General features: G+C 39.3%; 1 protein-coding gene across 2 annotated transcripts; it reads left to right on the forward strand.

The window, feature by feature from the left end:
• The first annotated feature begins 10,513 nt into the window (after nt 1-10,513).
• On the forward strand, nt 10,514-109,221 carry LOC131255652 (protein PHYLLO, chloroplastic). Of its 2 annotated transcripts, XM_058256430.1 has the most exons (28): nt 10,515-10,754; nt 11,427-11,636; nt 14,383-14,600; nt 16,575-16,692; nt 20,678-20,791; nt 22,310-22,408; nt 41,286-41,342; nt 41,562-41,630; nt 41,735-41,851; nt 41,922-42,116; nt 42,516-42,614; nt 56,176-56,742; nt 66,028-66,252; nt 66,832-67,134; nt 67,285-67,352; nt 83,230-83,388; nt 93,337-93,462; nt 93,551-93,682; nt 93,806-93,923; nt 94,504-94,659; nt 94,775-95,044; nt 95,283-95,450; nt 96,339-96,482; nt 96,591-97,055; nt 104,484-104,780; nt 104,875-105,032; nt 106,887-106,994; nt 108,485-109,221. In XM_058256430.1, exons 1-28 carry the CDS (start codon nt 10,593-10,595, stop codon nt 108,732-108,734), a joined length of 5,172 nt encoding a protein of 1,723 aa, XP_058112413.1. In that variant the 5' UTR covers nt 10,515-10,592; the 3' UTR covers nt 108,735-109,221. The 2 variants fall into 2 exon arrangements, with proteins under 2 accessions (XP_058112414.1, XP_058112413.1); XM_058256431.1 differs by lacking the exon at nt 106,887-106,994 and having other exon boundaries at nt 10,514-10,754.
• The last annotated feature ends 17,522 nt before the right edge of the window (nt 109,222-126,743 follow it).

The following is a 126,743-nucleotide window of genomic DNA, read 5'->3' on the forward strand; positions in this document are numbered from 1 at the left end:
GACTCCATTTGGGTGATTGTGGACCAATTGACGAAATCGGCTCATTTTCTCCCTATTAGAGTTTCAAACTCAGCAGATGATTTAGCCAAGCTGTACATTAAGAAGATAGCATATCTGTATGGAGTTCCTATGGAGATCGTGTCGGACTGAGACACTCGATTCACATCTATCTTTTGGACTCGTATCCAGGAAGCAATGGGTGTGAAACTGAAGTTTAGTACCGCGTTCCACCCACAGACTGACGGGAAGACGAAACGAGTAAATCAGGTGTTGGAAGACATGTTGCGGGCATGTGTGCTCGATTTCAAAGATAGTTGGGATGATTGTCTTTCCTATGCTGAGTTCGCTTATAACAACAGTTTTCAAGCGAGTATTGGCATGGCTCCCTACGAGGCCTTGTATAGGCGCCCATGTCGAGCACCGCATTGCTAGACAGAGGTTGGCGAGAAGAGTTTGATTGGCCCAGAGTTAGTGCAGGCGACCTCAGAGAAGATCGACATTATCAGGTGTCGACTTCAGGCAGCGCAGAGCTGACAGAAGAGAGCTGACAGAAGAGCTACGCCGATACAAGACAGCGACCCCTAGAGTTTGAAGTTGGGGACCATGTATTCCTGAAAGTTTTCCCAATGACGGGAGTCCTCCAGTTTGGAAAGAAGGAAAAACTTACGCAACGATTCATTAGCCCATTTCAGATACTAGACCGAGTGGGTGTGGTATCATACCGCCTTGCTTTGCCCACAGCACTCGCATGCGTGCACAACGTATTTTACATATCGATGTTGAAGAAATACGTTCTTAACCCTTCCCACATTATCAAATGGGAGCAGGTACAGTTGAGTGAGGATGCTATTTATGTACTGCGACCGAAGTGTATCCTAGATAGGAATGAACAGGTGTTGCGCAGTAAGGTTATCCCACTTGTGAAGGTACTGTGGACACATCACACTGAGGAAGAGGCTACTTGGGAAACAGAAGCCGAGGTCCTCAAGAACTACCTTCAGATTCTCGAGGAGTACGAAAAGGTACTAATTTCAAGGATTAAATTTTTCTTTAAGGGGGGTAGATTTTAACGTCTCGAAAAAATCCGTACAAAGACCCGAGTACCACCTCAGGCAGAAATCGTTAAGGATCAAATTATGTAGAAATTAGATGAAAATTAATTAAGTACTAAACTAAATTAATTAGTAGATTAGCTTGAACCGCTTTCTATACAAACTGTAAGACCTAAAACTAGTAGAATTGCTAACTCTATATTACCTAAAAACCTAGGAGAAATCTCAAAACCCAGTTGCTCTCGGAAGCACACTGAAACTCCATATCGGACCTTAACTGTGCGTCAAAAGTCTGATTACCACGAAACTATACAATTATGACCGCCTTACTGAGCTTGACAACCATCTCGGGAATCAAGTCCAAATAGTATCCAGAAATGCACAACTTGAGCTTGGAGCTAGGTGTGTGATAAACGCGAATATCTTTAGAAAATAGACTCAAACTTAAGTGAATTGGGTCATTCACTTGCAGGTTAAATTTAAGGTTTCAGACTGTCAAATTCTAACCCAACTACACCCTTGGATCGGGAAAATTTTCCAACACATGTTAGTGTACTTGTGGCCCTCATCGAGTGACGATGACCGTTGAACTGATACTAGTCCTACACGGTCGATCCACAAATTTGATCGGACCGAAATCTTAACCTGACATAGATCCATTATTAGGAAACTTTCTTCAGACCGTATGCAGGAAATGGACCTCCAAATGAGCTTCATTGGCCTGAAATAGATGCCCTTTGGCTATACCTTAAGTATACCGTGGCCCTGGGGCCATTTACACCACTTCTGGGCCTATAAAAGGGCCTTAACCCACCCCTCTCTCATTCCATACGAATTTCCTCCAAACCCTAGGAGAGAAGAGAGAAAAGAAGAGAAAAGTGTGAGGAGAAGAATGAAGGTTAGGGAGATTGAGGTGGTGGTTCTCTCGTACAACTACACGCCCCAGATCGCCTCTTTGCTACTCTACTCAACTCGTTTCGACTGTGAATTGGGTAAGGAATCATAACCCTAACCTCGTTTTAGGAATCCAAATAGAAGAATCTATGAAATAGCTAACCTATCTCAATGTATAGGTACTCGTTATTCCGTATTCGGGAACATAGGATTCAAACTGAGTTCGATACGAGTATACCGACGAAAAGTGCGGATTATAAATGTTTAGGTTATGGTTTTCAAGGCTTTTAATGTCAGTTAATGATTTATGATTGACTTGATTACTGTCACATGTATTTATATGCGATGTTTCCTGTATATTACACACATATATGAACTATGTTGAATATAATGCATTCTATGTGTTTGATGAAATGCTTGAATGAATATGGAATTATGATTTGTGCTTGCCATGATTTCTAATTGAGAATACATGATTGTTGTATGTATGACAAATCCTTTGTGAGAGGATTTACGATAATATATGTTATAACTAATTTATTATATGTATGTTGAAATGTGTAGTCCAAGTGTTTGATAAAATGTCAGAATGAGAAAATGTTTGTTGAAATATATTTAATGAGGGTGTTGAGATAGGATTCTTAATTACCTTATCTATAGCTACAGTTTCCTTCATGTAACTTATCTTGTTATTACGTGCTTTATGGATGAAATGCCTATGTATGACAATATGTGCAATATGTGTTTGTAAAAATGCTCAAATGAGATTTACATCTGAATTGGTTGTCACATGCTATTTTGACTATTACATATGAATGTCTATTGTGTTTAAGTATGGTTAGGACTAATACATAGTCCAGGCAATCGGTAACGGTTTACGATCAGTGGCCGATCTAGTTCGTCACACCGGATACGTTCGATGAATCTGAGTTGTACAATGATTATCGGCAGTGGTTAAGCCACGAGGAGTGCATATGCACTCCATGTCGATTAATTCAATGTGCGCTCGTACCAGTCAAACTTGTCAAGTAATCCGATTGGCCTAATGTATGTGTATAATGTATGGATGCTACTGCTTGAATCTAAGGTACCACTTACCAGTGAAAAGTCCGTTCAACTTTGGTACCATGATCCGCTAAGACTCATGAGCCGAGCATGGTGGTATGGGACACCGTGGTGGAGCTGACGGCCTACGCTGGGGTGACGAGCCTCCCTGTAGTGATTAGTGAGCAACCCAAACTCGTGAGCCAAATACGGTGGTATGAGATATTATATTCGAGCTGTCGGCCTACGCTAAGGTGACGAGCCTTTCCCGTAGTGACCTCGAGTATAAACTAGGCCTACGCCGAGGTGACGAGCCTCCCATAGTGACCTGAACTTGCCTGTCCACTGTTTTTAAATCAGGGGTGACATTGCCCTATAACTTGCCTATCGTATATGATTAATTAGGATTGACGACCCTATATGGATCATCGTTTGGGTACATGATATAAAGGGAGGTACCTTATGTAACATCCGGAATTTTCACTGTTTTGAATTTCCAAAAATCCATCAATTTTTATTTTTTTAATTTTATTTAATTAACCTAAATATTACTTAATAACCATTAGCACTCAATGTCAGTGTATACAGGGGTGGTACCAGTAAAGAGCCGCACAAGTCCGATTAATCATGTAACGTTCCGTCCAACCAGAACAGTGTACTGAGGCGTCTACGTAGGATTTTACGCAGGACCGTTCGTTTAAACTACTCATGGTTTGGTGTTACAACTAAATTAAGTTAGGATTAGCCCATTAGAGTAGACCAGTCGGGTTGTGATTGGGCCAAGTGCAGGCCGTCAAGCCAAATGGCCATTTACACTTGGCAGCAGCCCGTGCAGGCTATACCGCGACATGGGAAGGTCAGAAAATTATAAAAATTTAGGAGAGTATAGATCTCACTGGGCTTGGGGACCATCGCGGACCACGAACCCATTGGGCACCCAGAAGTGGAATCTGACACTTGCCAGATGCACCCCACCAATGCCAAAAATTGAAATCTGGCACGTGTAAATAAAACTAAAATTTAAGACATTTCAGCCGTCAGATTTCTTCATAATTTATGATGAGGGTCTAATGTATTTTTCTACACCCGCCCATAAAAATCTGGGACCTGATCGTGAAACGGTGACTGTTGATCGCAAATCGGACCATTGCGGTAAAACCCCGCATCCGTTTGCCTCCAAATTTTGCATGGCCCTTCATCGGGCCATGGAGCACCTATCCTATTAGTTTCATGGTCAGAGGGCCACCAGAACTGCCCCGATTCTCCAAACAATCTCTAGACCGCTCGTTGGTGGACCACTAGTTCCAAAACTATAGAATAATGTCCGTCTCATTAGGTTTGACGTCCATTGCGGGAATCGAACCTGGGTACGGTCCAGAACCGGTCAACTTGAGCTGAAGGACGAGTGCATGAGAAGTGCAAATACTCTAAAGGAAGGAGTTGGAACTTAAGTGAATTGAGTCGTCCACTCTTATGCAAAGTTGAGGATTTCGGACCGTCGGTTTGCGACCAAACTTTACCTATGAAGTAAGGATATTTTCCTGCTCATATCTGTATAGCCCCGGCCCCGATCGACTATCGGTGACCGTTAAACAGACTTCTTATCATATCTGTCGATCGGCGCATCCAAATGGCGGGCCGATCATATCCATACGTAGATCATCATTAGGGCTAGCTATCCTACGGTGTATATTGACTTGTACACCCCATAGTAGGCCCTAGAGGCTAGAAAGACCCTCTCATAGGTCTAGTATAGTAAAAACCCTACACTTGGGTCCATTGTCACCAAATCTGGCATTATAAAAGGCCTTATTTGGGGCACTCACTCCCTCATACGAATTTGCCCTAAGGAACAAAGGGAGAGAGGAGAGAAAAAGGAGAAGGAAGAGAGGAAGAAGAGAGTGAAGGTGGACCGTAGGCAAGGTGGGATCCAAGGGAGTTCAATCTTACACCACCCTACCTCTTCTTCAAGGAAGAGCCCTCCACCACAACCACACATTCGCTCCGTTGATCATCTAGGTAAAAACCCTCATCCCTTTTTTTGAAAACCTTGAGTTGAGGAAGGATTTGCTTGAAACTTTAACATGCAAATGGTTGCTTTAGGGATTCCGGTTGTCCGACCCCAAAAGCCCTCATTCCTAGGTCATTTTCCAAGCCTCCAACGATCCATAGGTGCGGACTATTATCCTTAGGTGGCCTAGTACTAAATTATAGTTGGAGTTTAATGATTTTGCTTGCTTGGTGTGTTATATGGAAGAATCTAGGAAAACCTAGAAATGACATATTGTTGGAATTGTATGAATTGCATGTTTATTTCTCTTTGATGTTAATCTTGCCTCTCTCATAATCTAGTGTATGGATGATTACATGCTCATGTATGGTTGATTTCTTCTTCTCATATGTGTTGCTTCATCTTGTGTATGATTTATTGCTCTTGTACATATGATTTCTCAACATGGAGGAAGTGTTAACTTCCTCACTAACCCACACCACACACCTACACTTTATTCATGATATTAATAAATGCTTGTTAGAGAAATTTGAATTGTATGTTGAGCAACATGAGAACATGGTGTTGAATATGCTTGATGTTGCATTGGTAGTTGGCATGCTATAAGTCACTATTCCTACCCTTGGGTTAGTCAGGAACATGAGGAGAGCGAATGTGGTTTCGTTGGTAGGACCACCTTGAGGCTAAACCCATGGGTTTGGGCGAGTACGTGTGGGCGGCAGTAGTTAGGCTACATGGGTCGCTTGTACCCGATGTCGTTCCGCCACATACTTGCCTGGGCTCGTGCGGTTTAGTCCACTGGCTGACTCACCTGGTTGTTAACCTTGTTTGCTTACATATGTATGGAAAATGGAACACCCTACCACCGTTGTAGCCTATCGATACCGGATGGAATATTGATCCACAGTCTCGTGAGCCAGGCATGGTGGAATGGGACACTGTGTCCGAGTTGTCGGCCTACGCTGGGGTGATGCGCCTCCCCGTAGTGACTGTGAGCGACTCCACATTCAGCACCCCCCATGTGCTTGAAGTCGGGGATGGGGAAAACCCGACGGGGTCAAGGATCGCGGCGTCTCGGCCTCACACATTGGGGGGTCTTGGCCTCGCAACTAGTTCAGGGCATTTGATAAGTGGGGTGTATCAGGTTTCCAAATCTGTTGGATGAATGGACTTAACTAAGAATCCGGTTAACATCATTATTGCATGGCATTAGCTAGGTTGGCGACTCGGCAGTCGAGGTCGCACTGAGGGAGTGTTGGCATTGGCGATCGTTAGATGTTGTCGCACGAGGGAGCATTGTGGTGAGGGTATACATCATATCATTCTGCATGCATGCACATTAACAAAACTAGATAGATGTTTATGATTGATTGCTTTTCATTAAATTCTTATTATAATTGATGCTTGTTGCAACTTAAGACTAATAGCACCCACTGAGTTGATCACTCACTCCCACTCTGGGACGGTGTTTTAAAACACCAACCAGACCCGTTCATAGATGCAGGTGATACGGATTTCGTGGAGCTTGGCGATGTGAGCCTCGAGGAGGAGGACGAGTTCTCTTACTTTCAGCTGATGGATGTTTCCCCGTCGACCTAATAGACAGGATTTGGATCACTGAGTTGTGGACTCAGCCCTATTCTTTTGAGCATGATATTCCTTTTGTGATTTTGTTGGGTAACGCCTGATGCGACCCTTTTTATATCCTTTTGGACATGTATATAATGATCTCTTTTCATTTCAGCAAACTAGTTGTGATCGTGCTTCATGTTTCAAGTAATTCCATGCTGCGCCTTTAAACCTGGATTAATCGCATATTAATGAAAACCGATTATAAGTGACCCCGGGAACTCGGGAGTCGAGCGTATGCACGACCCCTAATTTTCAGGGTGTTACACCTTAGCTTCCCGAACCTGTTGTATGAATAAACCTAATTAAGTATTGGTTAACACGATCATGCACCACATTGCATGTGCTTTGGCGAGGAATTGCATACGTCCGGAGTGGTGCATGCCACGATCGTGAGATGATGTCGTTAAGGGAGTGCAGGTGAGGGCATGCATCATTACAGCATATCATTCCTGCATTAATAAAAATACTTAGGATATGAGTGTTGTACTGCTTTATCATTACTGCTTGATTGAATTGATAACATGTTAACCTTTACCTCATAGTACCACTGAGTTGACCACTCACTCCCACTCTGGGACGGTGTTTTAAAACACCAACCAGACTCTGTTGTAGCTACAGGTGATGACAATGCTTGCGAGGTGGAGCCTGACTTTTATGATGACGAGGAAGAGTTCTCCTACGTGCAACTCTCTGACAGGTCTATATAGACTTGAAGTTGCATCGGCGGGGCTACAGGGATATGGATTAGATGCCATTACATTGTATCATTTTGTAAATTTTGAAACTATACATGTAATTATTTAACCTGGTGACATGTTCATACTCTAGGGACTTACAACTACTTATATGCTTTATATATTTATCATAGTCTTCCGCTTGCATAGTCTAATTGTCTTTGGAGTATGATATGCTGATTTAGTGTAATCCCACTCATGTTTAATGCACCAATATAGACAACATTTAATCATCATTATCTATGTTGCAGAAGTAATGCATTGGAACTCGGGAGTTGAGCTTCTGCTCGACCCTCGATATTCGGGGCGTTACAGTTTAGTTCGGTTCGGTTCTAGTTTGGGCGTATGTAGAACCAAACCAAACCGTGATCCAAACAGTGGATCCGATCCGTGGAGCTGAACTTGGAACCGAACTGTGGAACCGAACCTGGAACTGTGAGTTTACAATATATTTTAGTTATATATTTGACTCATGATTTATGGTTTACAATGCACCTTTTGATTATTTTCATAAATGTATTTTTTCACACCGTATAAAATATCTAAACCATTCATCAAATGGATCACAACGCAAATGGACATGGGCTAAATTAAAAAATAGAATATGCAATTAGGCTGGATTATAAAAAGCCCAGAACCGTGGAACCGAACTGGAACCGAACCGGTTTTCACGGTCCAGTTCCGGTTCGGTTCTAGGGTGCTAATAGTCCAGTTCCGGTTCTGAAAATCCTAGAACTGTATGGAACGGTTCGGTTCCAGTTTCACTCCAGAATCGGACCGAACCGAACCGTGTGCACCCCTAAACGTATGAGTCTGAGAACATATGAACAAATATGAAACTGCCTACAAATACTAAAATTTTCTTAAAGCTGAAATACAATCAGCGTCTACAATGATTTCATCAACCATAATATGGAAACTTTAAAAGCAAAACAAGGATGATCGATTCATTTGTCAAACATTGTTAACATGGACAGTGGAATATTACCTGCCCTATCCAAGAACACCTGGACTCAGGGCAAAACGTAACAATTTAATTAAGTAAACAATGTGAGAAGAAGGAAGACGAGGATATCTTATATAGACTTTCTAGAAATGGTTCTGACGATCAAGCCATATTAGTACTCCCATTCTCATTGACATGCACAAGTCATGTCGTATGTGTCGGGATGTAAATCCATCTCCCGGATACATTACAGATACGCAGTAATGTCCAAAAGATTTAGCTGCCAGCAAAATCCTATTGGGATGTCCTATGCCTGCTTGCCATCTTCGTAGAGTGTAGAGAAAAGGTGGTGGCGACTCCCCTATGACATGCATCCCCAAAACCCCTATGACATGCACCCCCAAAACATGGGTGTTTTGGGGAGTATACCATAGTGAAGGAGAAATACATGGAAAGGATAACATTTGTCCCCCACAAATGTGAATACTCTCTCTCTGAATCGAGCATTAACGTTGTATATTACACCTTCTGTAAAAGAAACGCAACGCAATACCTGTCTTCTCCAAATCACTCACGTGATTTGTGGATGAAAGGTGGACAGAAAAATGCAAGCTCCAGGGATTTCCAATGATTTGCTATTTCAAGACGTGGACCACATACGCTGGTGGAGGCTGAACGTTTTGTACCGCAGGACGATTTTCGACATCCGAGGCTGTGAGAAGGAGGAGAAAACCATAAAAGAGAGAGCAAAGCTTAGAAATGGTCCGCTGAACCACATTCACAGAAATGATTTTTTTTTTCTTCTCTCTGCTGTGGCGGTGCGGTGCAATGAAAGCACTGCACTGCTAGCTGCATTGTACTCTGACGATCGAGATGCATGGAGTCTGCAAAACGGTTCGGCAACGTACTTGGTCGGGTCGTGAACTAGGTGTTGGTAATCCAATTTAAACGCAGTGAAATGTACTTTTTATTAAAATATATAATGGTGTACTATGTAGGCCACCATCCAAACACGCCATAAATGACTTCAACGGGTGAATATAATATAGGCATCGTAAGTGTGATTATAATATAGACATCAGAAGTGTAAAAATAATATAGACATCATAATGGAGCCCACAATGTTAGTAGAAGTCAACACAGCACCGACATGATGTGCCAACCAAACTAACGGCAACCACTTCGGAATCGGATCGGCTGGTATACCACGCACTACCGAACAGACTGGACGCGGATTAGCTACTGAAGTATCGACAGAAGCCGTCTCAGGAACCTCACCGTTATGTATTTGTTGAATACATACCGTCCGTTTATTTGGAGAGCATTTTAAGGCATCAAAAAGGTTGTGAAAGATCTAAAGCTCAGGTGGATCCTACCACATAAAACAGTGAGGATTGAACACTTACCTTTAAAAACTTATTTGGAGCACAGAAGTTTTCGATCAAGCTAATATTTATGATTTACCTTATTCCATATCTATGTTAACTTATAACGAGGTTGGATCTCAAATAAACATCATAATGGGACTACGAAGGCTTCAACAGTGGGCCTTATTGTCCCCATTGTTTTCTACCGTAGGTCCACTTAAACTTTAGATCTGCCTTATTCTTTGGCACGTGACCTTAAATGATCTCTCCAAATGGATCAATGGTGTGGATACAATAAATACACTATTTTAGGGCCCAGAGAGTTTGGTGACATCGTTTCATAATATCGTGACATCATTTTTCTAGATGATTTTTAATCATGATTCCAAAAACAAACGAGTCATATCTAAAGTTAAAGCGGACAACACTACAAATATTAAAGTATTTGTAAGGCCCACCATGATATTTATTTTCCATCCTATCTATTCATGAGTGCAAAAAGACTTGGATGAAGAGGAAAAACAAATATCATATCCGTCTAAAACTTCTGTGACCCCATAAGACGTTCAATCTCTCATTGCATTTTTTCATTTTTCGGTGTGGTTCACTTGATCTTTGGATGTGTCTTATTTTTCCGTTTAAGGCTTAAGACGAGCTCGCTAAATAGACGGACGGCTCAGATATAACACATACCCACATAACTTGGTGACGTCAACACACCAGACAGGTCGGTGGTGTGTGGTACACCAGCCAATCCGCTTACATCACCTTCTGTCGTGGATAATGCAGTGAATTAAAATAATTGAGTTGGATGCTGCATGCACTGTGACAGCAACGAAACCGGGAAAGAGTCGCTTTTTAAAGCTGTTCCAGTCGTCTATGACGGAGAGAGAGAGATAGAGCTAGCCGAAAATGAAGGTGGGATCGAATCTCTTGCACAATCCTCCTCCGGCAATCTCAGCCGTCCGTCAACTTCCCACTTTCATTAGACCCTCCTCCTTCTGTACTGCGCGTTCATTCCCCACGTCCGGCCATCTCCACCGTCTCCGCTCCCGTTCGAATCCTAATTTCAAGGTTTCCTTTTAATGCTCTGTTCTACTACTCTGGACGAGAGTTCATACCATATGCCTGCATTTCAAATTTGTACAAGTGGGGCTAATGGTTCAGTAGTCCAGACCGTTGATATGCTGGACTTAAAAGCGGATGGTCTTGGCACCTAAAATCGCCCAGGGTGGAAGATACTAGCCATTGAATCTTTGGATCCTGTTTTTGCTTGAATTCGGACCGTTGCTGTATTTTCTTTTAACCATACTCTTCCGGTCAGCAAATAGAGGTTTTTGAATTTACGCGGGAATTTTGGTGAATATCAACGGCCTGGATTGCTGAAACATGGGACCCATTTGGACAAAATGAAAACGAGAGCTTATTGTAGGAAATCCCTGGGTCAAGCATTCTGTGCAAATGGGTCCATCTTCCAACGATCCAGATCGTTCATCTGGTGAGGTGGATGGTGAGTGGCTGTTGACTGTTGGCCTTGTTTCCTTGCTAACCATCCATTTGCTGGCGCAATTTTCTCAAATGTGGGTGAATTGTGCAGCATCACACACCATGGTGGGGCCCGCCAGATGAACGGCCCCGATCACCGGAAGGTGGCCGGTGCATTTGAAGGTGCTGACAACTGCAGCTCAGCATTTTTCTGTACTTCCTCTTTTCTCTTTTTAAATTTAATTTTGTTCATTCATCTAGATCTTAGGGGCAAATGGAAGAGCTGGGATGGAATGCAGTACTGATACATTGCCAGGAATGGAGGATTCTGATTTACCTGTTGAGCTCTGCCAGACATACACTCTGCCTCCGGCTCTCACGCTTGAAGATGCCGCCAATCAGATCAAACAGGAAATCGAGAAGTTGAAGTTGAAGCCTCCTCATTCCTCAAGTGGTGTGTTGAGATTTCAGGTAAATAGATTTTTAGTCCCTATAGCCCCTGAATTCACCCTTGGGTGTGGTGCATGGCATAAGGCGGACCCCACGTTGAAGATGGTCTGGCACAATCAGGCCATTCCATTCATTAGGCAAAAATCAGGCTGTATGTTGAATAGGGACCATCGATAAGTCACGTGGCTTGCATGATGAGTGGACAGACCTGATTTTTGCACTAGATTGTCTTCGTGGGGTCCACCTTTTGCACAGCTCTGATGCCCTACACAAGTGGGACTTCAGCACACTGATACAGATCAATCAATGCTTTTGAAGTAGTGTTATTGATTGCAACATAAATCCAATGGGATGGATGTGCTCAGTTTCAATTCTGAAGTGAATTTGTGCAAAAATCAACCTCAAAATCCCAATTCCAGCAGCCTTACATGATTCCCAGCAGAATAGGAAAACATTCTAGCAAGCACATTCAAGATTCCAGTTCAGTCATGTAGCCTGAAAATCCTGCTGGTTCAGTCATCAAGGTGGTCTCACTTGAAGAAGCCGACGGTGAGGAGGAAAAAAAATTCAATTGTGCACATTTGATTACACGTATAGCCAACTGACTTGATGATTGAGCCGGCCTGATTGTCAAGCTGCAACACATAAATGGTGGGGCCTACCACCTATGAACAGCCTGGGTCTTGTGCACATGGTGAGAGTAGGATTGAGAAGCCTATTTTGGCGATTAGCCTTCTTTGAGGTTTGCTAGCAAGGTTTGTCATTATGAGCTGAGGATTTCACATCTTCCATTTTTACCATACATATTGCACATGTGCAGGGCAAGGTTTTGAATAACGGTATCAGTGGGCATAGACGATGGGCTTGAAAACAGCACTATATGGAGTGTATCAGATCATGTTGGCCGAGATTTTTTTTAGAACAAAAAAATCTTGAAAAAAAGAATAAGCAAATAGGATGAAAAAAGTAAAGCATTAGATCTATCTTCTTCTTCTTCTTCTTCTGTTTTTTTGTATTTGTATTTGTATTTGTATTTGTTTTAAATGTCTAATGGTGTACCCGACCAGATTTTCGTTAGAATGCTCTCATATTGACCTGCTGAAAGCAAACCAAATAGGTCCTTGGTGAACACAAGTCAAGCATGATATCGTGGATTAGGGCCCATTACTTGTTAATACAACAAATTAAAAAAAAAAAAGAAGAAGAAGAAAAATGGAGAAAAAAAAAGAAAAAAAAAAACAAAACAAAACAAGTGATAGCCCCTTCTTCCAATATTTTTTAAATGGTCCATTCTGCTTCAATTCATTGAATCTCACTCAATTCTTATCTTTGATCCTCAAAATAATCCCAGATGTAGTCTAAAATTAGTTTCTAAGCTCTTTGTGGTTGAAATGAAGAAAGAAATAGAGAAATGAGAGAAAATTTGAAAATAAAAATGTCAAAATGGGGCCCTTATGTAAGTGCCTTGTTTCAGTGCCGATACGGGGTGTATTGGCCTGTTTGACTGATGCAGGTCTATAAGGCCCATTTCTTTTCCTAACAGAATGGTTCACTCTAACACATGATGGGGGTGACTGATACCATTATGTAATGGCCATTATGGGCCCATTTGGATCGTAAGTTACTTAAGATAAGCTACTTATGCTTCAAGTAGCTTATATTGGTTTCTACTTACTAAGTTGACAAGTATGTTTGGTAAAAACAACATACTTATCAGCTTCTCCTCTTTTGTTTCTCCCAATGCCTTTCTTCAGCAATTTATGAAAAGTAGAAAAGCTAAAAAAATTAACTGAAGTGATTAAGTACTTTTAAGTAAAAAAGTTACTTATAACTAATCATAAACCAAACTTACTTCTCTAAAATAAGTTACTTATCTACTGCTGTAAGTAGAAAGAGTAGCTTATTTGGTGATATCCAAACGGGCCCTATGTAATGAGATGGATATTCAAAACTATAGTCCATGGTAATTGGGGCCTCTAATCTAGTGAGCTGCCGTGTAAATGAGTCATACCCCAAAAAGTCACGATCATTGCACAACCTAGTCGTTGCTGTGATAAAAGAATTTGAGCAAAAAACAAACAATCATCCAATCTTAATGGGAAAATGTTGCATGAGTCAGACAGCCAGGATTGTCCACTCACCATCAAGGTGTTCCAAAATGGTAACGGTGGCTGTAATGGCCACCACCGTTACCATTATGATACTGGCTGTAATGGTCGCTACGGCCCCTGTATCAGCCGTTACAGTCCTTTTTTATTTTTTGAAAAACTGTTATAGGACCATTACGGGACCATTACAGGGCCCTTACGGCCTGTTTTTTCTGTAACGGGCATTACGCCCATTTCAACCCTGTAACGCGTAATGGCTATGACCATTACCGTTAGGTAACAGCCATTACGGCAGTTGCGTAACCGAATTTGAATACCTTGCTCACCATGGTCAATCCATGTGGTGGCTCGTCAGAGAGATAGTCTCTATCATCATGTGCAACATCTACGGTGAACTTGGTAGGTAAGGAGCAAATTGCTTTTGGCAGTGAGCCATTGGAGCAATTTAAATTAATCATCATCATCTTAGCATTTTCTTTTATTTTTTTTAGTTCCTCAGGAAATTTGAAATGGGCACAAGCTACATTTGTGTTGTAGGATCTTGCTAACCATCGAGGATCCTTGCTGTTGCCATCTTTATGATTATTGAAGAATGGGGCAGTTTTTTAGGTTCTTCATGTCTGTTTTGTAATCTGGTTTTTGAGTTTTTATTACTGCAGGTCCCAGTCCCTGCAAGTGTAAAAGCTCTGGATTGGTTACGCTGTCAACCTCAGTCTTTGGAAGCATTTCCTCAGTTTTATCTCTCGGGAAATCAGTGTGAGAAAACACCTTACGAATCAGTTTCATTGGAGGAAAAGCATGGAGTTTCTGGAATTGGCTCTGTGCTTCACTTTACGGGTTCTTCTTATACCTTGAAAGGGCGTGATTCAATAAAAAGGTCATTGTCTCTCTATCCTTTTTTCCTTTCTTCAAGACGTGTGAAGTTAAATAACCTGTGAAACATTATGCTATCCACTTCATGTTTATACGACTATTGGATCACCATGACCTTTAAACAAATGTTATGCTATACACTTCGTGTTTATATCCATGACTCTATCAATATGTTGGCTCTGAACTTGGGTTATTTCAAGTAGGCATATTTGAAATAAAATCAGGCTGGTGCATGTTGATGATGTTTTCTAGGTAGTTCTGAAACAGAAGCCTTAAGTGATGGGCATATATTAGAGCAATGCTTCTGAAGCACATTCTCAACTTCTTTTGTGTTTGTCTAGATATACGTAACAATCTAGTTGGACGGACTTTGCGCCACTGTAGATTGATAACAATGATATATTGATTGAAATTACATTCATCTCTGTTTTTCTGTTTCAATGTAAGAAATATAATATACCTACCTGTATATGGAGGTTTGCCAGCACTACATGCACCCTGTGCTCACCATCTTTACACAGGACATGTGCCAATCTGGCAAGTGTCTGGGACATCTAACCACTGCACAAGGTGGTCTCCACTATGAAGATGAACGTGCACAAATTTGGGGCTGTTCCACTTATCAGGTGGGCCACCCTATTGGAAAAGAATGGGTGGTTTGAAAAGAAACTTTTCAACAGTTCACTTCAATCTACTATTGTGTCTGGCCTGATGAGTGGAGGTATTCAAAATCGGTTACGTAACAGCCATAACGGCCATTACGTAACGGTAACGGTCATAACCATTACACGTTACGGGGTCGAAAAGGCTGTAATGGCTGTTATAGGAAAAACAGGCTGTAAAGGCCCTGTAACGGTCCGTAACGGCCTTGTAGCGGACCATAACGGTCTTGTAACGGTTTTTTCGAAAAATAAAAAAGGGCTGTAACGGCCGTTACGGCCCGTATCATAAGGGTAACGGTGGTGGCCGTTACGGCCACCGTTACTGTTTTCGAACACCTTGGGAGCATCCTATTTTTTGTTGTTTATCTTTCCGACATCTAAAACTTTACAAAACAGGAGCTAGCAAATCAACGATTTACCATGTATATGGCGACTAGTGATTTTGACTATTAGATATTAAGGGCCTGTTTGGATGGTGGGAAAAGAAAAGAAAAGAAAACTGTCATAATTATCCGATAATGATTTTCCAAGATTTCCCATGAACGTGGATTCCCATGGATTCCATTTTGGGTTTCTTGTTTGGATAACAAGTGAAAATCCAAATAAAGATCTCAAACAAGTCACCTCATATTTTGTGCATGAGAATTTGACTATGATGTTTGGATAATGATTGCATTTTGAAATCCAATATTTCCTTTGCCATCGAAACATGGTGAAACATCCAATCATGGGAAAAGTCATCTATTTTCTTTTTCTTTTTTTCCCAGCATCCAAACAGGCCCTAAAATTACATCCATAAATAGTCAGTCCTGAACTTTGTTGCCAGGAGCTTCAACCCAACGTTGGCCTGCTTGCAATTCATATTTTTGGAATATCGTTCCTTATACCGATTCTTAGGCATTGACAATTTCTGAGATTTTGAGAACCACCAATTTTCGGTCCCAGGCTTGCATCTTCTCCTGCTCCAACCCTCACATGATCTATATGCAACTAAGGCCCTGAATATGTATGTGGGGTTCACTAGGTCATCTTCTCCTATGTCAATATAGTATGATCTATACTACACTGAAACCTGCTTCTTTTTTTTCTTTTTTTTTTCCAGTGGAGAAATATATCTGCGTGTGTGCGTGTTGTTGGAAGTGTTAGTATGCTTTTTTTTTTTTCTTATAGCAAGGCATCTAAGCTTTCTTATGCCTGCTGGAATTTACTAATCAAAGGGAAACATAGTAGTTTCACAATTCATTTTCATAATTTCATCTGGTATCCTTGGTAATTAGCTGAAAGTATGCATGTTGTTATTTATTCTTCTTTTGCAGATATCTTTCAGCTTCTTCACCTCTGATAAGGGCTTATGGGTTCATAGGTATCAATTACAGCTCGGAATCATCTTCCATGAAGCATGAGACTGATTCATTCTATTTTTTTATTCCACAGGTGAATCTCATCCCCACACATTTTTGGTGATAAATCTGAGTTGCACTTGCGTTTCTTTATCATTTCTTTTGCACACACATAATTCGCACTGTACACTAATAGTCGGTGCATGCATATCTCCTACTAGCCCAAGAGTGGTGGCTGGGAACCCAGCACATCAAAATTGAGCATTAAAAGTCCGAATAAAAAGCTGGAGATAAGTGCATGCACGCACACTTACAAAGGGTGTGCACCATGATCACCCAAGAGAAAAATCAGGCTGACTGATAATTGGGTGGCCTGAAGCATAGAAAACAATGGACAATTGCCCAAAAAATTCAGATTGTTGGACAACTTAGTCATAGCATTAACTGTGATGGTGTCCATAATCTAATTGTTTTTTATTTCAACTTCAAGATTGTTGGGTTTGATAGTTGAAAACAACGTAGACTATATAAAACAAAATAAAAAAGGGAGAAGAAGGACTTAACGTGATTTTGAGTCTAGTCGAGGTGTGATTTGGAATCATTCGGCTTGAAGTTGAATTTGCCCTCCTTGGACCATGTCCCAAGTGCAACAGGAATCTTGTACAGTCAACCTCCAGGATACAATGGCTATAACCTGGTCAGAGTAGTGCACTCACTGTACACGAGCTCAAACCACTTGCTGTCTTCCTCGAACCAATAAGTGAACTCAGAAGGCGAACTCAGTAAATCAAAACCAAAGAACTAGAGATTTGAGAAAGAGAGACTTATTAATATTTTGATTGTATGAAAACCAGTTAAAGAAAATACTTTGAATGGACTCGAATGTGGTGTTCAAACACCCTTTCAAAAGGGTTAGGTCTGTTTGGCATGAAGTCAATCCACGCATTAGGTGTGCGTGTGCCAAGGGCTGTACTAGGCTAGGTTGAGTGGAGTCCCAGATCCGACCCATTTAATAATTGTCTTTATTTTGGCCTCAAAACCCCTTAAAATCTGGGTCCGGTCTAGGCATATGTGGATCAACTCCCAACCAATTTATCTCATGGTGCAGGTCTTTGCATGAAAACCTTAGATTGGGCAATCCTATCCATCAAATATCTGACCTTTGTCTAGTTGAATGTGGACCATTGTATATTTTTTATTACCTATTTATTTGATGGTTATATAATGCAGGGAAATATGGGTTTGAGCCGGTGCCTTACTGGGTGACAGTGTGTTTCAACATTGAGGTCTTGGGTTCGAGCGCAAAATTACCTACCAAAAAGAAAAAAAAAAAAGAAGGAGAAAGGTGGACACATATTGAAGGGCAATGTTTTAAGTACTGATAGTCTGATATTGCGTCTTCGAGAATGGGAAATATAACGGGATATATCAGGAAATATTGTGCACATTGTGAGTATCGCAGTCTAAGGGAAACTTTAGGAGACTTTAGTAAATTGTTGGAAAATTTCGGTGAAACTTCAGTATGTGTATGGAAACAGATGATTATGTTTTGTTTTTATAATAAAAATAAATTTCAAAAATAAAGTTTATTTTTAGTAAGTAAATAAATATATTGATTATGAAAACTTTCCATAAAAAGAGTGTATAGCCAAATGGTAAGAGAAGGGTTTTTTGCTTCTGCAATTGCAACTAGGGTTAAAATCTCCATAAGGATGGTGCGAAGCACCGTCCACGCTTGGGTGCTTTTTGGCACTTTATTAGGCGCATTTAGTACTTCACACGTGCGCATCGTCGCAAGGAGTCAATAAGAGCCTTGGTCTTTTTGGCACGTGGTTCAAACCCATCTGAGCCATGGTGTAACTTGAATAGAACTAGGGTCTAGCCTAAGGTATTTTAACCTTAGTGTTGATCAGTGTTCAAAGTATCGGTATCGCTACAAGTTTCGCTAGACAGGGATATAGAAACAATATTGAGATCGCCGATAATATCGCTGATAACCAGAAATGTAGGGAAACAAAGGAATAATGGTGGAATTTTCAGTGAAACTTCAGGAGATGTTAAAATGTACATATTTTCATATTTAGAAATTAAAAAAATTTACAAAAAGAATGCATACATAATAAGTTTCCATTTAATGGGGCCTTAAAAGCATGTGTTGTTGTAAGAAATCAGTCCAACCATCCCCTCCGACCTATTTAACCATCCAACCTTCCATCCAAACATCCATCGATATTGCAAAATATCAACAACACATGATATTTCACCAAGAAATCATCAACAATTGGAAATGAAACGAAAGATTGTGGTCTCAATATCTTGAATGTTGTGATATCAATAATATTGGGATATTATCAATATTATCAATGACAAATTGAACACTACATACAACCATGTGTCCATGAAAAAAAAATTGAATAAAAATTTTCCTAATAAACAAAATTTTTATGATATCAATATGTTGGTGATATTATTGAAATATCGTCAATATGCTTATGATAGAAGCATTACCTAGAATTTACATAGTCGAAAATATTGGCGATGTTGATGCATTGGCAATACAAGCGACACCTAGAATTTACATAGTTGAAAATATTGATGATTATATTAGCGATATTGATACGTTGGCGATACTTAGTGATACATTGCTAATACCTTGCATATCTGATACTACCAACATTATCGGTATCGCTACCAGTGTTATCAGTATCGTTGAGCTGGAGATAAAGATAATATTGGGGATATTTCGATAATATCGGAGATAATTTGAACACTGGTGTTGATTGAGAGTGACTATGACATGGTTGTACATGTGGCATCCATGCTATGTGTCTCTCACGTGACAACAATTATGATGATTAGGACTTGTGGTGCATGTAGCAACAGTTTTATACTGTTGGATAACTATTTTTGTCTAAAAGGGAACATAAATAACTGCCATAGGACAAAGGGTCATGTCCTTTCATGGAAGATTATTTTTTGTTGTGAATGGGTATGGATGTCTTGAAGAGGCACATGAGTGTCTCTCCAGAGAGGACTCCATGACCCCTTAATTGCTATATATCTTGGATACCATAGTCTAGAAGAGATATTCTCTCCATTTCCTAGATAAAGCCATCATTGTTCAGTACTCTTGGATCTGATCTCTTGCTGTGTTTTTCTTCTGAACGTGTTAAAGGTATATCGGTGTTAAAATTAGAGATTTGTTTAACACTTAAATGTGCAATTTTGCATGTTGAAATTCAGAATGAGAGTTCATTGCATCCTTAAGACAGTTTGCAGATTTCCTTCGTTTGCACTTGCTGGAATTACCAGAAAAAGGGCAGCAAAGCTGTCTTGAGAAATTGACTATTCAAGTTGAGCCTTGAACCTGCTAGATCTGATTGTCTCCTTATCCTTTTCTTCTATGCTCCATTGTGTACTATATTACCTCTTTTCCAACAGATTACATACTCAGAACTTGAGGTGTTACTAAAGAACCATGGATTAGTAGTTTTCCATTGTTCAGGGGATAAAACTATGATTTGTCGGCCATTAATGATGCAATTATACTATAATGAGTTCCTATCATTTAAATTTCATACAGTACAAGTAATAAACATAAACGATACAACAAAAAGCTAAAAAAGAACAAAAAAAGAAAAGAAAAGAAAAAAAACCGTGGTCCAAAATCTACATGGAGTTATAGGTTTTAGGCATGATTAGACACTATTCCCTGTAGTGTGTCCCACCTGACTTTTGGATTTGGCTGTTTTTTGGGGTGTGCCATTTTCACAGTGGGCCACATCTGATGCATGTTTCAGATGCCACACGCACATCATGGTGGGCCCACACCAACTTGAGTGTACCATACATTGGACACTATGGGATCGTTACCCTATATATATGTGTGTATGTATATGTATATCAGTGTGTTGATGCCATTTTTATTTCCTTCTTCATGGTGTTTGTGATCTGCACTTGGAATTTGAGAAACTGACAGTCCTGCTATTATTGTACCTATACTAATTTATCATCACCTTCATATTTCTGTCTGCAAAACACACACTCATGTTTTTTAAGTTGTGATATCATTTCAACAGATTGAGCTGGAGGAGTTTGAGACCAATTCTCTCCTGGCTGCAACATTGGTGTGGGATGACTCCTTTCGTACATTTAAGAAAGCAGTTCATTCTTTTGAGTTGTCTTTCCATCAGGTATGCTGAGTCCCGTCATTGTGTGAGTGTTGTACTGATTGCTGTTGCTGATCCTTTACCTCTATTTTTAATGGATATTATAGATACGGGATAGTTGGTCAATGAGTTTGAATGTACAAATGCACAATACTGCTAAGATTGAGTTCAACTTGTTTGCATCTAGCACAAAATTTTTGTTCTGGTCTGTTTTCATTGTTGCTAACACGTCCATGACAAATTGTATATCTTATGCTCATACTTCATTTCACCTTTGTTCATTATGTCAGTTGAATATGCTGTCTTAAATATTGTAGTTCGAAGCTAATGTTCCTAAATCACTTTTTTTTTTTTTTTTTACACACACCCACACTCCACACACACACACACCCACCCACACCACATGGTCACTTGATTCTTGGCCTCAGTGTTGAAACAGAGTCTGTTTAATTTTCTCTTCAGTTCAGTCCACATATTTGAAGTTGAATGAGACGTATTTAATGTCTGCAATTTTGAGGACATGGGTTGAGAGTATTGTAGAGAGATATATGTAGTCATACGGAGTGCTATATTGTGTTACGATTATGATATTTTTGGTGATATCTTAGGAAGCGTTTACATTTAATTGGAGCTTATCCTTGATTAGTTGTATATATATGTTTAGTTCTTAATGGAATACAAGATAGCACGTTTCCACCATGCCGTCTCTAAAGTTAACAAGGTATTAGAGCCACGTTTCCGATCTACTGAGTCGTTGCTTTGACCATCATCTATTTCAATCCAACCATCCATCTAGACTGCCTATCATGCATCTCTGCCATCTACATCTTGGGAATAGAGATTGCATTGGCTCTTCCCCAATCTGCACATCTTTCCAAAATCTGATCTTCTCCCCATCTCCTAGGGCAAATCCGACCCCTTTGTAAACCAGGATTTTATAGAAACAACCCGTTTTCAAATATTGGAGGCCCTATACAGAGAGGAGTCCATTTGTCTACATTGCAATTGTATTTACTAGAGTCCCTCCGTAATGTGCCTTCTTCTATACCAAACTTCCAAAGCCACTTGCCCAAAAAAGCCCTATTCATCAACTCTAGATCTCTGATTCCAGCTCCTCCTTTGTCATAGGCTTTATACACCTCGCCCCAACTTAGCAAATGAAATCTATTAGCAGCATCTGTCCCTTGCCATGAGAAGTCACGCAATAATTTTTCTATTCTCATTAGAACTGACTTTGGGCATCAAATTAAGATGTAAAGTAAATAGGAAAATTTGAGAGAGCAGCTTTCACGAGAGTAATGTGCGCCCAAGAGAAAGATATCTGCTCTTCCACTTGGCTAGTTTCCTTTCCACCCTTTCCACTACTATGTACCACAAGTGTTTTGCTGGTTTACCAATACAGAAATGTTTGCTATTCTTACAATGATACAAGTAGTTTGTTTCAACTCTATATCAGTGTGAGTTGTTACAAGGATTTTGTTAGGTTATACATTTATATATTGTATCTTGTTTGCTATAATGTTTATTGTAATTTCTTTATAGGCAATCTATCATGTTTGGCCAACCAGAGAGTATTGCCATGACAAGTGGATAAGCTATGTTCAGGAGAAGTCTGATTTGGAAGTCCAAACTGCTCAGATGGTATTTGCTCCATTTCATTGTTCAATTCTACAATGTATAAATCGGTTATTTGGATTTAATATGTGAAAATTGATTGGTTGAATCTTTTCTTTATTTTGGTGCCTATGGGTGATTAATGAATTTTCTCTTTCACTCGCTAAAAGGAAGAAGGGACCTATATACGCTCTTGATGAAGAGAAAGTTCTCCATGTCTTCTACATGCTTGATTGTAGTTGCATAAACTTCAAAAACTTGTGACATATCCTGTTTAATGTAGGAATGGCTCAGTGGTAGACTGCGTTTCAACACTGAAGTCATGGGTTCGAGTGTCCATGTGGTGCGTGCATGCATGTGAGTGTGTTAAAAAAATGTAGGAGGGCTTTTGGAGGCCCTTGCTGCTACAATACATTGTGGGAGGGTTTTCAAGTCAATGCATCAATGCTTAAATAAAGTTAATCACTGTATACTGTTGTTGCATATACTATGCTAAGCAACAGTTACTGCCAGCTCACTATATATATATATATATATTTGTTAATGATAAACTTTAATTTAGTAAAGGACAAAGTTAATAATTTAAGCACATATTTTAAAGGGCTAGTTGTTGATTTTTTTTTTATAATGAAAACAAGTTACAAGAGGGGGAGAGAATCTTTAATCAAAAGAGAATGAAGCTCAGATCATTCGCCTCAACATTTACTCAAGGAACTGGGAAAATGGTGCCAAAGTGCCCGCTCATCTTCCTTATTTCCTCCACCCAATTCCCTGGTCTCCATGTCTAGAGAATCTATCCCCAATTCCCTGGTCTCCATTTCCTCAATAATTGTCTGCATGAATTGCATTTGGAGTAGCCCCTTCATTCCCATGCATAGGGACCCGACCTGTGTAGTTGGAACCCTTGACCCCAATGATGCCTCCAAAGACCCACCTAATGTTCCCTTGATTGTCCCATATAATTCTCCTAATTCTAGCCTCCCATGGCCACCTCTAGAACGACAATGAAAATTTAGCTTCCAGATAGCGGGGACGCCACAAAAGATGGGGATTGGGCCGATTTCTTACCTCTGATTCCTCCCAACAAACCTCTCATGAGCGTAAATTTAAGAATTTGGAGAATTATCCCTTTGTTTTTCTGTATTGCTTCAACCCAAAGGTGGGTTTAAATAACCACTCTACAAGACTATACAATGAAGCTTATTTAGAGCTTCTCTATACATAGTATATTTCACCTAATGATAACCCATATACACAATATTCTCACACCATATTCCATCATGGTGGTTGCTACCTCAATGATGTGCCTATTCTTTCGTTCTGTTACTCCATTCTGCTCAGGCGTGTGAGGACACGTTCGCTGATGTATATTACCATTTGAACTTATAAAAGTCTTAAACTCGAACGACATATATTCTCCCCCAGAGTCAGATCATAGAACTTTAATTTTCCTTGCAAATTGGGTCTCCACATATGATGAAAATTGTCTGTAACATGAGAATGCTTCAGACTTGTGCTTCATGAAATAAATCTAAGTGTGCCTTGAAAAGTCATCCACAAAGATGATATAATACAATGAACCACCAGGAGCCATGATGGGAGATGGACCCCAAACATCAGTATGAACGAGATCAAACAGATTTTGAGTACAAGAGTTACTTAATGAAAAGGGCAATGTAGTAGATTTACACACTTTGCAACTAACACGGTTCATATCAATGGAAATGGGACTAATATTTATTTCATCATTCAAAAGACCAGATCTAAATAAGAAAAGCATGTTTTTGGAATTTGGATGCCCTAAACGACTATGCCAAAGTTTTCAGCATTTATTAGTAAAAGAAATATCATGAGAAGATGGAAGAAAAAAACAATGCGATGAGACAACTTCAGGATCGGACTCCAAAGTAAATAACCTTCCTCTCTTATGGCCCTTCCCAATCAGCTTCCCTATTTCCAGATCCTGTATGAAACAACCAAACCGAGAAAACAAAAACCAAACAATTATTTTTCGCTAGTTGAGCAACCGAAACCAAGTTGACAGATAATTTAGGGACATAAAACACTTTGCGAAGGAAGAAATTGCGAGATGATGAAGGTGAGACTTTCAAGGACCCGATATGAGAGATAGGTAAATGCTTCCCATCCGCAGTGTAGATGGAACCCACTCCTCTATAGGGGAGACAATCAGTTAGACAAGAAATGTCACCAGTCATATGATTAGATGCCCATGAGTCAATATACCAAAGATTTGTAGGATCAATATTATCTATCGAACCTGAAGAACCCATTGCTTGAAGGATTTGCTAAATTTGTTCAAGGGAAAGTAGATTAGGCTGCACCGATGGGGCTATAGATGAGGAGTCAGGCTTCTCAGCAAAGGAAGACAGAAATGCACGTCCACATTACTGGTAGTGAGGAGGTAGAGGAGGGCGAGTCGGGCAATTGGCTATATCATGTCATTCTTGTTTGCAGTATCGACAAAATAGAGTACTTGATCCAAAGGATTTTAGATTTTCTTTCTTGTTGGGACAACGAGTAGCCACATGACCAAATCCATTACAGTCAAAACATTTAACTTTCGACATGTCTCGTGACTTTCCTGAAAAATTGCGAGTAATGAAGGTAGCATTAGGAACAACCTCTCTCATGGAAGCAAGGGTTTTCAAACGTGTCTCTTCTGCCATCAAATCAGATAGAGCTGCCTCAAGAGATGGAAGTTGAGGCCGGTTCATCAGAGCGGCTCGGCTTGGTTCAAACTCTGGACGGAGTTTATATAGAAATTGCATCAATTTACTTGTGTCACGAAGTATCTTTGCTGTCTTTATCGCCGTGGCGGGAATAACTGGATCCATAAGTTGAATCTCATGCCAAAGGGAGGTAAGTTTAGAATAGAAATCTTGTATACTCAGAGCTCCTTGTTCTAATTTTGACAGCTCATACTCTACTTGATAACGACGAGCATGATTTGATTGTTAATAACACATTTTCAAGTAAGCCCATATTTCGGATGCAGTCTCGAATGACGTGAGGTTAATTGCAATGTTGCTCTCGACACTGTTAAGGATCCATGTGACCACCTTTGAATTATTTGTGGTCCAAGATAAGAGTTCCTTTTCATCTTTTGGTTTGCCCGTAGAACCATCTACATAGCCATAGAGGCTTTCCTGCTAAAAAATGCTTGAATTGAAATTGCCACAGGGAAATTTTTTCCCCATCCAACCTAACATGGATAGTTTCGATCTTATTGGAGGGATTCATGGATGTCATAAAAAAACCATGAAGAAGAAATGTACCACTGATTTCTGGGCGAGTACGACCGGATCTGACAAGCATGAGGTAGATTTCTAGTGATGCAGAGATGGGTACAGGACCGGATCTGGCAAGCAGGGGTAGTGTCACTGTCGTCGATGGAGAATAATCGACTTTATGGGTTCAACAGATCTCAGATCAATGGATCCAGATGTGAAGATAGAGGTGGCGAGCTAGAGATGGGTTTCAACGGAGAGATTCGTCGAATCAGGCCGGAAGCGGCATGCCGGAAACAGAAGAGATAGGTTCCGTAGTCTAGAGGTGTCACTGGTGCAGGTTGTAGAGAAGATCAGGTTTTGAGTTTTGAAAATGAGGTTTTGGGTAGAGGCGAGCGCCGGATCTGGAGAACGCCCAACAACAATGGCTGTTGTTGGAAAGATGGGACCTACAGAATGTGACGATGATGATACTTGTATTAACAAGAATCTAGATCGATTCTAGATGATGTGGCCGGTCATGTGGTAGATCGTGCGGCAGGTATGGACCGCTGGAATCAATGGAGGAGCGGAGTTGTGACGATGATGTGCCTGGAATGGCAATGATCTACGGCGGCTGAATGATGTAGGTGCGGCAGGTTCAGAAACCTAGCTTTAATACCATGTTAACTTAAGAATTTGGAGAATTAACCCTTTGTTTTTTTGTATTGCTTCAACCCAAAGGTGGGTTTAAAAAACCACTCTACAAGACTATACAAGGAAGCTTATTTAGAGCTTCTCGATACATAGTATATTACACCTAATGATAACCCATATGCACAATATTCTCACAATGAGATCATTGCAAGAGACGCTTGCTAACTCTTTAAACAGAAACCTCAATATAATCCTTCTTTGTCTGCTACTCAAGCCATAGTTTTTAATTTTCTTTTGAATGCTCTACTATTCCTCTCCTTCTAGATCGCCCACCAAACTGCAGTGAGGGACAACTACCATAGAATTCTAGGTTGAGTTGTTCTAAAACTAATTTGCCACACTTTCAAAAGCTTGTCAATTGAGCATGGTATCTTCCTACAAACTTTGAAAAGCAAACACCCCGATCAAAAAGGCAGGGAATAAGATGTCCTACTAACTCCTCGGGTCTTAAACACATGAAGCAACCACTAACCATGATCCTTTGCCTCTTTTGAAGATGGGCTAGAGTGAGGGTTTTATCAATTTTTAGCAAAAAGTGGCGACTTTGGGAGGGCCTTCAATCTTCCAGATCATTAGGGCTGTAACGGGTACTCGGATCTAAGCTAAACTGAGGGATCCAACCCTATTTAAACAGGTCTAAGTCCAATTTTCGGAGTTTGGGTCCGCCACCAAAGACTCGATTAAAAATTAGGTCAGGCAAATACCAAATCGTGTACCTATCTACCTGATTAATTATAAAATTAATCATTATCATCATCACCATTTGAACCTTATCTCAACTAATTGGGGTTGGCCAAACGAATCTTGTTCTGCTAGTCTATTAAGGACCATATACTTAGTTAAACCACGGGTCATCAACTCTTTTGTTACTATGCCCACCCACATCCTTTAAAGCCTTCTCCTTGCCCTTTTATAGTCTTCACTCTTCACTTGAACCGAATCACCCCTAACTGGTGCAATTCTTGGTCCCCAACTCACATGGCTGCACCATCTAAGTCAGCTTTCCCTCACCTTTTACCCATTGTGGCCACTCTTAAGCTCCCTCGAATGTGTTCATTTCTAAATCTATGCTTGACTTGCCACTCATCCTTTTCAACATCCTTATTTTAGTTACACTCATTCTAGGAACATGTTGTTCCTTGATTGCCCAACATCCTGTCCCATAAAGCATGGTTGCCCTTATCTTAGTCCAACCAAAATAAGCCAATCTCTCTCGCACACTTCCAAACCTCTGTCGAAATTCATATGGTGTTAAGGCCTTTCCTGTTTTCATCTTTCTCAAAGATTCTTTCACTTCAAAATCCCTAATCTTACAAAGGTTTCTATGATCTCCATCACTGCTATTCCACAAAACCATATCATCCATGTACTCTTTAATATCTTCTAATATCTTTTTGTTATATGAAGATTTAAGTCCCCTTGTATAAATATCCTCTTTCCATTTGCAGTACCTTTTATTAGTCATCCATGTCCTACCAAGATTCTCCTAATTTCCATCTTCGATCCTTATTGTGGTGCATATGCACTAATGACATTGTTCATCTTCTTGCGGTGCTTATGCACTAATGACATTTATCCTTTAAATCTTTGTCCATAAAAATTTCTGGCTTTTCCTCCTTTTATTTGGTCTCTTGTATAAAGGCTATGTTAACTCTCATTCACTTCATTGTTTCTACTAGCTCTATGCTCCTATCTATCAAAGTAATTACATCCAATGTGGGAAGATGAATTCTATTCTCATAGACTACCTTATTTACCTGCGCTTGTCCAAAATGATGTAAGAATCCATGCCCACTTTTCATTTCAACCTATGATGTTGGGGCGTGTCGCTTCTAGGAGATGACCTAGCTAGCCCTTCCCCATTTCAGATTGTGCTCTGGTGCTGTACAATGCTCTCTTGCAAGGAATGCCCTAGCATGAGCTTGAAACGTCATGTCGTGATTCATGAAAAGTGTGATGAAAGCTTTTATGTCAGTTGCCTACTTGACATGATCCTCTATTCAGGTTTGGGACTGACAATGAGAGCACAAACACACAAGTGGAGTTTAACATTAATATTATAAGCGTGGTTTCAAAAATTGGTTATGATACAATTGTATTGACCAACCCCATTCCATGAAACAAGGTTGTAGTAGTCTGCTTCAAAAGGAAAAAAAGGGGTCGTATTGGTGATACACTTCGTATTAGCATTGATACGAGGTCAATATGGGCATGAAGGGACCATGTAAAAAATTTTCCTCGTTTTTTCCAATTTTTCTTTAATCTTTTTACCTTTTTCATCATTTTAACCATGGAGAATCTTGAAACTCATTTTATACTAGATCCAGTGTTCGAAGTATCGGTATCGCTACAAGTTTCGCTAGACAGGGATACAGAAACAATATTGATATGGCGCGATAATATCGCTGATAACCAAAAATGTAGGGAAACATAGGAATAATGGTGGAATTTTTAGAGAAACTTCAGGAGATGTTAAAATGTACATATTTTCATATTTAGAAATAAAAAAATTACAAAAAGAATGCATACATAACAAGTTTCCATTTAATGGGGCCTTAAAAGCATGTGTTGTTGTAAGAAATCAGTCCAACCATCCCCTCCGACCTATTTAACCATCCAACCTTCCATCCAAACATCCATCGATATTGCAAAATATCAACAACACATGATATTTCACCAAGAAATCATCAACAATTGGAAATGAAACAAAAGATTGTGGTCTCAATATCTTGAATGTTGTGATATCGATAATATCAGGATATTATCAATATTATCAATGACAAATTGAACACTACATAAAACCATGTGTCCATGAAAAAAAAAATTTGAATAACATTTTTCCTAATAAACAAAATTTTTATGATATCAATACGTTGGCGATATTATTGAAATATCGTCAATACGCTTATCATACAAGCATTACCTAGAATTCACATAGTCGAAAATATTGGCGATGTTGATGCATTGGCAATACAAGTGACACCTAGAATTTACATAGTTGAAAATATTGATGATTACATTAGCAATATTGATATGTTGGCATTACTTAGTGATACGTTGCTAATACCTTGAATTTCTGATACTACCAGCGTTATCGGTATCGCTACTAGTGTTATCAGCATCGTTGAGCTGGAGATAAAGATAATATCGGAGATATTTCGATAATATCGGAGATAATTTGAACAACGACTAGATCTAAGCTTATTTTGGGGATGAAACACAGTTGTGTGATATTCGATGAATTGAAGCAGAGTGAACTTGATGAGGACATCCGCGCGCTTGTTCGAGTGTATGCAAGGAGGAGAGCATCGGTGTCCTTTTGGTTGGATGACCCGTACATGGGGCCCGCTAGTGGGCTTCGATCTTCGTGTCATCCTCCCGAGGAGTATCAGACCATTGATTTTCATTGATATTTCATTTTGAAAAGTTTGTGAGAGGTATTATGTGTTTTTGTAGGTTTTATGATTAGGGTTAGGAAGGGAAAAATCTAAAATTTGGAAAATTAGTGTTCATGAGAATTGGTGATTTTGAAACTAGGATTTTTAAAAATTGGGAAAAATAGGAAATTGGGGATCTAGGGTTTAGGGTAGGGTTATGGATGGGGAATCAAGGGGTTTTAATGGGGAAAGCAAGGGGAAATAAAAGGATTGAGTAGTTGTCCATATGGTCAGCCTAGGGGCTCGCACGTGTGGGTCATTGGCTAGGATTTTGGGGTCCTCAATGGTTGATTTTGGTTGGGTTGAAGTTAGATGATGAAAAGTTGAAGAAAAAGATGACTTAGATGGTCTTAGGTAGGAATTGAATAAGAGAGATGAAGTTTTTTTGGTAAAATACCTCTTTTGGTAGAAAGGAAGAGAGAATGAAGATGATAGAAGGAAGCCTCACACCTCTGTTAAATGGGGAATGGAATCACACCACACCCAAGCTCCAAATCACATGAAGTATTCTTCAAACCACATGAAGAAGAGAAAACATGAAGTGTTTTTTTTTTTTTTAATAATAATAATAATGGCATTAGGGCTTCACACACCCATCTTTCTCTTTTATAGTCTCATAAAAGACCTTTTATAAAAAGACGCTCTCAGATTAAATTCTTAACATAAAGACGCTTAATAAATTAAAAGTTATTCCTAACTCCCTAATCCCAATACAAATATAAGATATACCAAAAATAACGAAGCATGTAAACAATCTAAACAACTAAACTATTTCGTGGCCCATGGGGGTCCATGATCAAGATGTTCGATGATGATCCAACGGTCCGATGTGTCCATCAAGCTCCTATATGCAGCCCACGTGCATCTTCCCAGTGTGGGGTCTTCAAAGATGTATGAATATGTATGTGAGGTCTTCAATGTGGCTAGGAATGTGAATTAGGCCAAGTGGACCCCTTGTAATTTTCGTCTAGCCATAAGGAGATTGGCTCAGCCCTCCAGCTCGGTATGGTGCTTGGATGTCCTCATCACTAACTGACCAAATCCCTTAACAATGGCGTCACTTTCTATCATTCGCATTGTGTTTTTTAGGACCTAAAGAGGAGGAGGAAGATTGGTGGAGGACATGAGCATGATAAGTTGTACTATCTTGATTGTGACATTGTGAGTGCAACAACACAAAAAGATATCTTAGCTTTTCAATGGGACTACTATCTCGGTCATCCATCATTGAAGACTCTTAAGGGTGTCATTCTTTCCTTATTGTTGATGTTATGTCTAGAGTGTGATGTGTGTTAGTGGATTAAGCATCACCATGTTGTTTTTCCACAACATGTTGAGAAGTGTTGTTTAGTTCCTTTCTCTTTAGTTCATTTAGATGTTTGGGGTTCAATTAAAAATATTTAGCAGGTTCGGGTTTAATTATTTTGCTATATTTGTTGATGATTGTTCAATAATGACATGGTTTTATTTAATGAAAGATAGATTTGAATTATTTTATACTTTTAGGACTTTTTATATGGAACCAATCAGAAATGTCACAAAATCCCCAGCTCTTTGAGGATGTCCTCAGCGTCGAGGAACATGTACTAGGGTGTATGTGTGACTCGTTCAAATCATGAGCTAGAACAAATGAGATGATTTTTCCAGTATCAATGACCAATACCAATGAATGGGATAGAATGGAAGAACTCCATGTAAAATCAACTTAATTTGAAAATGTCTATGTTTTGATCTAATAATGCCAAGAAGTACATGTCCCAAGCTTTTGGTCAGTTTTTTTTTTTTTTCAGAAACAAAAAAATACATTAGACATTATGCGCGCACACCCCACAACAAAATGATGTTGCAAAATGGAAAATTTGTCATCTTCTTAAAGTAACTTGTGCGTTTTTAATTCACAGGATTTTTCCTAAGAGTTTTGGAGTGATGCAATACTCACAGCATGCTTTCAAATAAATCAAACGCTCTCATTTGTTTTAAAGGGTCAATCACCTGATCAAGTTTTATTCCCAAATACTCTATTGTTTACTCTACCTCCTAAATATTTTGGATGTGTTTGATTTGTCCATCAGTAAGAGTTTGGCTATGATAAGTTTGATCATTGAGCAGTTAAGTTAAATACATTTTTCTCGGATATTCTCGCGTAGAGGGATTATTGTTGTTATAGTTCGTTATTTCAAAGACATTATGTATGCACAGATGTTACATTTTTTTAGTCTACCCTGTCCTTTTCAAAGATAACAAATCTCTTAACACGGAAATTGTTCCCATACCTATTAAGGTCAATGAAGACATCTAACCTCCATCATCTACCATCTCTTCCATTCCCAATGTGCCTAAACTAAAGGTTCACTCATGATGAAAATAGATAGATGGCATAGCCGATCATGATGTGCCATCTACATATCTTCTTCATAGACTTGTGGTCTAGTGAGTTCTTTAGATATATATGATATTCTTATTGCCCTAAGAGAAAGTAAGTGTACATGTATGTATCATCCCATCTCTAAATATGTTTCCTTTCATTGCTTATGTCCAAATTTCAGCAACTTTGCCCTATCCTTGTCTTCTCACTTTTTCCTAAGTCATATAAGGAAGCTTTATTAAATAAGGAGTAGAAGCAGGCTATAAAGGAATAGATGGATGCATTTCATCAAAATGACACTTGGGAACTTATCACTCTTCTGACTGGTAAATGTGTTGTGACTTGTAAATGGGTCTATACAATCAAGTTTTATCTTGATGGTATGGTTGAACAGTTGAAGGCTCACCTAGTCGCTAAAGGATATACCCAAACACTTGTGTGTTGATTATAGTGAAACCTTCTCTCTTATGGCCAAGTTGAATTCCATTCAGGTTATACTATTTGTAGTTGTTAATCATGGTTAGCCTCTCTTCCAACTTGATGTAAAAAATGTCTTCTTTTATGGTGATCTTATAGAAAAAGTATATATGGAGCAACCTCTCGAATTTGTTGCTCAGAGAGAGTCTAACAAAGTGTGTAAACTGCAAAAGGCAATTTATGGGTTAAAAAAGTCTCCACGTGTATGGTTTGACAAATTCAGCAAGGTTGTATTAAATTATGGCTTTGTTTGAAGTTATGCTGATCATTATGTTTTTCTACAAAAGGATATTCAGGTCTCATTGTGCTTGCATTATATGTGGATGATATTATTGTTATTGGAAACAACAACAAGGGGATTAAAGAACTAAAGAAGTATATTCAACATCATTTTCTCAGAAAAGATCGAGGATTATTTCCTTGGTATACAATTAACCAGATCCAAAGGAGTTCTATCTCAATTGAAATATGTTCCGGACCAAGCTAGTTGACACTCCAAAGGATTCTAACCATAAGCTTGTAAGTGATCATGAAGATGCAGTAGAGGATCTGTGGAGGTACAGGAGATTGTATGGAAAACTTATTGACTTAACTATTACTTGACCAGACAATATTCTATGCAGTGAGCGTAAAAAACCAATTCATGAGTTTTCCAGGAGTACCTCATATGGAAGCAGTTAGTTGAATTTTGTGTTACTTGAAAGGAACACCAGGTCAAGGAGTTTTGTATAAACAAAATGGTCATCTTTGGGTCATAGGATATTCAGATGCAGATTAGGTGGGTTCCTTAGTAGTTAGACAATCCAACACTGGATATTGTACATTTGTGGAAGGAAATCTAGTCACATGGAAGAGCAAGAAGCAGAGTTGGGGTGAATCCTAACTCAGCCCATTCTCTCCTCTTCTCGGCTCTTCTCTATTCCATCTCTCTTTCCACTATTTTGTGCTTCTTATTGTTTGGTTTCTCTTTCCTTCAATCAACAGTTACCATTAAACTTCTTCCTCCAAGAAAAGTTTCAAAAGGACATGCCTAGAGATCATAACTTCTTTTTTTCGTTAATTTTCTTGGAATTTTCAATGTAGAATCAGAGTAGCCATTTTCAAGAAAATTTTAAAATCCAAATAGAGAAATAGTTGGTGAGAATGACCTCCAAGGAACAAGAAACATAAGATTGAAGCCCGATAAGACTTGAAGGAAATTGAGAAGAACAAATCATGGAAGATAAAAGTACACAAAAACTTGGATTCAAGAATCTAAAAAACATGCATTATTGGTCTACCATTGAAGTTAGTTTCCTAGTTAGAAAACTGATGGGGAAATATAGGGAGAGGAGGGAGGATCTCCACATGGTCTTTATTAATTTAGAGAAAGCATTTGATATCGTCCCTAGAGAGTTAATTTAGTGTATTGGGAAAAAAAAAAGAGTTTCAAGAGGATATATTGATGTGATTAAGGATATGTATGAGGGAGTGGTAACAAATGTTGCCAATAGAATTCAAGCTGGATGGGTAGTTTTATGTGATCATTGTGTACCACTCAAATTTGAACGGAAATTTTATAGCATAGCTATGAGACTCTAGCCATGCTATATGGTATAGAATGTTGGGCGGTTGAGGAACAAAATATTCATAGGATGTGTAACTGAGATGTTGAGGTGGATGAGTGGCAATACGAGGAAGGATAAAATTAGAAATGAATGCATTCCAGGGCACTTAGGAGAAGCACCAATCAGTGTTCGAAGTATCGATATCACTAAAGTTACGCTGGCTGGGGATATGGAAACAATATCAATATTGCCGATACTTGGAAATGTGGGGAAACATTAGGAAAGCATGTGGAAAATGGTGGAATTTTTCGGTGAAACCTCAGGAGATGCTAAAGTTTTCATATTTGCATATTTAGGAATAAAAAAATTGCATAAAGAATGCATACATAATAAGTTTTCATTTAATGGGGGTGTAAAAGCACTTGTTGTCCTAAGTAATCAATTCAATAGTAACCAAAATGAGTTCATATAATACAAATGCTGGTAGCATACAATAACTAAGACATAGAAAAGTAAATAAACTAAAAAGACATATCTATCTGGCCATCCATCCATCCAACCATCCCATCCATCCATCCATCCATTATCCATCTAGCCATCAATACTTATACACACATTCAAACATCTATTTTATCATACAACCATGTCCCCATAAAGAAATATTTGAAATGATTTTATTTTTTTTTAATAAATAGATTTTTGGCGATATTGATACATTTTCAATATTATCAAAATATTGCTGATACATTGGTGATACAAGCAACACATGGAATTTACACAGTTGAAAATATTAGTAATACATTGGCGATACAAGCGACACCTGGAATTTACATAATTGAAAATATTGGCGATGTCGATACATCGGCAATTCTTAGTGATATATTGCGAATACCTGGAATTTTTGATACTACCAGTGCTATTGTTATCACTACCGCTGTTATCGGTATCGCCGAGCTGGAGATATGGATAATATTAGGGATATTATCGTAATATCAGGGATACTCTAAACAATGGCACCAATAGGTAATAAGATGAGGGAAAGTAGATGCGGATGGTTTGGTCATGTGCAATGGAGACCAAGAACCACACTGGTCAAAAAGAGTGAGTTGGTACAAGTTGAAGGCTCTAAAAGGGCAAGGGGAAGGCCCAAAAGAACCTGGGTGGAGGTAGTAAGAAAAAACTTGATGACCTTTGGCCTAATTGAAGATCTAGCCTTTGATAGAGTGGAATGGTTGAACGGGATTCATGTGGCTGACCCCAATTAATTGGGATAAGGTTTAGATGATGATGATGAATTTTCTGCTTGGTAATGTATCCAATGGTTCCTTGAGAATTGATGGAGCCAGGCCTGCAGTCGGTAGATCAACAAGCAGAGGGAGAACTGTTAGCAATTGTCTCTGATTTGAAGTCTATTACAAATTTGGAAATGAACATAGCCACATTGGTTGTTGGTGATGGTGACAAGAGAACGGGCTCTGATCTCCCAGGCCTGTTAATGAAGAACTAGTAGATTCGAATCTGCTGCAGAGTACTCAGAAATAGAAGGGAAAGAACAAATTATTTTTTTTTAATTTTTTAATTTTTTCTGAAATCCTGCTGAAAAGCTCAACATCTGCCTTTGAAGATGATGATCAATTTGTCTTTACATCTCCAGCTGAGGACCTCAAAACCTTATAATCTCTGCCTGAAAACTTGAAATCTACAGAACAATCAAATCTCTGTGAAAAGAAAGGAAGAAAGAGAAAAAGAAAAAGAACAACGCAAAATCACAAGAAAAATGGAGCAGCAGGTTGTAACTTGTAACAAATCATAGAGAAATGGATACACGATTCAGATTGCAGATATTTAGATTGTACCAGAAAAATATTACAGGGAAGTAAAAAAGAAAAGAAAAACACAAAAACATAGGGATGAAAAAGGCAATTGAGTTTCAAAATCACACAAAATCCTGCAGCTGTTGTTGAGACTGCCACAAGGTACTGTGAAACCAATTGGATGAAATGAACCTTAGCAGGTCAGAGATGAAAATCTGGAATATGATGATCTACTTAAATGGGGATCTACAATGATCTCTCTCGTAGTCAGATTTTGAATTGATAGATATCAGAGACACTGATACCATGTAATTTTACTATAAAAACTATACCATTCCATCGGTAATCTCCACTATATATGTAGTGTTGTAGATAATATCTACAGATGATATGGACCTAATCTTTCTCTAATTTGATTTGAAACTAAGTTACAGATAAGGGATAAGATTACATGAACAGAATACACAAAATAACTACAAGAAATAGGTCAAAATATCTGATCTGTCACACGTGTAACTATCACTCTTCACAGTTCTCACCTCCAAATCCTTTCATCATTTTCTGAGAATGGGATAAACAGTCCCTTCAGATGGGCATGAAGGTGGGTGGAAGACTTGATTTTTTAAAAAAAAAAAAATCTAAATTGAATATTCCAAATCACTTGCTTTCCTCCTGTGAAAAGAAACGTTCACCGTACTTGTCTTCTCAACTGCCAGGCTATAAATGTCACGACCCTAAATCTAGTGTTGGTAATCCATGATTACTATACACCAAATTTTGGTTGACAGCCTCTATAGAACTCCGATTTTGGGACTTCCAAGTATCACATACTAAGTCCCATAAGTGGGGCTCCATAAGGAGGATTTCTAAAAGTAAAGACGACAAACACATATCATTTCTCAAAATTTCATCATATTCAACATATATTACTGTGTACAACTGAGAACATCAAGGCAAAACCAAAACATAAATCATGTCATATTTACTATGCCTGATGTACATATTCAGGGTATTACAAAAAAAAGATATATACACTGATATGTACAAAACAAAAGGGACAACTGGAGTCTATAGCCTCTATTCCTGCAGCTCCCTTCTCTCACCTGAAAAAAATAGAAAGGAAAGCTTGAGCTACTAAGCCCAGTGAGTGCGTGTGTGCAGTGAAAATGCATGTTTCATGTCATGCTCATATAATGCACAGGAATGCACAGACTTTCTAGATCGCTAACAATAAAATAAAGATACAATGCATTAGGCCACTTTTTATGTTCTAAATCATTTTTATATACAGAGGTAGGACTTCTACCCACTTGTAAAATACATACTCTTTCAATGTTTCCACAACTTTTCATATTTCCCAATTGGATCACCAAAGTCTGAAACAGAGGTGGGACTCGCACATGATTGCTACCCACTTGTATAGACTTTTCCACCGTGGTCAACTACAGAGGTGGGACTACATAGTTCACGGGCCGAACTAGTCTAACCCACTTGTGTTGAACCTCACTATCTGCCTAATAGCAAGAAGTCATAAGTTGCTTGGCAAAACGATAGCGGACAATTTACGAGCTCGTTACACACAACCTATCTTTGCTTGTCTATAAGCAGGTCAGGTCAAACCTCTCAACCAATCGACACTCGTCGGTGGGAGTCGCTGCCTACTTTGGTATTTCGGCATTCTAGCGCTCTGTTCTTCCACCCAGTCTAGGCATTGGTTGCTCCCAATAATACCAATCGGGGTTTAGGGACTTTCACCTATGGACCTTCTAATCATGTCCGGTCGAATTACACATTTCCGGTGTGGTGTCCAACTCAAGTCATAACAAAGTATGTTTTATCGCATTTACAATCACTATATGCATAAGTCCACACACAAGCACAATATGTCATGGTTTTCAAGGCAAGCATAGGACGACCTTCCTCATGTGGTCTCCTCATACATTTAAGTTCCTCATACGGGTCTCATGTAAGACATCCGACTATGAATCATGCATATGATATGCACATGACATAGCCAATCTAAATCCAATCCGGGATTTATTCTGCTAGAAGACTTCATGCCACAAGCATGCTTTTTCTCAAGAATTAACTACATCAAAAGGATGAAGGATATTTCTTTCAAACGTTTTATCAGACAAGTAGCGGGCGGACTATGTAAGGGACAAAGAGAGAAACCATTAGAAATACGTGACTTTAAACAAAACTAAATCATCTCTATCATCTAATCTTCCATTGATTATTGCTAGATTTTCTGTTTTAGGGTTAGGTATTGCTGAATTTTCTGATTTCGGGTTAGGTATTGCTGACTTTTCTAATTTCGGGTTAGGTATTGCTGAATTTTCTGATTTCGGGTTAAGTATTGCTGGATTTTCCTTGAAAGCCCTATAAAAGTCGAGCTTTTCTAATTTAGGGTTAGGTATTGCTGGATTTTCCTTGAAAGCCCTATAAAAGTCGAGCTTTTCTAATTTAGGGTTAGGTCATTGCTGGAATTTCTGATGGAGTTGGTTAATTTATTGCTGGATTTTCTTTCAAAGCCCTATATAAGACTAGCTTTTCTGATTTAAATTAGTTAGGTTATTGTTGGATTTTCTTAAGGTTATGGCTGTTGGCTATCCAGTGTATGAAACAGATTTCGGGGCCTCGGGTCTTACAATAAAGATTCCTGAATATAGAATGAAGGGGGCAATCAACACATCAGACATTCTCCGAAAATACATTTTGTCCCATTTTTGACCCGATACCTAATTTCATCCTTGAAAACACTCCACTTTTATTATTTCTAATTCTATTTTTTGGTGACAATGACCTCGTTTCATACTGACAACACACATTTTCCAAGCAACACCATGTACAGTCTCCGTCCTTGTATTACCTAAACCTCCTATTGTCTTAGGTTTACACACCTTTCCATGCAACCAAGTGGTACTTTTTCCTTCTTCCATTTCCACAAAAAAAAAAAAAAGTCTCTTTTAATCCTTTTGAATCTGTCAATGAAACTGGTGTGAAAATTGGAATGTAACATGTAGTATATTGGCAAATTAGAATCAAATTTATAGTAGTGATTCTTCCACCTAGTGGTGTATTTTTGGTTTTCCATATAAAGAGCCTTTCCTGCTCCCTTGTGGATCCCATGGGCTTTTAGATGGTTTGCCAATAAAAAGTAGGATCCCGAGATAAGTGGACTGGAAGTAGTCTTGATGCAAGACATGGAAAATAAAATATGATATGCAAGATTTCAGGCTTAGATCCTACCAATTCAGAAACAATCACACAAATTCCAAGTCCCACATGAAAATCCAAACATTCAATTAAAAAGGGGAATCTATGCGGGTCCAAGCCGACACAGGTTAGGACTGGACCAATAAAAATTATAAACCAAATGATGTCAAAGGAAAATAAAATCAACTACTCATGCATAAAAATCAGTCCCTAATCCAAGGGATTCCCTAATTTCAATTCAAGGAACCTTAAGGTGATAAAAAAGGGGCAAATCAATTAGGAATCATGTAATCTAGGATTAGGATTCATGAAAAACGGCTATGAGAGGATAAAAGAGGATAAAAACCTGAGCCAAAAGATGATCCCGCGTGTGGACAGCAACAATGGCCCAAACGAACGTGCGTGTGATCCCGGCCGTACGTGTGTGGGGCCCACTATTCAGAAAAAGGTCACCTTGCTCTGGTCGGCCAGGGATGGACTCAAAAACCCCCAAATCTCAGCTCGATCCGATGTACGGTTTGTGCGTGGTGCTCCGCCGAAGTTTCAGCTCGCCTGCGGGCCGAAATCTGGAAACCTGCTGTAATAAAAAAATTTGATGCAACAAAAGGACAAATTCGAAGTACGGATGGTGGGGGAAGATGGAAAAAAAGATGATGGAAGATGGGGGTGAATTGGGATCGATGTGGCTTCGCACCACGGTAGTTAGCCCTTCGAAAAGGGAGGGCTTCGCACCCACTTTTGAATTCTTCCACAACTCACGAAGAGAGTAGAAAAATAAAGCAGGAATTTTTTATTAACTTCAATGAATGAAAAGAACTACAAGGGGTGCCTATTTATAGGGAGAACCCTATACCTAAAAACTCGCACCATGTGCGATACCTATTACTTGACGATGAAGTAAACAAAAATAAAAACCAAACAAGGAAATCTAAAGCGTTCACGATGTTCTAAATAATAACAATAAGCAAAACCTAAAATATAAAATCAATCCGACGAGTGGGCCACGATCATGAGATCCCATGGTGGGCTTTTCTTGACTATCGGGCCACTTTTCTGAACCAAAACTTGACTTCTAGCTAGGAGGCCCTCCCTGGACGTCGTCATCGAGTCAGATCGATGGTGGGGTCCTCCTTCTACGTACGTACGTGCGTAGGGGGCGGCGTGAGTGCGCGTGTGCGCGTGATGTCCCCATCAAGTCTGCCCTGCACCCCATAGTTGAGGCAAGACTCTCCACTACTTCTTCCATCCCAGTCATTTAAGGAAACTTAGAAGTTGTCTCTTCGAATCTTTGAGGGTCAGTTTACTTAAAATGGATTTAAATGTTGATTTCTGTCAATGCATTCGTGTGGTTCATTTTTATTTTTTTATTTTTATTTTGGTTTTGCTTCTATATTTTCTGATTTTTTATTCTTTGAGACAAAAAAAATATTTTTCAAATTTCTCTTTAGACTACAGTTACCAACTTTTTTCTGTTGACTGGATTCAATTGCTTCTTATCTTAACCCTAGTGCACGAGTTTACATCTATTTCTAAGTTTTTGCACATAGTTTTCATTGAATCATTGTTTCATATGGAATCACTGCCTATTAATTAGGAATATCTCACTGTTTATCCAGATAAAGGGTTAGAAACTCGTTGTCATCATCATCTTAGCCTTTCTCCCATCAATTTACACACACTCTCTCTCTCTCTCTCTCTCTCTCTCTCTCTCTCTCTCTCTCTCTCTCTCTCTCACATGGCTAATTGTGGTTGGATTTTAAATGTTAGATTGGAAAAATGCTCTATGATTGGCTGCCCTCCAGAAATCAACCCTTCCTCTTGTACATGTGCTCTTTTACCGCAGGGACCATTGCATTGCTTATGTTAATTGCTTCGACTGTCTGTTTTTGGATGCTACTATGATTTTATGATTTGAGTAACAAACACAACTTCTTTTTGTTTCTACCTGATTTCTATAATCAAATGACTTGGGAAATATGAAATGAGCACCATGGGCATAAAACTGTTGAAGGCAAGTAGTTAGAGAAAGTGAAGGATCGTGGACTGCATAATTTACCAGTTGCTTCCCCCAATAGTCGTCTGTTGATTTTCATTCTTGTAGGTATGCCTGAATGCACATTCCTCTGGAAAAGATATTGGTGCTAGCCACTTGCAACTGGTATTCCCTATATCTTATTAATCGATTGTTTTTTCTTCAAAATTTGCTTCTTTTTTTTTTCTTTTTTCTTTTTTTGTCTTGAGGGATTTCTGGCGAATTCGACAATGCATGTGGACTTGTTCTATTGTTTAAAGTATCAGTGATCAAAGTCACTTTAACATTTCCCGATATATATTGTACATATCACAACTACCTTGAGTGTTCTTTGTTTTATTGCAGGAAGGATCTCCAATTTCTTTTCCATTTTATTTCAGACTCTCAGCAACAACTGCCTTTACCAATAATAAGGTATCATTCCTGTTACCTTGGTAATGTGATGAACATACAGCCATTGTAGTTTGTTGATTATTAGTAATAGTATGTAAACTAATTTGGAGACGTCTATCTTTTAGCCTCAGTTAGATGGTTCAGGTTCTCCTGGATTGAGTTACCTCTTGCACAAGTGTGCAAACATCAATGCCGTGTGGGCAGCGCTTATAATTGAAGAATGCACTAGGCTTGGTTTGACAGTAAGTGTTAGTGATAATCTGAAGTTTGTTGACTTCTACAGTATTTTTTCTAACTAATTCTTCTTTTCAGTACTTCTGTATAGCACCTGGTTCAAGATCATCTCCACTTGCAGTTGCTGCCTCCACTCATCCTCTCACAACTTGTATTTCATGTTATGATGAGCGCTCGCTTGCGTTTCATGCTGTGGGCTATGCAAGAGGTTCTCAAAGGCCTGCTGTAGTCATAACATCTTCAGGAACTGCTGTCTCGAATCTCCTTCCAGCTGTGAGAAATAAATTTTGGTTATGCTTCTAATTTCATTTAATTATTCTCCAATGCTATTGTGTCATGATTTAGATATCCCATAATCAATTTGGTCATCTGGAGTCTGGACATGTGGTTGTTTTCTCAACCTTTAACATGGTATTTTTGAAATAACAACTTCTATTCATCTTATTAATAACTTTCTATCCTAGTTTATTCGTGCTTTAACTTATGTTATTTGAGTATAAGAACTTTTGAAAATTATAATATCTGTTTTGTGAAATATTTTTGTTTCTTAATAATTACAATATATATTGTATTCCACAGCACTCTCTATTTTGCATTGAATCCTTCGTTAACAATATTAATAATCTATTATTTGCAAGCTTTAAACAATAAAAAGCAATCTATTATTTGCAGGTTGTGGAAGCTAGTCAGGATTTCGTTCCTCTGTTGTTACTCACAGCTGATCGGCCTCCAGAGATGCTGGATACTGGAGCAAACCAAACAATCAATCAGGTTCTGAATTAACTCTAAATCCATGTCGTTATTGCTCATGTGCTGGATGAGCTTATCCAAAATGTTTTCTCCAAAATGATAAGTAATCTGGACCATATAACATGCTGGACGCACATCTTTAGCAATGAGGTCAAACCCTATATGCTAACTATGGGAGACATGGTTAGATACTGAAATGGAAAATCAAATGAAACATAAAACGGTTTGAAAAGCCCATCTGGCAGAACTATTTGTTAGGTCTCTTCTAAATTTGATGATATCTGGGTGATAGCTGAAGTTCTATTGTCCTTTTTTCTTGAAAGGCAAACTTGTAGTATCTATGATCATCAAATGCATAGAAAGGCTAAGTGCGTGGAAGAATTTGGACCATCAGCATTGAATTTGGTATGTAGACAGTTTAAAACATAAAGAAATATGCATGGGTCAATCGAACTTTTGCTAGGTCCAGCAAACTGTACATGTGGGCCCACTCACAAGCGATCCAAATGAAGAGGAGAATAGTTTGGTATCCAACGGTCAATTGAAAATGAATTTGGTATCTAGACAGTTTGAAACATGAAGAACATATATTTCTTGATCTAACTTTTGTTTGGCCCAACAAGCTAGACGTGTTGGCCCACCTTCAAGTGATCCAAATTTAGAGGAAACTAGTTTTTTTTTCCCCTTACTATGCATTCTTCTTTTTAAATATATTATGGACCTTCAGATATGGGGTGCACAGTCTTATATAAAAGAACAGCCTTAAGAAGGACCCTGATGAAGACATGTAAACAGTGAAAATAGAGAGAAGCCAATAGGTTTTCTGTATTTTAGACAACCCTAAGGGGTCAAATATATAGAGATTACAGTCAGCTATACAAGGAAAATAATAAAATCAGAATCCTCTACCTTTGGAAATGAACTATACTAGCTATACAAGGCATGTGGCCTGTCTGACATCCCCCCTCAAACTAATGCGGTTCATCAACAAGTAATAGTGTGCCAACTAGAAATGAGTGACGCACAGAAGTGAGGGACTTGGTGAGAATGTCTGCAATTTGATCATGGGATGCGACATGTGGAAGAGAAATGAGCCCAGACTGAAACTTCTCACAGATGAAGTGACAGTCCACTTCAATATGCTTCGTCCGTTCATGAAAAACTGGGTTAGAGGCAATCTGAATGGCACTTAGATTATCTACATGGAGTGGAGTAAGATTATGTAGATGAATGCTGAAGTCGGAAAGAAGTCCACATAACCAGACAAGCTCACTACAATCAGCTGACATCGCCCAATACTCGACTTCTGTGCTTGATTTGGAAACAGTAGCCTGCTTCTTACACTTCCAAGAGATGAGAGAAGTGCTGAGAAAAACACAGTAGCCAGTGGTAGATCTTTGTGTGAGAGCGCAACCGGCCCAATCGGCATCCAAATAAGCACGAAGGTCCAGAGTCGCCGTGGAGGAGAAGAAGAGTGATCGATCTAGAGTTCCACATAGGTACCGTAGGATGCGCAACACCGCAGTCATATATGTTAGAAAGCAAAAACAATGAAGGCTTTAAGGAAAATGATTCTCCTTTGCTTTTCTATGTATTTGAGACAACCTTGAAGGGTTGAATATATAGAGTTTTACAACGACTATACAAGGTAAAATGATAAATACAAAATCTTCTATTTATACATCGTCTATCTATAGAATCGGCTATACAAGGCATGTGGCCTGTCTAACATCCCCCCTCAAACTAATGCGGGTCATCGACAAGTAATAGTTTGCTAACTAGAAATGAGTGTTATGCAGAAGTGAGGGACTTCGTGAGAATGTTGGCAAATTGATCATGGGAAGCGGCATGTGGTAGCAAAATGAACCGAGATCGAAACTTCTCGCGGATGAAGTGACAGTCAACTTCAATATGCTTTGTCCATTCATGGAAAACCGGATTAGAGGCAATTTAAATGGCACTCAGATTATCTACATGGAGTGGAGTAGGATCTTGTAGATGAACACCCAAGTCAGAAAGAAGTCCACGTAACTAGATAATCTCACTACAAGCTGCTGACATTGCTCTATACTCGGCTTCTGTGCTTGATTTGGAAACAGTGGCCTGCTTCTTACACTTCCAAGAGATGAGAGAAGTACCAAGAAAAACATAGTAGCCAGTGGTAGATCTGCGGGTGAGAGTACAACCGGCCTAGTCAACATTTGAATAGGCACGAAGATCCAGAGGGGCCGTGGAGGAGAAGAACAGAGATCGATCCAGAGTTCCACGTAGGTACCATAAGATGCGCAATACTGCAGTCATATGAAGAGTTCGAGGAGCAGAAACAAATTGGCTGACAACTTGGACCGCGTAGGCAATATCAGGATGAGTCATTATTAAGTAAACCAGACTCCCAACCAAACGACGGTATAATGTGGGATCTGCAAGGAGTTCACTATCGTCACGGCCATATTGAACGTTAAGTTCCAAGGAAGTCTGAACTGTTTTCTGATCCGTTAAGGAGGCCAAGGCGAGAAGATTCTTGGTATATTTATGCTGGCTGACCAGGATTCCATGTATAGAATGCGAAAATTCAAGTCCAAGAAAGTATGTTAGATGACCTAGGTCCTTCATTTTGAAGGATGACTTCAGAACTTCCTTTAATGCTAAGATGTCAGTATCATCGCTACCAGTCAGAAGTAGGTCATCAACATAAACAAGAACAATGACGATTCCATGCTCAGAGGTGCGCAAGAATAAGGATGGATCATGACCACTTTGAGTAAAATCAGCTCCTATAACAACATCATGAAAACGTTGAAACCATGCCCGAGGGGCCTGTTTGAGACCATATAGAGCTTTCTTCAGGTGACAGACTTTATTGGCAGGGATTAAAGATCCAGGAGAAGGTTTCAAATATACTGTTTCTTGGAGGTCTCCATGAAAAAAAACATTTTTCACGTCCATCTGAGTGAGTGGCCAAGAGCGAACTGATGATACTGCCAGAAGAGTGCGAACAGTTTTCATCTTGGCCACATGAGCGAATGTCTCATCATAATCAATTTCGTGTTCCTGTTTATATCCCTGAGCGACAAGCCGAGCTTTGTATCGGTCCAATGATCCGTCAGACTTGAGCTTCACAGAATAAATCCATTTACTACCAATTAATTAGTGGTCAGGAGGTCGAGTAACAATGTCCCACATATGGTTATCATCCAATGTTGCAAGTTCTTCTGCCATAGCCTTCTTCTAACAATTATGACTGGCTGCCTGATGGTATGAAGTAGGAATAGATACAGTATCCAGGGTAGTATTCATGGCAGACATAGAGTATATCAAGCGATTAGGCTGTCGATGTTCACGAGTGGAACGACGTACCAAGATAGGATCTGGATCAGTTACAGGTACAGTAGGGAGAGTAGTAGGTGATGGATCTGTATGTGGTCGTCGGGAATAAACCTGCAATGGACAAGGAGGTAGACTTGACACAACCGGAATGTCAGGAAAAATAGTAAGACCAGGAGAGTCTGGTGTGGGCGAAGGAGGACCAGATGAATGGAAGGCAATATGCTCAAGAAAAACAACATGTCGTGATACCCGTACACGACGAGAGACTGAGTCATAGCAACGAAAACCCTTATGAGTTTCTCCAAATCCTAAGTACATACATTTTACTGATTTTGGGAAAAGTTTGTTATGTTCACGTGATGCCAAATGAACATAACATACACAACCAAAAACACGAAATGTGGAATATGTAGGAAGAGAACCGGTGAGAACAAAGTAGGGAGATTTACTATTCAGAATTGTGGTTGGCAACCGATTAATCAAGTAGACTGAATGCATCATAGCTTCTGGCCAGAAGGAACGAGGAACACTCATAGCTGTCATTAAGGTATTGGCAGTTTCAACAATATGGTGATTTTTGCGTTCAGCCACCCCATTCTATTGTGGAGTATTAAAACAGGCGGTCTGATGATTAATCCCATGACCCTGAAGATATTTACGAAAATTTGTGGAGAGATACTCTCCCCCTGAGTCAGAGCGGAGAGTTTGAATTTTTACTCAAAATTGAGTGTCCACCATAGAATGAAATATTTTGAATTTTTCAAACACCTATGACTTAGAGTGTAAAAAGTAAATCCAGGTGTAATGGGTGAAATCACCAATGAATATAACATAATATCGTAGTCCAGAGAGACATAATTGGGGAAGGACCCCAGACATCCGTATGCACCAGTTTATAAGATAAATATTGTAGTACTTAGAGGAAAGGAAATACACTTACGTTTTGAAAGGCAATAGGAAGAACAAGAATAATCCAAATCACGTTTATTAAGATAAATATTCCCTAACATGCTAGAAGAAAAGAGCTGAATCAAACGATCAGAATGTGGATGACCCAGGCGAAAGTGTCAGAGTTTTCACATTTTATTTGCCGAACAAATATCCGAGGAAGATGGAGAGAAGAAACAACGAGTTGGAGTAACAGATGGCTGAAAGTCCAGCACGTACAAACATCCATGCCGCCTACCCTTCTTAAGTACCTTCCTCATTGTTAGATCCTGCACAAAACAACAATTGACAAGAAAGATGACCAAGCAGTTATTGGATGTAAGTTGACCAACATAAATTAAATTTGAGGAGAGTTTAGGGACATGAAACACATCACGAAGGGTAAACTGGCGATGGTCAGAAGGAGAGAAAGTTAAGGAACCAACGGACCGAATGGGTAGTTTAGTGCCATCTGCAGTAGAAATAGCCTAATTGCCAGTGTAGGAATGAGTATTGCAAAGATGTGATATATCACCAGTCATATGATTTGAAGCATCGGAATCGAAGAACCACGGAGAAGATGAGGTGATACCTGACAAACCGGCCGCAGAAAGGGCCTGCACGATCTGCTGGATCATCGCAGGAGTCAAAGGTGAGGAACGACCTTCGACAGAACCAGTGGATGCAGTATCACTAATAGAAGGCTCGGAAGAAGTAGCTGTAGAAGTAGTAGAAAGAGCACCACCATGGCCACAACCTCGACCACCACGTCCACGGCCGAATGAGGATGCGTAGGCACGTGAACGACAGTCCTGAATACCATGACCAGTCCTTCGACAATATGCGCACCAATCTTTGCACTGAGCGACGACATGTCCTACTTTGTTACAACCGCGACAAGTTAAAGTAGTGGAACCACGGTTTGGTGCAGAGGTGGATACAGTAAGTGCCAGGTTAGATGGTCCCTGAGATGTCCCCTGAGAGAGGACCTGCAGTCGTTGCCTCGGCTAATAAATCATTAATAACCAAATTCATTAAAGGAGTTGGGCTACGGTTCAGAAGAGCAGCCCTGCACTTTCGTTCATTATGTGGAATATTTTAAAGTCATTTGGGAATTCTGGATCCATCATAGCCATCTCTGTCCAAATTGTAACCATTGTAGAGTAGAAAGCTTGAATACTTTTGTCACCCTGAGTAAGGTGAACCAAATCTTGTTCCAGGCGGTATAACCGAGCCACATTACTCTGTTGATATATTGTCTGGAGATGATCCCACATAGCCTTAGCAGTGCGATGTGGCGTGAGGCCAACAGCTATTGATCGATCAACCAAATCAAGAATCCAGGTAATAATCCGTCCATTTTTCATTTCCCAATCAGCCATTTTGTCGGCATCGGTGGAAGCGGGGATAGTAACAGATCCATCAATTAGTCCCCATGGACCTTGACCCTTGAGAAAACTTTGAAAGTGGATGGCCCATAGATTGTAGTTGGTGCCATCGAAACTACATCGTGGGGCCTCTGTACGGGAGTCTTTATCCATAGAGAGGACGAGATAAGAACAATGCTAAAGAAGAAAGTACCTTGCAGCCACAGATCAGAACAACAACCAGCAGGTAGGGATCGGATGTAGCAGGAGATGATGCAGATGCAACGGGAGAAGAAGAGGGAGTAGGGATCGAATGTAGGAGGAGATGATGCAACAGGCGCAGGTGCGTGCACGGGGGACGATAGGAGGTGTAGCAGGGGCGTGCGCAGGGGACGATCAAACGTGTAGCAGGGGCGTGCACAGGGGACGAGCAGACGAGCGTGGTGCGCAGGAGACGATCGGATACAGCTTGGTGCGGACAGGCCTGGGACGATCGGACAAGCGTGGTGCGGACAGAGCTTGGGACGATCGGACAGAGCTTGGTGAGGGCCGGATCTGACAGGGGAGTAGCCGGATCTGATAGGGGAGTGCCGAATCTGACAGACGGTGGTGTCGGTGATGAAGAAGATGCCGGATTAGGATCGGTGTTGCTCTGATACCATGTCAGAAAGCAAAAACAATAAAGGATTTAAGGAAAATGATTCTCCTTTGCTTTTCTGTGTATTTGAGATAACCCTGAAGGGTTGAATATATAGAGTTTTACAACGACTATACAAGGTAAAATGATAAATACAAAATCTTCTATTTATACATCATCTATCTATAAAATCGGCTATACAAGGCTTGTGGCCCGTCTAACAATATGAAGAGTCCGAGGAGCAGAAACAAACTGACTGACGACTTGGACAGCGTAGGTAATATCAGGGCGAGTCATTGTTAAATAAACCAGACTCCCAACCAAACGGCGGTATAATGTGGGCTGTGCAAGGAGATCACCATCGTCACGACCATAATGAACGTTAAGTTCTAAGGGAGTCTGAACCATCTTTTGATCCGTCAATGATGCGAAGGCGAGAAGATCCTTAGTATATTTACGCTGGCTGACCAGGATCCCACATTGAGAATGTGAAAATTCAAGCCCAAGAAAGTATGTTAGATGGCCAAGGTCTTTCATCTTGAAGGATGATTGCAGAACTTCCTTTAAAGCCGAGATACCAGTAGCATCGCTACCAGTCAGGAGTAGGTCGTTAACAAACACGGGAACAATAAAAATTCCGTGAGCAGTGGTGCGCAAAAAATAAGTATGGGTCATGACTACTTTAAGTAAAGTCAACACCTGTAACAACATCGTGAAAGTGTTGGAACCATGCCCGAGGTGCTTGTTTGAGGTCGTACAGGGCTTTCTTTAGGCTACATACCTTATTGTCAGGGATTAAAAAGCCAGGAGGAGGTTTCAAATATACTGTTTCTTGGAGGTCTCCATGAAGAAAAACACTTTTCACATCCATCTGAGCGAGTGGTTAAGAGCGAACAGATGATATTGCCAGAAAAGTACGAACAGTTTTCATCTTAGCCACGGGATCGAATGTCTCATCATAATTAATTCCGTGTTCCTGTTTATATCCTTGAGCAACAAGCCGAGCCTTGTATCGATCCAATGATCCGTTAGACTTGAGCTTGATAGAATAAATCCATTTGCTACTAATTATTTGTTGGTCAGTGGGTCGAGTGACAATGTCCCACGTATGATTATCATCCAATGCTACAAGTTCTTCTGCCATTTCCTTCTTCCATCAATCATGAGTGGCTGCCTGAGGGTGTGAAGTAGGAATAGAGACAGTATCCAGAGTAGCATTCATGGCAGACATAGAGCATATCAAGCGATCAGGTTGTCAAGGAACATAAACGAAACGACGTATCAAGGGGGATTCTGGATCGGCAACAGGTACAGTAAGGGGAGCAATAGGAGGTGGATCTGTACGTGTTTGTTGTGAGTAAACCTGCAACGGACGAGGGAGTGTACTTGAGGTAAAAGGAATGTCAGGAAAAGTGGTAAGACCAAGAGAGTTAGGTGCGGGTAGAGGAGGAACAAATGAATGAAAGGCAATATGCTCAAGAAAAACAACATGTCGTGATACCCGAAGACGATGAAAAATCTGATCATAACATCGAAAACCCTTCTGAGTTTCGCCAAATCCCAAGTACATACATTTGACTGATTTTGGGGAGAGTTTGTTATATCCATGTGATGCCAGGTGAACATAACAGACACAACCAAAAACACGAAATGTGGAATATGTAGGAAGGAAGCCGGTGAGAACAAAGAAGGGAGATTTACTTTTCAAAACTTTGGTTGGCATTCGGTTAATCAAGTAGATGGAATGCAACATAGCTTCCGCCCAGAAAGAACGAGGAACACTTATAGCTGTCATCAGGGTATTGGCAGTTTCAACAATATGGCGACTTTTTCGTTCAGCCACCCCATTCTATTGTGGAGTATCAGAATAGGTGGTTTGATGAATAATCCCATGATCCTGAAGATATGTCCGAAACGATGTTGAGAGATATTCTCCCCCTGAGTCAGAATGGAGAGTTTGAATTTTTAACCGAAATTGAGTGTCCACCATAGAATGAAATATCTTGAATTTTTCAAAAACCAGTGAATTAGAGTGCAGAAAGTAAATCCAAGTGTAACATGTGAAATCATCAATGAATATAACATAATATCTTAATCCAGAGAGTGACAGAATTGGTGATAGACCCCAGACATTCGTATGCACTAGTTCAAACATAGATGATGAATTGGTAGTACTTAGAGGAAAGGGAATACACTTACTTTGAAAGACGACAGGAAGAACAAGAAAAATCTAAACTACTTTTATTAAGAGAAATATTCCCTAACATGCAAGAAGAAAATAACTGAATCAACCGATCTGAATGTGGATGACCCAGGCGACAGTGCCAGAGTTTCCACATTTTATTTGCTGAACAAATATCTGAAGAAGATGGAGAAAAGAAACAACGAGCCGGAGTCACAGATGGGTCAAAATCCAGCATGTACAGACGACCATGCCGCCTACCCCTCCCAAGTACCTTCCCCGTTGCTAGATCCTGCATAAAACAACAGTTTGGAAGAAATATGACCAAGCAGTTATTGGATGTAAGTTGACCAATAGAATTAAATTCGAGGAGAGTTTAGGGACATGAAACACATCATGAAGGGTGAACTGGTGTGGTTGAGGGAGAGAAAATCAATGAACTAACGGACTGAAGGGGTAGTCTAGTGCCATCTACAGTAGAAATAGCTTGAGTTCCGGTGTAGGGACGAACGTCGCAAAGATGTGATACGTCACCAGTCATATGATTGGAAGCACCCAAATCGAAGAACCATATAGAAGATGAGGATATACCTTACATACCGCCAGTAGAAAGGGCCTCCACGATCTGCTGAAGCATCGTAGGAGTCAAAGGAGAGGAAGGTCCTTTAGCAGAAGTAGGAGATGCAGTATTACTAACAGAAGGCTCGGAAGTAGTGGCAGAAGTAGTAGAAAGAGCACGATCACGGCCATGACCTCGACCACCACGTCCACGACCGAAAGAGGAAGCATAGGCACGTGAATGACAATTCTGAATACCATGACCAGTCCGTCGACAATAAGCACACCAATCTTTGCACTGAACGATGACATGTCCCACTTTGTTGCAACCGCGACAAGTTAAAGGAGTCGAACCACAATGTGGTGCAGATGTGGATATAGCGAGTACCAGATCAGATGGTCCCTGAGTTGGGGACGGGGGAGAGAGAACTTGCAGTCGTTGTTCCTCAGCTAATAAATCATTAATAACCGAATTCAAGGAAGGAGTTGGGCTACGGTTTAGGAGAGCAGCCCTACAATGCTCAAATTCCAGAAGCAGTTTCATAAGAAACTGTCGAACTAGCGCATTATCGCACATTGTTTGGAATATCTTAAAGTCATGAGGAAATTCCAGATCCATCATAGCCATTTCCGTCCAAATTGCAATAATTGTAGAGTAGAAAGATTGAATACTTTTGTCAACCTGAGTAAGGTGAACCAAATCTTGTTCCAGGCGGTATAACCGAGCCACATTACTCTGTTGATAAATTGTCTGAAGATGCTCCCACATTGCCTTAGCAGTGCGATGGGGCGTGAGGCCAACAACTATTGACCGATCGACCGAATCGAGAATCCAAGTAATAATCTATCCATTTTTAATTGCCCACTTAGCCATTTTTTTAGTATCTATGGAAGGGGGGACAGTAACAGATCCATCAATGAGTCCCCACAAACCACGTCCCTGGAGGAAACTCCGAAAGTGGATAGCCCATAGATTGTAGTTGGTACCATCGAAACTACAACGTGGGGCGTCTTTGTCCATAGATCTGAATTGATGGAAACCAAACCAAGGAAGGAGATACCTTGCAGCAGAAGGGCTGGTCGCAGCTACGACAATAGAGCAGCAACAGCAGGGATGGTTGGACGCAGCAACAGGGGTGGTCAGACGTAGCAGAGGTGGCCGGAGTAGTAACAGGGGTGACCGGACGCAGCAACTGGGGTGGTCGGACACAGTAGGGACGGTCGGACGTAGCAGTAGGGTTGGCCAGAGCAGCAGAGGTTGCCGGATGCAGCAGTAGGGGTGGCCGGACGCAGTAGTAGGGGTGGCCGGACGCAGTAGGGGTGGCTAGACGCAGCAGCAAGATGGTCGGATGGGCTGTATGACGCTGCAGGGGTGGTCAGACAGGGCTGTGCAACACGGCAGGGGCTGGATCGGTCAGGAGGTGGTGCCGGTGACGAAGGGGGTGCCAGATTTGGATTAGTATGACTTTGATACCATGTAAACAGTGAAAACAGAGAGAAGCCAATAGGTTTTCTGTATTTTAGACAACCCTAAGGGGTTGAATATATAGAGATTATAGTCAGCCATACAAGGAAAATAATAAAATCAGAATCCTTTACCTATGGAAATGAACTATACAAGGTATACAAGGTATACAAGGCATGTGGCCGGTCTAACAAGACAAATTCCAAACCAAAGAGTCCTCTGCTGCTCCTTGAGATGGATAGAGGCCCTACAAATGAGACAACAAGGTCGTTAGGGCGTCTATTTCTAAATCAAGCATTTTCCTCCTAAGAGGAGGGGTCCACGCACCATTCCCCCCCCCCAAAGAGAAGCACTCAGCTACTGAGATGTGAATGTTAGGACTGAGAGAGGCCTAATAGATTCGCAGTTGCCCAAAACTAATCTCAATTTATTCAGCACTTTTGGGGCAGATTTGGCAATCCCACAAGAGAAAAGATGAAATGACAGTGAGGAAGCTCAGCAGTCCTCTAGTCTTATACTAGAGATCAGTTCACCACTCTCCTCCTCAACATATTACATTAGAGAAACAAGAGAACTTGCTCAAAGAAAATATCATTCAACTGTCTTATTTCATTGGGCCTATGCCTTATTTATAATGAATGTTTACAAGATTTCCTCATTGAGAAAATCTCTAGCATATTCTAAGGAATCCAAAAATAGAATTCCATGTGAGCCAAGATTTGGAAATAAGAAAAACCCTTAAACATGAAAATCTAATAATACTTATTTCTAACATAGAGATATTTTTCTAACATAGAAATATGAAAGCAAGGAAATTAGGAACAAGCTAAAAAAGGAAATTGGGCCTTTTATTGTGCACACGTGTGGAGTGTGCATGTGTGGGATGTGGCACAATACATGAGCTGATTATGCAAAGAACCTCTTTTTTCCAGAGATCAAGCCAAATCCCTATTAACTGAACTAGAACAACAGCTCCCTTAAGAGAGCAATCAGTCCCTTGTTGAATCCTAGTAATTGAGCCTTCAGTAATAGGAAGGCAAGCTTCCTTCAATCTTTCAGTGTGGATGTGAGGCATCACTACTAACCGCTGAGCATGAGGGGTTTAAAGGAGAACTTGTTTTTTAGCAAATCCCATCTGCGACCAGCCCATATGGCCAGCTGCCAACTTGAGACAGAATCTGAGCTGACAGTGAGAACATATGATTGATCAGGAGATTTCCGCTGCTCCTCAACAATATCGGAGTCAGTTATCACTACCTCCCTACCTCCTGCATTCACTATTCTGCTGCATGATATTCCATTGGGGCTGCCTTTAGAGCTTCCAATTGAGCCATCACTGATGCTTTCCATCTGGTATGGATGTCATTACCACATCCCTATTTGATGACCCACTCCTTTCACCACCTTGCAAGATCAATTTCCCCTTCTGCTGGACTTTCTGCAGCCTCTTTCCTCCCATTGCTGACTGGTTGTTCCAATTACACTAGATAAGCTCCAGGCTTCCTTGCCCTGATCTTTCTTCTGCTAATAGGTCCATGCATAAAATGGCTGCCTTAGCTTCAGTTTTTGCTGCAAATCTTACAAAAGAATAACCGCTCCTGAACCCTGTTTTATGATCCACCGGTATTGCTACACCTGTGATCTCCTGGATCGTCTGAAATTCCATTGAGGTTCTATATTCAATTCCTCCAGAAAATTATCAATGAACACCATGCAAATCTCGCAACCCTGAGCTCTTTTCTTAAGATTCGACCTACAATTACCCACTGGATTCCATTCACCTTCCTCCATTGGACCCAACAACCTCCTTTTGGGTCCCTAATCCCAATTTGAAGCTCCCTGCCTTATATTGGCAGTTTGCAGCTTTAACAACATATGGCCAGACCATCTTAATCTCTCCATCATTTTACTTTCTACTGGGCCTACTCATAAAATGCTTCTGATGTCCTTATTTTTAATTCCTTTCTAGCCTTTCGCACATCGTCGTCCACATCTACATAAAACTCATCTTCTGCTTACGTTGCCTCCTAATTGCACCACATTTCACTATAGAGCAAATTCAGTCGAATAGTTTCTTATAAAACTTACGTAAAGTTTCACTAGCAGCCGGTTACCAGATAACACTCCAAAAGGCTCTCCCCCACTTCATCCACCAAGACTCAACTCTCTCTCTCCATCTTTTTAAATTATAGAGCCAAAGTAATACACACATTGCTTTGATGAATGTCTTGACTGCTAATTTTATCTAATCACCTCTGTGGTTAGTTCATTATAAATAAAATGCAAAAATTGTCTCGAGTCTTGACGTCCCACAAAACAATATAAATTCCTACATGTTCGACAGTAATGGGCTCTATATTCAGGCACTATTTACACTGACCCTTTTGATAGACACACTGTTTCTTTCTTCTTTGGTAATACAATATTACTAAGTTGTACAATTATATACCAAAAATTAGACAACAGGTGCATCTATCAAATAGGTCAGGGGTAAGTATCAAGTTCTATAATGTCATCCATGTAGACAACGTAGAACTAAATAATGTTTATTGCTTGGTTTATATTTTAGTTCATTATGCCCCTGGTGACTGTTGTGGTTTACTTGGTTTACATTTCAGTTCATTTTGTTACTTGTAACTGATTTGGGTTGTAATTTCATGAAACACAATGCTGTTAGGATTGTGATTGCCTCTCTCTCATTCTTTTCTGTTTTCCCCACAAATAAACTTTCAATTCAATATCCACTAAAACCGTCATCTTTTATATAGCAGTTTATCATTTGCATGAGGTGCCATAAATAGTTCAAAAGTTGGATTTCATAATTCAACTTTTGATTTCCAAATCTAATCATATGTAAATGTATTCCTATTGACCTTACCGAGATTCTGCAATGGATGAGCTTTCAGGGTTGGTACTTAGATTTGTGCAATTTCCTTGGACTCATTCTTTGATGTTTATGGTTGCGATATTTGAAAGTTGCATCATTTGCTTCATAAAAGTGGTCTGGGTGATAGAAATGAATGACCGAGGTTCAATTGAAATGATGCTCTTTACTACAATGTCTAATTGCACGTCTCATAATTTTTGTTCAATCACTCATACACCTGATGGGATTTTAGGTCAATCATTTTGGCTCATTCGTGAGATACTTCTTCAGTCTTCCTCCACCCAGTGATAACATTCCGGCGAGGATGGTACTCACGACAGTTGACTCCGCCGTGTATAGAGCAACACAAACACCATCCGGCCCTGCACATATTAACTGCTCTTTTAGAGAACCATTGGAAGATTCTCCAAGGGAGTGGACATCGAGCTGTTTGAAAGGACTAGATTTGTGGATGTCAAAGATAGAACCATTCACTAAATACACCAGACTGGAACATTTTTATGCATCTAATGATGTTCATGAACAAGTTGCAGAGGCTCTGGAAATGATTCAACATGCTAATCGGGGGCTTTTAGTTCTTGGTGCTATCCACACAGACGATGAAATATGGGCAGCTGTTCTCTTGGCTAGGCACCTCTTCTGGCCAGTTGTAGCTGATATCTTGTCAGGTCTGCGGTTGCGAAAAGTTTTAAATTTGTTTCCTGAAATTGAAAAGAATTTTCTATTCGTGGATCATTTGGATCATGCAATGCTCTCAGAATCAGTTAGGAGTTGGACAAAGCCAGATGTGATTGTTCAGGTATGCTTTCATGATGCCCATTTTTTGCATTACATCACAACATTGATGATGCTTCTTCCAGGAGACAGTCCAGACTTTTATTTTATTTTATTTGTTTCTGATGAGTAGATTGGCCAGTGTTGGACTAGATTTCTATGTAGGGATTTCTCTCCTTGACTGGTCTCTTTTATTTTTCCTTTTTATTTTTTATTTTTTGTGCTGAGTGCTCCCATGTTTCTCTTTTTATTGAATATCACTAGTAATATCGAGATCTGGTTCAACTGCTTTTTACATCCATATAACACATTTACCATCTTCCAAAACCTTGTTTGCAGACCATTTTTCCACAAGGCTTCTTACACAGAAGCACTTAACTGTCTACAAGGGCCTGTTTGGATGCCTGGTTGAACCCACTACAAATATATTTGCATAAAGCTACTGGGGTTTTATCACACAATCTTTCTTCTTCTTCTTCTTCTTCTTCTTCTTCTTCTTCTTCTTCTTTTTTTCTTTTCTTTTTTTTTTCTTTTTTCTTTTTTGTTTTTTTCTCCTTTCCTTCTCCTCTTTTCTTTTCTTGTATCGTTTTTTTGGAAAGATAATGTATTTTATTAAATACCACAGCAAGAAACAAGAGCGATAGCCAAAGTGGGAGGTGGTCATCTTTATCAAAAAAGTCCATTCGATTGGGAGAAATTTTAGAAAATCTTGAAATGATCCTTTTTCCAAAAAAATACATTGTGGGGCTTGAAACTCACCTTAAACGAGCCTAGAAAAATCCACAAAAATCACCATAAATATTCTAAAATCAAGATCTTTTAAACCATACCCTTCATAGTCTACAGGTCCAATGTTAGCCATATGGACATTGAAATTAGCAGTGTATGATAGCCATGAACAAAACCATAATCAAAATCCGATCTCTCATTGACTGATACTGAGTAGAAGATTGGACAAGAACAAGGAGGAAAATAGAAGAAGAAAGAGGAAAATAAAGAAGAAGAAACATCTAGGGCTACTGTTGTTACACAACTCCACACATATATAAAACATATGGTACTATGCAACTCCACCCCTTCCACACAGATATATAACATATGGTACTCCGGCAGAGTATACACAACTATGCATAACATATGGTACTCCGACAAAGTATACACAACTATGCACACACACAAAAAAAAAAAAAGAAGAAGAAGAGGAAAATAGATCCTTTTGACTTGTACATATATATTCTCAATAGGTTACATCAAGTCGGGGTCATCCCATCGACCCTACACCAAAGAGTCAATTACATATCCACAGACAAGCTTCGTTCTTGCTGAGTCTGAACTAGTCTTTCCTTCCTATCCTACAAATGCCTAGGAGCCTGATATCCTAGTCATAGACATACAACACTTAAACAAAGACATTTCTTACCATTGTTCGAATTTAAAGCTATAAACTTTATACCATCCCTTGTCCCCTTAGTCCTGACTATATGTTATCCAAGGTATCCCAAAACAGTTATGCAACGATAACGGTGGTAATCGTTATGCGTTACAGGGTCGTAACAACAGTTATAGAAAAATTGACCCTAGTCAAATTCATGAGTGCTCGAGTCATCATCTTGATGGGAAGCCGAAGCACACTCTGGAGGATAAGTTGTAAGTGTTGATGCTCTCAGAACCACTAGATGAAAAACTCGATAAGGACAAGGGGGAAGAGGTGCTCCAATCGACTGGACCAAGTCCAAATCCCATCAAGCAAGCGCCAACCTGATGGACTTAAACGCACAGAGACGATCTAAGAGGGGATGAATTGGGCTTGGACTTTGAGCTTGAGAAAACTTGGGAATGATGGGGTTGGGACATAGGCCACCTAAAGGAGAAAAGCGAAAAAGGAGGTAAGGGTGGGGGCGAGAGTGACAATGTTGGGAGGATGATGATGACTTCGCATACACCCTAGTCAGATTCATCAGTGTTAGATCTTGATGAGAAGTTGGAGCCCACTCTAGAGGACAAGCTGCAAGAAATGAGGATCTTCGAACCAATGGATTGAAAACTTGACAATGACAAGGTGGAAGAGCTACCTCCAATAGTTTTTGTAGAAGTTGTAGACAGAGATGAGAGAGGAGGAAAAGTTGAGAGAGCTCAAAACGTGAGCAGCCTCTTTTTCTTATTCTGTTTATATGTAGGATTTCCCCTATTTACAAATTACATCATAACCCCTTAATAAATATAAAATTACACATAAGACTCTACTTTGCATATTTACAGCTAAACCCTTACATAACAAATAAATGTTCCAACACTCCCCTTCAAGTTGGTGTATGAATATCTGTCATACCCAATTTGCTCGAAATCTATTGCAACATAGGAGAACTGAGCGCCTTTATGAAAATGCCAGCTAATTGCTCAGTTGATTTGACGAATGGAGTGAACAACATTCTACAAGAAATCTTCTCTTGAATGAAATATAGATCTACTTCAATATGCTTCGTCCTTTCATGGAAGACCAAATCAGATGCAATGTGGATGACAACTTGGTTATCACAGTAGAGAGGAGTAGAAGAGTTGATAGGGAAACCAAACTCTACCATAATATATATCAACCGTAGAATCTCACAAGTTCCCTGAGCCATAGCCCGATATTCTGCTTCCTCACTGGATCTAGATACCACTGACTGTTTTTTACTTCTCCAAGTCACCAAATTACCTCCAACAAAGGTATAATATCCAGAAGTTGGCTTTCTGTCAGTTGGACACCCTGCCCAGTCAGCATAAGAATATCCAGTAATATGAACATGTCCATGATTAGCATAGAGAATATCACATCCTGGACAAGATTTCAAGTATCTTAGTATACAGTATACAACATCAAGATGTGGTGATTTCGGCGAATGCATGAACTTGCTAACAACGCTCACAGCCTGAGTGATATCTGGCCTTGTAATAGTTAAGCAGATCAGCTTCCCAACCAATCTTTGATACATGCCGGGGTCTGTCAGACTATCACCCTCAGATTCATGTAAAGAATGCTTTTAATCCATAGGAGATAAGGTAGGATGAGTACCAAGCTTACCAGTCTCATTTAGCTAGTCTAGAGTGTATTTTCTCAGAGATATAAAGATACCCATGGATGAACAGGCAAATTCAATCCCTAAGAAGTATCGGAGAGGACCAAGGTCCTTAATTTCAAATTCCTCACTCAACATCTGTTTGAAATGTTCTATAAAGTCCAAATAATCTCCAGTGACGATTATATCATCCACATAAACGAGTATAATGGTTCGGCTCTCTTGCCAAGTTTGAACAAACACAGTATGATCCGACTGGCATTGCTTAAAGCCAAATGAGAGAACTGCATAACTGAACCAGGCAAACCACACTCTTGGAGATTGTTTGAGGCCATAAAGAGCCTTTTTCAGCTTACAGACTTTCCAAGATGAAAACCAGGGGGAAGATCCATATAAAGTTCTTTAGTTAGATCCCCATGAAGGCATTCTTAATGTCTAGTTGATATAATGGCCAGGAAAGATTGGCTGCTAAGGAGATGATTAGGAGAACTGAGTTCAATTTGGCCACATGAGAGAAGGTCTCATTATAATCAACACCATAATTCTACATGTACCCTTTAGCAACTAAACGCGCCTTGTAACGTTCAATAGATCCATTAGCCCGATACTTGATAAAATACACCCACTCGCACCCATAGTATGCTTACCCGCAGGTAAGGAAACAAGATCCCACGTGTCATTCTTATCAAGGGTAGCCATTTCTGCCTCCATCGCTTGCTTCCATGTAGGAACTGCAACTGCCTTAACAACTGATTTGGGAATAGAGGAAGAGATGGCAGCAAGGAAAGCACGATATGTAGGAGAGACAGAGTCATAAGAAACAAACTTAGAAATAGGATGAAAAGTTAGATAATGGCTACTAGTACGGGAAGCAATAGGAGAGGATGGATGAGTAATGAAAGTGGGACTGAGCGAATTACCCGATGTAGGAAGAGGAGCTACTGGGAGCATTGCTGGTTGTCTTGACTTTCTACAAATCTACTTAGGCACCTCAGGAGGAGGAACAGACTAGTCACTAACCACAGGCATAGGTAAAGCAGCATGTGGGGCAACTAAATCCAGAGGATTAGACATGGTAGAGAGAAAATGACGATCTTCAAAGAATGTGACATCCATCAATACAAAATACCTTTTAGTCATAACACTTATAGCCTTTGTGCTGAAGAGAGTACCCAAGGAAGATGCATTTGATGGAATGATTGGAATACTTGTCTCGGGATGGACCCAGAGAGTAAACAAAACAACTACACCCAAAAACCTTGGGAGGAATACCAAAAAGAGAACAACCATGCTTAAGTGTATGAAAATGAGTCTTGCCATTTAAGACATGAGAAGGCATTAATTAAACAGCAAGAAGTCAACAAAGCAACAAACTAGTATGATTTAGGAACTTTCATTCCAATCAAACGAGAGCCAGTAACTTCCAGAAGATGACGATTCTTGTGCTTAGCCACTCCATTTTGTTGTGGAGTGTAAGCACATGAAAACCGATGAAGAATGCCATTTTCCTAAAGATAAGATGTGAAACTTTGGGATATATACTCGCCACCATTATCAAACTGAATGGACTGAATATTGCAATCATATTGAGTCTTAATCAATTGATGAAATGACTTAAACATTTGTAGAAATTCGTGACGTTGTTTCATCAAATAAAGTAACACGTGAAAAATCATCAATGAAAGTCACAAAGTATGGAAAAGCATCAATCGAAGTAACAACGTTGGGACCCTAAATATTAGAATGTATTAAAGCGAACATTTTATCAGAGCGATGTGAAAGTGCAGGAAATGACGTCCGAACATGCTTGCTAAACTGACACGTTCCACATTGGAAAGAAACATTATTCAACTTATTAAACTTAGGAAGAAAAAATTGCAAAGTCTTGAAAGACACATGACCACGTTGCACATGCCATAAGGCAGCTGACTCCTGACTAGACTCAAAACAATGAGAAACAAAAGTAAAAGAACTTGGTGAAGCATCACTCCTAGTAGACAGCTCCCCCTAATGTAGAAAGTAGAGACTACCGCGCTAAAGGCCCACACCAATAGTCCTCTTCGTATTCAAGTCTTGAAAGATGCAATGAGAATGGAAGAAATCAGACAACATTTGAGGCCTTTTGTAAGGCAATGAACATAGATCAAATTTGTACGAAATTTAGGAACATAGAGAACATTAGACAAGATGAGATTAGGAGAAAAAGACAGAGTCAAAGGATTCATGTCCCATCAGCTGGACATACTAGACGGTTGCAAGTAGAGGAACAAGATGGAATAAGACAAGTGTGCTCACCCTTCATATGATTTGATGCCCTTGAATCAATAATCCAGGTTGTGGGAGTGGAAGAGGCATGGAGTGCAGTACCTGTGGTTGCAACAAAGGAGGAAGCAGATGGTTGTGAAGCAGAAGAGGCATAAGGCAAGAACTGGGTCTGAAGCATTCGAAGGCGCTGAAGATCCATAAAATCAGCCCTAGTCATGATAATTGTGTCCAATTGATCGAAGATAGGAGAGATGTCAAGAGCAAGACCACCAGAAGAGTCAGATATGGTCTCGATCTCATCAGAAGCAGCAAATGCTCGGGACATGGTGAAACCCGAAAGGGTCCCATGGGAAAAAATGACAGGCAAACTAGACGGTGAAAATCCAAATGGGCATTGTGGGTAAATTTGGTCAAGGGAAAGAAAGGGAAAAGAAAAAAGCCATGAAGCACATATCGAGGAAGCAGGCAACCTCGAATATTGCAAAGATGGTAGCTGCATTTCAGGAATATACCCAACTCCGCCCAAAGGTTTCCAATGTGCAAAACCTTAAGAAAATTGAAGTCTCCAATAATCGACTCAGAAACCAAAAATGACCGTAGGCTGACTCAAGTGTCAGATTCCCACATCCCATCCTAGGCAACATACAAATTTGAACCATAGACACACAGGCAGACATGGCATGGTAGTTTGTGCAAAATGTTCCTTTAATCTTTTCAATTAAAGCTGTACAATATAGAATTACACAAGTCACATACATTCAAATCACAAGCTACACACAAGTACATGTACAGAAGAAAACAAATCCCCTCTCATAATGGAAATCACCGCAAACTTAGGCACTTCTTAGAAGCGCCAATCATCTCCACCTTTCCCATGAATTGAATAGATAAATCTCTTTCCCTCTGCCCTAACTTCTCAACCCTTTTGAAACTCCTTAACCTTTTTTCTTAGGTGATCTCTCTCCTCCTGCAATTGTTGAAGCTCCTCCTATAGAAGGTCTCACGCTATAGTCATATCTCGCTCTTCTAACTTCAGGGTTGCTATCTAATCTACCTAACTCTTGCACCAATAAGTGTGATACCTCGACAAGAAGGTGACCATGCGTCAATGCTAAGAAATCAAGATCAACATATGGCCTACTAGAGGCATCAGGTGACCGTGGTACAACTATGATACTTGAAGGGGAGGAAAATGAAAGGTCCAACCTATCGCTAACTCCACCATCATCAACCAATTGCCAACTCGGAAGTTCTCAAACAACCGCCTACTTGACAACCCAATGATTATATGCTCAGTCGTGGATGGAGTATCCAGAAGCTCGACTCACAGCATAATCCTATTGAAGCAGCTGGACCAAATGGCTCGAATCTTCACTCGAAACCGGTGAGCGCGATGCGGGAAATAGGAGTGGCCAACTCCAGAATACGTGAAAAGGGGCATGTCCTGGAGATACCCAAATTAACATAGAAATTGAATCGGATGGTAAGAAAAGTACTCCTAAAGTCCCACTAGAAGAAAGGAGTGCGATATGAAGTGCAAATGACTAGGATCTGATGAAGCCATAGGGCCTCTGAGCGAACATCCCAACTCTCCAACCAACATAACATATGATGGTATAACTCCTTGCTTGTGCCTACCATGGGAGGAAGGAATGTTAGGAGCATGGGTAGGACGTTAGCGTGGTGAATGTAAGGCCATGACAAGGTCATGCCAAGATTCTGCTTGAGTTAGACTTGCTCATAGAAGGTGTTAGTAAAAGAAAAACCATAATTGGACAATAAAGGAATCTAGAAGAGGCCACAATGCATACCTAGAGGTGAAAGCAAGGAGAAAACGATTCTCCACTGGTTTTCTATATTTTAGACAATCCTAAAAGGTTGAATATATAGAGATATACAACATCTATACAAGGAAAAAGATAAAATCAGAATCAACTATACAAGGAAAAAGATAAAATTAGAATCAATTATCTATACATGGAAACAAGACACGTTTCCTGTCTAACAAAAGGAGGCACAATAACCCCACAAGGCACGCGTATGACCCGATGTGCAAGCAATCAGACCATGAAAAGTCTCAGCGAACATGCTCGTCACAACATTTCGGCAATACATAATCAGCGAAGAACCTCCAAGGGAGCCATCAAGGACAACTATCACCAAGTCCAAGAGTGAGAGAAAAAAGAAAAGAAGGGAACACCCAACCTATCGATGAGCCATACACTTAGCCAGCCCAAGTCACCTAAACGGTCCTGATCAAGTGGAGTAGGTTTGAGATCTAAGATCCCTGACCAGATTTTTACTAAGAAGATTTCCCCCATCATATCTCTAACCTTGCATGATTCTCCTGTGGCTCATCATTGCATTTGCTTTTACGCTGTCATATCCCCCTCTCATACAACCCCTCGCCTACATTTATATTCTTTTGTTGATCAATCTTGCCCAGTGTATGCTTTGTGCCCAACTGTACTAATAGATCCTGCCTCATCAGAAGTAGAGCATCAATCTTATTGGTCTTTCCTTTATTTTCAGCAATAACAATCTCCTCAAGCATGATCGATGCTGAGTGCATCATCTATGCAATCATGGTTGGAGTCGAGTAATAATCTCTAGAGCTCAATAATCCACAAAAATCCTTAAATCCCACAAGGTAGAGCCCACACGTCAGTGTGAGTACAAAAGGATGCCTAACCCCTTCTTTGTCACCGAGGCCCTTACTCAGAATCTCTAGAGACCAACCAACCACAAGAGTCATGTAAGTTGGTGAATCTTCGATTCTTCGGCTCATTGTGATTCTATAGTATCGAGCTAGCCATAGATTCTGAGTTCATTCGGCTAATGGTGACTCCAAGTCAACTCATACTGTTTGCAATTCATCATAAACCCCACCACAACCCGCAAATACACATGTTGGGAAGAAATGGCCCATAATCACTGCTTGCCTGAAATACCAAAAACCCTAATAAAGCACCGTTTTGGGTATTTTCAGGAAATGTGGGTCAATTTCCAATATAGGAATTCCGTTTTTCCCGCATATGTGCCAACATGGCACAGGTGCCTATGATCCAAACCATTTTTTTGGTGGGTCATACCATCACAACTCCATAGCCCTAAATAAAACCACTACACTATGTAGATGTGCCACAAATATCAGTTAAATGTGGACCATCTGTCTACTTTAGACAAGCAATGATTATGGGTGATGTCACCCTAGTTGCTTTATGCAAAGGGATTTGCAAGAAATGGTTTAGGCTTGGTATCCAAACTGGTCCTAATGATTTTGGTTCTTTTTGTTACTACGAAATGCAAGAGCAGGAGAAGCTGTTATGATTTCTGTTTCAAGCTATAGAAAGTACCGACAGAAATAGATGGACGTGGATCGCTTGCAAGAGGGGGGGGGGGGCGGCTGCCGGAATCCTCCTGTTGATGTGGCAGCACCATGTGCACCTCTGAGATATGGGCCCTGCATCATTTCACCCAAGAGAATCTTTGCTTTTCATTGTGGAACTCACATCTGACAGGAGCACACGCTGCTTTTTCATTAGTACACATCAGGGCTGCAGGAACTTCCTGCAGCCCCCAGTTGCAGGCAATCTGATTCTGAAGTAGATAACTCGTAGCAGGACTATCCATTAGTATCAGTATTCAGTTGGGTGTGCTACTCTGTGTTTGTTAATTCTTTTTAAGACTTAAATACTTAATGTCCTCTAATGGTTCTTCTAATTAATTGGGATTCACATTTTTTACTTCATTCTTGCTATTAATGATTAAAACCATGAATGACATGATTCTTGTTGTGAATTGTTTGTTAGTTTCTTTCATCAGTCAAACTTCTTATATCAATGTACAAGAATCATTAACAACCATAATGTTATGCACTATTTTTATGTTGGGTTTCACATATAGTTAGCAGGATAACATTAGTATCATGATGCTATGCACTATTTTTAATGTTGCTTGTGTGTGTGTTTTTGCAATTATCACAGCTTGGTAGCAGGATAACAAGCAAGCGCATTACTCAAATTCTGGAGCGTTGCTCTCCCTGTTCATATATCATGGTTGACAAGCATCCTTACCGCCATGATCCTTCTCACATTCTTACTCACCGGCTTCAGAGTACCATATCTGAATTTGCTGCTTATTTGCTTAAAGTCAATTTCCCCAGAAATAACAGCAGATGGCACACTTTCCTGCAAGCATTGGATATGATGGTATTGCATCTCCCATTATAGACATTGATGTTCGGTAGTTATTACAAGGAAAATATTCATTGTACCTTGTATGGGTCTCTTCATTTGCTTGCCCTAAAAAAAAATTTACAGCCTGTTCTTTTGATCAATGTTATTTCAGACAAATTAACCTTTTCTTAACCATGATTCATTCATTCAAAATACTCTGTTGGAATTCTTTTCCCATCAGTACAAGAACCATAAAAAAGAAACCTGTTGCACTGAAGGTATGGTACTCATGTGATTGTCTCATGATAATAAGAATTCCTTTTGCCCTATATTTCAGTATTGTAAAGGGTTCTTAAGAAGCGTTTCTGCCTGTGTTGAGCCCTCTGACCTAAGGACATGGGGAGGTCATGTGTTTTCTTTCCCTGCAGTCTTTTGATTGAAAAAAAAAAAAAAAAAAAGGTTCCCTGCAATCTTCTGAAAAAAAAAAGAAAAAGTCTCTGCCTTTGAGTTGTATTTCGGTTTTAAGTTTTCTATGATATTTGTGTTTCTTCAATGGACATAAACAATAGAATTCCCCCGTCTTTGACTTGCAATGAATGTTTCCCATTCCAGGTTGCACGGGAGATATCGTTTCAAATTCATTCTGATGGTTCATTGACCGAACCACATGTTGCACAAGTAATTTCTGAAGCACTTAGCTGTGATGCTGCTTTATTTATTGGAAATAGCATGGCCATACGTGATGCAGATATGTATGGACGGGGTTGGGTGAACTCTACTACTGATATTTCATCTACAATGTCAAACTGGGGTCTACCTTTCTGCGGTATACGAGTGGCCGGTAACAGAGGGGCCAGTGGTATCGATGGCTTGCTAAGTACTGCTGTTGGCTTTGCAGTAGGATCCAACAAGCGAGTAAGTACACCAGATTCATGTGCATGTCTAAAATGAGAGAGGTTATTAGCATAATTTTGAAGTTGTGCTTACTACTTTTGAAGTCCTTAAAGTTGGATTGCATTAATTTTAGACACACTTTTAATCTATTGTTACTGGATAACTGCTCAGGTACTTTGTGTTATTGGAGACGTATCCTTCCTTCATGATACAAATGGACTCGCAATTCTCAGACAGAGGTATGTATGTCTGTATTTTAATGCAAATCTCTCCATTTTGGTGTGTATGCCTGCATCTGTGCATGTGCCTTTAGCCTTCTATTGCACATGGTAGGTCTAATGTCAATTGGGCAGGTTTTAGTACAACTAGAGGCGAAGGCATTATGATTGGATGGAAAAGTATTAGTAATTCCATCAAGGTTATTCTAGTTACTATCGTTTTTTATTTTTTGATGCATGCCAAAATGTATATATTAGTCCAGGGCCACAGGCCAAGAAATGTCTACAGCACTATCCAAAATAAGTATATTAACAAAAAAAAAAGGACGAAAGCCACTCCAAACCGTGAGTGAAGTCAAACACTTCACACCCCACTCTGTCCGCTGCAAGTTTGCTTTGCTCGATAGCTTCCTTGCTTCCCAGCTAGTAAATGACCTGAGAGAAGTCTTGTAATCAGCAATCACATTAGAATTATCCTAGTGATGGGCACATATGTTTTTAATTTCATCAATCATCGATAGAGAGTCACCCTCAACAATAATCTTGGTGAGTTCCCATAGGGTTAGCAAGTGGATGCAAGCCATAATAACTGCTTTAGCAAATTGTGGAAGTGGGTCCAACCCAAAATTTACTGGTGGCAGTCTCATAATTCCGGATGCAATGCCTAATTGCCTGGCATAGTTCCAGTTGTCGTCAAATTTTTGCTTGCAATACCCTGTGTTTAGAGTATCAGTATCATTACATGTATAGATTACCGGGGGTATTGAAACATGTATTAGTATCACCGATATTATTGCTGTTACTCATAAAAATATCGTTGTATGAGGGAAACATTGGGGAGACATTGGGAAAAAGTTAGAATTTTTCAATGAAACTTCAGGAGGATATGTTAAAAGACACATTTTTACACATGTAGGAATATTAAAAATAAAAAAAATAAAAAAATAAAAAAATAAAAAATAAAAAAAAGAAGAAGAAGAAGAAGAAAGAAAAGGAAACATGTATACATAATAAGTTTCCATTTTATATGGGCCTAACCATGCGTTGTTGTAAAAATCAGTATAAAATAAATATATAAAATTTTCATATTAATTAAAGTGAAAACACATATTTTCCAATATAAAATGGAAAATTTAGGATTTCACCAATTTCCCTAAAATTTCACATAAATGTTGATTTTTTCACCACAAATCCATGTCTATGCATGAGAATGATGCGCATACATGGATTTCCATTGAAATCCGTGTTGACATTTGAGAAAAAAAAATGAAGTTTCACATTTGAGTTCTAATCTGTCTTCGTTTTGAGTTGAGATTTCTCCCCAAATCTAAACTTTTATTCAATAAAAACCAAGTGTGATTGAAATCACCTGTGGAACAAAAAAAAAAAAAACCCTCAAAAAAGAATATTTTTGAGTTTCTTCGGGTTTTTTTCGACTGTCAATTTTCTCCTATTTATGAATGTTTCCCTGGTATCAGGGATATTATCAATGGTATCGCAAATACCAAGAAACATTTATAAAGGATTCTTCTCAAAATTATGTTGATATTGATAATATCGCCAAATATAGCAAATATTATAGAAAATATTGGTGATATTTCAAAAGTTTTAAACTGCCAGCAGTTTCAGTATCGTTGACCTGGATACTGATAATATCATCGATATTATTGATAATATCACCGATATTTCGAACATTGGTGATAACCAGGGAGTGGTGATTCAATGAGCAACAAGATTAGCTAATGGTCTAGGAGTAGTCGGTGGGTTTGCCTTACTCTAATTAAGGATGACAACTCATTCACAGCAAGATGGAAGATGTGAAACATATGTTTACTATTTTGTCTTGTTCAGTTAATCATTCATCACCTTCCATATATAACAATAGGCAAAGAAAAATCCTCAATGAGGTGTAATTCATCCATTTGGGTTTTGGTTTCAACCAATTGATAATTGCTGACTTGGAGGTCTACAACTGGGGCCTCCACTCATCAGATTCAAGAAGCTGCCTCATAATGGAGGAGCAAATGAGAGATTTGTCCTCTAATTGACCACAAAGTGAGCATATATGGGGAATACTTCCCTTAGATGAATCATTTTTTGAAAGGCTCTCTAGAGACAACTTCCATTGAAACATTCATATTTTTGTGTGGAAAATCAACTTTCCAGAGGACAGTCCAAGTAACAGCTTGTAGTTGATGCAGGGTTTCTCCTTGGTGGTAGCATACATGGATGTGATGGTGTATCTTCCATCCTTGGTAATTTAGCAAATGATCTTTATCTGTCATCTCTGTAGAGGGTAGATGGATGGTTAGAGTATTCTCAGCCACATCTGATGGCCAAATGTGTGGGATCAGACTGGATTTCCATATTTGGATTGCCTTGTTCATGGATTAGGACCTCCATTCTAGCTCCACTTCTCTAGTTTAGTTGTGATCTTGAAGGAGGAGAGGGTTAAGTTTGGAACCCATTTGTTTGTCTAGGTGCTAGTCTTCTAGCTAGAAACAATTAGAATCGGCCTTTGTTGATTATGCCTCTAGCTTTAAGGATGCCCTTCCATGCAGTTGAATATGTTGGTCTCGGCCCCACCACCTAAAATCATTTATTTCCCAAGTACTTGGGTTGTATGCTTTCACTCCACAGATTATTCTCTTCTGTTAGAAGGTGCCTAAGCTTGGCCATAGGAGCTTTGTTCATTAACTCCATGGACTGGATATCAAGCCTTCAAGATCCTTGGATTACAACCCTTCCTCTAAGTCACCATATGCCTCCCATAATTCTGATTCCAGATCTTCCACAAAAACTCCCCGATTACTTGTTTAAGGAATTGAGGATAAGTTTAGAAAGGTTTCTGACATACATAAGGTAGTTAGGAATGCCCGCCACAATGGATTCGACCAGGTAACCCAACCAGCTTGGGAGAATTGTTTGGCTTTCCACCATACGACTTTAGAATTAATTTTATCCAAACTCCCTTGAAACCAATACTTTTTGGGCTTTCTAGGGGCAATCAGGAAACCCAAGCAGGCCAATGGCCAGTTCCCAAGCCAAAAAAAGATCATCCACCATGATTTGTGATCTTCTGAGAGGATTAGTTCCATTGTATTTTCGACTTTTCTTTATTGAAAGCCTGACCATCCTCGCAATTGAAGTGGCAAAGTCCACTCTAGATAGCCTCAACGAATTTATTTGTTGCTTTAGAACAAATAAAAAATTCATCTATGAAAACAAGGTGAGAAATCTTCAGCCTCCCTTCTAACAATCTAGATAGGCTTTTGCCAGTTTTTAACCATAGTCCAATCAAGATCCACGAGAGGGCCTCCACACAAAGAACAAATAAGGGGATAAGGGTCCCTTAATGAATACCTCGCTCTAATGGAAAAAGGTTCAATGGAGCGCAATTCACAAGGACAGAGAAAGTTACCCTTGCTACGCATTCCATGATTGTGGCATTGAGCAAGAATTTCCCATCTAAGTTTGTCATAGGAGGCTTTGACTAAGACAACATTTAAACACATCTTAATATGATTGGCTTGCTTTCTAAAAAGAGAGAAATTTCTTTTGTGATCGGGACTTAGTCCATAATCTACCTCTCTGAAACAAGCTCATTTTGGAACTTGCAAATATAGGGGAGGATTGGTTGCAGTCACCAAATTATCAATTAGGAGATGAGTGATGACCTTGTAGCCCACATTACATTCTAATTGGCAGGAATTTGTCAATAGTTTGTTTCACGCCCCAAACTCGAAAATCGAATTCACAGGAATCCTGATCGTCGAATCCGGTGCCGACAGCCTCCATAGTACCCCATTCTCGGTTCCTAGCGTCCATATACTAGATTCCGATTCTGGGATCCTACAAGGAGGATTCTTTTTGTATATTTAACTCATAATAAGCATAACCACAAGATTACCCAATTCACAAAGGCAACATCATCATCACATATCCACTAATATAATCATTTCAGTACAATGCTAAAAAGGAAATACATAAATCGAAAATCAAGCTCCAGAAGACCACTGTACGCTCCAAGCTCAACACTGCTACAACCTAACATCACCTGCACGCATCTATCGTGCATAAGCTTACAGAAAGCTTAGAGGGTGGTGTAAGTGTGTGCACAAGGTTAGTGTCAAGTATTCAATATAATGCCATAGTCATACAATACCGAAAATACTGGTAATCCATAAATCGTACAATGTCGGAATTAGCAGAAATACTGACAAGATCATGAATTATCAGAGTAAGCAGAAATACTGACAAGATCAGGAATTATCAGAGTAAACAGAAATATTGACAAGATCACAAATCATAAGATAACAGAGTAAGCAGAAATACTGACAAGTCCATAAGTCATACAATATTAGAATACGTAATACGAATCAACTATGCAAATGAGGAGTCATAGAGCACCAAATATCAGATGCAGAGGATGCAATGCAATATACATTCCTAATGAGTAACACAAATAGCGTCAGCCGTACCTAGACCATATAAATGCAGAAACACAATAACCCAAATTGCCATATGCCGTAGATATAATGCAATATGCAGTGCGAATGGAGTGACCATGCTCGAGTGTGAAGTTGGGATGATAGTACGTAGTATCGCAGGCTATGGGGGCCATCACAAGGGACTTCTATCCAAACTAGTCTCATACCTAATTTGGATAGTCAGTCTCAATGTGGTAAACTACTGATCTTAGGTTACTCGCGCGCCCCAACCGAAATCCTGGCCATTGCGAATATACACGTAACAAATAGTTGCGCACCACCAGCCCGAGTGGATAGTGAATGAATGAATGAATGAGTATGCAACTCCTGCTCAATAAGTCCACATATCAGTACAGTTCATCTCTGGGATCATCACCGGGGTTTAGTACACTCCAAATGGCACTGCCGCTCTCCCAGCCGCACAGTCCAAGTGAGCGTAAGAAACCTCACTATCCGCCTGGCCAATAGTCTGCCAATACCTATTCGGCACGTCGATAGCGGACCCATTCACGAGCTGGTCAAACTCAGCCTAGCAATGCCCCCTGCTCTCGGGCGGGTAAGGCTACACCCCCTCCCAACCGACCATGACACAGTGGGAGACGCGACCTCCTGGTTTTCGGCACTCGGGCGCTCGTGTATCCACTCGGTCTCGACGTTGGGGCGTCCTCTGGTACTAAGAGGGTTTAGGAATTTTCACCCAGGGCCATCTATGGCAGCCCGATGCTAGAACAAATTTCTGGTGTCCCGTCTGGCCATCCATGATATGCCTGTGGAGGCTACGGCCCTAATGTCGCTAGGGCATATAGTAATCATAATGCAAAATGCATGAGTCATACAATCCATTCATGCATCAATCCTGCGCATACCGTGCGCTTATATGAGATAACCTCTGCCTATCAGGGAGTCTCATAACAACACACTCAATGGCATATGCAATGATCAACCACATCTCATAACAAACATGTAGATGATGCGTATGGGCATGTATCATGATGCTATGCTGTCACATACTCATAATCAGTATCAATAACCGGCATCAACAATCGACCTCGACAATGTGGACATTTAACCAACATTGCCCCTGAGGAATGGCCCTCATAAATCCTAACATATAGTGGACCCATGACCTCACACAAGGGCCAAATATACAACACCATGGGCTCCATTGCCTAGCCTCAAATGCACCACAATGAGCCTCATCACATAAGCCTCATATACATCACATTGGGCCTTAAACACGGGCTGAATACACATCACAACAGGCCTCAAATACAGGCTGCATATACATCACATTGGGCCTCAAACACAGGCCGAATGTACATCACAATGGGCCTCAAATATGGGCCGCATATACATCATATTAGGCCTCGATAATCGGCCTCGATAATCGGAATCGGCAATCGGCCACAACAATCGGAATTGATCAATCATCGGCCTCAATGATCGGAATCGACAATCGGCCACAACAATCAGAATTGATCGATAATTGGCCTCGATGATCAGAATCGATCGATAATCGTAATCGGCAATTGGTCACGACAATCAGAATCGGCGATCGGTCACGACAATCGGAATCGGCAAATCGGTCACGTCAATCGAAATCGACAATCAGTCACGATAATCGGCCTCGATCAGTAATCGGCAATCGGCCGCAATAATCGGAATCGATCGAAAATCGGAATCGGTAAATCGGTCACGATAATCGGAATCGGCAATCGGTCACGACAATCAGAATCGGCAATCGGTCACAACAATCGAAATCGATCGATAATCGGAATCGGCAAATTGGTCACAACAATCGGAATCGGCAATCGGTCACGACAATCAGAATCGGCAATCGGTCACGACAATCGGAATCGATCGATAATCGGAATTGGCAAATCGGTCACGTCAATCGGAATCGGCAATCAGTCATGACAATCGGAATCAATCAATAATCGGAATTGGCAAATCGGTCATGTCAATCGGAATCGGCAATCAGTCATGACAATCGGAATCGGCAATCGATCACGACAATCAGAATCGGCAATCAGTCAAGACAATCGGAATCGATCAATAATCAGAATCGGCCTCGATACTTAGACTCAACAATCGGAATCGGCCTCGATAATCGGCTGAACAAGGCCTAAGGAAAGGTCACAATGTGGACATTCAACCACCATTGCCCATCAATGTGGACATTTAACCATCATTATTCCTAAGGAATGGCCCACATAGAGTCAAACGTAAAGTGGGCTCGTGGCCTCACATAAGGGCCATATACACATCAAGTGGGCCGCATCGCATGGGCCTCGAATACATCACAATGTGCCTTGCTCATGGGCCTTGAATACATCACATTGGGCCTCGCCCATGGGCCTCGAATACATCACATTAGGCCTCGCCCACGGGTCGCATCAATAGGCCTTAAATACACAATAGGTGGCCTCAAATACATCCAATCAGGCCCACCGTTTTAGGTGAACTATCTACACCATACATCTATTTTTGGAGATCATTTACCCAAAAATGAATCATATTGAAAGATCATCTGGACCATACCACAAATAATGGTGGTGATAATATTATGTTGATTCAAAACTTCTGTAAATCCCAAAAAGGAGTTTCAATGGTAGACGTTCAATCCCCTCTGTTTACTGTAGTGTGGTCCACCTGATATTAGGATCTGCCTCATTTTTAGTCTCAAGCCTTAAGACGAGTTGCCAAATGGATGAACGGTTTAGATGCAACACATACGGCGGCGGGCCCCACAGGACTGTTGACGTCATGGGGCCCACTGATGGATGACATGGATAAAGCACATACATAGTGGTGGGGTCCACGCCCATGGCTGTCCACCAATGAATGAATGGTTGGATGGATAACATCCATCATGGTGAGGCCATACCTGGCACCGTCCAAATGGACGGTGCAGATGAAACACATAGATCAAAGTGGGTCCACGAGTAGCCCAACACATAAAATGGATGGACGGCTCTGATTAAATGCAGCAAGGTGGGCTTCCACGTGGAAGTGGCCCCACCACAAAATACAGATATACATTTGGTGGGTCCCACGTGGGGCCACCATAATATATTATATTTTATAATGTAATATAACATATTATGTACTTAAATATGATTTAATATATTATATATATGAGAGGGAGCGGCTGCCCAGATCCACTGTCCAGATCCATCTAGACGGTGCTGACTCGCATGGGTCCCACATGGGAGCGGCCCACCCATTATACATTTTAACATAATATAATATATTTATAATATTATATATTAAATAAAAAAATTACATTACACCACCGTCCAGATCCATCTGGACGGTGCAGATCACATGGGTTAAAGGTGGGTCCCTGATGAACGGCTAGGATATAACATAAACACCTACATCACACGTGGGCTCCACACGTGGATACGCCACATACATCATAGTGGAGTACACTGCACTGTCCAGTAGGTAAAGCACATACATCATGGGGGATTTCCACCGTCCAAAGACTCTGGACGATATGAATTAAATATATACATCTGGTGGGTCCCTCTGTCCTATCCATCAGGACAGTGTGGACCCCACACACATCACATGTAGGCCCCACACGTACACGTGGAGGGTGGGTGAGGAACATACATCAAAAGGGGACCCACCGTCCCACAGAACTTGCTAGCGTGGATACAGCAGCTAGAGCTGCTAGCTGGACAGTTGGGATATAACACGTCCCTCATGGTGGAGGCCCACTTGCTGACGTCCATACAGATGGATGGCTGTAGATGAAACACACATATCACAGAGGTCCCCACCGTCCATCTGAAATACATATATCATGGTCAGGCCTACGTCCTCAACGGACGGATGGTTTGGATACAAATACATCACGGTGGCGCTCCACATCCACCGTCCAGAGATGGACGGTCTGGATGGCGTGGATACATAGGTGCATTAAGGTAGGGGATACAACAAATGCATTAAGGTGGGTCTATGCGTGTGGCCCACCATAGCTTTGGGATAAGGCTGATATTTGTGTTTTCCTCACAGTCCGGGGCAGTCCAAACGGACAGAAATGGTGGGCCCCGGACGTGACAGCGAGGTGGGCCCCGCTTGGACAGCAGTGCGTCCCACGTAGTGGAAGGCATGGATAAAATTCACACATCAAAGGTGGGCCATCAAAAAAGGGCAAAAAGAGAGAAAGAGAGGGAACGGTGTGATGAAGGGACCCCGCCACTATGGGCCCCTCAATACATGCATCAAATGGGTCCCACCACATGTGGGCCCTCAAATCATCAAATCCACACAAATCTAACCCTAGAAAAGCACCCACCTTTGATCTCCTCCTCCTTCTTCTGCCTATGCGGTCTAGAGCTCTAAGGGGACAATTTCGACGGTTGAGATGATGATCCAAGGGTTGGATTGGGTGGTAGGGAGTGGGCCATGCCAAGCTTCTCTCATGGAGCTTGGACGATGGACCCTCATGGGGTTGCTTGGGAGAATGAGAGAGAGAGATGAGAGAGAGGTGTAAGAGAGAGAGAGAGATGGGTGTGATGGGTGAAAAGGTGAGTGATGGGTGTACTTTATGTAAGAGAGTGTTGACTTTAGGGGTTGCTTGGGGATGGGGTGATGTGTACTTGACATGAGGTGTAATTGATGCGATTGATGGGACATGATTTGAAATCTTTCTTGGGTTTGCAAATGCGCGGTGTTTTCTCGAACTGGACGCGGGCTCACATCTCTTGGCCTGGTTATCGCCTCGACGCGCGAGACGCGGCATCGGAACCGTGGCGACGGTTTGCAGGACTCGGCTTAGGATCGTACGCAAACGTCGGATAAGGGTCAAATGTTGCCGAAATTCGATCGGGAGGATCGCGGAAACCTATGGAACGGTACGGAGTAAGATACGGGCCTTACAGTTTGAGGGCTCTATTATTTTGGAGAAAAAGGGCAATGAAGGTGTGTTTGATCCCCTAAAAACAAGCTAGGCCTAGTTTATCAATTTAACAAGCCTAAAACGAAGCAAGGCTAATTTCTCGCATTTGCATGGCTCAAGCCCCAACTCTCTACATCTTTTCCCATTTCCTAGGCTAAAAAAAGGGGAAAAAAACCTACATTCTTTTCTCTAACTCTTAATAATTGGGCTGATTATTGAGAATCAAATTGGGCTCTCCAATGGGCTGGAAGCCCATTTCTACTAACCTAAAGCATCCTTGCCTGACAATTCAACATTGAGGCCCAAAACGAAGGCCCATTCACCTTTTTCTTCTTCTCATCTCTTTCTTCTTCCCAATTTCTCTTTCTTAGGGTTTCAACAAAACCCTTTTTCTTCAACAGATTTCTTTTCTTCTTTTTCTCTCTCTCTCTTTTTTTCTTTTTGTTTACAGGGAACCGCCCAGGTGGCAACAATTGGAGATGTCGCTGCCGCAACTGCTCCAGGCAGCAGTGGCCATGGCTGCCCCTGCGTTGGAGATCCCTGTCAATGGCCACAGAGGGGGGGGGGGGACTACTGTTGTTTGCGGCAGCGGCACAAAGAGAAAAGAGAGATTGAGAAAAAGAGAAGTTGAGCGATTGCGGGGGCCGGTTGCAGCGGCAGGCATGGTTGTTGCCCCTGCAAATGGAGTTGTAACACAAAGGGAATGAGAGAAACAAAGAGATGAGGAATGGGAGATACACACACACACACACACACACACACACACACATGGGAGGGGGGTTTGCCGGCGACTGGTGGCTATTGTCGATGCTTTCTATGGTGGCGGTCTGGTCTAGAGGCTAGAATTCTTGGCTTTTTCTACTAGGGGTTTAACCCCCAACAACCACACCTCCATCCTCTATTTCTCACTTCTTCTCTTCTTTTTCTTTTTTTTTTTTCGATATAACTTCTTCATTAAAACATTACATCTCGTAATCTCATCCCAATCTTTCTCATTCCTCTTTCTTGACAACCTTTTTCAACAAAACCCTCTCAAGTTTTCTTTCTGGATGTTAATCTAGATCATTACCCCACAAATATCTTTATCAAACAAATACTTAAGGTCTCTTAATCAGATGGCACTATGCGAATATTCTAATATTATTCTCTTTTAATTAATTCCTCTTTCACCAGATATTTTAATTCTGTTTAAACATGTAAAAACAACAAAATAAACAAAATATTATTAAGACAAAGGTTATAATAAAAATGATCGATCGTATTAAAATAAAGATGCATAAAAATATCTGGTTGTTTTTAAGAGACCTTAAGTATTTCTACTAGGGGTTTAACCCCCAACAACCACACCTCCATCCTCTATTCGATCCATTCACGTTAAATTGGAGATCCACCTTTGAGTTGCTCTGATAGACTGATACCACTGAAAGTCGGCCCGAAAGAGTGGGCCCGCAGGATCCGACGGTTTGCTCGATTTTGGGAAAAATGATGAATAGAATATGTTCTCACTAAGGCCATTACTAATGGGATGTGAATGGTGAATAGGCCTAAGCTCAAAATAGGGCCCAATTCAAAAAATTGTGAACAATATTAAAACAACTATTAATTTTTCCATAGATTTCTTTGAGTGGGGTCCACAAACTTAGGCCATATAGTGGGCTCACACACATCCCTTCAACCCTAAAAACGAGCTAGGCCCATTTTATTGATTTAACAAGCCGAAAACGGAGCCAAACCAATTTCTTGCATTTACAAGTCCATAGCTCAAGCCCCAATTCTCTTCATCTTTTCCAATTTATCGCAATTTCCGCCTTTGAGTTGCTCTGATACCACTGAAAGTTGTCCTGTAGGATCCAACGGTCTACTCGATTTGGAACCTTTGCAAAAGCAAATGATGAACGGTGCAGGTGCAGTGGTCCACCTAACTAGTATGGGAGCAGAGAGGTCTGATCACCCTTCTGATTAAAGATGGCCTTGAATTCTAACCAATGGTTTAGATCGTGCAAGGGATGGGTAGGATGGACATATAGGATATCTTACTTTCCCGCTCTATTTTTCTCTCTGGACTCTTGGAATTACCAGATAATTTTCATAAGAGAACCCCTTCCCATTTTATAAGGAAGCATTAGAGAGTTGGATGAGGCTAGCAGTTATCCAGTCTCTTCCTAGCAGTTATCTGGTCTCATCCAATCCCACTCTTATCCAATCTAAGTTTGAAGTTGAATTTGAAATTCAACTTTAAACCACCAAGAGAAATCAAGAAGAGGAAATGAGGGAAAGTCTCATGGGACCCACCCACTAGTGGTTGCCCACAAGTGAGCCCCATGGGCCCATGTCCAACAACATTTTCTTCAGCCACATTACCACAAGATTATTGTATTGGCACTATTCTTTATGCCATTTCATGACTTTAATATGGTTGTGGCCCATAACATTTATAACCTCACAACCACCACAATTCTATAGCATACAAAAAGTGATTGGAGTTTAACCAAAATTCCAGAAACTAGATGATGCACACATTCAATGGAAGCTGAAGTGATAATCTATAAGTTGTGCCTTACCAAGCATGCATTAGCAAGAGGAACTTTTCAATGGTCATAATAACTTATAAATAATTGCATAACAATCTCGTAGGGTACAAGAGCAATGTATCTAGGTGTGCCTTCTATAAATAATCAATGTATTAGTGAAATGGGAAATGCTTGGGTGCTCACTAGCTTGTCCGCCACTACAAATCATAGTCATCAATTGTTTGCAAATTCACCTTTGCGGCTAGGATGTAATAGTTGTACTAGGGTGCAACGTGGTGCATGATCGCATTGGAATGTGAGTGTAGTCGAAGAAGCATTTATCAGTCAGTTCCCTGCTGATTTGTGCAGCCAACTATTTGAGTATGACATCTCTCTCTATCAAAAAAAAAAAAAAACCCTGAGGATGACTTTCATGAGTGTGGCAGTTGGTACCTGGCAGTCTGCATAGCAATTGTGATGTAACCCTGGATTTACTCTTTGACAGGAAATTTGGTGCAGTTCTACTTCACAATTAGAAAAGAAAGGGGGGGGGGGGAGGGATTTTGAGGATCTGGTAGTTGCATGAATAGAAAAGGGAGTAACTTCTAAAAAAGATAAGATTCAAACTCTAAACTCTTTTGTGAGAAACTGGTTTTGGTAGTTGCATGTGTTAGACAGCCCACATTCCTTGTATAGAATGTTTTTCTGTATTTCAGACAAACCTAAAGGGCTGAATATATAGAGTTTTACAACGACTATACAAGGTAAGATGATAAATATAGAGTTGATTGTCACTTCATCCGCGAGAAGTTTCAGTCTCGGATCATATCGCTACCACATGTCGCATCTCATGATCAGCTTGCCGACATTCTCACGAAGTCCCTCACGTCTGCCACTCATTTCTAGTTAGCAAACTATTACTTGTTGATGACAAGCATTAGTTTGAGGGGGGATGTTAGACAGCCCACATTCCTTGTATAGAAGATTTTGTATTTATCATCTTACCTTGTATAGTCGTTGTAAAACTCTATATATTCAACCCTTAGGGTTGTTTGAAATACAAAAAAACATTCTCCAAATCCGTGTGTTTACAGCATGAATAGAAAAGGGAGTAACTTCTAAAAAAGATAAGATTCAAACTCTAAACTCTTTTTTGAGAAGCTGGTTTTACTTGGTAATCAAACGCCTCTCAAACTCACAAAGGGAACCTCTCTCAACTCAAAACCCTCTCAATTCCATTACAAAAGCAATAACTAATCCCATTACATTGCATAAACCAGGGGTTTATACAACCCTGCCCCACAAACTAACAAGATCCCCATGTAACTCAAAGGTTAGGCTCAGCTAATCACTTAATTAGGTACCTAGATACCAACTAACAAATAAACAACTTAGGAAATTACAAAAAATGCCTTTGGAATTCTCACCCGTGCTTAAAATTCAAAAGCTGGTGAAAACTACACAAAGCCCCTTTTCTAAGGGAAATAGTTCTTCCGCTATCCAGGGATCTCTGCCAAAACCTCCATAGCCCCCGGGCTGGTGAAAATAGTTTTCCTACCATCTGGGTACCCCTGATTCAGGTCATTCCTCCAATTAAAAAATGGTCCACCATCACGTGCCCTGCTAAGCCCGATCTCGATCTTCCATCTAGGCCATTGCAAGGTGGTCTACATCAAATTGCCCCTCCGTGATCCTCCTTTGTTCGCTTGCTCTTTGGGGCATGCATGTAATAGTTGCTGGGGTCAATTCTAGGTGGGAACCATGCCATCTTTTGAGTGGTCTCAATTGGAGCCTTTGCCATGGCTGGTTCGAAGAGCCTATGTAAAAGAGGAAGGTTGATGTCTAGTGAGAAACCAATCTTAAAATGTTGCCAATCTGCCATTTAAAAGCCAACCCTAAATTTTTAAGAGGCTAAAAGTGATGATGAGTGAAATGAGGTGTCTAACACTAAGTGAGCCTAACATCTAGCTTAATAAAGAAGCTATGGAGCCAGGCAAGGTTATTGGAACAACTAATCTATGGTTCAAGTTTGTACAATAAAAACATTTAACACTTCATTTGCAGGATCTTTAGCTAGTAACTTAGGCTTAAGTAGCTAGCCCCACATAAGACAACTAAGCCCAACTTCAACAAGACTAGATGAGTCTAGAATTTCATGGTAGCGCATACTAGCCTCCATGTAGGGCTAGTAGTGTATACTCTCGTGATATGGTGTATGCCTTGGATCATGTCCTACCGCTTGTGTTCTGCAAGGTAGTGGCTCCAATGCCCTACCAAGAAAAGAATATAGCATGAATTCAGTCATCCTTAGTGAGGAGATGTGCCAACTAGGATGGTTTAGAAAAACTTATGCCAATCTAATAATTGTCTCACCTCAGCTTCATTTGGGTCCCTTGAATCCAATTCGTCCAGAAGAAGAAACTTTCGTTTCTCCTCTTGGCCAGTCCCGAGTTGCCGATTATTGATTGTGCTCCCATCATAGTTGGGCATGATGCAACCAACAAGCAGTTCTTTCCATTGCATCTCATTGTGTCTTTTCCTACCATAGACTACCAACTTCAGTTTGCACTCATCTCTTGAGAAGACATCAAAGTATTTTGAAAAGATGGTCAAAAGCCTATAAATAGAGTAGTGCTTTAAATAACGAATAGCATGTAGCATAGTTTTCACCCCTTTGAAGTGTGAAGCATAAGCTACATAGCGTGTAACATAAGCTGCACACAACTTCTAGATTTTAAATCAAGGTGCTTGGTTGCACCAATGTCATGATATTCCATACCAAATTACAATGATTATTAATGAAATTAACAAAGTTTCATGATATTAGTTGTAACAAAATGCAACCTAAAGTAATAGGAAGGGGCAATGATCAAGTATAAAGGTAAAGAAAGAGCAATGAAACTGATTTAATATTGTTATTTATATTATTTTACTAAAAGCATTAAACCGGTTAACTAATTTTGATTGGAAATGAGAAAATGTAACAAATCATTGAAAACATCATGTGAGCTACATAGCATGTAGCATAGTCTACCTAGTGTTTAGCGTCTGTAAATTATTATGTTGTGTAGGCTACATGCAACTTGAGCTATTTTCATGAGCTATGTTGCATTAAGGTTATGCTATACTACATAGCGTAAGCTACATGCTACATTGCGTAGCTATTTAAAACGTTGAAACAGAGTCCTACACTAAACCATTTGACAGTGATATTGCATGACACTACCAAAAATGTCCCCATAGAAGTCCTTGAATACTGTGCACATGTGGGTCTGTGTTATTTACCTTTTCCTCTTTCTTTTTTTTTTTTTTTTCCATTATCCATTGTTCTCTATGCAAATATTCATGCTTATAGGCCTCATGTCTTAAATGTTAGGAAAAGAAAGCAGTTTTAAAATTGTCTTATCTTGATTTGTCTTCAAGTTATGTCACATACACAAACCCTTCCCTTTTGTGTCGCAAACTCTGACAAAGCACTTTATAGTTTCTATCTTCATTATGCTATGTTCTTTTTCGATCTTGACATAATCATTACACATTTTTCCAGTTCCTTGCAGACCTGCACCTGTTCTTGGGCATTTTTCATCTTAATTTGACTTTTATAATAGAGGCTATGCAGCCAACGACAGATTTCTTCATGAACATCAGTTCTTGCTAATATTGATTTGTGAATAGGTGTATGTGTGCGCACGCACATGTGCATGCATGTGTGAATGGGTGCTTCCATCAATTTTATAAAATGGATGAAAAAAAATCTTCTTATCGTCACTATTTCCATTTTCTTATTTGTTCTTATATTTGGTGTGCAGAAAATTCTGGCTATCATGTTAGTTCCTTCTCTCATATGTACTTTTTTTTTTTTTTTTGCAGTTGTCATATATACTTATCATTTCATCTGTACATGTTACAACTGCTAAACATTTCTAGCTTACAAAGTTACATTACTTGATTTCTGAAATGTATAAAGGATGCACCTATGCTTGTAGGATGCGGAGGAAACCTATGACAATAGTAGTAACAAATAACCACGGAGGTGCAATTTTCAGTCTTCTTCCAATTGCAGAGAGAACGGATTCAAGTATACTACAGAAGTACTTCTACACATCCCATGATGTCTCAATTGGCAAGTTGTGCGAGGCACATAGGTAATGCAGCAAGTGCATGATGCATCCCATGTACAATTATTTTTCTTGCATATCGTTGTCTCAAATCCCTTTTATCCTCTGATTGATTGATCTTGCATGGAAATTTTGAATTACAATCCATGAGGAACTGGGCACGGCAGTTAACATTCATGAAAATTGTGGACATGTCAACATGACAAAACATTGAATAACATTAGATATAAATAGGGGTGAGGTTGTGTTGAATTTGGTCGTTATTATTTTAATCTATGTATAGTGGCTATTTCCTGAGCATACTATTTATTTTATTTTTTTTAAATACAAAATCAAAAGCTTGAAGGGTATATATTGTTGGGGAACTGCAGAAGCACACAGAGTTGAATCAAGCAAGGTACTCACAATCACACAACCAAGCCCAAACAAAAACAATCCAAATTTTAAGTGGAAAAACCCTTGTGGGTAAAAACCAAGGCACAAAGCGACGAATAATGTACTATGAACGCATAAATTACAAGAGATAGAAAGTTACTGATTCGAACAAGCCTTGAATCTTCTTCACAAGCCTTAGCTATGCCCTTGAAACCCTTAGGAACAAATTAGAAAGCCCTACAACACCCTCTCTCTTCCCAAATCCCGATTACTCCTGATATATAAACTATCACAACCGGAATAGGAAACAAATCCCACACTTACGCAATTCTGCGCAGGCGCTCGATGGGACCTTTGATGGCATAGACAACCCATCGAAGACCTCGATGAAATCGAGTAGCAACACCAAAATGTTCCAGTAGGCAACATGGATTTTTTGGATTTTTTCGATGGCATCGACGTCTGCTCGATGGAATCGAGTGGTCTATCGATGGCATCGGCAGACCCTATTATTGACAAATTTAAGACATCAACAACAATCTCCACCATGTCTTCAATCTTCATTGTTCATAGCTTCTTATCCTCATCTCTAATTCTGCCTTACATCATAACTCCACCATCGCTTCTCGCGCACACTCCATCTTCCATTTACACCTTCGCCAAGCCCAGAGACGTTGCACAGAACTTGAACTTATCTATGGGAACCACCTTCGTAAGCATGTCATCCGGATTCACGTTAGTGTGAATTTCTCTAGAGTCACACCTCCTTCCTCAAGCACCTGTCGGATAAAATGGGGACGCACATCAATATGTTTAGTATGTGAGTGATAAACAAAATTCTTAGCCAAATTTACCGTGCTTTCAATGTCACAATTGACTGGCACGACCTCCTGCTAAAGCCTCAACTGATTTATCAACCCCCTTAACCAAACACCTTCCTTGAACGCTTCTATCACTGCCATATACTCAGCTTTGGTTGTGGAAAGAGCCACCACAGACTAAATCTTCGATATCCAACTGATCACTCCACCCGCTAACACAAATGAGTAACCGAGAGTCGACCTTCTATTATCCACACAACTCGCGTAATCAAAATCCACATAGCTACTAACTTGTCCCTTGATTTCTCAAATGATAAGATGTAGTCCCGCATACCTCGAATATATCGAAGTAGCCATTTCACTGCCTCCAAGTGTTGCTTGTCGGGGTTAAACATGTATCTGCTAACAACACCCACTGCATGTGAAATATTCGATCTCATACAGACCATGGCATACATCAAGCTGTCAACTACGCTCGAATAAGGCACACAAGACATAACCTGCTTTTCTTCATCTGTTTTAGGACATTGTGCAGAAGAAAGCTTAAAATGAGCTACATGGGGAACACTGACCGGCTTTGCCTTGTCCATCCTATACTTCATCAATACCTTGATTCTGAAATAACCATAGCTTGCTCCTTTTCCTGTCTCTGTGTATATCAATGCCAAGAACCCTCATTGCAGCCCCCAGATCTTTCATCTCAAATGTCCTTAATAACTGATTCTTCAGTATGTCGATCTCAGATATGTTATGAATGGCGATCAGCATGTCATCAACATACAGTACCAAGAATGTGATCTCTTCTCAATTGAAACCATGTCATCTGCAAACAACATACACTATGGGATCTCTTCTTGCAAATGCCTTGTTAACTTGTCTATTACGAATGTTGAAAGGAACAAGCTCAATGCCAACCCCTAGTGCAAGCCTACAATAGTTGGGAACTCACTCGTCTCTCTACTAGTGGTCTTTACATTTGTTACTATTCCCTCTTGTATATCCTTAATCATGTCAATATATCCTCTTGAAACTCCTCTCTCTGCAAACACTGACTAGATTAATCTCTACGGAACTTATCATAAGCTTTCTCTAAGTCAATAAAGACCATGTGGAGATCCTTCCTCCTTTCCCTATGTTTTTTCATCAATTGTCTAAGTAGGAAAACAGCTTCAGTGTCAAACCCCCTAGCATGAAAACAAACTGATTTTCAGGTACATTACTTTCATGTCTTAGTCTTTGCTCAATCACTCTGTCCCAAATTTTCATAGTATGGCTCATAAGTTTAATCCCATGATAGTTAGTGTAGCTCTGTCTCCTTTATTCTTATGAATAGGTACCAAAATACTTTTCCTCCATTCATCTAACAATTTCTTCAATCTTACAATCTTGTTGGACAACTTTTTCAACCAAAATAACCTAGAGTCTCCCATACACTTCCAAACCTTCATTGGTATACCATCTGGTTCAAGAGCTTTTCCTATTTTCATCTTTCTTAAAGCTTCTTTCACTCCAGATATCCTAATACTAAGAAAGTACTTATGAACTCCAACGTCATTTAAGTTTATGGTTCCTTTTATCTCTATGTTCTCATAGTGATTGTCACATCAAATGTTGTCAAATCACTTAAGTGATTGTATGCAACACAGTGTGAGGTTTATGCGATCCCACGTTCGCATTAGCGATTGCACAGTGTTTTTTTTTCTCATAAAGACTTCACTACTCCCATCAATTTTCAAACTAATTTGTGAATATTGGTAAGTATATTACCTATACTATCTAAGCTATTAATAATTAAAATTTTACTTATTAAAAAAACTTAATACTTTTATTGATAAACAAAATCTACAAATTACAAACTATTAATCTACTAACTATATACATTGTTCCCTCTCCCATTGTGGCATATCACCACCATCACCATCGTCATCATCATTGTTAGAATCATCTCCTTCTTCAACGTACACTTCATCTTCTTCTATTTCTTCATCATCTGTCCGCACAAGTTGTTCATCCACGTCTAATGGTCGAGCATCTTCTTGTACTTCTTCAATCTCAATATCATCGCTGTCTTCTCCTTGATTGTTAGGCGTAGGCCTCGTGCTATTGCTCCCCCCTCCAACTCCCCTTCTCTGTCGTTGAGATTGAGAACCTTCGCCAGGTGCCGATTCATAAGCAACGTCTTCGACTTAGGCCCATGTAAGGGGCTCGCTGGCAAAGACTAGATCCTCTGTCTCCGCAAGCCACTCACTATCTGCCTCTAAATCATATAGGCTAATAGGATCATAAAATCCAGACTTTTCTCGCCTGGCCTGGAATCTTTCTCGCAACTTCTGGTTATATTGGACGAAGACCAGGTCGTTGAGTTTCTTTTGTTTTAAGCGATTTCTTTTTCTTTTTTCATGTGAATCTGTATGTCATTAACATTTAGAATATGTAATATTAGCAGTTTAGCCTTGAAATTTGAAACTAGAAGTAAATTATTGAACTTTTAAGTTGTAATTTCTAACACTTACCGACTCGAGTGTACTCTAGTTGTGCTCACAACCGCTTGAAGAACACGTAAGACCAAGAATTCTCATGGTCAACTTCTGTAGTACCGGATCCCTCCTAGTCGGGTCAACTCCATACATAAACCACCAGTCAGCTGTGCAAATAAGTTTAAGTTAGACACTTTCTCACTTTGACTTCTTACATTGTAAGTTGTAGAACTTCATAAAATAAATTACATACTTAGCAATTTCATACTTATATGCCTGATAACAATCTCTCTTGACCAAATCTCTGCAGTTTTTAGGTAGAGGTCCAGCTCCCGAGAAATTTTATCTTGTTCTTCTTTGTCTAGAAACATTCTTTCTAAAGTATTTAGAAATCCGATCATATGAAATGCGACTGTCACAGTCCAATCAGCGGACGCAAAGAATAGGGCCGGATTAAGGATGTAGGCATCCGAATAAGGGTTGGTTGCCTCATCTAGCATTTATAATATTTAGGATGGGCTGGTAATTACGTTCTTTATAGTTGAAGTGTTCCATTATTTTGTTTCTAGCCCTCTGCATCGCATCATAGATATAGCCCATGGGTGAATTTTCTCATCATACCATTCGCAGTACACTTACTAAAGGTTCAAATGATTTTAAAGCATTTACTACTGGAGCCCAAAATTGGGCGGAAAGAATGGTTTGTTGGACTAACTTTCCTTCAACCTTCTTTGACCATGGTCCATTATTCCAATCGGCCGACACTACAAAGGACCTAAGTTTGGCTTTCTTTGAATGTAATATTTGTAATGTTAAGAAGACTATTGTGAATCAGGTGACGACTGGACGAAACAAGTTGCACCCAAGGTGATTTCTCATATGATTGAGAAGAAGGGCATGCTTATACCAAAAAAATCGTGATTCTCCTAGCCCTAACAATTACTTATATATTACCTACTTATATCTTCTAACATCAAATCAACACAATGTGCCGCACATGATGTCCAAAATAAACGTCGCCTCATCTCGATAAATTGGCGACCAACAGCTACATAATTAGTTGTGTTGTCTGTGATAACTTGGACAACATATTCCTCTTCCACCTCTTTAACTACAATATCTAATAATTTAAATAAATAATCAGCCGTGTGGGAATGGGCCGATGCATCCATGTACTTTAAAAACACTGTCCCAGTTGGACAATTTATAAGGAAGTTTATCGACTTCCAACTTGATCATTGGTCCGTCCATCGGCCGTTAACAAACAACCTTATATTTTCCAACTTTGTTTGTATTTGGAGATAAAGCTTCTAGTAAACACCACCTCCTTTTTTAGGCAACTCTCCCTCACTTCATGATAGGAGGGGGGTTTCAAAACAGGTCCAAATTGACCTATAGCTTCAACCATAACTTTAAAACTCTTCATTTTCACGGTATTAAAAGTTATACCAGCTTGGTACAACCACTTCGCAATGTGTTGAATCGTGGTTTTTCTATCCTTCTTCTTATACCGGTTTTGTAAGGGGTTTGGGTGGTTCCCTTACCCCTTTGGTCAATCACATCTTCCGGATGTGGTCTACACCACCTATCCATAGGCCTATGCCCATGAGCTCTTTTGGCAGCCGGTCAAGATCGCCCTGTGGATATAGGTGGTGTAGATTCATCCAAATCTACTACATTGATATCCTCATAAGCTTCTCTCTTCATAATTTCTTCTTAGATAGCCGTTGTGTCATGTCTTTTCCGAGCATGCTTATCCATGTACTCCATGATTTCCTTACGGATCTCCGGAGTAACATTGGGACATGTTCTTGCATTTGCTCCTGATGCATCCACAAGGTGTTGTTTATGCCGGCCAATACCATCGGAACTTACGAATCCACATAGGTCACGCACTACTTGCGACGTTTCACCGGCACATCGATGGTGCCCGTACTTCCAACCCAGGTCATTTGACTTTGGCTTCAAAGTAAAAGATTGAGATGAAGACATGATGATACTATGTAGTAGCCTAGTAGGGTAGAGTAGTTGACCGTAGTATGTATATGAGACTATGAGTGTGTATTAGAAATTTAGAATTTAGACTAGTGTCTATTAGTCTAAGTAGTAAGTACTAAACTAAATAAGTAGTAGTAACTTGTAAGTAGTAATAGGCAAGTGCTAACTACTAAGTAGTAAGTAAATACTACTAAGTACTAAATAAAGTAAATAGTTTAAAATACAAAGAGAAAGAGAGAGTGACTTCTATGGTTGTGGAGTTACAAATACAATTGTGTGTGTGTGTGTGTGTGTGTGTGTGTGTGTGTGTGTGTGTGTGTGAGAGAGAGAGAGAGAGAGACTTGTGACTCTTGAGTCCTTGGAAGTTGGAAGTTGAAAGTTGTTGTTGAATCTTGAAAGTCTTGAAAGTGAGTCTTGACTCTTGATTCTTCGAAGTTGAAAATGATCACACTCTCGAGTCTTAAATCTTGAATCCTAGGAATTAGAAACTACAAACTATAAATAAACAAGAAACTAGAAATAATTAAACTAGAAACTTCAAGCTTGAAATAAACTAGAAACTTTTTTTTTTTTTTTAAAGCTACGGAATTGTATTAATGTGAACTTGAGATATATAATCAGTCGGACGGGCCCCAACAAAATAGGATCCAGGCCACGCCTATCATGTAGAAGATGGACAAGCTATACAAAGGAGACATAAGACTGGGATGAAGCGTGGAGAAGCCTGGCATGGAGCAGGGACAGCAGACAGAGTGACACCACTGCAAGATGTAGCAGCAGCCCAAAAGGGATGCAGAAACTGAAAGAGACACGGTAACAGGGGAGGCAAGGCTGGAATCCTAGGCAGAGTAGTTAGCCTATCCCTGTCTTGTGTTTGCTGAGCTGAATCTGCCCCACTCCGGCTTTGTCTAAGACCAAAGAGCCTTTGATGTGCCTTGGAAGGTCAGCAGGATTGAGGAAAACTCTGTCAAGGGCGCCACTGCTAGCAATAGAAACTTGGAACTTGAAAGTTGAAATAAACTAGAAGTCTAGAATCGACAAACTAGAAACTACAAAGTACAAAGTAGATAGAAGAAACTACAAGTCTAAAAATTGCAATGAAATATGAAACAAAATAGAAGAATTTGTTGGGAGACTTGAGCGTGTGATTGCCGCTTGACAGTTGAGACTTGACTATTGAGTTGACTCTTGACTTGTTGAGACTTGAGAGTCTCTTCTTGAGTTGAGCCTTATTCTTGAGTCTTGAGTCTTGAATCTTGATAAATGATAGTTCTAAAAAGAAATCAAGAACAATAGATCACACAAACACAAGTTAGAAACTTAGAATAGAGATTAGAAATTAAAAAAGTTAGAAACTTAAAATAAGAGATAGACTCTTAGAATGGAGTTTAAAAATTAGAATAATAAGAGGATAGAATTATAGAAGAGATGAGAGAGAGAGAGAGAGAGAGAGAGAGAGAGAGAGAGAGAGTGAGTGAATAGCATAGTGATTGACTCCTTGATTCTTCTAACTTCTTGTTTCTTGAGCCCTTGACTTGATCTTGAATAGTAAAGAAAAGACTAAGAGACTAAGATTAAGAGAATGAGGGCTTCCGAATGATATATGAGAGCAAGAGAGTGTTTTAGGATGTTTATGTTGCAAATGGAGGGGAAAGTGCCTTTTTATAGGCAAAACTTCCGATTTTTTATTTTTTATTTTTTATTTTTTAAATAATGCTCCAACGGTCAGATTTTTGACTGTTGGAGAGTATGCAATCGCATATGCCATTATGCGATCGCACACCATCCATATGGCATATGCGATCATCTCATATGCCATATGGATGGCATTATGCAATTATGCGATCGCATAATCTCTTATGTGATCACTTTTGACAACATTGGTCACATCAAATACATACATCCATGTGTATATATATTGTGTGTCAGTATATATTTATGCATGTATACATGTGTGTATGTATGTATGTATGTATGTATATAATATATATGTATGTATGTATGTAACTAGTGTATGTATGCATGCATGTGTGTGCCAGAAATTACGAAGATTTGGAAGGAGTGGGATTTCCCATGATGGTTCAAAGAAGCAGGGTCTCAGAAGTTTGGAAGGAAATAAGCAAGTTTGGTGTACGGTCAAATCAAAACAAGAAGGATGGGCTACAATATGAAGAAAGGTGTTGTTTTTTAGGTCTAGAAGGGGGTAACATGAGATCACGGGAGGATATTTGAATAGGTGAGGTTTGGTAGAAAGTGATAAGATTGAAGGGAAGCAAAGTGGGGGAGAGACTGTCAGGGAAACAATTATTGTGTTAACCCAAAAGACTAGCACACATATATAAACATGGGAAAACAACATAGTGCTCCATAGGAGTATATGGGTAACATACACATACACTCACAATTACATATACTTTCCTACACTTGCCTTCAAACTGGAGCATGGATATCGATCATGCCCTACTTAAAAACCCATATAAAGAAGATGACAATTAGCATGGGCCACCACTCTCCCTCAAACACAACATGGTGGGGTAAAAGATCTTTAATTGCTGCTTGTTTGTAATATGTAGATTGAGTTTTCGTCATCCATTGAATCTTCTCTTCAAATAGAAGGCTATGACCAAACTCAGTAACCATCGAACCATGAAATCACAATTCACATGTAAAATTCTCTCAAAGACACGTGCAACACCGCTCAACAGATGAGTGAACTGCAGTCACAATGGTTGAGAGTGTTAGTAGGATTGACAACAAACCTACCATATATTGTTGTACCATATATTGCTGTAATTAAGGGCTGTAATTAGGGGATATAGATGCTGCTGTTATGCTGTAATTAAGGGCTGTAATTAGGGGATATAGATGCTGCTGTTATGCTGTAATTAAGGGCTGTAATTAGGGGATATAGATGCTGTAATTAGGGATATAGATGCTGCTGTAATTAGGAGATATTATGCTGTAATTAGGGGATATAGATGTTGCTGTTATGCTGTAATTAAGGGCTGTAATTAGGGGATATAGATGCGGCTGTTATGCTGTAATTAAGGGCTGTAATTAGGGGATATAGATGCTGCTGTTATGCTGTAATTAAGGGCTGTAATTAGGGGATATAGAGGTTGCTGTTATGCTGTAATTAAGGGATATATTGTAAGTAGGGACAATGATTTCTATATAAGAAAAGGACCACTCGATTGAGGGTCATTCAGCAAATCTGACAGAGAGGACTACACCCACAATGGCATGTGAAGACATGTGCAACACTGCACAATATGTGAGTGAACTACGTCCCTAACTGATAACCAAAGCCTAATAAATGAAGAGATTATCAATGGAAAAGGAAAACTCCATTTCTTGTAGAAATCTTCCATGTTAAATTAGGTCGCGCATTACGTCAAACAGTCAGTGTGCGTTGTATCACATCCAGATTGCTTCACCATCCACAGCATGAATCCACAGCTCATTTCATAGCTTCACAGTATCACAACATGAAGACATAAGAAAATTTCAGCAAAAGGACCCTAGGCAAGGGTTGTATGACACTTGTTCCTCACAAAAATCATCATCCTACCCTCAAATCTCAATGGAATTCAATGGTTCTTATTTCTAGTGATTTCAAATCACCAACTACACATAATACATGTGACAAATCTCCACAAAGAATCACAGGAAAAAAACAGTGCAACTGGAAAAACAAAATCTGGACTGTGTCCTGACCTTTTCCATTCTGTGTGCAACAACCTAAAAAACTTACCAAAAAGTTTCAGTGCCACGCTGATACAATTGTATTGTAACTGATTTTAAAAACCATGGTTGCCAAACACAGTGAAGGAGGAGGCAGAGTGCCACACACACACAAACACTGGGAAACACATGCAGTTCCCTTGTATCAAGTAAGAAATAGAAGCACCCAAGTAGTCAACAAGGCACCCACATGTACAGTACCACTGTGAAACAAAAAGTGGAGAGGACAAGCTGTTCAAGTACTTCACTGCACAGAATAGCAGGGAGCCTATCAACATGCATTAGCGAATATTGCATCACATGCCAACACAGTCATCCCGAGCACTACACTTTTGCCTAACTATTTTGCATTACAGAAAGGGGGAATTTGCTTATACTGAACTCTAGTGGTTGGCTTTTGTCTGCATATTTCATAAATATGCAAAGTGGCATGCTTATAAGGGAACAAGATGATTTTAAAATTTGACAAAATGCCAAAGAAGCATTTAGAGCAGTGTAAACCATGCAATTGGCACTATCCTCGCAGCTTCAATTTAAAATCGTGTACCTTGAATGGACAGTGTGAAGCATTTACATGTGCGGACAAAAGAGGAACTTCAACATGCTTTGTGGACATCTCAACATTCACAGACTGACTACATTATAGAAGTTGAAAGTAGCATTGAGAAGAATGCTACTTTCCACAGGTTCTATCTTGCCTGGACTGTAACATTTTTTTTCAGACAATTTGATAATTCCTTTAAACTGTCTAACACATTGTGGATCCTTTAACAGCTTGTTAACTAAATCTGCTCGTCAAGCAGCAGATCATGCATTAAGCACCCTTTCGGCGCTTTCGATTTCAGATCATGTTTCCAGTGGTTCATTTCTGTGCAAGATCCACAGAATGGAATTTTCATCTTATAGGCAAGTTTATAACTATTTATAGAAATGCAGAGCTTTCCTCAACATATGCAGTTAAGCTTTATAAATATCAGTTTTTTATAATGAGAAAGAATTTCTGGCGCCAACATTCTGATTTTATTACAGAATTCAACTATGTGCACCGCTTACTTCGACTCCCAGAAATAGTGGCTGTGACAGCTTTTATAGAGATGGTTTCATTTTAACCTTATCCCTCGAAGATGGAAGTGTAGGATTCGGCGAGGTAAGCCATTGTACTTCTATTTATTACTACAAATTCTATTTCAAGCTGACCCTAATTAGTTGGCATAAGGCTTAGATGATGGTAATGATGATTAATATTATTTGAGGAAACACATGATGGTTATCTTCCATTGCTCGAATGTTGATTATTACTCGAATTGTATTTATAATATGTTATGATGCTTGTTGATTACTTTAGTAGATACTGTAAAATGATAGTATATAATGTTTTTCATCATGGTGCCTTTTTTCCTATGTCATCACCATTGTTTCCTTTTCACTGTTTTTAACTTGATCAATTATTTAAAAATAATGGCTTCTCTAAAGCTTAGTTGCATGATCCTTATATCTAGTTGCTGCTCCACTTCGAACTGTACTTCAGACTCATGCACCCATTCCTGCTTCTTAGATGTATATACTTGCTACCATTTAAAACCCGCTCCCACACCCTAATCTGTTGCGGCATGCTTTGTGCAACTATACTCCAAAGTTGTGCACTTGAAGAAGTCATGTCTAATTATGAATTTCAAACATTAATTGTGATTGGGTATGGTTTTTCCATAATCTAATTCTTTGAGCAGATTGCCCCTATCGAAATCCACAAAGAGGACTTAGTAGATGTTGAAGAGCAACTGAGATTTCTTATTCATACTATCAAAGGAGCTGAGATAAGTTATCAACTACCTCTACTCAAGGGATCCTTCACTTCTTGGATATGGAGAAGCTTAGGGATCCAGGTTGGTGCACCTATCCATCTTTAGAAGCACAACAGACGTCAGATCAACTATATCTTTTTGCACATCTTCCATGGCATTTGATTTTAAACAGCTGATTCTTTTCCCTGTTTACCAGCCCTCTTCTATCTTTCCAAGTGTAAGATGTGGTCTAGAGATGGCCATTCTTAATGCATTAGCAGCAAGACAAGGCACGAGTCTTTTAGGGGTAATTCTTGGCAGTGCAAGTTCATCACTAGTGACTCAGTCAATTGAAGAAGATGAAATGATTAAAAGATCGTCAAGAGTGCAAATTTGTGCCCTTGTAGATTCTAGTGGAACTCCTGAGGAGGTAGCTCATGTTGTGGCGCAACTGGTTGATGAAGGATTCACCACGATAAAACTGAAGGTAAGATACGTTTGGAACAGTCACAATTCTCCCTAATGTTCTTGAACATGCGATGTGAAATTATGCAGTCTTTAAAGCAAACATCATAGCTTCCATTGAAACTGTATTAGCTGTCATTTGTTTTTGTATTTGGTGGTTGATGTTTGACGGGGTCAGCATGTTCTTACTTCCCGCCATGACACTTTTAATAGCAGTTAGGAAAAGTTTATTTATCCATGGAGTAATCCTTCCTCTACAGGTTGCCCGTCGAGCAAATCCTGTTGAAGATGCTGCTGTTGTTCATGAAATTAGACAGAAAGTTGGGCACCTCATAAAACTTCGTGTTGATGCCAATCGTAATTGGACATTTGAAGAAGCTGTTCTGTTTGGGTCCCGTGTAAAATGCTATGATCTTCAATACATTGAGGTATGATCGGCTGAAATTAAATATTCTTGGCATTTGAAATTCTGCGGTATAAAGTGTTCACACAAAACAGCTGTTACAAGAGCAATTGAGCTTTAATGTCTTAGGATTCATCTCTATTTCATGTGTATTCATAGAAATCATAACTCATGAAGTAATTCTAACTAGTGATATTGAGGGCTTACAAAGAGAACATTTTGTATCAATAGTATCTAGCATGTTCCATAGTATGATTTTAGACTTGCATGGACTTGCCTGAAATTAGTGCCTGGAAACCATGTCCATAACATTTGGTGACACTGCATCACTTTAGCAGTCCCCTAGTAACATGTGTGGGTCCCGCATGAAAAATGCATTGCTTTTAGTTAAATAGTCGATTAGCACAGGTGATGTTCACCAAAGTGGGATAATTAGAAAGGACGCATGAGGATAATTTTTCTCCTCTTTTTAGTCTTCGAAAATTTCATCATGATGAATCTTTGAAAAAAAAAAATTTGCTCTTTTTATTTTTATTTTCTATTTTTGTTGATAATAAAAGAAAAGGGAAGAAACAATGTACCTGCAGGATATCCTTAAGCTCTCCTTCTATAGGAATTTTCTATTCTTAATACTAGAACTTTGAAGCATTTAGTTTGACATTATTTAAAAGTGGAAAAATATACTTGTCTCCATTACACTGGGTGAATTCTTTCTCTTATGGCCTGCCATTGCTCCTAGAATTGTAATGAGTAATGTTATTATTGCAGTCCACATTCTTGTTCATTCTGATTCTGATAGGATATATGTTGGATTTGCCAAATCATATTAGCAAGATTCATGGATGCCTTCTTAAAGTTGACCTTTGGGATTGTGTTTGCTAATTTCTTTATATATTACCTTTTTAATTTTCAGGAACCTGTGCATTCTGAAGATGATATCATAAAGTTCTGTGAAGAAACTGGTTTACCTGTGGCATTAGATGAAACTATTGACCATATTCAAGGAGATCCTCTCAATAAGCTTATGGCATTTGTACACCCAGGAATAGTTGCTGTTGTAAGTAAAAACTAATCTTTATGAAGTTAAAACTTAGAAGATGTTACTAACAACTTCAATATATTGTATTGTGAACATGACCTGATTTTACTATGATGATCCTGTCAGGTTATTAAACCAAGTGTTGTTGGGGGGTTTGAAAATGCAGCAGTGATTGCAAAATGGGCACAACAACATGAAAAGATGGCTGTTATCAGTGCTGCATATGAAAGTAGCCTAAGTTTGGCATCATATGTTCAGTTTGCATGCTATCTTGAGCAGCAAAACATGGAGATCTGCAAGATGAAGAATAAGGAATTGCGCCCAACTATAGCCCATGGCCTTGGAACATATCGATGGCTTAAGGAAGATGTAACCACTGAGCCGCTTAAGATTGGTGTTCATCCACATGGTGACACGGTAGAAGCATTTGCAAAAGATGCAGCTCTGTTCCTCCAGAATTTCCAAATCAACCATGATATCGTGCAGAAAAGTTACAGCAAAGAACAAGTTTGGACATACCAATGGACAGTCGATTGTGAGGATTTCTCTTGTTCCCTTCAAGTGCGGGATGTGGGAAGGAACAGCATCACAGTAAGTGTTTTTTCTTACTCATGCCTATATCTGTGAAACTTATTTGTAAGAGATTAGGATGCTTGTTAAAAGAATGTAAATATTTTAAGTAGCAATTGCTTTGAACAGTTTCTTGTCAAACAATATGGGGTCTCTGGTAATGTAGCTGACTGGACTAGGAATGCTGGTTGTTCTAAATGGTTGATCTCTAATCAGTTTCCAGAAAGGAAATTATTTTTAGTTTGAAGTGACTTTATTACAGGAAATAGACCCCTGGATAGCCAGTAGACTCGACCCGATTTATATAGGTATGGTCAATCTTTTCAGACCCATTTAGAAATGGAGTTAGGTTTGGGTCCACTATGATAGCTAGATTAAAAATTGGGTTGTGTGGGTTGGGTCTTGAGTACCCAGCTAAATTTAAACAGTTTGGATCTGTCCAGTTGAGTCAAGTACCTGATTAACATGATATTTATAAATATATAACGATGATCCGTGGGAGCCCAGATACACGCAAGCCATGTTCCAAACTGGCACACACATACAAGATTCAATCTATCCATCAAATGGGTCCCACCATGTAGATTCCTTTTGAAAGGCTTGGAGGGGTGGGCCCACAGGATCTGACGACATCTACACGATTTTAGGACCACAAAGCTGAAGATGGATGGCCGTTGTCCAGTGATTTGGCTACTACTATGAGAGTGGAAATGAGCTCATCTCCCATCTGATCCACGGTTAGGATGGCCACCAAATATGATCAACGGCATATATCACATAGAGGGAGCTAATAGGCAATCAGGTATTCTCTCATTATTCCTCTCAGTTTTTTCTCTTAGGTGTTTCTAGGATGCGTGCTTTCTACTGAGGGAATGCCTCCCTTCTATAAAGAAAGAAACCAAGAGCATTATGAAGAGTTAGTTACAATAGAGATAAGTGCTTATTCCTAACACATTCGAACTCCCTGCCTTATCACAATCTTCTTTCACTTTCGACAAATTTTAAATTTTGAGAGAAAAAGACTACCCACATGGAGAAACTCTAAGCGGAAATCATGTGGGACCTTGCTCCACAGGCCCATATCCAACATATTCTACTCAATCGCATTGTGGGAGGGTACAATGTTGATTACAATCAGATTGTCTCATCATAACTAAAACCAAAATTTCATAATTCAATGAATCAAAGGCGTGTGACTAGCTAGAACACAGTTACCATCTCATAGGTGTTTGAGTACCAAGTGACCAACTGACTAGCACTCAAAAATTTCAGCTTTGTTATGGTCGTCCTAATCCATATGACCACATCAAATGGAGTTGACTCCTAATCTGGAGTACTTAGCCTACATACTGTCACGACCCTAAATCTAGTGTTGGTAATCCATGATTACTATACACCAAATTTTGGTTGATAACCTCCATAGAACTCCGATTTTGGGACTTCCAACTATCACATACTAAGTCCCATAAGCGGGGCTTCACAAGGAGGATTTCTAAAAGTAAAGACGACAAACACGTATCATTTCGCAAAATTTCATCATATTCAACATATATTACTGTGTACAACTGAGCACATCAAGGCAAAACCAAAACATAAACCATGTCATATTTACTATACCTGATGTACATATTCAAGGTATTACAAAAAAATATATACACTGATATGTACAAAACAAAAAGGACAACTGGAGTCTGTAGCATCTACTCTTGCAGCTCCCTACTCTCACCTAAAAAAAATTAGAAAGGAAAGCTTGAGCTACTAAGCCCAGTGAGTGCGTGTGTGTAGTGAAAATGCATGTTTCATGTTATTCTTATATAATGCACAGGCTTTCTAAGTTGATAACAATAAACTAAAGATATAATGCATTATGCCACTTTTTATGTTTCTTACAGAGGTGGGACTTCTACCCACTTGTAACATACATACTCTTTCAATGTTTCCACAACTTTCCATATTTCTCAATTGGATCACCAAAGTCTAAAACAGAGGTGGGACTCACATATGATTGCTACCCACTTGTAAAGACTTTTTCATCGTGGTCAACTACAGAGGTGGGACTAGATAGTTCACAGGCCGAACTAGTCTAACCCACTTGTGTTGAACCTCACTATCTGCCTAATAGCGAAAAGTCATAAGTCGCCTGGCAAAACGATAGCGGACAATTTACGAGCTCGTCACACACAACCTATCTTTGCTTGCCCATAAGCAGGTCAAGTCAAATCTCTCAACCAATCGACACGTGTCGGTGGGAGTCGCTGCCTACTTTGATATTTTGGCATTCCAGCGCTCTGTTCTTCCACCCAGTCTAAGCATTGGTCGCTCCCAATGGTACCAATCGGGGTTTAGGGACTTTCACCCATGGACCCTCTAATCATGTCCTGTCGAATTACACATTTTCGGTGTGGTGTCCAACTCAAGTTATAACAAAGTATGTTTAATCGCATTTACAATCATCATATGCATAAGTCCACACATAAGCACTATATGTCATGGTTTTCAAGGAAAACATAGGACGACCTTCCTCATGTGGTCTCCTCATACATTTAAGTTCCTCATAGGGGTCTCATGTAATACATCATGTATCTAGACAGTTTACAAACTCATCATAGACACATCGTGTGTCGCAACACAACCCCATCATAGACACATCGTGTGTCGCAACACAACCCATGATGATCACCATATCACCATACCATGATATGAATCGTTCACTCTCAATCATACAATAATACAACGACTATAACCACTCTCAATCATACAATGATACAACGACGATGAATTATGCATATGATATGCACCTGACGTAGCCAATCTAAATCTAATCCGGGATTTATTCTGCTATAAGACTTCATGCCACAAGCATGCTTTTTCTCAAGAATTAACTACATCAAAAGGATGAAGGATATTTCTTTTAAACATTTTGTCAAACAGGTAGCGGGCGGACATTGTAAGGGACAGAGAGAAACTGTTAGAAATACGTATAACTTTAAACAAAACTAAATCATCTCTATCATCTAATCTTCCATTAATAACCTAATCACCTAACTCAGAAAATCCAGCCATACCCATAAGAAAATCCAGCAATAACCTAACGAATTTAAATCAGAAAAGCTAGTCTGCTTAAGGCTTTAAAAGAAAATCCAGCAACAAATTAACCAACTCCATTAGAAATTCCAGCAAGAACCTAACCCTAAATCAGAAATCTCATCTTTTATAGGGCTTTCAAGAAAATTCAGCAATACCTAATTCGAAATCAGAAAATTCAGTAATACCTAACCCTAAAATAGAAAATCCATCAATTATCTAACCGTAAAATAGAAATTCCAGCAATCTATTAGCCCTAAATGAAAAGCCAGCGAAAACCTAACCCTAAAACAGAAAATCCAGCACTTATCTAACCGTAAAACAGAAATTCCAGCAATCTATTAACCCTAAATGAAAAGCCAACAAAAACCTAACCCTAAAATAGAAAATCCAGGAATTTTCTAACCCTAAACGAAAATCCAGCAAAAGGGTTTTGAAGGAAACCCCAACATACACATATGCGTGCCCCTACTCTATGCACTCACCTGTAACTATCAGAGGATTGGCTCCCAACCTCAGCTTCTATTTCCTTTTCTTCTTTTTCTTCTTCTCAACTTCACACTCAACAAGAAAGAGTGCTGGAAAATGGAATGTTGATAAAGGGTTTTCATATATATGGACTTGAAAATGGTTTGAAATTAGCTTTTGTCTAAAAAGGAGAGTTATGGGATGTTTTGTGATGATTTTTGAAAAGTTTAAACTTATAGTAGCAATATAACAATGTTATTTAAGTAATTTGAACTAACGAGTTTAAAAACATCGAGGTCATTTGAGTATATTTTCTCAAAATATACATGTGCATCTCTATGCATAACTTACAATCCGGGTGTCCTATTGACATGCCGTTTTCGCCATTAATTCCGTAACTCGACTACGGTTACAATGGTTAGGCTCTCAGACCTAACGGATTTTGAAAACTAGATGGTGGGGCTCCGCCAGATAAAATAAGGACATAATTGTCATTTCTCAGATTGTTTAATTTTAAGTCCGTATCTTAAAATTCGGACATCAGGTTGAAATACAACTTGCGGCTCGATAATAGAACAACATTATGATCAACTCAAAACATTCTCGGGGCTAATGGACCTTTAGTCAACAACCATCCAGTGTACAAACCAGATTTCTGGGCCTCGGGTCTTACACATACACATTAATCCAACTTATCAAGATTATTTAAAAAACTCAATTTTTTGAAAAATCGGTTTAAATCCCTTTTAAAGTAATAGTATGATAAATATACTCTCGAGCAAGCAGCGACAGCCATAGTTGCTGCTCCCATGGCTACTACTGGCTACAACAACAAAAGGAGAAGGAAAGAGACAGATGATGGAGAGGATGGGAGGGGGTGGTGGCTTTTGTTGCTGCTAATGCTGCGATAATCGACATTAGTTGTGGCTACTGCCACTACATTGGTGGTGGCAGGTGGTGGTTGCGGCTGCTTCTATTGCCTAAGCCGCAGGCGGCGGCACGACATTGGTTGCCCTAATGTTTTTAATCTACTTCATTTTGTGTTATCTTTTTTATTGTGGCTACAATGGGCAGGCACCACAACTCTCCGCCATTTCCCTTTCCTTCTTGTCATTAATGGGCGGTGATGCCTACACCAACCTTTGTGATGGTAGCAGATTATTGGTGGGCTAGGTTTTGGTAAGAAAAGGACAATATTTAATGATGACAATCAATTATGGAAAGTAAAGAAGGCATTAAATAAATAAAATTTTAGATCGAGTCACTTATACATGTCAATCCTCATGAATCTAATGACTGGATGGGTGAGCTCAATGGATCTAATGATATCTACATGATTTAAGGGACCTTCACAAAGCCGAAGATGGACAACCCTAGTCCAAATATCCGCCTACCTACTTCTATGGGAGTGGAATGGAGCTAGTCTCCTCTCTGATACATAGTTTGGTCGACCATCGGATACGATCAATGGTTTAGATCATATAGAGGGAGCCTAATGGACAATTGGGTATTCTCTAGTTATTCCTACCGGTTTCTTTTCTCAATTGTTTCTGGGATGCTCTGTTTTAACTTAGGGATTCCTCCCTTTTATAAAGAGAGGAACCAAAGAGGATTATGAGTTGGTTGCAGGCATATCCCTATCATACCGAACTCCCTGCATTATCACAGTCTTCTCTCGGTTTGAACTTGAATTTCGAGAAAAAAAGGGCATGCTCCTTGAATTTTGAATTTCTGAAGGGAAACTATGTAGGACCAACCCACTAGTGGTTGTCCACATGTGGGCACCATGGGCCTATAGGCTATATCTGACAGGTTTGACCAAAATTCGGACCCGTCCACTCATCATTTGAGCCACTATTTATGAAACAATAGATGACCGAAAAAAGTTTAGCCACAATTTGTAATCCATCTTTTTCTTTTTGATGGTGGGTTCGCTTGATTTTTAACCAGGGGCATGTTACACAAAGCAACCTGCCAGTGGATGGATTGGATCTCAAACCACATTTCCCTCTTTGCCATATGTGGCGATGTGTAGATGGGCTCACTCTTTTGTTCACATGTATGCTTGGTAGTTACTTAGCAGACCTCATAAGGGAAGTTATTTGAAACTGTGGAAGTGTGATGACTGATACTTGGGAATTTCATATTTTCACATGGCATAGATAAACTCAAACTAAACAATGCAAATTGTGGGACCAATGGAGATTGTTCATGTCATCATCCCAAAATCGGATTGATTGAAAAATCATAGCATCATATTCATCAATGATTGCTTGTTGAAGTCCGACAGTCCACTCTTTTTCATTTTAACCATCCACTAAATGTCCATTTCAACACATCCAAACTACTTAGTAATGTACTCAACCTAAATCTGAACCCAACCCAAAAGGAGGGTCATGAGACCTGATGGGTACCCGACAGGTACTTAATCTGACCAGATCTGGATTCGGATGTCAAATATGGTACCCAGACCCAGTGGGTCCTGGCCCAACAGTATCCAGTTCCTGATCTGTCCAGGTATGACCTCAACCGATCCCAAACCTTACCTATTGACAGCCCTACTTAGCTACCAAAATCTGCAGGTTGTCCATCTTGAATAGGATATGGTTGGGACACAGTACCATGACTTGCAACTCCATTAGTAAGGTACAGGTACAGGTAAGGTACGTCCAACATTAATATTTTAATGGAAATATTTTTCTCTCGTCTTTTGTAATCCTTCCTATTTTATTCGGATTGTGGTTATACTATCAGCCGGATCATTTTTTTTGAATAATTTGTCCAATCCACAGATCTATTTTGAATGATTGATTCATGGTTAATCTTATTACTCATCATAGAATCTTTTCTATTTTCATTCGGTTCACATACTTTCCTCAATCCATATAAGAAAATTGGATTTACTTTTGCTAAGATATCTTGATAAAAAGGGTTTTTAGCTGTATGTGTGGAGGATTACATGGACTGATTGTCAGTCCAAAGATATGGGAAGCTGGGAAAGTTTTTGCCTAGGTCATGCAGTCTCGACACCTTTTGGACTTGTGTATTTCCTGCCTTGTGTATCTTGGAACACTTGAGATGGTGCAGTTGGAGCCTATACTGTGGAGAGCAAGGGTTTATGCAATGCATGTAGTAGTTAGAAGCAGTTGACAATATCATTCCTCACACTTATGCAATTTAGAGGTTATGGCCCCATTTGGTTTCCCACTGCACCTAGGATTGGAATCATGCCATCTTCCCATTGAGGCTGCTGCCTTTTTATCAATGGCTTTCAAGCACCAAGCTGGAATGCAACTTGTATGAAAACTTGGTATGTGTAAAATTCATTATATCGAAGTAAACAAGCTTGTGGCCTGTATTCTTTATGTGAACTTATACAACTATGTTACACAAGCTTGTGGCCTGTATTCTTTATGTGGACTTATACAACTATGTTAAGCACACCCTTCATTGATGCGGGAATACAAATATTTCTAGATGCTCCTTGATGTCTATCCCTTATTTAGTTTTTAGCTGGTTGGACACTAACATGAATCTGTAGAAATTTAAAATAACAAAATGTCACCAATATGTTGATAGGGTGTTAATGGTTTTTATTGCTGGAAAATGTGACCATGACTGTATAGTACCCAGCACCTGGTGTACATACACAGAATCTATATATCTGGCAACCAACTTGGGTCGCCTAACCTTTTTAAATTCTTTTCCAGGCTTTTGTTTCTGTGGCTATACCAGTGATAATACTTGCACTGAGTCCTTAACAAATCCCTAAAGGATTTTCATGTCTCATTTGCCAATGCAAGAAATCTGGTTCTTGTTTTCTGTGAACAAAAACTGTACTATTGTATTTCTCATTTCTCAGGACTTTCTCATTTTTCCATGACTGTGCTGATGCAGGACAAGACAGTTATCTTTCTCCATGGCTTTCTTGGAACTGGTGAAGACTGGGTTCCCATCATGAAGTCCCTTTCGGCAAACACACGATGCATTTCAATCGATCTTCCTGGCCATGGAAAATCACATATTCAAAGGCATGCTGATATAGAGGCAAAACAAGAATTGATCTCAATTGAATTAGTTGCAGACATGTTGAGTAAGCTGATCCATGATATTAACCCTGGAAAGGTTGTCCTCGTCGGATATTCACTAGGGGCAAGGATTGCATTATACATGGCCCTGAGATGCAATGAGAAGGTAATTAAACTGTACATTTGAAGGTTTTATTTCTTTCTTGAGCTTGTTTTCAGAATTGAATAGTTGCTAACAAAACAAGATAGTGGCCATACAGATTGATGGAGCTGTTATAATATCCGGAAGTCCTGGATTAAAGGATGAAGCACAACGAAACATGCGTGCTGCTCAAGATGACTCAAGGGCTCACCACCTCATTACTCATGGGTTGTTGTGCTTTCTAGACACATGGTATAGAGGAGAACTATGGAATAGGTAAATGTCAGGATTTCCCATCTTTCATATTTGTAGTTTAATGAGATATGAATCTTTCATAACTATACCTACAAAACCAGGGGACATTTTGAGCATTTCTCTGTTCAACAGGCATAAATAAAATGAAATGAAAAAAAACGGCGGGGGGAATCATCAGCTCCCTAAGATTATTGTGAACTGATAAGCTATAGGGAGAAGTACCATAATTTTTCATCCAACCAGGTCTTTCCTGCCAACATGCCACATGTGTAGGAAATCTGTACCATGAAAATGGTAGGCCCCATGATTAAGATCACCTAGCACAAAATCAGGCCAGTCTGATCATACGTGGGCTGTACCTGTTTGTTGAGTTAGACCAACTGCTGTCCATTGATTCCAATGGTGTGGCCTAAGTGATGAGTGAACCAGCTTTATGTTTGTTGCCCCATGGTCTTCATTATGTTGCCTACATTTTGCATGGTACGGATTTGCTACACAGGTGGTGTGTTGGCGGGAAAGACCTGGTAGGACTCAAGTAATGGTAATTTCAGCTGTAGCTGCTGTACCTGACAGTTCTTAATATAGTTTTTATTGACTAATGAAACACGTGTATCAGTGTTCTGAGGGTTGTTATGCTCTCATTTTCATCTCTGACACTGAGAAGTGTCCAAGTTATTGAGTTGCACCATCCTCTTCAACGCCTCTTGCTAAGGCAGCATTATCACTTGTCCTTAAACAATCAATCAACAAAAAGCATACACTCTTTATTTACATAGAAAACGTAAAGAGACTGAGGTTGCATTTGGAAGTAGGGCTGCAACTTGGGTTCAGGTCAACCTGAACCCGATTGACCCAATCAAAGTTCAGGTTGGGTTGTCAAGGTCCTTGGTTCGGTTTCAGGGTGGAAAATGCCAACCCGATTTGAATTCATGTTGGGTTTGTGTAGAGCAAATTGGACTCGGGTTGGATATAATCACATGTATTTGGGTCGGGTTGGGACCGGTTCAGTCAAGTGTATACAGGACTTCGGGTTGGTTTTGGGTTAAGCACCTTGGGTTGGAATTTGGGTTGGGTTAGGTTGGGTTGCAGGTTGGGTCCTCTTTATGTTGGGTTGGGCTCCAGTTGACCCTCAATCTGACCTAACCTGCCTGAGTTGCACTCCCGATTGGAAATAGCCCAAATCAGCATTTGGCTGAATTTGTTGGTGGGTCAACTCACCAAATGCTTGAGGTAGCATAAAAAAAGAACATGTTATTTTTCAGTTGTCTGCTTTTCCGCACTGAAATAACATTTCTGCTTGTTTCAACTAGTAGTCAAAATGATAGTTCAAATACCCAAAACAACTTGAGTCAATATCCAGACGGTTTTGATCGACTCAAAGACTCAACCGTGTCTTCAGTCAACACAAGACATGATGATTGCCTATTGACCTTTATTTCCTTGGCTAAGGTCGTGACTTTGAAACTCATTGGAAACTTTTTAACTTTTATTAAGAAAAACAGTGGACCATGTGACTTATTTCGCCTGAGTCATTATGAGTGGGGTCGAGTCGACTGAGTCAGCAAACCAACTTGACTGGTGTTGTCATTTCGGGACCAATCACACCCATTAGCAAGTCACCTAGTGACCTGGGTCAAAATTTTATCGAGTCGAGTTACCAAGTTTTTTTAGAATTATGGTTGGAATAGGTGAAATACCAATTTGCAGAAAAGCTTTCTATCTACCTGCGACTGTTGAGTTACTTCCTAATATAACTTGAGAGTAGTTAGTGAACATGTCATGCAAACAGCCCAAGCATGTAAACTCTTCCCTCCTTCTAATTATCTAAGTAACTAGCTTGCATTCGTCTGTGCAATGATTTGTTTCATGCAACAGCCTACTACAACATCCACACTTTGAACGAATAGTTGGCAGCCGCATACAGCATGATGATGTTCTCTCTCTCGCAAAGTCTCTGTCTGGATTAAGCCCTGGGAGGCAGCCGTAAGTTTATCTGCATCCCTAAACTCTTTTCCTTCCATCACCAAGTATCTAGAAAACCTTGTTGAATGTTTTAGGTATACAATGATCTGTTGCCACTCGAGATCTCTGCCCTTTAGATTCCGTAAACCCGTTGGGAAGTTCCCACTATCAAATTTTTGGAATCATCAATGTTCGGAATGTTCCTCAGTAATGGCCACAATATTGGGAAAAAAAAAAAAAACACAAGCAGTTTTCAAGAGATGCAATTTTGTACTATTCAGTTTGTTGCTTTCTTTTGAAAATCAGCACTTTGGAGATATGGATCTCACTTGTAAATATATTTTGGTTCTTCCATACACAATATCATCTTCTGATGTCTTAGCAGTTATTGAGCCATGGTTCTTCCGAACAGCTATGAAACCAGTAGCCTGATTTTATTTTATTTATTTTATTTTTTTAAGAACAAAAATGATAGCATTCTTTTCCTGACCTTGCTAAGAAATTTACATGGAAAGCAAATGATCTTATGAAAGCCAAATCTGCCTCATTGTTGGGAGATCACTCTTGAGAAATTGAAATATCAGCATCACTCATATTATTATTCATAGAGTTTTGGTCATTTTAAGTGTTGAATTTTATCATGACTGTTTCAACTTTTGAAATATTAGGAAGGCTTTTGACATGTTTGGTTTTCCATTATTTGAGATATTGACTTGATTCTTTTTTTATTGCATGAAACCGTGACTTCTTCTGAATTTATCAAATACTATTGGTGACTTGATCTGATTTTGGGTGAGATAATTCCTGAAACGAGACCTCTAACCTAGTCAACCAAATCATAGAGTTCTTTTTCCTATATTGCTAATCAAAATAAAAGTCATTGGCACACCTGGATGGAATCAACTAAAACCAATAGATCATTTGGAACATTATTCCCACAACAACCCATTTTGTGGGAAGAGGATTAACATTTGGAACATTGTTCCTTCCGCCAATTGCTGGGAGATCTGGAAAGAAGCTAGCAACGGAATTTTCAAGGGCATCCAGATCCCTAGTCAAAATTGACCAATTGCTGAGAGATCTGGAAAGAAACTTACAACAAAATTTTCAAGGGCATCCAGATCCCTACCAAAGCGATGATAGGCAAAATCAAAGGATCGATCATCGAATAGGCCACGTTATCACCAAAATTAGGAGGGATGTCACTTTTAGATATCAAAAATGAATGGTCCAGTATAGTAGCGTAACATCAGGTTTTTGGTCCAGTTTAAATACTTCATTTAAACTGGCTTTTTTTTTGTTTCTAGCCAAGTTTTTGGCGTTAGCTTTTTTGTCTGTATTTTGCTGTGTATTCTGGATCCTCAGGACCTTTTCTCTTGTAAGTAGTAATACATATGATTGCCTCTTTGCTGTGTATTACTTCAGAATGTGAATTCTCAAGATTCTTCTCACCCTTTATACCAAGAAATGAAAATGGTATACATATGATTGCCTCTTTGCCATGCTTTTAGGTCCTTGTGGGATGACTTGAAAAAGTTCAAGAAGCCCTTTCTCTTCATTTTTGGAGAAAATGACAGAAAGTTCAAGGAAATCGCTCAGCAAATGTGTTCTGAAATCTGTCTTGAGTCAGAAACTGAAGGTAACCAAGACGAAAGGACTTACGAAATGATTCAGATCCCTGACTGCGGCCACGCTGTCCATTTGGAGAACCCCCTCCCTATGATCAATGCCATAAGGAAATTCTTGTACAAACTGGCATAAAGAATGATCTGCAGGTCCATCTCAAACCCAATTCCCATGAATCTGCAGTTTACTGTGGGGCCCATGATGCATCCTCGAAGAAGTTGATTTGGACAGGATAGAAGCTTGAAAGGATTTCAGCTAGGCTTCTCACTGTCCACACTGGTGGGACCCACAATCACTGTTCTTTGGAATAATTGAGGTACCATTAAAAGTGTTTTGCTGTTGCGCTTGCATGGATATTGTGATGGCTTGCCTGCTACGTAGGGGTTATGTTTGTTGTAATGACTGATGATGAAAAGGTGTTTGTAATTTTTGATGACTCGTTGGGGCATGAGGCTGCAGTCACCATTTTTACTGTTGTACTTTTTTTTAAAAAAAATGTTTGTATGTTCTTGTTGTACTGACATCGATATAATCTATATTCTCGTCTTCCAATATACACATGTAACATCTGCTTCGCAGAAACCATGTGAGCACTAATGAAATATTTCAGAGGTTCTATATGCTGGAAAATGTTTCAGGATGTACCCAAGTGAACGGCTCTATTTGCTGGGGCCTCAAAGAAGGGTGCGTTTGGTTGCACAATCGAATTGAATTGCAATTGCTAGTCTATTTAAGTGGAAGTCACCAAATTGTAATTTCTATAGCATCCATATCAAGTGTCTGGTTGCCAAACTCCAATTATGCTACTTTGAAACTGGACCTGAAACAGATGCAAATGCAATTTGAAGGCCACTTCTTCATTATGAACCTTATCATATCCACTTCACTGGAATGAATGTTTGTGATTCGATTTGTTTGTGCATACAAACACAGCCAAAATGCTTTGATTTGTTATAACTGTGAAATTTATCTTTTGTGAGCAATATTTGCATCAATGGCTGTGTCTATAGGTGTATAAGCCTACTGGAGACCACCCCACCCCAGTGTGGAGATGCACCTGCATCATCCACCCACACCAATAAGGAGACTCGAACACTAGTCTCCTGCTCTGATACCACTTGATGCAGGGAGTACTGGCCAACACACCAAAAGCTCCATAGCTGTTGGGGAAGCACTGGAATATCCCTTTATCTAGGCCTTCCCAGGAAAACCAACCAAGACCTACCTGTGGACTACCCCGCATCTCACAGGTCCCATAGCGGGACCCACCTCGTGGCCATTCTGCATCTCACATACCCCACCTTGTGGGCCACCCCACCCTAGTGTGTAGATGCATCTGCATCATATTGTAGTTGGATGCAGCAAGGAAACTAGCATGCTGGTTTCGTGGTTTTTCAATTCTCCATCCTATATTAGTACCGTTTCATACTCAGGTAGAGTCACATGAGAAACCAATATATTGGCAAAATGTATGTCTGTAAACTGATTGGAGACAGGTTCAAGCTTGACTATTGAGGCCTCCAGCATGGGCTCAGGCCTGAATTGAATGGTTTGGTCAGTGTTAATTGAGGTTCATCGGACCCTTATGTGTATGGTTAACAAGGGTGAGCCCTAGCATGGTATGCCATTCTAATGTCTAGAATTTAAACCAAGTGTAAATAAGGGTCGTAATGAAACAAAACCATTACAATTCTATTTATCTAGATACAGGCTTGAGCTTGGATGCATTAAGCTTAGTGGGCGTGGAATAGTATACCTATTATGGGCTCAGACCTGCATTCAATTTTACCGCGTAAAAAACATTCTATTAGCAGCCCTAGAGTAGCACATCCTAACTCCAAAGCAAGAATGCCGAAATGGGCCACTTGTTATAGGAGCACAGGTCTGCATGACATCATTTCCTCTATTTTAAGAACATATCATCCCTTCCCCTTATCATAAGTCATTTTAGACCTTAAGCTTGCAAAAGAATTTTGTGTTTGATTCCAAGGGATCGTAGAGCCCTTTTTTCATGAGCCCTATGGGCTTTCATCCAGACATCTTATCTTTTAAATATTGACGATATCAGCCAATATATCCCTATCCCACTTGTGCGATACAAAATGCACAAGTAGTGACGATATATCCCACATGTTCGATCCGATGAGCATTTTCAATTTCGATCCCTTTTTTGTTGTTGAATTATGTTAAATTAGTGTCAAATGGTTATAAATACATTGATTCTTCATGTTTTGCATGAAAAAACATGGATTTTGAGCTTTGATTTCGATATCCCTTGGTTCTTCATGTTCTCCATTTTTTTTCTTTGAAATTTTCCTTCAACCAGTTGTCAATTGAGACTAATTTCAAAGTATTTAGCAGTATTTAATAAAATGATCATCACATACAATCTAATTTCAAAATTTTAGTGTAAGTGGTTTGGTTTGGGGAAAATTGGAGGAAATTTGAGATTTTCCTAATGTCTCCCCCCCAATTTCTCCCACCCAATTTCTCCCAAAATCCTAGCAATGTTGCACTCCAAACATGAAATCAAACATGTATGAGGGCTGATCTACTGATTTGTTAAGTCCTTGTCAAATTTCAAAAAATAAAAATCATTTTTAATTAAAAATTAATAAAATATTATTAAAACATTAATTTTTTTTTTCCAAAATTTCCCTTCAACTAGCTGTCAATTGAGACCAATTTCGAAGTATTTAAGAGTGTTTGATGAAATGATCATCACATACATTCTAAATGTTATGCATTCAATTTGAATTTAGTTACATTAGTTCAATCAAATAACGCATACCTTATGACCCTATACGCAGGAAACCTATTTTGTGCACTTGTTTTTTCAGATGTTATGATTTAAAAGTGAGTATTAAGGTCTTTTTTGATAATCCCTAAAGTTTCATTGAAAATTTCAACCATTTTCCCAGTTTCTCCATATTTCCCAAAAAGTGCAATAAATTACCCGATACAAACGATATTTCCCATGTGATAACCAACATGTATCTGTATCCCAAGGATGTGGTACATAACGCGACACCAATATTTCAAACATTGGGCACAAAGATTATTGAGGAAGAAATTTCCAGATTAAAAATGAGTTCTCTCCAACCAGGGGAGTCTGATTTATGGGACTTTCCTGCCACACTTTTAATGCTCTCATCTTTTGACAAATTTTCAAGATTTTCATATGTATGTAGCTATTTTGGTCATTTTCTTTTGGTTGATAACTTTTAGATAGAGAGTTACAAATATTATTAGAGTTAATTTTGATTAGTTGAAAGTTATTTGTGATTAATACACAAATTACCAGGATTAGGTAGTGGTTAGTTAGGGTTGTTTTGTAAATACTATGCATAAGGGATTGTAAAACTTTTGTATTCTTTGTAATGAAGTTGCATTCTCTTCTAAGTAATGAGATGGAGAGGAGGAGGAAGGAGATTTCTCTTCTTTTACTCATGTTCAAAATGTGTTCAATCAGCACTAGAGATGATTGCAGATCCCTCGATCTTTGAGGATTTTGGTGGTTTGTGGCTCGTTGGATTTCGGAGTCCTCGTCACAGAACGTTGGACTGTCAATTTGGAGTGCCCACTTATGCATCAAGTTCTCACTATTGAGGAAACCATTGTTGAGAAATACTTTAGCAGCTAGTAGAATAAGTTTTTTGTACTGTGTTTAAAAGGTAGACAAACTAGAGTTGAATATTTTACTATTGGGCCCAGCCCCCCATGGGAGCCCAATGAGTAAACACACATTGTACACAAAGTTAATTAATATTAAATGATTTCTTTGGAATCAGGGTTTGCAACAAGCAAACCCTCTCCCTTTACCTCTCACGTTCTCACTCTCCCATCTCATTCTTTCTCTCTCTTATTTTCTTCCTTTTTCATCTTCAACATCTACCAGAGTTGCAACAAGATCGACACCATGTAGAATTTAACAACTATCATAGTATCAATCCGAAAATCCAATTAACTATTAATGATAGGATGTGAGAATGAAGTCTTCATTCGTTATAAGTACCCCTAACTAGTGTTTGCAGTATCGATAATATCGGCCGATACATTGGTTGATATTATCGGTATCAAAGTCCAGCGATACAAAACGGGGCTCAAGTATCCAAAATCCCCCATGTCAATATATGTATTGAAATGTATCGTGCTATATCACAGTTATATTAAATATCGACGATATCTATCAATATCAACCACTATCGTTGATACTGTCTAGGAGTCACGGCTAGGTTGAGAAAAAATCTTTTTTTAAAAAAAGCCTCAATTTTTCCATTTTTATCTTTTTCGTTCAAGTTCTAAACACATCTAGGGTGGATTTCGGTCTATCCTCTTGAATCATTTCGAAGAAAAACGACGTTTTCAAGCTGGAATCAAGATTGAAGCCGATTTGGGGTTGGTTTCGATTTGGTGAGTATTTTCACATTTTAATCATTTTTTGTTCAAAATATATCAAATCAATGCCAAATGGGTAGAAATATATTATTCTTCATGTTTTACACAGAAAATCAAGGAGTTAACCTTCAATTTTGAAATTTGAGGCTAGGTGGTCCGATTTGAGGAAAATTGGAAATTAAAAAGTAAAAAAATTCCGCAATTTCTCCCAAATTAGTTGCAATCTTACTGTCCAAACATGAAGTCAAACATGTAAGATTCCTGATCTACTAATTCTTATAGTTTTGAAGAATTTTTTGGGAAACTTTTACTTTTTAATTAAAAATAGTTAAATAATATATATATATATATATATATATATATATATATTCGAAATTCCACTTCTATCAACTGTCAATTGGACCCAAATTCAGAGTATGTAGGAGTATTTGATAAAATCATTATTATATACACTCTAATATAGGAATTTGGATGCAGGTGGTCCGATTTGGGGGAAATTGGGGAAAAATCGAAATTTCTCCAATTTCTCTCAAATTGGTTGCAATCTTTAGTATCCTAGCGTGAAATGAAACATGTATCAGACGTGATCTACTAATACTAATTGTTGAGGTTTTGGATCTTTTTTGAAAAAAATAAAAATCTTAATTAAGAAATATTAAAGAGTATTTTTTTTTTTCAAAATTTATTTTCTATATGCGGTCAATTGACCACATTTTTAGAGCATTAAAGATTTTTTGATGAAAATATAAGTAATAATATAGTTAAAAAATAAAAAAATAATAAAAATTTTTATTTTTTTCAAAAATCCAATTTGATGGGCGGTTAGATTTCATTAAGAATTATGTATGTACCCATATATGAGCAAATTGGTACAGTTCGGAAAGGATGGGTACCAGCGTTATGTCAAAGGGGTGTTAGTGCACTTGTTTGTCAATCATGTGTGTCAGTGAGTTGGTTGACCCTTAGAAGCCAAAGACCGAAGACACATCAAGACTTGGGGCATCAATGAGTAAAGACGGTCGATCTGCTTTAAAGGTGTAAAGCTGTTGATAAACATATAGCCAAAAATCAGTAGCTTTCGAGTGAATCTCAATCCTATCGATAGACTGTTGATAGGACTCGATTCAATCGAAGTGTCCGCTCAATTCAATCAAAGATCGGGCTAGAACTGTCCAGCGACAAAACTGCCTAAATCGAGAGTTTTTCAAATCCTATTGAAGGGACTTTCGATCCTATCGAAAGAGGCGTTAGTTGCATGTTTTATAGCCATTACAAATCTGTTTCTAAATAAAGGGCATTCGGTACTTGGGCAAAGGGATGGGTATTTGGTGCAATTAAAGTCTAAGTGATTTCACACTTCAAACCAAAGAGATTCATGATACTCTTCTTATGATTAATCACTCTAATGAGTATTCCAAGCTCAATTTTGAAGGTTTTCATGTTTTCCCTAATCTTCTAGAGGTTAGACACAATCCTATAGGTAGATCCTCGTCTAAATTCTCTATAATACTCATCTAGGTGAATCCCCACTTGGAACCAACTATCCTATAGTTGTAGAAGATTCAACATCTCTCCCATTACCTCAACATCTTAATAAGAAGATCATTGCCAGTAGCCAATTCAAAGAAGCGGAAGAAGGTCGACTCTAAAGATCGGGGGAGCACAAGAGAAGTGGATTCAAGAAGAAAAGATAGATCTCAATAAAGGCGCATCAGCAAGGCTCAATCAAACAAGTAAGGGTGTTGTTTTAGCGTCCATTGAGTTTGAGATCCAAACTCATTTAGGCTTTTATGTAAGATCGTCTCTGGCAGGAGTATACGTAGGTTCTTACGTAGGACTGCCACCGGACAGGTGCGTATATGTTAGTCTCCATGGGACCCTCCAGCGGGAGTATACGTAGGTCTTTAAATTAGGACCATAGTGGTTCTTGGTTAGCTAATAGAAAACTAAGTCTCCACGGGTGTGTACGCAGTCCATCAACACAAGTGTGTATGTGTAGGTTTGTGGTGAACCTCTAAAACCATTGTAAAGGTTAGAGGTGAACTTATTGGAAACCACCAATATAGTGAAATCCAGTACACTCGAGGAGAGTGCGTCTGTTGAGAGTAGAGTATGTAATTAGTTGAACCATTATATATCATTGTGTTTGTGATTATAATTTGCACACATTTCTATTTATTCTTGTGAGTTGAATTGTTGTATATGAATGCAGGAATAGATTGTATGCTTAGTGTTTATTCAATTGCACACTATATATCTATCTCACCCCCCCCCCCCCCCCCCCCCCCCCCCCCTCTCTCTCTCTCTCTCTCTCTCTCTCTCTCTCTCTCTCTCTAAGACTTAGTCATAATTCTAAGCTTCATAAGCTTCCGCATAGCGTGGTCTTGTGTTAAACAACTGACGCAATTTAATTTACTATCAGAGCGGGTTACTCTTCAAGGACTTAACCGTCTAAAGTAAAATCCGTTGAGCTTTAGAATCATGTCTACTCATGAGTAGAGTGTCGTCACACCACCTCCATATTTTGATGGGTCTAAATACGTCTATTGGAAGGCTATGATGAGGGTATTCTTGAGATCCATTGACCCTATGATTTAGGTTGTTTTTGAACAATGATAGACTATGCCCACAGAATAAGTCGTGATTGATGGTGTATCCATTAACATTCTCAAAGATAAATCCAATTGTAGTGTTGATAGGAGATGCTATGCCAAAACAGTGAAAAAATGACTCAAAACAGTGAAAAAATGCCAAAACACAAGATTTAAACCAAATCTTGGTTTATTAGTTGACATATTTTACGACGGACCATGTCCGCCATAAAAGTAAGAAAGTCCATCACTAATTCATGAAGCCACGCAGAATGGGCATGAGTTTTACGATGGACCAATATCTGTTGCAAATTGTTATTTTGTGATGGATATAATCCTTTAAATTTTACGACGGATTATATCCGTCGCAAAATTAGTTTTTTCGACATTCCTAGTCCATTTCTATGCACTTGGATCCACTAGTTGCTCACATAGACTAATGAAGAGCCAATCATTCTAATGCTTAGTGATTTTATAACATTCGATGGAATCTAGGATACCATTGTTACCATTGATATAACTCCATTTATAATCATTAGTGCGTCAAGATCTTACAAGGACTTGTAAGCCGAACATGATAGTATGGGATATCGTATTCGAGTTGTCGGCCTATGCTAGGGCGACGAGTCTCCCCTTAATGTCTATTGAGAAATAATTGAGGTGACATGTTATATTACAATAGGATATTTAGTTATTGGTAATTTTAGTGACGAGCCATATTATAATAGGATATTTAGTTGTTGGTGATATTGGTAATGGCCTATCATGCTATTATGAGAATTCGGTGATAAACCCTTTTCGCATTGACCTATGTTGGCTGATGAGCACTAACCGTATTTGTGATTATCCTTGTGTGATAAGTCATTAGTGTTTGATTGATTGTACAAATTAAACTATTGGGTGATGAACCCTAAATTGGATTAATGGACATTGGTGAAGAGACGTTACGTGCCGCAACAAGCCATGTGATCTGGCTAGTAACACGTGATATAATAGTGGTAGCCTAGCTTCACCAAATTGTTGTTTGAACTTGGATCAATAAATACTTGGTCAATCATGCATATCATGGCATTTGTTGGTAATGCTAGTGGCAAGCCATATTACATAAGATAGATATTTTGTGGATGATGTGGTGATGAGAAATATTGAAGTTTTTGTTTATTCCCGGGACATACATTTGCATATCATATTATCCATGCACTTAATAAACCAGTTTAGGAACCTGTTTGTTTTGTTATGCAGTCATTAATTGCGCTTGATTGTGATTGATAACATATGTAACCTATGAAAATGAAACCACTTATTTGATCACTCGCTCCCACTTGGGATGGTGTTTTAAAGCACCAACCAGATGATTTTGTTAATGCAAGTACAGTTGAGGCTGACACATTACAGGAGAAGTACGTGGACCCCACAAAGTTCTCATACTTCTAGAGCTCGGATGGGCAGTTGTAGTCCAGCTTATTTCATTACCGGGATTATTTGGATAGTTTTGGGTGAAACACTTTATACTTTACACTTTATTCTTTGGACTTGTATCTTGAGATCCCCAGCTAAGTGGACTCCGTGATTTGGATGTATCGATGTATATTTTGGATCTTTGACTTAATTTTACTTATATTCAAACTTGTATACACTATTTAGTTTAGCTCTTACGATTGTTTGAATGCTAATAGAATTGTATAGGGAAATCGCACTTCCACAAAGCAAAAGTGACACCCAGAATATTGATGATCGAGTTCGTGCTCTACCCCTAAAATTCAGTGCATTACAAGTTAGTATTAGAGCATGCTTTTAAAGATAAACTAGACCGTGGGCTGGAGACTTACCATAATGTTTACGCTGATGTAGTTAGGAGTAAGAATTAGGGCCAATGAACCTTAGGATGAAATTACCTACGTTTGCTCGAGTTATAGAACTAGAACCTAGGTATTTGAACACTAGGACTACCTTGGTCGGTATTGTTACGTGCAAAGCCGATCATACAATATGTAACCTTTCACCCCATCACCATAACCGACAAAGGTACACTTTTAGGCCTTTGGTCCAACTTATCTCTCAACTAATAGTACATGAGAGTAAACATCACAACCAAATATCTGTAGCCTTAAGTAATCAACTACCTGATCACTCCATACTTCTTCTAGAATTTTACAATCAATGGTTGTGGATGGAGATTGATTTACTAAATAGCAAGCTGTAGAAATGGCTTCAGCCCATAGCTCCTCGCCGAGCCCAAAATTACTAAATATACTCCAGGTCATTTCAAAAGAATCTAATTCATACGTTCGACCACACCATTCTGTTCTAGTGTATGCCTCGTTGTGTTGTGCCTCAATATTCCCTCACTCTTACGGCATTGGTTAAATTTTCTTGAAGTAAATTCATCGTCGTTATCTGTCCTCAGAATTTTCACTTTCCGCCATATCTAATTTTTAACCATTAACTTTCAGGTCTTGAAAGTTGAGAGAATATCATATTTATGCTTAAGAAAGCAAATTTAAACATTCTTGGAGAAATCATCAATGAATGTAACAAAATATGACGACTCTCATCTAGAAACAACATGTGACAACCCCCACACATCAGAATGCACAGTCCAGTGGATCTTTACTATCATGCTTCCCGATTTTGAAGTGTAACATTGATTGTTTCCCATATATGCAATGATCATATATATAATTACCTTCATACCACGCTCGCTCATGTGACTTAGGCGCATATGCCATAAAACATATCAACGTGGACTTCACAATAGATGTTGTAGCTCCACCCGATATAATACTTCCGATCAATTTGTAAGGATTTACACTCCTCTGTGCTTTTATAACTGTGAGTGCCTCTTTTGAAACCTTTAGGAGACCTTCATAACTGGTGAACTTGAACCCAAGTGCATCTAGAGCTCCCTAAGAAATCATATTCTTCTTCAAATTTGGAGCGTGCCTCACATCGGTTAGAGTATGCTCCACCTCATCAAATATCCTGATACAAACCGAATTAATTTCGACACGATCATTGCCCGTAAAAACCAAGCCACCATCATACTCACTATATGTAGTGAACCAACTTCGATGAGGACAGCTCACATATCCAAAATCTACTCATAATAGAAGTAACCAATCTTGGAAATTGATAACACGTCACAACCATCTGATCCTTCACCGGATTCCGTTGAATTGGCTTCCTTCGAAGAATCATATGATATCTCCTTCCAAGTTTTGGGATATTGACAGACCTTCGTCTCATCCTCTGACAATTCCATCACTTTAACTTGCATTTATCTTTCGACTTGGATCTAGATCACGAATTCCCATTATCTTGCTTAGACGGTCTTCCCCGGGGAAAAAATGCATCCGTAGAAGTACATTTGCATCCGCTATTCTTTCTCAATTGTTTCAACCGAAGGGATGAGATAACGGTCTTAAGGTCCAAGGTATCCCTACCATAGCAGAGAGTATCAACCAGATGCTCAAATGACTTCGGGAAAGATGTCAACAAAATAAGGGCTTTGTTTTCTTTAATGATCTTCGCATCCTCGCTTGTCAACTTGCAAACTAGCTTATTGAATACGTTGATGTGCTTAGAGAGATCTGACCATTCTGCCATATAGACGATTGGTGAGTGACTTTGTCATGTAAATGCTCTCCAACTTTGCCCATAAGCCCATGATAGTCATCACCATCTGATCAAGTTCATCCCAATCCCCTTCATAAATTTCGGACGATGCACTTTCCCAAGGAGTGCATGTTATTGTCATTGCTGAACTAAGAGAGCTAATATCTCAATCTACGCTCTAAGACGACTTGTTAGTCTCTAATACCACTTGTTGGGCATAGAAGCAACCTCGAATAAGAATCAAACAAGCAATAGAGAAGTAAAAATCTAAGCAAACACAGAGAGCACACAGATTTTAATATGTAAAACCTTTGCGGGAAATATTAATTCAAAGCTACGATCAGTCCACTATAATCAAAAGAAGGTTACAAGAGATGTAAAAATTTACAATAGCAACTCAATGCTTTCCCTTCAAAACCTTTGAGTTTTCATGTTAGGCTCTCCTCTCTTATTTAGTTCTCAACCCTAATCGTAATTAGTAAGGTATTTATATATTATATACTTCCGTACAAGATTATGAAACAAAAATCTGCACTTACACATTCCATCGGTCGGATTGATTGAACCTTCGGTCAGACCAAATGGAACCTACTCACACACATCAGTTGAAGAAAAAACGTGCAAAAGTGAACAATGCACAATCAAAGAATCCACTCCTAATTCTGTCAAACCGAAGGAACACTAGTTGAGCCAAAACAGGGCTTCTCTGAGCTAGGATTAAAGGCACTCGATCAACAAATTCTGATCTAGTGCTAGTTTGGCACTAGCCCAATTTTGCCTAGCTTGGACGAGTCACCCCAATCTCATGTGAGTCATGACTCAAGTCAAGGCCGCATGGGCCTGTTTGACTCTTAAAACTGTGCTCATTCTTGCTATGTGCTGGGTCCACTACCTCTGTCAGGTGGATTTCCATGGTGAAAGCTATAAGATATGTTTGGATGGCTAATGACCTGAATGTCTAATTTCTCCCTTTGAATTTGGACACCACCAAAATTTCCTTTTTAACCATTCATTCAATTATCATTGGTAGGGTGGTTGTGACTGTCTGGTCATTGTGATCATTGGTCCAAGCTCCACCCACAATAGGGTACATAATTTGGATGGTATAGAATTACCCACAGGTATGGTGGATGCAGATTTCCTGCTAAAGCCTTTCGCATGAAGTTAACCTAGTTGGGGCCCACTATGATGTTTGTAAGAAATCTAGCCCTCCATTCATTTTTTTGAGCTCATTTTATGACTTGGGACCAAAAGTGAGTAGGATCCTAGACTCAAGTGGGCTTCATTGAAGGAAAAGGTGGGTAGGGAAATTCCTACAGCTGAAACCTCCATGGGTCGACAGTAATGTTTACATGCCATCTATACCATTCATAACCTTATTCTTATTGGGATGAACTGAAAATAAAAATATTAGCTGATTCAAAACTTCTGTGGCCCCGTGAATATTTCAACTGTGGACATTTAATTCTCATGTCTTCGGTAAACTTGAGTATTAGATCCGGCTCATTTTTGACCCCATGTAATAAAATGATTTCACAAAATGGATGGACAGGGTGGGTTCCTCACAAACATCACAATGGCCCCACCTTGGTTTCAAGCGCATGAACTTCATGGGAAAGGCTTTGCAGGAAATCCGCGTCCCATGTATGGGCCAAGGTGTACTCCGCGACGAGCCTCGATTTTCTATGCAGTTATCAATTGGATGCAGGAACACATGTTCAAGGTGTGAGATTCTCTCTCGTGCAAAAGAATTGAAGCGGGTCCACTTCTTTGATGGGCCACATGTGCATGCGAGAAATGGATGGTTAAAAGTATTAAGCAAAGGAGCACTATATGATGAGTCAGATCAGCCTAATTTAAGGACTTCTCTCACCAGGCATCTGGTGTGGCCGGCCTGATGTGCGGCTCGGATCACAATAAAATGTGTGATTGGAAGTGCATTAGCATGGTGAGATGTCTATATTATAAAGGGAGTGGGGTGAATCCTTGCTCTTGCTTGGGCAGTAGACTCTCAAGAGTTTCAACGCCCAGTCAAGGTTTCGAATACCCATAGGTGGTGAAATAAGCAGATAAATCCACTATGAACATATATGACTAGAATTTAAGAAGTCCACCTACTCAGCCACTTGCAAAATTTTTGTAATGATCGGGCAATTGTCAGATGGTGGGGTTTTTCCTCCGAAGATAAGTTGTGTTTTGCCTTTTACAAGTAGAGTTGTACACAAGTTGAACTAAGTAAAGCTTGGCACAGGTCCGCTCGGCTCGATCACTACCTAATCCTAGCTTGAACTCGGCTTGGCTCGATCCTCAAGCCTGACTGGCCAACTCGACTCGGTTTAGTCAGCAGCTTGGGCCAGTTCGAGCCTGTGCGACATTTTTCTCAAACACAGAGTGCATCTTCAATTTTTCACATAATGCAAAACCGTAACAACACTTTACATGTATTTCATCAAACACTCGGCGAGTAACATCAAAATCAAGATATGAGGGCAATCTTATAATGTAAAGTTTTTTTTTTCTTTTTTTTTTGTAGTGATTGTTTCGTATCCATTCCTTCCTCGCCACCAGCCGATCTCATGAAGAATGTATGCACCCGAAACAACACTTTGCTGAGTCATTTCATCAAACACTCGACGAGCAGCATCAATATCAAAATAACTGAGTCACCGAGCCAATTCTATTCGAGTCAATTCAAGTTAAGGTTCAATCCGAGTCGAGTCGAGGTCAAGCAAGCTCAAACTCTGCTCGAAATTTTTCTCCAAAAACCAGCTCGAATCGGTCTGAATCCAGTTTCAAGTCAAGGCGAGTCGAGCTTTTCCAAGTCGAGTCAAGCGAGCTGACCGAGATAACTCAACTCGTGTACAACTCTATTTACAAGAAATGACTTCTCAAAATACCAATGCAATCAAACAAAAGGAAAAACTATCGGTCATTAGGAGCAACTGCAAGAATAAGTCTCTTGAAAGAACTACGTGATATTAGATAAAAGGCAAATCCACCGTATGAGCATAGATTTGGATTACTACTATAACTAAGAATTACCATTACTAGATTATCGTTACTCCTAAAATAACTCGAGATAAAGTCAATAATAGATTTGGTTTGATTGGTGTGAGACCCTTTAGACCTTTACTCTAACAGTTACAGTAGTTGAAGACTCTCTCTATATCCTTCTTTTGCTACATTTCTTCCCGTTGATTGTTCCTCTTCTCTCAATCAAGCTCTACTTTTCTCGGTCACCACTCATTCATCAACCATACATTGGCTGCATCACTTTTATTGGTGGTCTGAGGAAATGTAGTATTAATTCTTTGCTAGTTATGATTTTGTAAAAAGCCCTCCAAGTATCTTGAAAATCTTTCTATGCACCTCCCATTTCTCATGCAACGCCGCATGTTATTCTCCTATTGGCTTTTATGGGGATTGCCAGAAATTGGGTACAACATTGGCCCCCACATCGCTTTGCCTTTAGGAAAAAGGTAAAAGCAGCATTACTCTGTTGCCCAATGCAATTAATGCAATCGGCCATTGGTCCACATGTCATCTCCCCATTAATTTTACCCGATCAAGGCTAAAACCGAACGACAAACTTTGTTGTCAGTTCCTTGGCTATCCTTGTGACACATTGCACATAATCATCTCATATGATGAGTCATGATCGCCCTTTCATTAATGTGCACGCATCATGGCCGATACATAAACACAACTCAGAGTCAGTTCTTAGCGTTCTTCACCCTTTTCCTTTTTCTCTTATTCCAATTTCTTCTTCATCCAATTTCCTTCCGATTACTATGGCTGCTTCTTCTTTCTCTTTCATTCTAGTTTTCACCCTGGAATATTTTATTAAAGACCTGGATATCATTTCTTCGGGAATGGTCATTGACCTCCTTTTCAAAACTCCTATTGAACCCAACAAGCCATTTTTTACACTCGGCCCAACCTTCCATCCCGATGTCACCTAAGACAGCTTCATGAGATCAAATCTTGCTTCCCAAGGTGTCGTGATGAAGTTATGCTCATTAAATCCGATCAATTCCCGGATCCTTCCAATGCCTTCAAACCTCCAAGAGCATGGGCGAAGCTTATGAATGGTTGGGAAGAATGGCATGCTCGTGTAGAAGCACAACATGATGATACTTGAAAATGGGTTGGGATTTATGATTGTATTAAATTTTCCTTAACATGAGTATTCAACCAATACTCTTCTTCTTGCATTAGCATCGACCTTCTGGAGTTGATTGGCTAACACATTTCATTTTGGATGCGGCCCCATGGGTCCAACAGTTATGAATGTATCTGCCTTCACCCATCTTTTGCCATTTGGTGAGCCTGTTTATCCCAATTTTGCTATGAAGGATCCACATCCCCTCACTCTTCTAGACAAGTCCGGCAAGACTTATTCCACTTTTATGGCCCTTCAATGCAAATCCCATGGTGAAGTTGATGACCAAGAGCATACGACTTTCCTTCTAATGTGAATCTGCATACTTTCTCTGTATGAAGCACACCATGTATATGCCATCTAATCTTGTTATATTATGGGTTTGACCAGGCTAATTGGACTAAAAAAAAAAAGACCATTCCAAAGATCAGGTGGGCCACACCACAAGCAAAAGTTGTGATGGGCACATGTACTGATAGAAAAAATTAAATGATTATTTGTAGGGCTTGGCGCGAATTGTACATACTATCTAATCCAATCAGATGGTTTAAATAACCAAGATGATTGGGATGCAAAAAATCAGGGCATTCCAATACTCGGTGGGCCATACCATAAGGAAGTACACCCGGCCACCATTAAAACTATCCACACACTTGTTTATATATATATATATTGGCTTGTTTTTTTGACACTATGAACGTTGTCTCGTGTGTGAACACGTGGCGTGGAATGATGCCCTTGCTTTTTCAGCTTTCTCCATTTGTCGATTCTGGTTTTTTTTTTTTTTTTTTTAAATAAAAAGTTAACTCATATATAAAAGTGTGTTTGTTTTAGACAATCTCAAGTGTAGGATGACATTGTAATAATAAATTTGGGAGTTTGAGGTCAATCCACATGAAATTTGTGAGAACATGACACAATGAAAAATTTACGTATAGTGGGATTTAGTGACGGACAAATATATTTGCAAAGGATTCGGTCCGTCACAAATTAAGATTTTATGACGGATTTTGGTCCGTCGCAAAGCACCGCCCAAAAACTGACTTAAAACAATTAGTGACGGATTTTATTTGATTTTGCGGCGGATCATGGTCTGTCGTGAATTCACTTTTGCCCCAACCTACTATATATATATATGCTTTAAAATTGATATTTAAATGCTTTGCAATATCACAATAAAAATCCCAATCTAAATCTTTAGTATTTTATTAGAAATTGAGATTTAGAAAATGAAGTTTAAAAAAAATGAGATTAAAAAAATAGAGATTTTGTTAAATAATTGATATTTTGAAAAGGAAGATTGAGAAGTTTAAAATTTTTATGATTTAAAAAATTAAAAAAAAAAGTTGAGAAGTTTAAAAAAATAATTAACAATGTTGGAGAAAAAATTGAGATTTTGAAAAATAAATAAATTGTGATTTAATAAAAACCTAAAATTTGAAAAAAAATTAAGAAGTTTGAATAAAATTGATAATTTGGAAAAAAAAAGATTTTGAAAAAGAAAATTGAAAAGATTAAAAAAAAAATGGGAAAAATTTGACCACTTTGAAAAAATATATATTTTTTGAAAAAGAAATTGAGATTTTGTATTTTGAATTTTTTTTTTGAAAAGTTCGATGAGAATTGATAAGTTAAAAAAAAACGTTTTAAAAAAAGAAAATATAGTAGTTCGAAAAAATAAAAATTTTGAAGAAAAAATGAGATTAAATAAACAAGATTTTGACAAAAAGCTGACATTTTGAAAGGAAAAAATTGAGAAGTTTAAAAAATTATGATTTTGAAAAAAATAATAATAATGATTTAAGAAAACATCGAGATTTTGACAAAAAATTGTTATTTTGAAAAGGAAATTTGAAAAGTTGAAAACAAAATTGTGCTTTTGAAAAAAAAAAAAAATAGCATCTTGAAATTTTTGAGAAGATTGAATAAATTGTTTAGTTCGAAAAAAAAAAAAAAAGATTTTTGAAAATAAATTGAGATTTTGATAAATAAAAAAAAAAAAGAATTTGTATTTTGAAAAAAAAAATTTAAGTTTGATAACAAAAATGATATTTTGAAAAAAAAAAGATTAAAAAATGGACATTCTGACAAAAAATTGACATTTTGAAAAAGAAAAATAAGTAGTTAATTTTCTTATAATGAGTAAAAAAAATTAGATTTAAAAAACATTGAGATTTTAACAAAATTTTAACTTTTGACAAAGAATTTTGATAAGTTTTTTTATTAAAAAAAAATGATTTTGGAAAAACAAAGTTCCAAGGTTTGGAAAAATAATGACAATGTTTGAGAAATTTTGAGATTTTAAAAAATTTTGAGAAAAAAAAATAAATTGAGATTTTGAAAACTAAAGTTATAAAAAATTTGAGATTTTGAAAACTAAAGTTATAAAGTTTTTTTTTTTTTAAAAACATTGTTTGAGAAAAATTGAGATTAAAAAAAAAAAAAAAAGAAAAAAGAAAAAAAAAGAAAGAGAAGCTGAGAGGTTGAAAAACTGATATTATTGCCCAAGTATGATAGAAATGTAATTGCAAGAAAAACTTATAATGATGAGTTTGATCAAATTCTATGATCAGCCCATCCTAAAATTGATTTGAACAGTCACATATGTTTGGAATGTGCTGAAGTACGATAGAGAACAAAATTCTGCTCAAACTAATATGAAATAAATCAGATCCATCTAAAACACTTTTAAAATGGGTATGATTAGTTTGTCTATATATAAACAGATTTTAGGAACAAGTGAACATAATTGATTTACATAAAATACATCAATTTGGCTCACACGGTTATTTATCATTATTTCTATTAATATGGCCCACTTTTGATTTTGAGCTTCACAATTTTGGGAATCACTTCCTAAAATAAGATGGTAAAACATATGGACGATGGTGTGGATTTACAAAAAATACATCAATGTGAGCCCTACACGGTTAGGTAACACCCACTAAGGGAGACTGGATTAGGTGCGGCCCGATCTCACCCAACACAGTGTGGCCTCGACTGTGGGGACCCACCTTGATGATGTGTTATATATCCATGCTGTCCATCTTTTTTTCCAGCCTATTTTTGAGCAGGATATAAAAAGTCATGTAGATTTAAATCTTAGGTGGACCAGCCCATCGGAAAGAGAGGTAATATATTGTCTCACCATTAAAAAGTACAAAAGGCCCGTTGTAAGGTTTTAATAGTGGTTATTTGCAATCCAACTTGCTGATAATGTCAAGAAGATATGAATGAAGGGAAATTATGAAGATTAATCTGGTCCAAAACTTTTGCAGCCTGCAAAAGGTTTTTAATGGTTATTCATCACTATTTGATTGGTATGGCCCATTTGAGATTTGGAATCACATTAAAATATGATGGAAAAACATATGGATG

Source organism: Magnolia sinica, chromosome 9 (genome assembly GCF_029962835.1).
Source record: "Magnolia sinica isolate HGM2019 chromosome 9, MsV1, whole genome shotgun sequence".
Classification (NCBI taxonomy): Eukaryota; Viridiplantae; Streptophyta; class Magnoliopsida; order Magnoliales; family Magnoliaceae; genus Magnolia; species Magnolia sinica.

Excerpts from the sequence above, each read along its gene's own strand:
- LOC131255652 (XM_058256430.1), top strand. The coding sequence starts at position 10,593 with ATGAAGGTGGGATCGAATCTCTTGCACAATCCTCCTCCGGCAATCTCA. Across the intron at positions 41,343-41,561 it reads GTGCTAGCCACTTGCAACTG|GAAGGATCTCCAATTTCTTT; the intron begins GTATTCCCTATA and ends GTTTTATTGCAG. Across the intron at positions 67,135-67,284 it reads CAGTAGGATCCAACAAGCGA|GTACTTTGTGTTATTGGAGA; the intron begins GTAAGTACACCA and ends ATAACTGCTCAG.